The sequence below is a fragment of the Lissotriton vulgaris genome, unplaced genomic scaffold, assembly GCF_964263255.1.
Source record: "Lissotriton vulgaris unplaced genomic scaffold, aLisVul1.2 SCAFFOLD_275, whole genome shotgun sequence".
Lineage (NCBI taxonomy): Eukaryota > Metazoa > Chordata > Amphibia > Caudata > Salamandridae > Lissotriton > Lissotriton vulgaris.
In genome coordinates, this window is record NW_028252092.1 from 1,441,417 (window position 1) to 1,585,595 (window position 144,179).

General features: G+C 44.4%; 1 protein-coding gene across 1 annotated transcript; it reads left to right on the forward strand.

Moving 5' to 3' along the window:
- Window positions 1-25,263: 25,263 nt before the first annotated feature.
- LOC147662675 (pepsin A-like) lies at window positions 25,264-71,834 on the forward strand. The gene is made up of 9 exons (XM_086950993.1): window positions 25,264-25,385; window positions 28,609-28,762; window positions 35,463-35,580; window positions 41,252-41,370; window positions 45,176-45,372; window positions 59,944-60,060; window positions 65,472-65,616; window positions 68,177-68,275; window positions 71,580-71,834. Exons 1-9 carry the CDS (start codon window positions 25,333-25,335, stop codon window positions 71,715-71,717), a joined length of 1,140 nt encoding a protein of 379 aa, XP_086807119.1. The 5' UTR covers window positions 25,264-25,332; the 3' UTR covers window positions 71,718-71,834.
- Window positions 71,835-144,179: the final 72,345 nt, after the last annotated feature.

Genomic DNA, 144,179 nt, shown 5'->3' on the forward strand with positions numbered 1-144,179 from the left:
AAATTACATTCCCTTTTTTAAGCTGGACAACCTGGAAATGAAGCAATGTGAAATTTATTACCACATCTATAACACATCCCTTGAAAATTTTGGTTGAAAGAGTCATTTTTCCTTTGGGAAGGAAATTGTTTTGTCCTATTGAAAGAAGACTCTTGCTTAATTCCTTGTTTATGTTTTACTACGCAGACTTCTTCATCTACATGTTTATTCTCAGTATTGCTCTTTACCATGTTCATCCATACATCTGATTGTTCCTGGGCCTTAGCTATAGCTATGGTTTCAGCTAATTTAGGATCACCCATGACCCAGAGTTTATCTTGAGTTTTTTTGCATGTAATATGAACAATGATCTGATCTCGTATCATTTCATCTGTAATAGTACTAAAATTACAGTGTAAACTCAAGGATCTTAGTGAAGTCAAAAAATCATCAAAAGATTCATCTTCTTTTTGCTTTCTGGTATAAAATTTGATACGTTTAAGTGCAATGCTTACATTAGGTTTGAATCTTTTTTCGAGTCTTGCTAAAGCTTCATTATATGGATTTAAATGATCTCCACCCGCTTCATGGCTAGAGGTAATTTGAGGTAAAGATCTAAAAATGTCTTGTCCTTCTGAACCAAGACAATGGAGAAGAATACTTTTCTTTCTTTCTGCACCCATCCTCTCATCATCAATAGCTCTCATGTAATTCACAAATTCTTCTTTCCAACTTGTCCATGGCATAGGTGGATCACCTTTCACTTGTAAGAATTTGGTGGGGGGATCGAATTGCATACTGTTATTACAAATGATGAATTAAATAAAATAAAAAGACTGTTTTGTATGAAAATAAAAGAAAATGCAGCAAAACGATGTATTTCTTGCGTTCTATTCCTTGGGTTAAATAATGAACTATCAAAGAAAATGCAGTAAATGTTGCAAAATATAAAATCCTTACTTTAACTTGTTTCCCCTTAAAATTGGTTAATTTATCACATGTAGGTAAAAGAAATAGAGATCGATGCCTTCGTGTCCGTGAAATCGGTAACTATGGAAACGGAATACAACAAAATGGCTGCTGGACGTACGACGTCGTGCGTGATGAACATCCAGACGCATGCGCAATGCTTGCGCACAGCGCTGATGTCATTGAGAGGCACGAAGCGTTCCAGCAAGTAAGTAAGACGCAAGCTTTACTTTTTGAAAATAAACAATTATCGTAAAGGTCCAAAAAATGCTCCAAAAGTCTTACGAAGGATATACCAGTCTAAATAACATCAGATAATAAAGCGGAAGACAAGCAAAGAACATGTAGCACATAAAAAAATTGTTTTGTATCAGTTTTCACGATGTAGATCGAGAAGAGTAAATAAATGATAAATAAGGCGAAAATACTGCTGCTGGTGCTATAAAGGCACATAAATGAGAAACAGCCGCTGGCAAAATCAAAATGCTTGAATAAAATAATAGTTGTACATACCAAAATTATTTTCCAAATATGAGGAAAAAGGTATCAAATGGGTTCTGAACACCACAAAATCCGTGCTGCAAGTGGTGGTTTCCCTCGTCGCCAAAATTGTTGAAATAATCCAGTCAAAGTGGTAAGAGTTACTTTGGTTTTAATGGCAGCACAAATATCATCCATCAAAGTCAAGGTTCAGCTTGTAATCCCTTTCAACAGTCTCTAATGTTAACTAACACACTCTAGAACTCAGAACTAACTCAGAAATAAACATGTCTCATGCACTGGCATGCGACCACAGCATGGCAATTAAAGAGACAGTAATAAACAAGAATATAACAGGGAGGTAAACAGAATGGGTTTTAATTCAATAATTAATAGCTATTTGTGTTTGTTTCTATGATAGTTTCCTTTTGGGCCTCTGCGGCCTGCTTAAAAATGGACGTGTGCATGAAATTGAGTTGAATGAATGAAAATTGCAGATGCAAAGCCTCTAGCCGGATGAGATGGGTCAAGGACAACTCACCTTGGAACCCTGAATGGCTGCCAATAAGATGGAAGTCGGTAGTGAAATCATGGGAACCAAATGCAAAATTGCCAGTTGAGGACACAAATGACATGCACATTTACAAAGACAATGACCATATTCAAAAGTGCTGAAATTGCGGAAATAGAGATGGGATTGAGTTCATCCACCCCTTTTATGAACCAATCAGAGACACTCGAGACCCCAAATGTTTCAGAAATTTAGATAGTTTAGTTAGTAAAAAGGGTATAAAATAAGGCGTTCCGAGAAGGTAAAAAACTTCTTTCCTGAATATATCCTGACATGCTGCCGGAATGCTGATCGATTCCTGATGTGTAAGAACTTTGTCGTTTTTCTTGAGATTTTGAACTTAGCCTGAATGGGAACAGAGTCCTTAGGTGAGGCTGACAGTTAGGGAAATAGAATGATGAACTTGGAAACTATCATGCTTTCTTTTCTAAATAACAGTGTCCTTTGAACGTAAATTAATGACTATTTCTGAGCTTACATTTAATAAATTAAATGTTTGAGATTCATGATTAATAATTTAAACTCTGTATACTTTAATTTTTGCATTCATAAAATAAGTTATGACAAAGAATCTTTCTAAATAAAAATTAGATAAATGAAGAACTAAGCTGGTCTTGTTCATCCTTAGTCTATTTTTTTACTAGCCAGATCCATCGAACTGATGGTGGTGTGTTTGAATAACCTGAGTTAATACTAGAACCATGGTAAAAGAGTTTAAACTGCAGGTGCATATTTTGTAAATACTTTAGTTGAATATAGACAATCCGCTATGATCCAGCCGCCCTCCTTTGAATCACAGAAATCCATGAAGTAGCGAGAAAGCACATAGAGTGAAATCAGTGTTATGGGCCCCACTGATGAGTAAATGTGGTAAATGTGACTTCAGGGAAAGGTGATGAGGATTTTAGAAGTCATTCCAGGAGGGGCGCTGCATCAGTTAAAAACTTGGTAGCAGAGCCTTGGTTGCTATAGAATTAGCTAGGATAATGTATGAGGTTAAATATATGGAGTTTGACATATAGAATTTTGACTAACATCTGTTGAGTTTGTGTTACATTATCTGTAGTCTTGAAAAGGCTTCCGAGGATTGCATGAAGCTGGTGCTTCTGTCTGCAGGCAGAGGAAGTGTGGCAAGTGAAGTCGCACATCGTATAGTCTGTTTCAAAAAGCAATATTGTTGTATACTGCAGTGGTATTGTCGTTTATCACAAGTGGTATTGTCGCACATCACAAAGTTAGGGACTTTACGTGTGAAAGGATAAATGCATAGCAAGGACAGCCTATAAAATCTTAGCTTTCGAGTACAGGGATCATTGAGTATCCTGATTTAAAACTTACTGCCAGGTGAGTAATAGAGCTTAACCCGAGCTTGAGAGAAGGTTAAAGGTAGAGGTAAGAGGTGCTTTATCAGCGAGTGTAAAATTCTGTGGTAGAGAAGAGGTAAGCGCTGTCTACCGGAAATACAGAATACTTGCGTGATTGAGAAAACTATCACTTTTGTTTAGCGAAACAGACAAATGGAGTTGTTTTGTGTAAGTTACTAACAGATTCAGTTGTATATTTTGTAAATACGGCTTCTCGATAAACCTTGTGAAGGAGGGGTCAGTCAGCGCTGCAGAAGCTGGAGCGCTGGTGATGTCAAAAGTGTCGCGCAGGGATTGGTCCTCTTGACCAAGACGGAGTAAAGGCTGATTGGTGCATCAGCAAGAGCAGCGAAGCAATTGGTTAAGTACTAAAGTGACATATCTTGTTCTAATTGGTGCGCTCGTGTGAACCGCGCTGTGATAGGCTGTTGTTACAGAACAGCAACAGAAGAGTAAGCGATCTTTTGAAAGACAGGAAAACAATTAATAAATATGGATTATTTTTACAGAGAACACAGGGAGAAACCTTCATGGTTTTAAAGATTAAAAAATTTATTTCAACCAGATAAAGAAATTGTAACGAGGGAAGGAAAAGTGCTTCCGCCGGATAAAAATGCCCTCTTCTCACATGGCAAAAAATGTAGAGATCATACCTGTATATGGTTAGAGAATTGGGCTAAATATACAAAAAACGATGGTGCAGTAGCTTTCCCTGAAGTAGGATCTTTTAATCCGGCTGTTTTGCGGAATCTAAAAGAAAAAATGATGAGACTTGAACCGAGACCTAGACCAACTCAGTTTGAGGCGTTAGTTGAATGGGAGGATGAAATGCATGAGTTAGAACGAGAAAGGTTGGAAAATCCACACGGATTTAAGGGTGGGTTCCATGGATTATGGGGAGAGACACATGAGAGTAGAATGCGTCGATGGAGAAATGCTGACATATGTAATGGAATGTATCCGGTCAGATTGGTAGATGACATGGTAGGACGAAAATGTACGGAGAAAAGAAATAATGTGGAAATAGGGAGAAGAGGTTGTGGAGAGAGTGATTCGGAGGATGCAGTACTGAAAGAAATATTAAATAGAAGACTGCTACCTTATCAGCCAGGTTCTTCATGGACCACTCCTAATGCTCCAACAAGAGAAGAAAGATTTAATGAAACCCCGAAACAATTTTCAAATCTGAGAGATTTACCTGAAAGAGTAGAAATGAGATATGATTCTAACACACCTGTGAGAGAGACCAGACTTGCTGGGACTCCTCTGCAAAGTAATGATGCTCAAAAGGATGTAGCAAGAGTAGAAAGACAAACTGAAGAACAGCAAAGTACTTCTGAGTATATACGTTCTAGAAATGAGTTAACTGGACGGATACAAGAACTTACTAAAACATAGAAGCTGTGACAGTCCCCTTGACTATAGGTCCTGTAATCCCGGTTTTTGAAAATCAGAGAATAAAAGAACCAACGTTGAGTACTCCTTTAAATCAGAGCTTGCAAAAAGTAAAAGAGAAAATGTACCCAGATTTATCTGAAATTAAGAGAACAAGTAATTTAATACCGCCAGATTTAACCTTTAATCAAAGTTTACCGTATAAATTTCCAATCGGAGCAGAATCTGACTCAACAACACCAGAGAGGAGCGTAGAAAAAAAGAGACTTCACAGAAACCCCAATTGGTCCATCAGAACAGGAGTTAAAAACCCTAAAAGTAAAAGATAATGAACCCAAAGTATTAGATGTTGTCAGACTAAAAGTAGACATGGAAGAATTAATTATTGGAACCATTGGAACTGATAGACTTAAGGCATATCAGGATGATGAATTAATGTTCATGTGTAAGAGTATTACTGGAAAAAAAAATCTATACATGACCAGCTTGAAGGAATGGCTGGTGAATCAGAAGTGGATTTTTCCAGACAGAAAACATTACAGAAATCGTTTAGGGTAGATTTTACAGAAAAAGATATCGAAAACATGAATGCCGCAGGAAGAATAACCCAAATAAAAGAACTAATTGTGTTGTTGAGGAGATGGGGTGACGTAAATAAGTGGAGACTAAAATGAGCTAAGAAAACAGAAGAAGCCAGTGATAAATCCTCATTAGCATTTCCTATGAAAGAAAAAGAGACAGTTATAAGTGAATTCCCAATGAGAGAGATACCAGGAGGAGGATATGTGCATGTTCCCTGGACTAGACAGGATATATTATCATTCACAAATGATTTTCCCCGATTGAGAGAAAAACCGGTAGAGTAGTATCGACAGGTAGATCGATTAGTGAAAGTTTCAAAAGTGCTGGGGGTTGATCTAGATGGACTATTTGATATAGTTGTACCTGTAGATTTGTGGACAGAGTGTAAAATAACTGTAAATTGGCCAAGAGAGGAATACACTTGTGATAAAGTACCAGGTGCACCATCACCTGAGGTGATGCGAAAATATGAGCAAGTAATAGTGTTTTTGAAAAATAAAATTCCACCAAAAGAAACAGATTGGGTTAAAATAGACAGAACTATACAAGAATCAAAAGAATCAGTACATGCATTCTATGAAAGACTGCTGCTAGTGTTTAAACAATACAGTGGATACGAAGAACTGAGCGAAAAAGACATGAGTCATTTCGTGTAGCGATTTGTGTATGGATTGCGACCAGAAATCGGAGACATGATTAGTCATAGCTTAATAGGATGGCAGTCAAGTACCGTAGATGAAGTGTTGAGACAAGCCAAATACTGTAGTGATGAAATTAAAGCTAAACAAAAGAAAGTAAAAGAAAATGCTATGTGGGCACAAGTAAAGGTAGCAGAACAACAGATAGCACAATTGGAGAATAAAAATACTGACTCAAATCAAGGTAAATCAAAAGGAAATTTTAATAAGGCAAAAATGGTAGGCAATATGGAAGAACTCAAGAAAAAGTTCCCTTGTCATAATTGCGGCAGGATAGGGCATTGGAAGAAAGAGTGTAAGTATCCGCCAAGAGTTAACCCCAAAAATACATCATTGAATCCACAGATGCAGAGTAAGAGCATTATGTAAACAACACAAATGGCCAGCTAGGTTTTTTTTGGAAAGAGACTCTTGTTCCCACTCAGCCAGAAAATCCTAGGCGGGACAATTAATTTCTATTAACACTTCAATTTTATCGATGTATTTGAACAAAAATGTTTTTTGGGGTATGTACAAAACAGAACATTAATGTCATGTGGTTACAACATGCATATATTCAAACAGTCAAAGACAGTACACATTACAAGAAACATTACATAGCACAAATTAAAATCACATAAATATACACCATAAATAAGTCGGAAAAATGCCTCAAACTATTTCATTATGGGGCACCAGTCCTTAATTAATAGAAACAAATCAACAGGCGGATATTAAAATCCATTGCAGTATCCTGCTTGTTTATTTCTGGGCTGGAGATTATATTTATAAAAGGAAACAGTAAAAGAGCATATTAGAAATCAGGCAGGAACACTTGCAGAGATATAGAAGATATGTTTATTGCGGCACAGCGACAGAATCAGCAATGACCATGCAAACAGGATCATCCAACTGACCCTGAAACCTAGCAGCTGCATAGAGTTCTAAATGGAACTCTTACATACAAAAACATACAAGGGCATTTAATGTTTAATGTTCCATAACTTACCATCTTGAGTGATGACAGAGTTAGCAAACACTTTGACCAATTTCATAGGTTTACCAAATTTATCTGAACATTTAGTTAGAAAACCTGGCCTCCTGATCCTAACCCAATCACCGACAGAAAAATCTGAAACTTTGGTATTCCATTTATTGTCATACCACTCCTTTGCTTTAGCTTGTTTGAATTCTACTTTATTTGAAACATCCTTACCAAGGTCCTTTGAAAATAAATTATTTGAACATTTGTCCCTGAACCACCAAGGACAAATATTTGAAGCAGGATCACGTCCTTTAAGAAGACGGAAACGACTGACCTCAGTAGTTGAGTGGGGGGTTATGCGATAAGACCAAAGCTTTTCTCGCAAATAATTTTTCCAATTGCTCCCTGACTTGACCATATCAGATACAAACCCTTTCAACACCCTATTGAAACGTTCAACTAAACCGTTTTCATGGCGTTCATAGACATACACCGTATGGTGTAAAATGTTCTGTCGTTTGAGGAAATCCTCCATTTCTATTGAAGTTAATTTATTTATTTATTTATTTATTTATTTATTTATTGGCATTTGTAAAGCGCAGCATATACCCTGGGGTGTCTTGGCGCTGAATAGTTTGCCGGCTGGTTGAAACTGCCTTGCTCTGATGATTATTCTATACCATGAATTGAACACCATTGTCAGTGTCAAGTGTGAAAGGACAACCTTCTCTTGAAAACACTTCTTCAAAAAACTCCATGACCATATTGGTGGAAGCAGAAGAAACAAACTTTACCTCCGGCCACTTAGAGTGTTAGTCAATGAGAACAAAAGCATAGCGAGAATCATTAGGAAGACACATGAATGGCCCGGAGATATCAAATGCTATTTTTTTCCAAGGATCAGTTGGCCAAGGTGTAGTCTTCAATGGAGGAACATTCACTTTTAACATTTTGTCACTGCTCATACAAACCTCACACTCTCTTACTTTGCGATCAACCATTCTGTCCAAACCTGGCCACCAAAAATAATTCCTTATAACCCTTTCATGGAAGACATACCTGGATGTGTCTTGTGAGCAAGCTCTAAAATGATATTTCGCATATCAAACGGTGGTACACATTTTCCAGATTAAAAAATTTAATTATTTTCTAACTCTAGTTCATTATAAACCTAGAACATAGGCATAACATTTTCAGATAATTTTTTCTTGTCAGGCCAACCCTCCAAAATATATTTTGTAATAGTCTGCAAAGAAAGATCTGGATCATCTGCAAGAATCCAAGACTCTTCAGAAATATCCTCAAAAGTCCCAAATAAAACATCTTGTAAACAAGTAACCACATCAGTATCATTAGTAATGTTGTTGACAGAGCTTTTACAAGGAAGACGAGACATAAAATCAGCAACTACATTTTTTTTTCCTGGTACAAATTCAGGCGTGAAACAATACTCATGTAGTCTTGATGTAGGTCTAGCAATACGTGCAGGTGAATTCCATCCTCCTCCTGGAGAAAGAATGTTGACTAACGGTTTATGATCCATTCTCAAAACAAATTTACTTCCCCAAATATAGTTTCTGAAATGTTCAATTTCCAGGACACAGGCCAGCAATTCTTTTTCGATAACAGCATATCTGCATTCGCTTTCATTTGAAGTACGTGATGCAAAACACACATTCCACTCTTCTTTACCAGATGTCTGAGATAAGACTGAACCATTGCCATACATGCTTGCGTCAACAGTAATGATGCATGTTTTGTTCAAACAAAAAGGTTTAAGTGTTGGGGCATATAAAATCTATGATTTTATGTGTTCAAAAGCAGACTGTTGTTCCTTACCCCACTCAAAAGAATTCACATGCCTGAGAAGTTTTCTGAGAGGTTCCATTTTGGCAGCAAAGTTATTAACAAATTTACTATAATACTCGCACATACCTGCGAAAGAAAGTAACTGCTCCTTATTGCAAGGAGAGGGGGCATCACTGATACCCTTAACATTTGACCTCTTAGAAACCACACCATCACCAGATAAAGTATGGCCAAGATATTCAACTGAGTCTTGAAACAATTTACACTTATTTGACTTTAAAGTCAAACCACTTTTCCTCAACTTCTCACAAACACAGCGCAAATATAATAAATGTTCCTCTGCGGTACCTGAATAAACAAGAATGTCATCTTGAAAACACTTGACAAATTTTTCAACGTCTCTAAAAATATTAAACATGACCCTCTGAAAAACAGAGGCTGCCAAAGTTAAGCCAAAGGGCATTCTTGTATACTGAAACAGTCCTTGAGGAGTGATAAATGCTGTAAGACATTTAGAATCATCAGTCAGGGGAATCTGGTGATAGGCAGATCTAAGATCCAAAGTGGAAAATACCTTAGCTCCTTCCAACATAGAAACCGCCTCAGTAATGTTAGGAAGAGGGTGAGATCGACACACATCCTCAAAGATTTATCCTGTTTTCTCACCAAAACAATGGGAGAAACCCATTCTGCAGAATCTATCAGTTCAATAATTCCCTCTAAAACTAAATCATTCAAATTATTTTTTAATTCTTCTCTAACAATAATTGGTACCCCTCTCAACCTCTGTTTAATAGGAGAAACACCTGATTTGAGCTTGATTTTATGAGAAAAATCTTGAATCATGCCCAACTTATTTGAAAAAACATCTTTGAATTCAAACTTGATAACATCAGCATTCTTCTCAAAAATAAGTGAGGAAATGTTATCAAAGACAAGTGTATCATCCAACATAACAGGATCTTTAGCTCGAGGATTAAGAATAATCCCAAATTTCCATTGAACCTTCCACCCCGCAACATTTACACCTTTAACCGCTACATACTCTCACGCACCTAGATCTGAAAGTAAGATCAACTGGAAAAAACCCAAGCATATCAATTTTAGAACCATTAAAACTCAAAGGACAAACATCAGATGGTAAAATATCACCAAAATTCAAAACAGAACCAAGACGCTCATCAAAATACTCCTTAGTAATTATTGTCCAAGGCGACCCTGAATCGCCAATTAGGTTAATCCTAAGACCCAACACAAACATATCACATATTGGTTTCTTTATTGAGCCATCTTCATTAGAATCATTGAGACGAGAAATACCTTCACTAAGGAAAACCACAAACCCTTTCTTTTCTTCACTACAGGAAGAACCAGAAACACAAGAACATTTACATACTTTGGGTGTTTCTTCAGTAACATAAGCTATTTTGCTTCTTGGATTAGGTACAAATTTCCTACCATCTCTACAAACAGTAGAAAAATGCCCCAATCTCCCACATTTTCTGCACTCCTTGTTAATTGCAGGACACCCAGCGTATGAAGCCACATGTCCTTTACTAATACCTTTAAAACATGTAATGCTTTTGTCAAACTTCTTAAATTGCCCCAAATTATTTGTCCTAGAGTAAGCTTGTTGAATATATGAATTATCAGAAACTTGACCCTCTGTATGTTTAATAACACAAACTTCATCCCCAGAATCAGATTTATGTTCACTATGTTTTTTGACTGTCAACATCCATTTTTCAGATTGTTCCATGGATTTAGCTATGGCAATTGCTTGCGTCATCATGTACAATAATTTGGTCTCTCAACATTTCATCACACATATTACCAAAATTGCAATGTAAAGACAAAGACCTTAAAGCAGTGATGAAATCATCAAATGACTCCATTTCATGTTGTGCACATGTATAAAATTTATACCTGTTTGAGGCAATGTTAGAGACAGGTTCTCTTTTCTCTATCCTAAGTAACGCTTCCTTATAAACATTAGAGCCTTCACCCTCACCTTCCGCAGGGAATGGGAGGTAAAGCTCTAAAAACCATCTGTCCCTCTGACCCTAAACAATGTAATAAAATACTTTTTTTCTCTCAGAACCCTTACGTTCTCCATCAATTGCCTTCATGTAGTTGAGAAATTCCTCCTTCCATCGGGCCCAAGGAATTGGTGGATCGCCTTTATTTTGAAGAAATTTCTCTGGTGGATCAAATTGCATTTTATAGAGATGAATAACTGTCAATTTCTAGGAATAGTAATACCAGAACTGATGTGTAACTAATGTCTAAAAATGTTATCTTTTAGTTAATAACTGTTTCTCAAATGCTTCTTTGTAGTTACCAACTGTTTCTTGTGGTTATTATATTTTTTTATACATGCTGTATGTTCCTCTTTTATTAAATTTTATAAAATGCGATTTCCAAAATAAATTATAGTACCTCTCGGGATGTAGATGGCACCTAGTTCAAATACGCTTCAAAAAGACAAGAAGAAAGTTTCCTATATCGTGTAATTTCTTTTTGTAAATAAAACTTCATGATCGGTAAAATGTTACCATGGAAACTGACAATTTCAACAAAATGGCCGTCACGTTACGTTTTAACGTGATGATGCTGGATGCTGGACGACCTCACGTCATTGGAAACACTCACGGCTGCAATGTAAGAAATAGCTTGTCTGTAAGCTCGCTCCGGTCTCCACGCTCCACAAGGAAGAGATGCAGTCGCCGTTCCAACCGCAGGTGATACGAAAATACACAAGCCTTTATGCACGAGCCGCCCCAGCTGCCGGTGAGATGAATTCGAAAGTACACCAGTTTTTATTTAATCAAAATGATCAAAAATGCCTCACTCACTGTTGGTAGGAGTTAGATCATCGGGATTTTCAACAGACGGAGTAAATGTTGCTCATGCAATGTATGTGAACATCCCTCTTGCTCCAATGAAATCCAGAAATGTCGAATATCAAAATATTTTCCAAATGAATATTAAAACTCCACACCTGTGCCGCAGGTTTGTTCTTATTCCATCCTCGCCGCCAAATTTTGTTAGAAATCAGGCAGGAACACTTGTAGAGATATAGAAGATATGTTTATTGCGGCACAGCAACAGAATCAGCAACGACCATGCAAAAAGGATCATCCAACTGACCCTGAAACCTAGCAGCTGCATAGAGTTCTAAATGGAACTCTTACATACAAAAACATACAAGGGCATTTAAAGATACAGAGCAAATATATACATATGATGAGAATGTAACAGAGCAAGTGTGAGATTTTACAGGAGAAGATATTGGTTTGATGAAAGGTGTAGATCCTGTAAAGGTTTCTGTGAAAAAAGGAGCTAGTTACCCAAATATCCCACAATACAAAATGACGGCAGAAATAATTGAAGGAGTGACGCCAATAATTAACAAAATTATTGAACAAGGTATCTTGAGAGAGATAGAAAGCAGTCCTTGTAATTCACCAATACTAGGATTAAAAAAGCCAAACAGAACATTTAGAATTGTACAGGATCTTGAAAAGGGAAAAAAAATGTTGTCCCATGTTGTCCAAGTGTAACAAATCCAGCAGTGATTCTATACCAGATTCCACAAGATGTTGAATGGTATACCGTTATTGACCTGTGCAATGCATTCTTTACGGTTCCATTGCACCCAGAAAGCCAGCTAATATTTGCGTTCCGGTTCGGAGATCGTATTTTGGCACGGTGCCGAATTCCACAGGGGTATACTGAGAGTCCATTGATTTTCAATCAATTGTTAAAGAAATCATTAGAAGGTCTGAGCATGCCAGGAGAATCGGTATTGGTGCAATATATCGATGATCTGTTAGTGGCATCAAAAACAAAAGATAAATGCATCTCAGATACTGTGGCATTCTTGAATCATTTGGCTGAAGAAGGACATAAGGTGTCACCGTCAGAATTACAGTTCTGTCAGAAAAAAGTGCAATATCTAGGTCATAATATTGCAAAGGGAACTAGACAGGTCACTGCAGAAAGAATGAAAATGATACAAGGATTGTAACCACCAAAAACACAAAGGCAAGTCAGAATGTTTCTGGGAATGGTAGGTAATTGCAGACAGTGGATAAGTGGATTTTCACTGATTGCAAAGCCTCTGCAAAGACTGACAAAAGCAAATATAAGAGACCCTATTGTGTTAAACAAAACTGAAATGGAGGCGTTTGAACATTTAAGGACAAGTGTGTGTGAAGCTCCAGCATTAGGGATGCCTGACTATGAAAAAGAGTTTGAACTGTATTGCAGTGAGCGAGAAGGATGTGCATTGTCAGTATTAATTCAAAGACATGGAAAACTGAAAAAAGCCAATTGCCTATTTCCCAGCTGTCTTAGACCCAGTTGCAAAAGCTTTACCAGGTTGTCTAGAAGCAGTAGTAGCAACAAGTGTAAGCTTAGAACAGAGTGAAGGAATAGTGATGGGATTTCCTGTGTGGGTATATGTATCTCATTCTGTGGAAATTCTCCTCACTAGATCCAAAACACAATACCTTACCAATAACAGAATGTATGAAGAGTTATTCTGGGAGCAGATAACGTGACAATTTCCCGCTGTATTAATGTGAATACATCCACATTACTACCTGACACTTTGGAAGCTGAAGTGAGAAATGAAGTGGATCACAAGTGTCTGGATGTGCCATTGCCTGAATCTGACTATGTGATGTTTGTTGATGGTTCAAGTCTGAAAACAGAGGAAGGTGTTTTGAGTGCTGCTTATGCAGTATGCACAGATGCAGATGTCTTGGAATCAGCTTGTCTGAAAGGAATTTGTTCTGCTCAAATAGCAGAATTAATTGCTTTCATTCGAGCTTGTGAATTGGGAAAGGAAATCAGAGTTACCATAGTGACTGATAGTCAGTATGGATTTGAGATTGTTCTTGATTATGGGCAATTGTGGTCCCAAATAGGCTAAATAACTTCTGCAGGATCCCCCATCAGAAATGCTGAATTTGTGAGAATGTTGATTGACGCTATCCAGCTGCCTGACAAGATTGCTGTGGTTAAACGCGCTGCACACAAAAGGGGAGATGATTACATAACCAGGGGAAACAAGTATGTTGATTCCATTGCAAAATACTGTGCTAGAAATCTTGCATCCATAAACCGAGACAGGGAAAAAGAACATGTTTCAAGTCCTTTAATGCTAAGCACAGTAGTCAAAACTTGGCAGGAGGTGAGTCAAATGCAGGAAGAGGCCAGCGAAGCAGAAAAAAATACTTGGTTAAAAGCAGGTTGTAGACAAAGAGAGGTATAATGGTAAAAGAGTTTAAACTGCAGGTGTATATTTTGTAAATAGTTTAGTTGAATTTAGACACTCAGCTATGATCCAGCCGCCCTCCTTTGAATCACACCAATCCATGAAGTAGAGAGAAAGTACTAAGAGTGAAGTCAGTGTTATGGGCCCCACTGACGAGTAAATGTGACTTCAGGGAGAGGTGATGAGGATTTTAGAAATCATTTCCGGAGGGGCGCTACATCAAGGGTAGGGGTCCGAGGGTGCATGAGAGTGGATTGAGTTCATAATGGTTTTGTTGTCTTGAATCCAGAGCTGTTTCCATACTGATAGCCAGTGGTGTCGGTGTGTGAGTGTAGGTAGTTGAGATTTGTTGGGGATCAAAGTTCCTGTGGATGTCAGTGAGCTTTTGATGAAATGGAGAAGAGCTCTTTGGCGTGTTTAGTGCTTGCCTCGATGCGGCTGGAGAGGGCATCCTTCTTGGCCTCCCTGAGGTGGCGGTGGTGATTGTTGAGGACTGATCTAAAATAGCTTAGGTCAGAGGAGTTTTTGCTAGCTTGGGGGTACACCAGCTAGTGTGTTTTGCTGTTCTGATGCCTGTGGTGTCTTTCACTTGGGCAATGGTATCTGCTGCTGTGGCGATCCACTTCAAGAAGTTCTAGGCTTTGAGTTTCAGGTTGTCAGATGGGTCAAACCTGGTTGCTTTGAGAGCAGAGATCCAGAACTGTTCTGTGACTCCATTCCATTTTCAGCAGGGTCGAGTGGGTGGGCAGGTTGGAGATTCTGAACGCTGGTGAGTGTGAAGTGGATGATGCTGTGGTCAGGTCAGTTCTGTTCTGTGAGGGAACTTGATTCTGTTGTTGAGAAGAAGATAGTGTCCAGTGTGTGGTGGCAGAGACCAGCTGTGAGAGACAGAGGTTGCTCAAGCTCTCCAGAAGGATGGTTGATTTGGTGTTTATGGGGTCTTCGAGGTAGACATTCAGGTCTCCAAGGAAGATGTAGTATTTGGAGTCGATAGCCAGGGTGGGGAGATGAAGTCAGGGATGGTGTTGCGGAAGCTTGGACGGAGGCCCGAGAGTCTGTAGGCGAGTGTTTCTCTGATTGCAGTCTTTGGGTCGAGTCTGATCCAAAAGTTGAGGTGTTCCATGATCGGCAAAGTGTTGTCTTCTGATGGGGTGCATTGATGAGTGACTTTGTGCATGAGGGCGATACCTCAGCCGTGTCTGCCAGTGCGGTGTAGCAGCTTGTAGCCGGAGGGCTTCGCAGTGACGATGTCGGATGCCTATGCGGGGTTGAGCCAGGTTTTAGTGATGAACATGACATTGGGGGCGAGGGTGGTTATGATATCCCAAACGTCCTTGGTGTGCTTGCCCAGGGATTGCACATTGAGTAGCGTGCAGTGGAGCTTCAGGTCAGCAGAATAGGCATCACTGGAGCATTGGTTTTGCACATAAAGCTGAGGTTCTGGCATGTGAAGGGGCCTTCTGTGGTCCTGTGTGTTATGATGCAGCATTTTTTGTCTCTCTTGGGGCTGAGGGACTGAAGTGCATTGGAGGTAAATTGGAGGGAGAATCAGGGGTCCAGGCACTGGGTGCAGTTCAGGCATGGATGGGCACAGAAGGGTTTGCTTGTGGTGCATCTGCTACTCGACCACATTGCAGCCTCCATTAAGGTGTTCCTGGGGTGGGAGGGGCACTGAGAGGCAGCAAATAGGGAAAGGAAAACAGCGTGAGAACCGGTGGTGCAAGGGGCACACTAACTATGCAGGAACAACAAAGCTGACTTGCTAGGGGAAGCAGGGGGCAAACAAACTATAAAAAAAGATCTAATTAGCGGGGAATGTGGATACACAACTATACAAAAAGTGATTAACTAATGGGGTGATGGGGGTACAAAAACTAAACAAAATAAGGTAGACTCGGGGCACTGACACACATGGCAACATAACACTGATCAAGGCAGCAGGCAGAGAGCAACAGCAATGAGAGGGGTAGCTGGCACAGTTGAAACAGAGCAAGTGATCCTCTGCAGAGGAGGTTCTGCTGTGAAATCTGTGTGCGTGGTTATCTTAGTTTTCATGTACAGGCAAAGCCATTCACAAATCCTCAGCCATCTTGGGGAGCACAGCCATGAAGGAGCAGCCTCCTCCTTCAGAGATGCTGATGGACTTTCCAGACGTGCCTCTGGGAAAGGACCCAGGCCTCCTGCTTTCTTCAGACTCAATCTGTGCCCACCATTTGTGTCACTAAGGTGAAAATAGTAAAATGCACCTTTCACAATTAATTTGAAGTGGAGGAACATACTAACTTTGATAGGTCACGCACTGTGATTGCTTGCCTAGTGAGTTTTTGCATGCCTTCGATGCATGCAGCCCAGAGAACCTTTATTGCCAGACACAAAAGAACAGATTTAGATGGAACATTGATTCTGATTCGGTGAGCAAATTACAACCACTTCTACAGAATTCATTCTTCTGCAACCCATTTAAAAAATCAAAACTAGAAAATGATATGCTTTAGTTTTCATTTTTCGAAATGAAATCTTTGTACACGAAGGCCCTGGCCCTTTGTCTGGTCTACCAGCAAAAATCACGAACTCTGCACTTACTCTGCACTTTGGACGAAGTGTTGTGTGTAAGCACACAGAATGTGCGGGATTCATAAACCTGGTGTTGACACCTCTCACTTGCATCCACAGAGTACACCTTTTCTGAGTGCTTCTGTCCTCGTGGATTACCCTCTGCTTTTCTTTCAATGTTATCTCTACAAAGTAAACACAATATTTTGAACCACTTATCCTTAGCAGTTTTTAATGCAGCTGCCCAGGCGAAAAAACCTGCAAATTGAGCCACTAATCTGAGTTCTTTGGCCTTTCCTTTGTTTTTTATCTATAAATGGTATCCGAGTTTAGATAGTTTATTGTGACTTTGCTGTGTTATATTTTATTACACATCGATAAGACATTCAAAAATCAGTTGCCTAAAGTTGTGATTCAAACATACATTTGCTATTGAAAGATCAGTGGTTGGATTATGTACAGGGGGAAGCAAGTGTCCCCTTAAGTGAGACCATTGACGCGCCGGAGGACCAACCAGGGGCAAAGATGACCTTTGTCTTGTTGAGGGATACAGCAAGGAACCAACACACCCTCTTTGGCATTAGGGCTGGGCGGAATGTTTCATTTCACCCGCAGAATTGGTGGAATTGGATGACTCCGCATTAGCCGTGTAATGCGGAGTTCTGGCCCAATCGGCGCGTGGCTAAAGAGCTTTCCTCTGGGTTCCAGAATTGTGAGTGATTTTTGCAAAGCGGCGGTCGTAAGCTGTCACGGTCAGAGGGCTGCTTCTGCAGTAGAATTGCTGCTACTCGAGTAGATTTGCTACTTCTCAAGTAGATTTGCTGCTACTCGAGTAGATTTGCTGCCACTGGAGTAGATTTTCTTCCCGAGTGGTAGCAAAATCAAATTGAATGGCCACGTGCTCCTGTGCACTTCATGATGCCATTCACGCAGATGTTTTAACTGCTTCTCGAGCCACTGGGACTAAATCGCAGCGTGACATGCATATTTACGCCCATGTGTGGAGTTCCGCAGAATCTTGAGACGTTTTTATGTAACTCAACAGAGTTCCGCGGAGTAAAACTTTGCAAGTTCAGCCCACTCCTTTTTGGCATTAAAAAAGATTGTTTTTAGGAAGGCAGGGTAGGAATGAGTATGGGTGAAATATTCTGTACTATGGGAAACTGATGCACAATTTATGAATTTAGTATAATATGAAGTATACTAATATGGTGGTGTTTCCTTTAGCATCTATTTTTCCCAAATATTTTTGGACGTGAATGACTGACTCGGGCAGAAGATATCTCACTGAGTAAAGTTTTTCATATATTTTGTACAAACCTTTGCAAACTGCGCAGACACTTGCGCAGGATCTTACACATGTACAATGCTCCAGCTCGAGCTTCTAAAGCTATAACTGCAGTGAAATGCAACAGACCAGAAACTAGTTAATCTGGTAAAATAACCGACTTCTTAAAGCCCACTACGCACCAATATCGGCATTGTACATCAAATACTAATACTTTTCACCTGTCAAATTCTGGAATATTTGACCTGCAAACATTTAATGAAAGGTGAGATATTTTACTCACCCAGTGATCACTGGGAATGTTAAATAACACTCAACTTGTAATTGCGACCCCTGTGCAAAGAAACAGGCTATATCATAACTGAGTGACCTCTTGGTGTAAGGTACATTAATCACTAACATGTGAAAAAATAAAATTGGGAGGGACTGATGAGCTGCTTGGACCTGAAGTTATTAATTGTGAGTTGGAGATTTCCAAACCAAACCCCAGATCACGGGGTAACATTAGTTCTAGTTCTAAATACTAATGCAGATATAGCATCTTTGAAGCTATGTGCGAAAGTAACTGCTTCGGTACTTTCTCAGTTATGACCTTGTAAATTTCGCTAGTAACAACTACATCTACAAGTGTTTCACTGACAGGACTTTCCATCTTTACTGGTTCCAGTTGGTTGTCAAAGTCTATCTGGACCCTAAGCGTTACCCTTCCTTGAATCAGTCTTTGCTTCTCGACTGCGTTATCAGCGGAGACTCAAATGTACAAAGAAGCCTTGGCAAATTATTAAGAAAAGAGTTCACACGCATGTGAGACATGATTGGAAAACAAAAACACCAACCAAGGAAATTGCCCATTGACCAACAGCTGCTTCAAAACCTTGAGAACAGTCTTCAAAGTTATGATACAAGTGGCCTGATGCACAAGGCATTTTGTAGGTCCTTAATGATCCAATATTCTTTTTGTTATGTGCAAACATGAAACTAAGAATTTACAGAATCACAATTTAGGCTTGCAATATGGTCCTTGAATGGGCTGTGTTCGGGTGCTCTATCAGTCTTCTTTCTTTGCTATTTATATGTTTTTTGGACTGATGTGTAGAAATACATTGTTCAATACTTATTGAAAAATCCTTGGCTTTTGGTGGTGTGCACTTTTGTTATGGTTTGTCTGTTAGTGTGAAGGTAGCTAGGTATCTTATAACAATGATTTAGATATTAAATGCAATTAGTTTTCTCCTTTGTTGTTTATTAAGATTCTGACTTTTCTTTGTAGCATGTCATTCATTCTACTGGATCGTTTACACCCTCTTGGGTAATTGGTGCATTATACTAATCAACATAGCATAACATACCTTATTTTAGGTTTAATGTGGGTTACTGAGTGCCCAAATGTTAGCTGTTGGTTGCTTTGTTCTATTTCTTGGGCTTCCATGAACTTGAGTGTAAGTTAGGTTCTTCCGAGGGTGGCTGGGAAAGCATACCTCCATTCATCTACTGTGTTGTTGCTTTTGACTTCTTGAGCCATGGTGCTTTCATAGACATTTCACCATGGCATTTGGAATTTGGGTTTGCATCTGTGTCTGGAGCGGTGCAGTCTGCCAACCCAAGATTCTGTAAATTAGTGAAATAGGGGACTTAGTTTGTGTTCCATCATTGGACTTCGTATAAGAAATTTGTAGTAAATAGCGACCTTTGTTTAGAGGGACATAGGCTAGTGTAATTAATTTCTTTACAAATGCAAAATGACGTTGCATATGCTACACGTGATGCATATTGCTGGAGATATCTCTAACCATGTGTGGGTATAGTTTAAGTATTGTTTGTACCATAGCTTGTTAAAAGTCTATTAATATTTTGTAATATTGTACGTGGGGAGTAGTTGTTTCTTATATGTGCCACTTTGCTTATTAGGTGGCAAGGCATATATGACGGGTATAATAGTGATTTGCTATTTACCATGCAAGTGGACAAGGGTGGGTCACTTGAGACATACGGGAGGGCCTAGGCCTAACCGCCATGCTACCCCTTTGCCTATTAACTACTTCCATGACAACAGGTTCTGCTCCTTGGATCAGGTGGATTGACTGCTAACTGGAGACTGTGTGGGGGGACAAGCTGGCTCTGCGATCTGCATGGATCGGCAGTTCACTTTGGTTGAGGGAAATGCACCAAAGATAATTACTGGGGAATTGCATGGGGTTCTCGGGGGACCTATTATCAATGACTCCCCTGACAGGGTGGTTACCACCTTAATCCCAGAACCCTCGCAACGTGGGGAAAAAGTATACCCCATGCCATCATCAAATCCAACCACTGACAAATTACCCCTCAAAATTTTGTCATGAAACATCGCTGGGTTAGGTAACAAACTGGCCTGCCCAGAATGGGGTTCTTTTATTGATATGAACGATATCTGCCTCTTCCAGGAAACCTGGGAAAGAGAGGAGCAATTCCGGTCCGGTTATGCTACATTCTCCGTGCCCGCAACATGGGGGGGATTGGAAGGCCTTCGGGGGGGCTAACAATCTGGGTGAAAACTCACCTGGGGCGTACTGTTAAAATGCTGGAAACTGCCTCGGAGGACGTACAATGGATCCTACTGGAGTGGCCCAATGCCTCTAGACTCGCCCTGGTTAATGTCTATTCTAGACCAGTGAGCATTACAGCAGAGTCCAAAACAATCAATGAGCTTTCTGCATTCCTCTCCAGGATACCTCAGGGGGTCACCTTTGTGGTAGGCGGCGACCTCAACTCCCATTTTGAGCCATTGGTTGAACTGATGGATGGTGCAACCCTGGAGGAGGACGATTACTGGTAATACCTCTGGTGGTGGGCGAAGACCTGGGCACCACTGGCTGTACAAATTCTATCCCTGACTCTAAGGGGCAGATTTATGTTAACTGGCGCATCCCCAGGGATGCGCCAGTTAACATGCGCCACAGTGCACCACAGCTCCGCCAGCCATGGTGCGCCGCATTTATAATGAGGCGCACCATAGTGCAAAAATGGCACAGATGCGTGACGCATCTCTGCCGGAAATGTGGCGCATTGCTGGAGTTGCGTCGCAAGCGTGACGCAGCTCCAGCAAGGCTCGGGGTGCCCCATTTTAACAATGCTGCGTCAAGACCTATGCCTGCTTCAAGCAGGCGCAGGCTTTTGACGCAGCATTGGCTTAAAAGTGACTGAGTGAAATCTCCTAGATTTCACTCAGCCACTTTTGCGAGGCGCACCTGCCCCGGAACTCCCACCCTGCGCCGGAACGCCCACAAGCGGCGCAGGGCTTTACAACGTGACGCATCTGCATAGATGCGTCACGTTGTAAATCGTTCGTAGGGATGCGCCACATTTACGCCGCCTTGCGTGACGCAACAGCGGCGTAAACGTGGCGCAAGGGCCTCATAAATCTGCCCCTAAGTCACTCAATTAGGGCGTGCAATGGTCGGGTAAGCTCAGACGTTCCAGCCAGGTGCACCTACAATAAACCTGGTTAAGAGGCTCGGCTGGACTATATATTTGTAGAGACCTGTGCTTGGCACAAGGTCATGGACTTCAAGGTGGAAGTCAGGGGGGATAGTGACCACAATCCCTTGATCTTAGATTTCCTCTCCCGTGGCTCAGCTATAGCAGGTCCTGTGGGAGGGAGTGGATTAGATAACCGGGCACTCCTCTCAAGCAACAGATGAAGAATCAGATGGGAGAAAGCTGTATCCCGCAAAGAGCTAGTGGCTAGGATCTACGCCCATGTAGTCACTACATTGGAAGCTGCTGGTGCCTTGACCCTCGGGAATACTTCCCCTATAACCAGGAACTGACTACTACCTTAGGCGGAATTTTAAATCCTTTGGGTAAAGGGAAAAAACAAGGTAAAAAACCTTCCTGGTTTAATCCGGCGTGCAGAAAGGCAAAAATGGACCTCCTCAATTCCCTGATCCATAACCGCGTCAGGGCACTGATCAAAGAGAAAAGGGCAGCATATAAGCGGTTAATCCATCATGCTAAACAAGAGTGGGAAGTGGACCACTGGGCCAACTTAGTAACGACCCTAGCAGCTAGAGATGCCTGGAGTTTTTGGCAGATTGTAAACACCGGGTCGGCTGAACCTGTTGCGGCTGTGGCACCGAATATCGCCGCTGAGTTGTGGGAAGAACATTTTCTCACCTTATATTGGGCAGACACCGATTGCGGTGACTCAGACTGGCAACTCCAGCCTCCATCACCCAGAGCGGAACAACAGGGTCCGAGTCCTCGGTAAAGGAGGTGGAGACTGCTATTCTAAAACTACCAACAGGGAAAGCGCCTGTCTTAGATAAAGTGCCAGGCGACCTTCAAAAGCACAAACCTGTGGTCTGGGCTCCCTATCTAGCAGACATATTTAATGCAATCCTGGTAGGTAGGGAGGTACCAAGTACTTGGATGTGGGCAGAGATTGTTCCTATCTTCAAGAAGGGTTCACTTCTGCTCCCAGCCAACTACAGGCCAATTAGTCACATAGATGTGCCCCAAAAACTCTTTTCTAGGCTGATTCTAAATAAGCACCTAGACTGGATTGAGGAGCACTCTATCCTAAGTCCCTACGAAGAAGGATTTAGGAAGACTGACTCCACTACAGACCAGGTTTTCCACTTGTACATGCTTTTTTGGGAAACGGTCAAGGTTTGGAGCGGGTCCCTCTACACAGTTTTTCTAGATTTACGTGCGGCCTTTGACCTGGTCCCACGCCAGAAGCTGTGGTCTGTATTAGGGGAAGTAGGTATTCCACCCTCACTCTTGAATATCCTAATCCGTCTTCATGCTGAGAACTACGCACAGGTTAGGCGTGGCAGTAATGGGACGCAGTCCGCTTGATTCCCCGTTGGCAGAGGGGTAAGGCAGGGGTGCGTTTTGGCGCCTACCCTGTTTTACCTATATGTCAACGGGGTAATCTAACAACTGGAGGCGGTAGTGGATAGTGATGCCCCTAAGCTTGCCGGGGCCTGGATCCCTGCGGGTATGTTCGTGGACGATACCCTATTACTTTCTAAGACACCTATGGGTATCCAGCGGGTCTTGGATGGGTTTGTCTCCTTCTGCGGGGGCGGGGGTTGGAAATTAACACCTTAAAAATCAAATTTATGATTTTTAATCCCCCCGTAACAACTCACCCAAACCCTGTTAAAGAGGGAGTCTGGTTAGAAAGGGTACACACCTTTGATTATCTGGTGCTTACCCTAAATGAATCGTTTACCTGGGTCCAGCATCAGATGAAGTCACAACTTAAGCTGACCCAGATAGCTGGGGGCATTTTGAAGTTATTGAGCAAATCACGAGTCAAGCCAATTGGCCCACCAATAGAAATCTATAAACTGCGGGCACGTGGGGCAGTGACTTATGGGGCCGAGTTGTGGGGCTTTAAGAGCGGCCCAGCGATTGCTGTTTCAGAGAATAGATTTTTAAGACAGCTGGTAGCCCTGCCCCCGAGTACCCCATTGGTGCCACTGAGACTCGATCTTGGCCTCAGGCCAATTGAAGAAGAATTGGTCCTTAGACCATTAACCTTCTGGAGGAGACTATGGGATTGCCCGGAGTTGAGCACATACAGGCAAGAGCTAATCAAAGTCTTGGGACTGACTAACGTGGGCAAACTCCCCTGGTTTAAGCATGTCAGAGAGGAACTTGAGAAACTATGCCTTACTGCATTGTGGACTGATCCGGAGCATACTTGCGCTGGAATCTCTCGGAAACAGCTGGTCCAGTTGTTCTGGGATAACAAAAGGACTCTCCTAGTGTCGAGCGCCCAATCTGGAACCCTTACAGCCACGTTTTTACTGACTAAGGACTCCTACCATTTCGAGCAGGTCTTGGATGATATTAGCCCCGCTGTTCTGAGGAAGCTCTTTCTTCAATGGCGGCATGGCTCCCTTCCCATTAGATCACTTACGACCAAGTGGAGCCCAGCATCTCCCAAGAACTGTCCAGGGTGCACCGCAGACCTTGAAAGCGAGGTGCACGTTGTTTTCTTTTGCCTTGCCTGTTCGAATCTGAGACGAAGGTGGATAATTCAGTTATGCAAAAATTTGGGGATAATCCACTGTTCGCATTCCCACAGAATCTTGAAGTTGGATCCTTCACCTGCTGTGGTCTTCGCCGTTTCCAAGTTCCTGGCAGCAATGTGGAACATTAGAAGGCCGCTGGCGGCTACTTTATTAGTTGGGACTAAGTGGGCACACCTACCCAACAAACTCGGGGCTGGCCCTTAATCACAGCTCAGGTTGTGGGACTAATTGCTGTGTACGAAATCTAGATAGTGTTAAGGATTGGTTTTATCTGCTTTTAATCTTTTAATCGTTTTATTGTATTGTATTATGATACTGCTGATCTTTTATGAAAAATGTATGTTGAAATAAAGAAATAAAGTATATGGTGAAGGCTGATTAATATGTATGTGTTCTTGTGCTATTTTGGATGCATTCTTTGTTTAATTCTATTTAATAATGTTTATGTTTTATATTACATTAATTGCTGAAAGCATTTTTCTTTTCTAAATATTTGGTGATTTGAAATGTATTGAAGTAATTTTTTAATACATATTTATAGATTATTTTATTGTTTAATTTAAATAATGAAATTAGATGATGTATTGATTAATGTAGAATTTAATTGTATATGTTGTGTTAATAGAATAGCGTTACTATATCATTTTGTAATATTGTCTTTATTTGTTGTGCTATTAGTGTAGACAATATTGTGTGTATCGATATTTGAGATGTTTTAAATATTCCTTAATAGGTAAGAATATTTTTGTTTAGGACATATGTACTTTCAATATTAGTAGAAATGGAGATTTGTAGCTGCTAAATTTTATTCATTGATATATGTGTTATTGGTAATTAAGTATAGTATAGCAAGAGTTTTATAAATAATATATTTTTTCAGATTTTTTGTGAATCTATATTGTTTTCATAGATGTTGTCATTGATCCCAAATTAGTCACCTACATCATTGTAAGTTTCTAAGTAGTTCCTTATAATAGTGTGCAAGGTGCCTTAGTTCTGACAATATCATATAATATAAACATATTCCATTGGAAATGTGCATTTATGTATTGATAGATTAGCCTGCCCTTGAAAGTAGGTTCACATTCTTCCTAAACTTTATCTGACCTATGCTACTGACTAAAGTGTGCTTGCGTCACTAACATTACTTAAAGTTACAGAGATTAGAAGTGTTGGAAATGGTCTCTTATCTCGGCTTTTGATAAGATTTTTATCTCATATCTCACTCAAACCTTCTTATCAGGCTGTGAAGGTTGTGTGAGGGGCACCCGCAGCAGTATATTAGGGACCCTCTCTTGACTCTGCCCTTCACAGCTGAAAGCCTGAGTCTTAGATTCATTCTGATACTTTGGACAGAAGTGAGAACCATGAAGTGGCTGCTGCTCCTGGGGCTGGTGGCCCTCTCTGAGTGTGTAGTCAGGTGAGTAGTTACCAAAAAGCTCATTTTAGCAGAGGGTTCTGTGGGAGGAAGATTGAGGTATTGAGTTCCAAAGCTCAGACTGAAAACTGTGCCACAGAGACTGAAGGACTGACATAGAAGCCGCTCTCAGAAGTTGTTCAACGAAGGGCACATTAAAAGGGAGTTTGGCCATGGCTGTGCTGTGACATTTCTGTATTGCTGATCAGATTTCCATGAAATATGTAGGGTGAGAACATTTATGTTGTAAACATGAGATACTCTCTGTATAGCAATTCATGACATTTCTTTTGCAACTTCTAAGCAGAGTGGGTTGCAGGTGCTACTATTTTCATTTTAATTGCTATCATATGATGATTGATCATACTTGGAAGAACACGTGGCGTAGTTGGTCTTTTGTATTGTACACACCCTGCACTGCTGATCTGAGCAGAGGAAGGTGCTTTGTGAGTCCATAACCCCTGGACCCCTGCACTGCTGATCTGAGAAGAGGAAGGTGCTTTGTGAGTCCATAACCCTTGTACCCCTGCACTGCTGATCTGAGAAGAGGAAGGTGCTTTGTGTGTCCATAACTCCTGTACCCCTGCACTGCTGATCTGAGCTGAGGTAGGTGCTTTGTGTGGCCCGTGACCCTTGCACCCCTGCACTGCTGATCTGAGCAGAGGAAGGTGCTTTGTGTGTCCATGACCCCTGTACCCCTGCACTGCTGATCTGAGAAGAGGAAGGTGCTTTGTGAGTCCATAACCCCTGTACCCCTGCACTGCTGATCTGAGAAGAGGAAGGTGCTTTGTGAGTCCATAACCCCTGTACCCCTGCACTGCTGATCTGAGCAGAGGAAGGTGCTTTGTGAGTCCATAACCCCTGTACCCCTGCACTGCTGATCTGAGAAGAGGAAGGTGCTTTGTGAGTCCATAACCCCTGTACCCCTGCACTGCTGATCTGAGCAGAGGAAGGTGCTTTGTGAGTCCATAACCCCTGTACCCCTGCACTGCTGATCTGAGAAGAGGAAGGTGCTTTGTGAGTCCATAACCCTTGTACCCCTGCACTGCTGATCTGAGCAGAGGAAGGTGCTTTGTGAGTCCATAACCCCTGTACCCCTGCACTGCTGATCTGAGCTGAGGTAGGTGCTTTGTGTGGCCCATGACCCCTGCACCCCTGCACTGCTGATCTGAGCTGAGGAAGGTGCTTTGTGGCCCATGACCCCTGTAGCCCTGCACTGCTGATCTGAGCTGAGGTAGGTGCTTTGTGTGACCCGTGACCCCTGCACCCCTGCACTGCTGATCTGAGCTGAGGAAGGTGCTTTGTGTGGCCCATGACCCCTGCACCCCTGCACTGCTGATCTGAGCTGAGGAAGGTGCTTTGAGGCCCATGACCCCTGTAGCCCTGCACTGCTGATCTGAGCTGAGGTAGGTGCTTTGTGTGACCCGTGACCCCTGCACCCCTGCACTGCTGATCTGAGCGGAGGAAGGTGCTTTGTGGCCCATGACCCCTGTACCCCTGCACTGCTGATCTGAGAAGAGGAAGGTGCTTTGTGAGTCCATAACCCCTGTACCCCTGCACTGCTGATCTGAGCAGAGGAAGGTGCTTTGTGAGTCCATAACCCCTGTACCCCTGCACTGCTGATCTGAGCAGAGGAAGGTGCTTTGTGGCCCATGACCCCTGTAGCCCTGCACTGCTGATCTGAGCTGAGGTAGGTGCTTTGTGTGACCCGTGACCCCTGCACCCCTGCACTGCTGATCTGAGCTGAGGAAGGTGCTTCGTGTGGCCCATGACCCCTGCACCCCTGCACTGCTGATCTGAGCTGAGGAAGGTGCTTTGAGGCCCATGACCCCTGTAGCCCTGCACTGCTGATCTGAGCTGAGGTAGGTGCTTTGTGTGACCCGTGACCCCTGCACCCCTGCACTGCTGATCTGAGCTGAGGAAGGTGCTTTGTGGCCCATGACCCCTGTACCCCTGCACTGCTGATCTGAGAAGAGGAAGGTGCTTTGTGAGTCCATAACCCCTGTTCCCCTGCACTGCTGATCTGAGCAGATGAAGGTGCTTTGTGAGTCCATAACCCCTGTACCCCTGCACTGCTGATCTGAGCAGAGGAAGGTGCTTTGTGAGTCCATAACCCCTGTACCCCTGCACTGCTGATCTGAGAAGAGGAAGGTGCTTTGTGAGTCCATAACCCCTGTACCCCTGCACTGCTGATCTGAGCAGAGGAAGGTGCTTTGTGAGTCCATAACCCCTGTACCCCTGCACTGCTGATCTGAGAAGAGGAAGGTGCTTTGTGAGTCCATAACCCTTGTACCCCTGCACTGCTGATCTGAGCAGAGGAAGGTGCTTTGTGAGTCCATAACCCCTGTACCCCTGCACTGCTGATCTGAGAAGAGGAAGGTGCTTTGTGTGTCCATAACTCCTGTACCCCTGCACTGCTGATCTGAGCTGAGGTAGGTGCTTTGTGTGGCCCGTGACCCTTGCACCCCTGCACTGCTGATCTGAGCTGAGGAAGGTGCTTTGTGTGGCCCATGACCCCTGCACCCCTGCACTGCTGATCTGAGCTGAGGAAGGTGCTTTGTGGCCCATGACCCCTGTAGCCCTGCACTGCTGATCTGAGCTGAGGTAGGTGCTTTGTGTGACCCGTGACCCCTGCACCCCTGCACTGCTGATCTGAGCTGAGGAAGGTGCTTTGTGGCCCATGACCCCTGTACCCCTGCACTGCTGATCTGAGCTGTGTAAGGTGCTTTGTGGCCCATGACCCCTGTATCCCTTTACAGCTGATCTGAGCTGAGTAAGGTGCTTTGTGTGTCCCTAACCCCTGTAACCCTGCACTGCTGATCGAACCGGAGGAAGGTGCTTTGTGTGTCCAGAGACCCTGTACCCCTGCACAGCTGATCTGATCTGATCTCAGGAGGTTGGTTTGTGTGGCCCATACCCTGCATCTGATCTGATCTGATCTCAGGAGGTTGCTTTGTGTGGCCCATACCCTGCATCAGCATTCCTTGGGTATTTCTCAATGACATGTTTTTTTCCACCTCGTGGTTCCAAGTGGCACCATCATGAACCTAAGCCTCACTGTTTAGACCTATCTGAAGTCACTTGAAAACCTTGATGGAAAATGACCCTGTTATCAAGAGAGATCCTTACACCTATATAGGCCCATCACTTCTTAAAGGGAATCCTTGAGTGCGTGTGATGCTCCCACCCTCTATGTCTTCTCTTACTGTGTATTCCTTTCCTTCAGGATCTCTCTGACGAAAGGGAAATCCCTCCGGGATCATCTGAGGGAAGAGGGAAAGCTGAGGGATTACTTGAAGACGCACGAAGAAGTGGCCAGTAAATTCTCACAGACCGAGGACGCTGTAGTCACCTATGAGTCAATGTGGAATTATTTGGATGTGAGTAAAATAGACCATTTCAGCCATAAAAACCCTTCCTTATAAGGGCTGTCTGGAACCTGCAATGATTGCATGCATGCATCTTGTTCTTGTGGACCCTATGAGCTGTAGTGTCTGCCCATAGACAATGAAAGGCACAGAGCGGTCTCAGAATGTTGGGGAAGAGCTGAGCTGAGGGAAGAGGTGATTTACTTGTCTGTCCATTGTACCCTTGTGTTTATAGGAGGCGGTAAAGATGATCAGAAGGAGCAGATAGGTGTGTGGTGGTGGGGGTGGGCCTGTGTGTGGTGGGGGTGAGTGTGTGGTGGGGGTGAGTGTGTGCTGGGGTGGTGTGTGTGTGTGTGTGCGTGTGTATGTGTGGTGGGTGGCCAATGAAGGTGCAGGCTACACTTATAATACATCTGCATGAAAAGTGACATTAACTCCAAGTGTGGCTGTTCAGTAATAATTTAGAACACTTTTGGATCATAACACTCTGTACTTCCTTGAATGTAGGGTACCTGTCTGATGTTCTTGCAGACAGAAGAGCAAAGCGGCTAAAAAGTGTTTAACAGACTATATATGATGCAAGACAAAGTCTGCTGGAATTTGGGTGCAGTCAAAGTCAGTAGGGACCCACAGGAATGGGGAGAGAAAAAGGCAGCATGTCCATCCTAATGTAGAGGTGAAAATATAAAACAGTGTAGCATGCCTTGTAGCCTGAAGCTTGGGTGGTATGAAACAACTTGATCTGATAGTTGTCCGTTGATGCCACGATGAGCCACTGGCACAGCTCTCAGATGAAGAACAGCGTTCGAGGTGTTTCATAAGCTGTGTGTGCACAGCACTGCTCATGTGTTCCACCAGGTGTGCGCACAGCACTGCTCATGTGTTTCACCAGTTGTGGGCGAAGATGAAGGCAAACAGCACTGCTCTTTTGTTCAACCAAGTGTGCTTGCACAACACTGCTCATATGTTCCAACAGGTGTGGACGCAGGTGAGGGATGCAGAGCACTGCACATGTGTTCCACCAGGTGTGTGCGCACAGCACTTTCATGTGTTCCACCAGGTTTATGCACATAGCACTGCTCATTTGCTCCAACAGGTGTGGGCACACAGCACACCGCTGCTCATGTGTTCCACCAGGAGTGGGAGCATTTGAGGGCTCACAGCACTGCTCATGTGTTCCACCAGGTGTGGGTGCAAAGTACTGCTCATATGTTCCACCAGGTGTCGGCACATGGCACTCCTCATGTGTTCCACCAGGTGTGGGCACACACCACTGTTCACATGTTCACCCAGGTGTGGGTGCAAAGCACTGCTCATGTGTTTCACCAGTTGCGGGCAGACAGCAATACTCATGTGTTCTATAAGGTGAGGGAACATAGCACTGCTAATGTGTGTCCACCAGTTGTGGGCACAGAGCACTGCTCATGAGTTCCACCAGGAGTACATGCATAGCACCATTCATGTGGCCCACCAGGTGTGGGCGCCCAGCACTGCTCATGAGTTCCACCAGGTTTGGGCACACAGCACTGCTCATGTGTTCCATCAGGTGAGGGCACATGGCACTGCTCATGTGTTCTACCAGGTGTGGGCACACATCACTGCTCACGTATTAAACCAGGTGTGGGTGCAAAGCACTGCTCATGTGTTCCACCAGGTGTGGGCAGACAGCAATACTCATGTGTTCTATATGGTGAGGGAACATAGCACTGCTAATGTGTACCCACCAGTTGTTGGCACAGAGCACTGCTCATGAGTTCCACTAGGTGTGGGTGCACAACACGGCTCATGATTTCCACCACGAGTGGGTACACAGCATGGTCATGAGTTCCACCTACTGTGGGCAAACAGCACTGCTCATGAGTTCCACCAGGAGTGCATGCATGGCACTGTTCATGTGGTCCACCAGGTGTGGGCACCCAGCACTGCTCATGAGTTCCACCAGGTATGGGCACACAGCACTGCTCATGTGTTCCATCAGGTGTGGGGAATCAGCACTGCTCATGTGTTCCACAAGGTGTGGGCACACAGCACTGCTCATGAGTTCCACCGGGTGTTGGTGCAGATGAGGGCTCACAGCACTGCTCATGTGTGCAACCAGGTGTGTGCACAGAGCACTGCTCATGTGTTTCACCAAGTGTGGGCACCACGCACTACTCATGTGTTCCACAAGGTGTGGGCACACAGCACTGCTCATGAGTTTCACCAGGTGTTGGCGCAGAGATGGGCACACAGCACTGCTCATGTGTGCAACCAGGTGTGTGCACAGAGCACTGCTCATGTGTTCTCCCGGGTGTGGGTACAGGTGAGGGCACACCGCACTGCTCATGTGTTCCACCAGGTGTGTGCACACAGCACTGCTCATGTGTTCTACCAGGTGTGTGCACACAGCACTACTCATGTGCTCCACTAGGAGTGGGTGCAGGTGAGGCAACACAGCACTGCTTATGTGTTCCCCCAGGTGTGTGCACACAGCACTGCTCATTTGTTCCCCCAGGAGTGTGCACACATCATTGCTAATATGTATCCATCAACTGTGGGTGCACAGCAATGCTCATGTGTTCCACCAGGAGTGGGCAGACAGTAACACTCATGAGTTCCACAAATGTGGGCAGAAGGCACTGCTTATGAGTTCCACCAGGCATGCGCACATGGCACTGCTCATGTGGTCCACCAGGTGTGGGCACACAGCACTGCTCATGAGTTCCACCAGGTGTGGTCATACAGCACTGCTCATGTGTTCCATCAGGCGTGGGGAAGCAGCACTGCTCATGTGCTCCACCAGGTGTGGCCACGAAACACTGGTCATGAGTTCCACCAGGTTTGGGCACACAGCACTGCTCATGTGTTCCACCAGGTGTGGGGAAGCAGCATTGCTCATGTGTTTCACCATGTATTGGCACACAACACTGCTCATGTGGTCCACAAGGTGTGGGCACACAACACTGCTCATGTGTTCCAGCAGGTGTGGGGAAGCCGCACTGCTCATGTGTTCCAACAGGTGTGGGCACGCAGCACTGCTTATGAGTTCCAGAAGGTGTGGGCACACAGCACTGTTCATGAGTTGCACCAGGCGTGGGTACACAGCACAGTTCATGTTTTTCACAAAGTGTGTTCGCACAGCACTGCTCATGTGTTCCATCAGGAGTGGGCACATGGCACTGTTCATGAGTTCCACCAGGTGTGGGCACAAAGCACTGCTTATGTGTTCCCCCAGGTGTGGGGAAGCAGCACTGCTCATGTGTTCCAGCAGGTGTGGGCACGCAGCACTGCTTATGAGTTCCAGAAGGTGTGGGCGCACAGCACTGTTCATGAGTTGCACCAGGCGTGGGTACACAGCACAGTTCATGTTTTTCACAAAGTGTGTTCCCACAGCACTGCTCATGTGTGCCACCAGGAGTGGGCACATGGCACTGTTCATGAGTTCCACCAGGTGTGGGCACAAAGCACTGCTTATGTGTTCCCCCAGGTGTGGGGAAGCAGCACTGCTCATGTGTTCCAGCAGGTGTGGGCACGCAGCACTGCTTATGAGTTCCAGAAGGTGTGGGCGCACAGCACTGTTCATGAGTTGCACCAGGCGTGGGTACACAGCACAGTTCATGTTTTTCACAAAGTGTGTTCGCACAGCACTGCTCATGTGTTCCATCAGGTGTGGGCACACAGCACTGTCCAGTCACCAGAATCTCCTTTTACAGAGTGTGTTCCTGTTTGGGAGCACTGCTTCTGTGTTGACATGTTGTATTCTAAGAATGTGGTAGTTCCTCTTTCTTATGGGTAGCATTGTTCAATTTCCCTCCTCCTCTTTACTTATCATGTCTTGCACTGGCACCAAACTGTGAAATAGACTTTATGGAAGAGCGTGTGCATGGTATGTTATTTTCTCAAAGAGCATACCATGCTGTCATAGGCGGTCAGTGGTGTCTTAAGGCTTCAGTATACTCCATACAAAGATTTAGGGGTCATTAATGGGAATGTCATACAGTGAATGACAGCAATTGACCTTTCAGCAGTGTCGGAGAGGGGAGGAATGTGCCATATTTGAGACAATGCTGCACATTTCTGTCCTATCCATTGTGCTTGCATCCTTTTGGCAGCCCGGTGGCAATGCAGGATTGTTTTGGGGCACGAAGGGACACTTTCCTCCTTAAAAACAATCCTTGGAGGCATATTCCGTTTTCTATGTGTGCTGCAGAATGCAGCCTACATAGAAAGAGGGAGAAACAAGGAGAAATAGATATGTTTCTCCTTGTCATGGCTCCCCTGGAAAGATTTGAGACGTTGGCACATCCCAAGGTTTACAAGTTCTTGGAAATCCACGGAAGCATGGGGACAAGCGCAACACTCATGGAACGCCTCCCCAAGGCAGTCATTCAATGCATTGATTTGCGCTGTGTTGCATTACTCCAGATGTTTCGAGCCACTCAGAGCCACACATGCCTTTAAAAATCTGTCTTAAAATGTGCTTCGGTCTTGCACCATGTTACATGATGCCAGAGCGATGCAAGCAGTTCATATATAGGCCCCGTGTATCAATTTAATTTGCTGTTTTTGTAAGGAGCGACCTCTCTGCCTCAATTTGTATGCACACTTTACATTTGTGTCTTTCCTTCGTGTGTCTCTTTTCCAATAGTGGTCGACACTCATAAAGGGTGGTAGGGCGGGAAGGCAGCGCTCTGTGGGAGGGCAGGAGGGGATGATGGGTTACTAATCATTTTTAAAAGTTATCTGACGCCGCAGGCCACCTTCGTCGTCGCAAAAACCACAGTTGATGGACAGAATGCAGAACAATGTCATACATTCACCCCAGTACAAGGATCTGGGCTTCAATCCATTGTTTTTTTGCACTCCACACCACCCCAGTTCAGACATGGCTATATGCAAATCAGTCCGACCCTGTGCCTCATGGGAACAGTCCAGCCCGAACTGCCAAGCCATGCCTTCCCTGGACCCCAGCAGCCCCTGGGACAGATTCCGAGCCAATCCTTGAGGCGCAGCGCAGCAGAGGGTTTGGTGTGAGTGGGCTGAAAAGATGTCTTGCTCAGACCAAATGAATGAATGCAGGCTGGAGAAACCTAAGTGCCCATGTGTGTTTTTGATGGCCTGAAACAGCTGCCCACACACAAATGAGCACTTTGGGAGTGTAGAAGAACTCCTTCTTCACACTCCCATGCCCCGCCCCTCCATGCCAGAGCATGGTTTTATTTTTATTTGCTGGCTCTGTGCCAGGCAGTGGGGTGTGACGCTTCCCAGCCATTACGGAGGAGGCGCCACTGCTCTTCTCTGCAGTGACCCTCCCTAGCGATCTTTAGAAAAAATCTGTATGGAGTATAATTCTCTTTGTGATGGGGCTATTACTCAAAGATGCATTAAAACATAATTTAATCCTGAGTAATGACATCACCTCTACTTACAGTTCAGCATGAATGACGTTAAAATTAAAAACCCTGGCCACTGTTCCAACCTTTTTCTCCCCAAGAATCTGAAAATAAGCAAAATATAATAGCCTTTGGTTGGAAAGAGCAAATTCCAAATGACAGACTCAGGTCTGTGGATACGTCAGCTTGCAGAGGGCACTTGCCTCAATGGTACCTCTTGCAATATTAGGTTTGGGTTTAGAGCGAGGACATAGATGTTCCAAAGAGAACGGCAACCTGAGCCTTCGGGACATTAGTAAACCCCCTGGCATTGGTCACTCTCAGGGGGTGCAGGCAGGTACAGAGTGCCTCCGCCAGGAAGAACAGCGTCTCTGAGAAGAAGCACTTTGATGCACTAATACCTGTTTGCGCTGACCTTACACCTGCGCATTGTCCGTCGTGGAATATGAGGCACAGGGACATCCGCCGAAAATGCACTATTTGCCAGAATTATGTGAATAATGATGGGTGATGTTGTGAACCTCAGAATGTTGTGACTTTACTTAAAGATAGATGGAAACCTCATTGAGCCTATTTACAAGTTTTAGAACGTAGGGACACATGCATCAGTCTAAATACCGATCGCAAAGGGGCAGATTCACAGAATCTGCCTCTTTGCGACCGGTGTTTTTGCATTTGGGATGCATCAACACAAATTCGCAATTTAAGTAATCGCAAAATTTGCGATGACCTAAATTGCGAATGCATTTACGGAATTGTAAATTGCGATTCCCTAAATGCAATGCATCATGCAATTTTAAATCACGATTTCGCAATTAGGGGTCGCACATTACCCAGTTGATGGTAATTTGCAAAAACTTTGAAAAATGCACTGAAGGTCAATTTTCAAGGTTCCATGTTACACACACACATGCCCTAGGGGCATGTGTGTGCGCGAAACTTGTGGTCACATGGCAATTTCAGGGGTGCATCAGGGTGTCTTTTTGGCACCCTTGAAATTTCATGGCAATTTGGACGTACCTATTTCGTGAACATGCAAATCTCATTTATTCCGATGGGTATCTAGGCCCATAGGAATGAATGGGAAGCTATTCCCTAAATGCGATTCACAATTTGCGAGTTGTAATTAGAGAATGTGTAGGGTTCCCCATTATTTAGGGTGATTCCTACATGCATAGGAATTGCGATTACTTAAAAATCGCAAAATAGGAATCGCTATTTCTCACTTTGATGCATGTGGCTCTAAGTGTGTGCATTGCGGGTGTAAGAGTGAAATATTAACACATAAGGGAGTCGCAATTCTGCAAATTGTAATTTATTTTCCCTTCATTCTCCTTCAGGTGGTCTATTATGGCACAATCTCCATTGGGACCCCACCTCAGGCCTTTAGGGTGATGTTTGACACAGGCTCCTCCAATCTCTGGGTACCGTCCACAGACTGCAAAAGTCCTGCCTGCAGTAAGTATGTGTATGAACATTGAATTGACAATGGTGAGCTGCAACATCGCTCACAAATCCTGCTGTACCGTGAATCCCTCATTTTATGTCACACAACCACACATGCACCCTCACACATATAAGCACACACACCCACACAGACACACACACAGACACACAAGCACACACATGCACACACCCACACATACACACACATGCGTGCACCCACTCACACATGCAGACACACACACACACACAAGTTCACACACACATGCACACCCATGCATGCACGCCCACACACACACACACATGTACATACACACACACACATACATCTCCTGTAGCGGAATTAGAAACAATTTAAGTTGTGCTGCATGCTGTCTTCTACCTGGCAGCTGGCCCAACAAGGAAACACAAACACACATACATGCATGCACACATGTATACACAAACAAACACACACATGCATTCCATATAATGAAAAGATTTGTTGTGTGCTTTCTTCTACCCAGCATCTGGCTTAACAATAGGATACTACACACACATCTGTACACAGGCACACATACACACAATCACGCACTCATGCAGACATTCTATGTAAAATAAATAAAATCAATTCACACTAGCAGATCAATGGGGTGGATAAATAACATTTAGCCCCAACACGAGGATTGTTGTTCAGAAGTGTCCACTAGAAAGTACTTATGCATCAACAATATTCACTTGAAGGCCTTGGAGCGAAGAGTGCTCTCGGAGGCCGGTGGGGATAGAGGGATGTATTTTACCTTGAAGGGGGAATACGGGTCTCTCCTAACATGTTCCTGTTGCATTAGCAATACTAGCTAGCTGGTGCATTACAAGAAGGTTCACACAAACAAAATGTGGGTACATAACTCACATTCAATAGAGTTTTCAAAGGCATTGGGGAGAGGAGTTGACCTAATGGCTAGGGCGTTTGACCTCACATCTGGGGAACCGGGTTCGAGTCTCGGCAATGACGCTGAACATCCTGTGATTCTGGGCAAATCAATTAATCTTTCCGTGCCTATCCAAAACGAATGTGTCCTCATGTAATGCAAGTGGTGCTATGTAAAGCGCTCTGATACCCGATTCGAGTCAAGTTCGCGCAGCACAACCTGTATTTAGGACTGTACATTAATAACTTAGTAGTCACTTTAGAAGAACCACCATCCTCAGGATTGCTGCTAGAGAATGTATTGATTAGGTACCTGCTCTAAGCAGATGGCCTTGCCCTCTCACTTAAAGCTCTAAAAAAGAGATTTCTATTGCACAGTACTGCAGCATAAAGTGCCTGAAAATAAGTAAAACTACCACCAGTCCATGGCAATGGTCTTTAGAAAAATCCTAGGTGAAATAATAACAAAGAACAGTTTCTGGTAAAGGAGGACATCTAATTAATTACACCTGGGGCCACACTTATCAAGGTTTTGCATTGAACTAGTGCCATGCAGGGGGGCGCAAGGGCAACACAAATCCTAAGTGAGATGTGTCATGCCTGCATGCTTGATACATCTGGAATAACACAACATACATCTCTGCATTGCGTTACTCTGCCCCACCCTTATGTCTTCCTCTTTCTACCTGTGCTTCCTTCTGCAGCACATATCAAAAGAGAAAAATGCTTGTGCAGATTATTTTTGTGCAGAAAGATGTCCCTGCCCTCAACGCAAGCACCGTTGTACCATGACGCCAGTGTGCCTGCATTGGCGATAGGCAGCCAAAAGTGAGCCAGCACTAGGAAAGGCCAGGAATGGGCATTATAGTGTTAAATATGGTGCATTCCTGCAAAGAGAGAGGGGGATCAGCGAGGGAGACAGAGACAAATAGAGGCATAGAAAGAGCGGGCTGGAGAAAGAACAAGATAAAAAAGACGTAGTGAGAGTAAGTGGTGGAGAAAAAAGTGTGATGGCCACAAACAAGCACCTAAGTTCGAGACTTTGTTTGAATGGTAACATTATGACCACGCCTACCCCAGTACTTGGTGACTGTGTGCATCCAGCTTGGTGCACAGTTTATTAACTTAGTGCCTGATTTCAATCTTGGCGGATGGATTACTGCATCACAACGGTGATGGATAACCAAGCTGATGGGATTTATATTTTGGCACAGTTATCGGCATTTGCACCATCCTTGCACCCTGAATACTATTACAGTATTACATAAGGGATCCCCTTCTATAACGCAGGTCATGTAGTGCAATCGTAGCACTGGTGTGACCTACATGGAGCCGATAGGGGTCTACAGACAGATACAGGTGTCAAGATTCACCTATATAGAATGATCTCAAGGGGGAGTAAATGAGAGAATCTTTCTCCTTTCCAATGTTTCCATATTACAGATGCAGGTGTAGAGGCAAAGAGGCCAATGAGAGGCTAACTGGCTATAGGTTCTACAGAGTCAGGGCAGCCATGACTACAACACTTATACGTGCAAAATAAGGCCCGGTCTTCCAATTTGTTGCCCTGTAGGCAAATGCAGTCAATCAATACACCAACCTCCAGGGGGCTCTGACCCCCTTTGAAAGCCAAGCCACTTTACTCCTGCAAAGGAAAAGGCAGACCAGAGGCTTCAAATAGCCAGCCTGCCTTAAACTAAAGCCCCATCCCATGTCTACACTGAGAACAATGCATGTTCTGTGAGACAACACTCTGACCAGATGTTCATCTAGTCCACAGAATTAAGTGTTCTCTGCACCACAGAGTGGGACAGAGTGCCCTACACATCCTCCGGCCCCAGACCTCTAGGCAATTCGGGCTCTAGTAGTATCCACAGTACTCCTTCCTCACCCAACAAATCTACTACAGGAAAATAAAAAGGGCTCCAATGCCCAAACCAGACTTACATGCAACTTTCTTGTAGACTCCAGATACAGAGCACTAAATGGAGGGTTGGCAGAAGATTAGCCCACTGCACCAATGTATCAGGGACATGTGGCCTCCACCATCATAGACTACACATGTGTGCATTACTCATACTTCCATCTTTGCAAAATATACACTATCATTCAGAGGCCTGACAATGACCATGATCCTCACATGCATGTTCGACTGTCCAAAGTTTTTTTAGGATGGACTTGTTTATGCCTGCTTACATGCTATTACAGTAGTCCAGTCTAGAAGTAATTAGGGCCACTGCCCCTGTCTTTCTCTCCATACAAGGGAGCAAGTCAAAGAACTTCTTTCTAGGTTCTTGACTACATCCATCGTGTTAGAGGGGGGAGGAGTATCCTTAGGCCACCATAAGCTAGGAAGGAAAATGTTGGACTTTCCTAGTAGCATGATCTCAGTCTTTGGGTATTTCATGTCAGGTGTTTACAATGCATCCAGTGAAAGACTTCTGTGAGACATAGTTGGACATTTCCTTCTACATTGGTAGAGAGTTTGTCTAACACTAGAATTAATTGAGTATTATCAGCAAGAGAGATGTTTTCAATATTAAAAGATGATATAGATTCTATAAGGGGAGCCATGTATACCTAAACAGCCCTTGACTTGGGGTAGGAATCCTGCAGGACACCAGAATGCAAACAATTCTCTGTTGACAGGTAGTGCCCCAGAGTGACTCCTTGCCTCTGGTTGGTAAGGAGTGACTTCAGCCAGGTGGGAAATGCCACAGGTTTTCAGACAGTACACCAGCATGTCATGGGAGACGGTATGAAATGTGGAAAATAAATCTAATGGAATCAGCACTGTATTTTTCCCTCGTCCAAGGCAAATTTGAGGGTCTCCATAGTGTGTAATAGTGCGGATTCTGTAGGATGTTTGGGCCTAAAACCCAATTGGCTCAGATACAGAATATCAGCCTCTTCTAAGAAAGAAGTCAGTTGATTATCAACAAATTTATCAGTCGCTTTACTGAGGCAAGGTAGTAGGAAAATGGGCCGGAGGTTAGAGAGGGTAGTAGGATTGGTCACTTGGTTTTTCTGAAGGGGTTTGACTGCCGCGATGTTCCAGTCCGAGGGCACTTCCGCAAGGGAGAGTGAGGAATGAATTATTAATGGCTGGGTTTACGATCTCTATAATAGTGTGTCGTACCTCCAAGGGGCAGGGTCAATGGGGAATCCTGACTTGCAAGCGAGAATTGCTTGGAATGACTGTTTCAAGCTAATGTTTTAAACTGATTGAAGAATCAGTCTATCATCAGTTTACAAATCAGTTTGCACATTTTGTATTTTCTTTGAAAAAAAATTGCAATTTGACTACAGAGGGTCTGTGATGGGGGATAGCATGTTCAAGTATTTTAGGGTGGGTAAATGACTTTACAATTTTCAAAATAGTTTTTGAGTCTGAGTCAGCAAGCGTAAGGAGTTAGTATAGTGGACTTTCTTTTCTACTTTAATTTGTTGATGGTAGGCTTTGAGAGCCATTCTGCATTGTATTAGCTCCTCTAATTTACAACCTCTTACCATCTACACTCTAGCTGTCCACAATGTAGATGTAACTCTGTCAGCTTTTGTGTATACAAAGGAGCTGAGACTTTGGTAGTTAATTTCTGTTTTGAAGGGACTGGAGGGACAAAGGTAGGATTATGCGTAGACATCCAGGAGTTAAAGTGCTGGGTGTCTAATGTTGGAGTCCTTGATAGGATGGGCCTGAGAGCAAGTGCATCAGTGCTGAGGTCCAGATCAGCTTTCATTTTATTCCATTTATGCACCGTTTTGGGGATGACCGAATTGGGTCCCAAATGGGTATTAGTGCTCTGACGTCCAATCCTAGAGGGGATATAATTGTGGTCTGGCCATGATCAGGTAACTGGAGAGTTGACCATAAGAGTACCAAGGTTTTAGAAAATCCCATTGAGCGTTTGTCCAGCACAAGGTGTGGAGGGAGATACTCACTGATTCAGACCCACGGTCTCTAAGGTATCTAAGAAATGTATAACTCCGCGTTCGGTATTAGTCTAAACGAGGGTAAGATTCCCGAGTCGGGTGAAGTTCAAATATCTAAGAGTGAGAGAGCTTAGGTGTCTAAGAAGCGTAGATGTGGAACTGGTGGGTGATAGATCAAAGATCCAGAGAAGTAGGCTGAACATTCAACTTGGGAGCAGAAACAAAGACTTTCCGCATCTTTTGGACATGTAAGTTTGAATGTAGAGCATTTGAGCGTAATGTTATATTTTATAGTGACCCTTCTCCCGTGATTTAAGTCTATCTTGTGTATGTATCAGATATCCAGGGAGGAGGGCATGGACGATGCCCAGAGGGCTTCTTAAGCCATGTTTTCATGACAAAAAGGCAGTCTAGGTTGAGAGCTAAGACCATATCATAGATGTTTTTTACGTGCTTACACGAAGACTCTCAGGTGATCAATATTGATAAAAAAACAAATGCTGTTTCTATGTAGATTCCATCATTTCTAATGTTTGACAATCTACTCTCTCGTTACCAGCACAGTTTCACTAGGGGTAAGGGTTGAGCTTTTCACAATGGCGCACTAGAGCTGGAGAACAAAAATTGATCTCAGCCATCGGTTCAAGCAGGGACTCTGTCAAGGTTTCACAAAAGACAAATAAGACCACCAATGGGAGGCATGAGCTGGAGTGAGAGCCCCAGCACCTTTCCATTGAAAGAGAGAGCAGCAAATGGTCAATTGTGGTATAATTCAAATGTTCTTAGCTGATACGTGATCTTATCTTCCATGTCGTTAAGCATTAAACACTTCTATATCCTCAGACAATCACTGGCGTTTCGATTCAGCCAGTTCTTCAACATTCAAGTCCAACAATATCCAGAGTGTCCTTCCTTATGGCATGGGAACCGTGTCCGGAGTCCTGGCCAATGACACTGTCCAGGTAAGTGAACTGGAGAATGTGCATGAGTTTTTCAGAATATGATCATGTTTGAGATACACGTGAGACAGAGAACAGAAACCAGGGTATCACTAGGGCTGATTGTTTTTGTTACGTAAGGTGTCCCTTCCTACACAAAAACAATCATCCTCGCAACCTAGGCACACTTGCACCATGGTGCAAAGGTGTCTGTGTTGGCGCATGGCATCCAATTGTGCGCCAGCGCAGGGGAGAGCTCAGAGATATGTCAAATTAATGTACATATGAGCATCCCTGTGCTTTGGAAGTAACACAGAACAGCACAGCCAAATGGCTTGCGACACAATGCTGTGTTACCTCCTTGAAAATATGGCTCCTAGTCCCTGCTTTAGAAGGTCAGCAAAATAACTGCTATTGCCTGATAAATCAATACGATCTACTTGATGATAGCGGCTACTTTGAAAAAATGTCCAACAGGAAGATGAAAGCCAGGGTACACTGACTCTTTTCCCTGTCATATTTGGTAACTCTCCTGCTACAGTGCTTCAGAGTCCAATGTGAAGACAAAGGGATGCACCGATGGGCATATTGTCAAGGAATGGTGTTAAAATTGGGCTTGATAATACATCCTTGTTAATTCCCATAGAAGCCTATGTTCTGATACTAACATGGGCTTCTATGGGAATTAACAAGGGCGTATTATCAAGCCCATTATCGCCGTTTTATCGGCGATTTCCTGCAGATAAAACTGCAATATTCTTAACACCGATCCTTGATAATATGCCCCCTCATTTGGCTCTTCAAAGGGCCACCTTCAAAATGAACCTTTAAGCTGATTGGAGAGGTGATTGAAAGCCATCAGGGTAATCTTAGAGGGCCCGATTCACAGAACTAACTGAAGACAAAATCCTAAACTTACTACTTTTGGTATTCAGAGAAAATAGGATTTTGTCCTAAATTTGTCTTAAGACAGACTTAAGACAGATTTAAGACAGAATCCTAACTTAAGTCTGTCTTAAGTCTGTCTTAAGACAAAATCCTAACTTCTGTGAATACCAAAAGTAGTAAGTTTAGGATTTTGTCTTAAGTTAGTTCTGTGAATCCGGCCCAGAGTGCACAAGCTGAGGCTTGTACCCAAAGTAAGGGCCGATATGTTCTAGCAGAAGAGAACAGAGACAAAAAAAACATTCGGCTGTAGCGGTGGTGGCACAAGCCGGATAATGCAGATTGGATGATCTTAACACGCTCCCTCTAGCAACTGTTTCTATAGGTTCCACCAGGGCATAGATCCCAGAAATCACACGTTAGCACAGACGAACATACTTGTTCGGCTTAAAATATGCGGGCAATTTCAAACGTAGCGCATCTAGGGAGATGAGTCACGTTTTAAAGCCCTGCGTCACATTATACCTGCACCTTGTATAATGTATGCAGGGTGGGAGATCCCATGCTGGAAAGTGAATGCTCATAAAAGTGACGCAGTGAAATCTACAAGATTCCACTGCGTCACTTCTAGGATGCCACCACATCAAAACCTTACGCCTGCTTGAAACAGGCATAAGGCGAGACGCAGTGTAGTGGTGCAAAGGTTTCTCAGGATGGCGCAGGGAAAGTGACGCATCTCTACAGATGCGTTACTTTCTTGTAAATCTGCCCCTCAATATTGGGGATTATTTACAAACCCCTTGCACCACCTGTATGTCACATTTCCAGTGTTAACAATGAGGCAAAAGTGGTGCAAGAGGCTTGTATATCAGCCTCATTGTGTTTAATAACAAGCATATATTATATTTCCCTATATTAAAATTGGAAGCAGGCTTTGGTGCCTGCTTAGGGTTTTTGTGCCCCCTAGCGGCAGAGGTATTGAAATTGAGGCAGAATTTACATGAGTGTAGAAGTCTGCAGCAGCTATTCACAGCTCATGAAAAAAGTGCTGGGATCACTCCTCAACCAGGACACACTGGGACATCATCACTAGAACCCCCAGAGGGGGATTTGAAGCACTCGCAAATCATGATACACTTTAGTTTTATAATTTATCAGTTCCATTGAGACTGAATTCCTAATTTCTACTGAATTGTTGCAATCCTATGTTGTAATCCCTAATAACTGCCTCATTGCATCTTCATTTTTATTGTAAGTTGATGCTTAAACAAGATTCTTTCTGCTGGTGTCAGAGTAGAGAAGTTCCTTCCGTTGCAAATGATTTATCTCCAACATAGATTTCTCGCCTCAGGTGTTTGCAGATGGGTGTAATACCTGTAATGCCTTTACTTGTCCTCCCCTCTGTAATTCATGAAACCAATCCTAACCATTGTCTATTACATGCAGATAACCCCTCCAAAGACACCTGGGTCAATCAGGAGTCACCCACCGCTGTTTCCTTCCTTTGTCCTCATGAATTCTTAGCAAACTTTCTTGAAAAAATGTAAATCCTGAAATAGACAATAGACAATGGAGAACTCACTGAGAATATGTTTACCCTTTAATGTTCTAGAAGGAGACTCCTAATCTCAAAACAACCTGACCCTTGGCATCATCTACCTTTGTGCCTTCTTATGCCTGACCCAAGTTAGCAAAGGGGGTGGGATCAAGGATTCCTGTTTTCAATGACTGAATTCCTCAAGGCTGGGGTTTCATCAACCACTCAAACAAGGGGGCCCCTGAGGCAGATATGAGGCAGAGAGAGCAGAGGATCAATCAAAGAGCAATCAAAAGAGACACTCTGCTGAATCTTTATGAAGAGAGATGCATAACGCTGAACAAAGTTCTAAGCGATAAGCGGCATAAAGGTAATGTCCAATGCAAATATGATTTAATACTTGAGAGGTGGATCAGACGCTTAAAAAAACATCTAAGCAGGATCGCGGCTTGTAAACATCCGAGAAGCAAAGCACTTTCCCTTAATGCCTCATATCGCTTAGAATTTTGTTCTGCATTATGAATCTCTCTTCATGAAGATTCAGTTGTGCCCATTATCCTCTGGACAGTCACATGCTGACCTTATTTTGGAGCCCTTCATGCATTATGCATTAATTTTCATAATCACTCTGTCTGCCCTCCAAAGACTTGGGTAGTCGCTCTGGAAATCTAACCCAGGTGCTTCATATTTCCTTTGCTTGCACTCGAACCTTGTGCCCTGAAGAAGGTGTGACCCAAATGTGGGTCTGACACCAAAACGCGCATTGGCGCTGGAGCCCTTGTTCCTCCCTTGTTGGCATCACCCCCATGGAGAAAAGAAAACAGATTATGGACTGTATCAGTGCTTTACAGAGACAACCAACTGATCTTCGATTTTCCTTATCACCCTATACTATCTGAATTTTCTATTGTTGTGAACCTTTTCTTGGATTAATTGATTGCGTAAGGCACCATTTATTGCATTGTTATCTGATGGAATGTTTGAGTATGTTTGAGTCAGTGTTTCACTGTTTTTTGAAAGATTGTGTGTGTGTGGCTTAAGATGGTTGTAGAGTTTGTGGAAATGTATTGTCTTTTATGTTTTTCTTACTATGTTGACCAAAATATCTAAATAAATATGATATCCCTAACTCACAAGTATTCCTTATTATAATTAAGATGGGTACCCTGTTCAGGACTCTTTTTGTCTATATCATTGACGTACAGCACTTCATAAAGAATTTTCAGGCAGAGTGTCTCTTTTGATTGCTCTTTGGGGGTTTGTCAAGCGGTGTGTTAGAAGGGATGCCCTGTCTTACTCACTAGGTTACATTTCATGTACCTGCTTTTTCTTTTCTTTAATGAAGGTATTCACATATTAAATTACAAAGATGAGTCTGAACATTTTCTGATTTCTTTCTCCTTTGAGGTTGGAACTCTTGTGGTCACCAACCAGGCCTTTACTTTGACCTCTGCTGAAGACAACGCCTTTGCCAATTTTCCTTTTGATGGCATCCTGGGACTGTCATATCCCGATATGTTTGGTGATGGAACGACCACAGTATACGACAACATGTGGAAGCAGGGTTTAATCCCAGATAACCTTTTCTCTATCTACCTGAGCAGGTAGGTGACGTTTCCTATGGTAATAAGAAAAGGTTGAACAGAGTAAGATGTCAATCAAAAAGAAGGATTCCCATTTAGAAGGCGAGAACATAGTGACGTTTTTTGCTTGAAAACCAGAATCCTGTCAAATAATATGACTAACAGGAAGTATATTACTGATTAACACTTTGCAGGTACCACATTTTCTGCAATGCGGTGGCAAGCAGAAAACAGTGCATTTCATTTTCAGAAGCTGAAAATGTAAAAAAATTACTCTAATTAAAATCACATGACAGGTGCAAAACAAAAGGGATATATACAACTGGAAAAGACTTAAAGCATTGTTAATTTTGCTTTGAACCCGCATCTCCAGTTTAATAATCCAAAATGCTTCATGCAGTAACCATCGAGTGAACCTTCCGCCTCTCCTTGGGCCTTCGGTCACATGCTCAATCAATATAGATACAAGCTGGCACTTGTCTAAATTCACCAAACTGCTACAGAGTCAACACAGTTCCTCACCATTTTGAATTTGGGTTTTGGTTTTATGAGCTTGCATTATTACATTGTGTTGTTAGGCCTGATCAACAAGTCAAATTCCACAAATATATATGTTTGAATAAACTACCTACTCTCTCTCTTCTTGCCTTCACCCTGCCTCAGATTTTCAGAGCACCCCATTCCCCAGGCATTCCCAGAAAATGCAAGACACAGACAAGGGCATTGCCTGATTGGGCTATATATGACCTTGGGTCAGAATCCCTGTTTTTATGGAATATATAAGGTAAGGTACAATCATGTGTCTTATTCTGCAGCCCTCATTGCCAAGTCGCACAATCAAACGTATACCAAAATCACCCAAATACTTAAACAGCAACACAATGAAACTACCTCATACACATCTCACTAACTATGACAAACCCTCAAACTGCAGAACACACACTCCAACTCATGCTTGTTAATCCTAGTTCTTCACCCTAAGCTCGTAAGTGACGCTCAAATATATGGAGCTGCTGCTATGTCATGTCCCACTCTCTTCAGCTGAAAACTCCACCTTCCATCTCACCTACAGGCCTCCCAAGCAGAACAAGGCCTTCATGGATAAATTCTCAAATCAATTCACCACCTCACCCATCCAACATGCTGGTATCACCTCCCAGACAACACAAGTTCAAAGCAAACAAGAGGCACCCTCTTCAGCCTGATTGACGTACTAAATGTAGTGCAGCATTTTACACAACCAACAGACTCAAACACCATATCCTCAACTTCATCTTCTCAATATCACCAATAATCCAATGCAAACTTCCCTTATCCCTGAGTTGGACCGACCACTTTGCCATGCCTATTTCTATTGTCAACATCCTACCAACAAACATAGGTCAATACAAAAGATAAGACCAAACTTTCTGATTCTTCAAAGACATATCCATAGACAAGTTAATATTTTAATTCATCTCTCACTCTTCTGTGTCTGGGGCCACCACCCGTCTAAACAACTTCAACACTTTTTTGTAAAACTCTGAACAACCAGGCCCCAATTAAAAACCCACACGTGCAAGTCAGAGCCTTCAGCTCCGTGATACTATAAACACCTTGCTGGCAATAAATGATCTATCTGCAGACAAAAAAGAAAATGGAGGAAAGGCATCATTTCTAATGACCTCATGGTACTAAAGTCCCTCCGTGCACACACAGATGGCTCATCGCATCAGCCAAAGCATGGTATTATGCCACCACCATCACTGAAGCCACCAACAGAAGCAGAACTCTTTTCAAGACAATCAAGCATTGATAAACCCCCTGCTGGACCCACCTATTCACCACTCCATAGAAAAGTGGAATGCCATCAACCTATCCTCCAGTGTAAAGTACAAAATATCCAACAGCACATCAATGACACCAAGCCTGATTCAACTCTTACATCTGTCCCTCGCACTGGTCAACCTTCAAAGCCCATATGTTGCTCTTTACACTGATATATTCAACCCCTCAGAGCAACTTCTTATGAAAATCATATCGTACCCTCATCCTTCATCAAAGCTGTCTCTGGAGATGCTGCCTCACCTTTGGTCACCATTGTCAATGCCTCCCTCACTCCAGGCATCTTTGCAGATGCTCTCAGGACTCCTAAAAGAATCCTAAACTGGACCCGATGACCCCCGTCTACTATCCCATCACTCACCTAGTGTTCATCAGCAAGATCTTTGTTAAAACAGTAAATGATGAACTCTAGTATCACGGCTCTTAGAAACTAGCATCATTTGCACAGTATCTCCTCAGATTTTTGCCCTCCCTGTTTTTCTTGGCCGTAGAACTCTGTGCACTTTGCCCCTGCTAACCTGAGGTAAAGTGTTGTGCTCCACTCCCCCTAAACATGAAGAAATTGGCATCCGCAATTAGTATGTTTAACTACCTGTAAGTCCTTAGTATATAAAACTAGGGTGCAATAGGTGCCTGTAAGTTAAATGTCACCGGGGGACTGCAGCACCTATTGTGCCGTTCACTCCAGTGAAAATATAAACATGACTACCGACCTCTCACAAATAGGCTGGCCTTCCAGGTTTTAACTGCCTGCAAATTCAACCTCCCAAAATAACCAATTTTGAAAGGTCTACACAATCTTTATGAATATTATTAGGTTATTCCTAAGTAGGCCTTCCTTCCCGTAAGGCATGGTGCATGGTATTTGAAAATAGGAATGTTAAACATGTCCTTACAGCGAAAGAGCCCTTAAGATTATTTTCACTGTGGGAGGGTTGGCTGTTCCATTGGAAAGCATGTGGATACAATATTACATGTAGTAATGTTATCTCTGCCTAGGAAAGGGCAACAAGGTTCATGTTTGGGCTTTTACAATTCTTTATTACAATCCCAATTCATAGGTAAAGTCTGATTTATAATAAATATTTTAAAACTTTAGAAAGTTAGCTTTTACCTGCTTAAAGTCTCTAGACACCCATTCGATTGGTCTTCCAGCTATCACCCTTGGGCTGAACAGCTGTTTGATGAAGGATGAACATGGTCCCAGAGCTCAGAAAAAAGCCTCAGGTGTGTGGAGGTGTTCTGTTTCTCTGGCTGACCATCTGGGCAGGTACTTAATTACCTTCAAAGAGGCGAGCTCTGTCACAGGGAGAAATAGTTAACATTTGGGCCTGTCATCTTCCTCTGTCCCACTAGCCAGTTGAGCACAAGTCCCAATGGGTGAAAAGCTGCTCTCAGAACTGGCTTAGACTGACCACAGGGTAGGGGTTGCTCATTTCCCTGCCCATACCTCTGAGGCGGGCAAAAGAGCTCTGCACAGGGGAGGAACGTTTCTGTGATATTAGTTTTGTGAAGAGTGAGGCACACAGGACGTGTTGCAAAGCTGGGTAGGGCAAGCCTAGCAAACCTTTTTTCCATTGGATAGGGGAAGGAAAGGAGTTTTCCCAACCCACAGGCCGGCTGGTATGTAGAATAAATGGGGTATCTCTTATAACCTCCACAGAACACATTCTTGGACTGAGGAAAAGCAAAAGAGGACTTTACCTGCAGTCTGTGAACTGAGCAAAACCAAGAACACTGGACCTGCTCTCAGTCTTGTACCGAAGGCCAGACTCCAAGGTTCATATTGCTGACCTTATGTTTCTGCTACAGGGACGCAACAAGCTACAAGAAGCCTAATTTGCAAATTTCTAGCTGACCATTACCACCTGGAGCTGTCAGTGACCCTGCTGCTTGAATCATGAACCTCCATTGCTTTCCCAAGGTCCTGGACCCTTGGCTGTTGTCAAAGTATACCACTACTAACAAATCCTGAAACCTTTTGGAACCACAGCTCTCCAGAGGATCTGGATAAACTTGCCAAGATGATCTGATGAAGGTGCCTTGTTTCTAGATCAAAGTTTTAGGTTGCTTCTACGATCTGATGAAGGTGCCTTGTTGCTAGATCAAAGATTTAGGTTGCTTCTACTCCGCAACAAGAAATATAATTAAGGGGGTTGTAGTGGAGAAGGTATCCAGCCTTTTTAAGCACTCTTGGGCTACATGCTGAACATTGCCAGATGGGAAGAATCTGAACTCCCAAAAAGTAACTGAGGGCCTATTTCATAGTTTGGTGGATGGCCCATTTTTACACCAGGCCATTGAGTCAATAACACTATTGCCCAGAGGTAGATGCCATCCTTCAAATTTAGAAATCACTGCCAGGAACCGCTGTCAAGGCAATTCCTGTCCAAGCATTTTACAGTTTGATGTAGGGCTCGGTTATCATGATGGAGCTTTGCACCAAACTGTTTTCTTTTCAAAAAGAACATTTCAAAGTGGGATTTTCTGTTTGAAAATAGAAAAATGACCCTTTAGTGGGCGTCATCTCCCCTGGCGAGGGAAGCATCTTGTCTTTTTTACTATTCCCTCCACCGGGGTTTGCCTGCCAGTGATCGACAATGAAAAACAGTTATATGTCTGCCCTTCCCACCCCAGTAAGTGCAACAGTAGGGAAGTGTTAGATAGTGGAGGGGATAAAATTACTATTCCCATTCCAGGGAGTGCAAGAGTAGGGAATATGTTGGATAGTGGAGAGGATAAAATGATTATTCCCACTCCAAATAGTGCAACAGTAGGGAATGTGTTGTATTACGGAGACAAATATTTTACTATTCCCACTCCAACAAGTGCAACAGTAATGAAAGTGTTGGATATCTGAGGATGATACCTTACTATTCCCACTCCAGCAAGTGCAACAGTAGGGAAAGTGTTAGATAGCAGAAGGGAATAATTTACTATTCCCACCCTACAGAGTGCAACAGTAGGGAAAGTGTTGGATAGCCAAGGGGCTAAAATTACTAATCCACCTCCAGCACATGCAACTATTCAAAAGTGTTGGATAGCGAAGGGGAATATTTTCTATTTCCTCTTCAGCAAGTTATACAGTAGGGAAAAGGTTAGATAGCAGAGGGGATAAAATTACTATTCCCACTCCAGGGAGTGCAAGAGTAGGGAAAGTGTTGGATAGCCAAGGGGATAAAATTACTTTTCCAACTCCAGGAGTGCAACAGTAGAGACAGTGTTGGATAGTAGAGGGGAAAAATGTACTATTCCCACTCCAGCAAGTGCAACAGTAGTGAAAGTGTTGGTTAGCAGAGGGTATTCATGTACTATTTCCACTCTAAGGAGTGCAACAGTGGAGAACGTGTTGGATAGTGTAGGGGATAAAATGACTATTACCACTCCAACAATTACAACAGTAGGGAGAGTGTTGGATAGCAGAATGGAATAATTTACTATTCCCACTTCAGCAAAATAATAAACTTCAATTAACATACACCTAAATATTACAAAATAATTTATGTCCCTCCAAATCTTCCTATAAATGACACCACTAATATAGTTAAACATTACACAATTAACATAATTGCTTCTAAATTAATTAATCTACTAATAAGAGTGAACAACCAAATTAAAAACAATCAGTAATAAATTAATTCACACTATTACAGACTTTGAAATAGCAATAACTAAATATAATAAGTTGTAATTTCTTCCCACATTACTCTCTTATGAATCCACAAATCACTCCTAAAACATGACACAATTGACATATTTTCCAAATAATTATTAATATTTAATAACCAAATACTAATTATTTAATAATACATTATTTAACACAATTAACAATACATTATTAAATACACAAATATGAATTAATACTAATTATTAACTAATTGATTAAAATTAAATTACTTCACACCCTACTCCCCTACTCCCCTATGAACCCACAACCCGCTCCGACAAAAAACCCACAATTAACATAATTACAAAATAATAAATAATCATTAATAACCAATGATAACTAATTGATAACAAATGAAATAACACAATCAACAATACACATTATTAAATACATAAATATTAATTAATTAAATTATTAAGTATTTAAATATAATGACATTACTTTCCACCCTACTCCCCTATAAACCCACACCCCACTCCTGAAAAAATGGCACAATTAACATGTGTAACAATTAATAATTAAAAACATTTCGTAACTAGTTAATGACAAATTAATTAACACAATTAACAAGATAAAGTATTAAATACAAAAATATGAATTAATTAAAATGAATAATGAATTAATTATAATTAAATTACTTCCCACCCTATTCCCCTAGAAACCCACAACCTGGTACAGAACTAAAACACACTATTACATTTTTTATAAAATTACTAACTTCTAAAAATTATTAATAAATATATTATAATTAAATCACTTACCACCCTATTCCCCTTTAAACCCACTACCCGCTACTGTACTAAAACACGCAAAAATGAATTATCATACAATTCATTATTTCTAAAAATGTAAAACATACAATACAAAAATAAGCTATACTTTTACAAATAACATACTTTTAACACATATACTAAAATACAGAACACTGAAATAAATTGTTTTATTAATAACAACAATATTTCTACTAACAATATTGCTAACTTCGACATTAGGTAAAACAATATTTCTTATCTACATGGCGGTATTCTGTTCGACGATATTCTTGCAGGTAGATATTGGGCCACATCCATATTTAAACATCGATATTCTAGTATATTGCTATTTAAACGTCGAAATTATGACTTCATACCCTTGCTGTCATATCCCGCTGAAGACTTTTGACATAATTTCCAGAGACTAAAGGCCTAATTTATATGCTGGCAAGGAGGGAACTCCATTGCAATGACGACGGAGTTTCCTCTCCACCAACATAGTGGTCTCTCAACCCGACTTAGATGTGGTCAGACCATAGTAAGGGCCATCAGAGAATTGGCTATATGTCCGTCTGCAATATTAGGATTGGTAGAAATATAACTGTATAACATCAAGTGACCCACTACTGATTTATTGATTGATTGTTTAAGATCACTAACTCTGATATTAGCAGAAACACTGTTTTTTTTATATCAAAAGCCTTGTCTTTATGTCTGAACTAAAAATGGTATGTCATTAAAGTATTTCCAAGGTAAAGGTAACTTTTACAACTCAGGGGCCAATTCTGATCTCGCTTGGAAAGTCCGACCGACTCATGATCCGGTGCGCCGAGCCACAGAGTATGAAGCACTGCAGAGCTGACGGACTCGGGTCGCTTGGAGCCCCATTAGTCAATAGGAACCTGTTGTACGTCACGCACATAGGTTTCCATCGTGAAAAATGTACGTCTTGGAAAAGGGGGCCCCTGTTACATGTTTGCGTTAGTGCCCCCGTAAAGTAAATGCATGGGTGAGTGGAACCCCTGGGTCCCCTGACTGTCCAAGTCATAGGGCCCCGGGTGAAGATGGGTCAGGCGCAGACCCCCGAAGACCGCTTCCGGGAGCTTTTTTGAGCCGGAGGCTCTGATTCGCATCGGCTGCCCGCAACGTGTATCGTACTTGGCCGGCCGGAAACCATACGCATTGCACAGTATGCGTCAGACAGATTTAAGTCGCTGTGCAGGCATCGTTTATGGGTATGAGTCGGTCGCGGCGCGAGGCTTGAAGCGCATCATACTTGCTTGCTCATCCAGCTGTACGAGTCGCATTGAAATCAGGAGTACGACTCTGACTCGCTACTGACGGATGCCTCTAGGAGCCCTTCCGAACGAGATCAGAATCGGCCCCTTGGTCTGAATTGTAAAGAGAAGGGTGCTTGAAAAGGCATTCCCTCCCCCCCTCTTTCGGTAGCCAAAATGTAATGTATTGATGATTTGGAAGAGCAATTGTGTTCACAAATTATCAATCAGTTCAAAGCACCTGACTCAGTATGGAAACTGACTCAGAGTGGGGAAGCTGTTCCTCTTGGCCCGCATCCACTTCGAATCATGACAAGTGGCCTCAATGTAACTTTACAATGGTGTAGGGGACCTCTGCATGATCGCTGATGTAATTTGTTCCAAGTGAAATTTTGCTTCCTAAAATTAGTCAATGTTTCCATAAGTACAAAAAATGTGTTTACTTGGAATGAATGCGAATGCAAGGATGGGAGGTCTGCTGTTCTTCTCAGGCCTCCACAACTGTGTTCTCAGGCATTTACCGGGGTTTATTCCTCTTTCCTAATGTTTATTCATGAGGCAGGAGGTTAGCGACCTCCTGTGATGCACCCGACTGTTATTTCAGTCACACTGTAACACTAGCAGGATGTTTTTGTGAAACACTGTAATCGACTCTCCGTAGAATACCCTGGTCCGATTCAGATGGGTAAACTTTGATTTCAGGCATAAACTTATACTTCAGGGCAAGATTGGGCCCTTATGTCTGACTTTTTTTACAAATGGTTGCAATTTGTACGCAACTATCCAATTGAACATGTTAACTAAAGAAAACACCTCAAAAAGTCATCTGGCACACCCATCTTTGCAGAATGCCAACTACACATCTTGAGTATTCACAAAGGTAAATTTACACTTTTGTGCAACTTTACTATTTTTCCGGATTCACAAAGGTAAACTGAGACCAAAAGCTTAAATTTACCACTTTTCGGTATCCATAAAGGTCAACTTAGACCAAACATTTATCTTTCCTAAAAGTAACTTGCATTTGTGAACTTGTAAAGTGTAGTGTGAGGAGTGTCCTCTGCTGTTGGGGCTGTTGACTCTGCAGATCAGTGTGGTACTTGCAAGGGATAGGGTGACTGATCGAGGCTGTCTGGTCACAATACTACACCACACTCTATGTTATTCCACTCTATGCCACTGTACGACAGGAAACTGTAAGCTATTTCACACTACGCCACTCCACTGTACGCTAATCCATTCTCTGCAACTCCTCTCCACCCAACAACACTCCACGCCAGTCCCCTGTGCTTCACTCAACAGCACTATAATCGACTGAAAAACAGTCTACATACCTCCAATATACCACACTATACTCCACAATATAGTACTACACTGTGCAACAATGTACTCCTGCCAATACGAGTGTACAGCACTCTACTTTGATGAAGAGCACTTTAATGACACATTTCTCCAGTCTAGTACACTCTAAGCATCTCCCTGTATGCATCCCCACCCCACTTCATATACTTCAATCTGAGACACTACACCACTGTACTCTGCTACTGCACTCTATGGCACTCCACTGTACTCCACTCTATGCCACTCAACTGTGCTGCAGTCTATCTCACTTCACTCTACCATACTGTACCACACTCTACTCAGCATTACTCCACTGTACAACACTTTCATCCCCTCCATGACACGCTAATCTACATCACTCTATGATCATTACTGACACACTACTATACTCTACTGTACCACAGGCCACTCCACTCTACAACACCTTACTCCACTGTATACTATTCCACTCCACTCCACGCTACTCTACTATAGAACATGCTACTCCACTCTATGCTATCCCATTCCACTGGCCTTTACTCCTCTTAGTGCATGGCACGGTACACACTCCACTCCACACTGCTCCACTGTAACCCACTGTATTCCACTCTAAGCAAATCCACTGTACAACACTCCACTACACTGTGTGCCAGTATACACCACTGTACTCCACTATATGCCCTTACAGTACACTGTAAAACCTACCCCTCTATGGCCCTACACCCTAGTGTACAACATCCTACTCCACTTTACATTACTTTCAAACACTCAACAATATGCCTGTCCACTTTAGTGCATGCCAGGCTACTGTACTATTCTACATGCAACTGCACTATATAACAATGTATTCCACTGTATACTATGCCACTCCACTTTACTCCACTCCTCTTTATGACCCTCTAATCTATCTCATTCCACTCTATCCCACTGCACTGTACCAATTAAATGTGCAACCTTATCTGTATTACTGTAATTTATAGTTTACGCAACACCTTCAAACTATTATACCTCCTGCAGCTCATGCACTGTGCATTTAACCCAGTAGCCCACTACATTAACCAAAACTTGCACCTGCTCCATGCACAGCTTAAACCGTTTTCTATTATATCGGTTCTACCATTTAAAATAATACTAATAGTTATGACACCGCAAACAACATATCTTGGGAGAAGACAGTGCATTGTACAATCGTGAGATATAGTTAATGTACAATGGCTACTGAGCTTCGGTGGTTTATGTTTTGGTGGATGTAAGCTCTGTGTCTTATTTGAGAGGAGTTTTTTCGGCACACTGACAGCGCTGTACAACATTCCAGTTGGGGAGCTGCAGGTCCACAAGTAGTTACTGGAGGGTTCTCTCAAGTCAGACAGAACTGGTTTAAATGCCAATCACAAGTCTGTGGTGGGGGTGGTTTCAACCAAAAATCTGCATATGCACTCTGGCTACTCTGACTTGTGCTTGTTTTATGTAGGATAAATAAATATACTAGGCCTGGGCGGTAAACTCCGCTCCGCTCATGGAATTTTGTCAATTCAGCATTCTGTGGAGAACGCGGAATTGCTTAAGATTCCATGATCCGCAGCGTAGCAAATTTTTTCCTTGTTCGCGCTTTCAAAATGCATGTTCGCACCTGAGGAAGCAACTAATGCGCGACGATTTTTCCTATCCATTTGCGTGCGCCATGAGATTTTGGCGATCGTGAACACAGCATTTTGATGCGCCATCGGACGTATGCGTTCGCGAACAGTAAACACGCATCGCAAATGGGTGGGACAAGTGAAACAAGATGGCTGCACCAATTGACGACCACATGGGCAAGTTCGCAAGATATTTTCCCCCCGAACACGCAAACAGTGTCCCCAAACAGGAAAACCGCATCACGAACGGGCAGAACAATGCCGCGTGCTCACATAGATTTTTTCCATCTTTGCGGAACTTTGCGTAACGCGACTATGCAAATTCCGCCCAGGCCTAAAATACACCGTAGCTGGTTTATAGTGAGGAATGAACATTCATATTTATAATAAATGGGAACTAATTTTAGGTGTATCTGTTGAAGTGCAAGGGCAAACACAGTCACTTAAAGTAAAAACATACACCTGCTGAAGAGGGCTGGTCTTTTGATCTATAGACTCTGCTTGGTTGGGAGGGAGTAAATTGTGAGTGATATGGCAACAGAATAATGGTGAAAGAGTATTGATTGGGAACCCCTTTATATGTAGGCATATTTTGTTTTCATATGTGTTTAGAAAACATGAGGCTGGCAAAACAGTTAAAGCTGCCTTTAGGCCAGACTTAGAAATTTGGAGGCAGGTAAGCATGGGCGGAAAATCCGTTCCGCTCGCGGATTTCGCGGATTTTGGGTAAATTCGCAATCCGCGAGATTTGCGAATTTCCCGCAAAATCCGCGAACGAAAATCCGCGAATGGACGGATTGGGTCAAAAGATCAAGCTGACTTTTGTAACTCTTTTAGAATGGCGCTAGCAAGCTGCCAGAGCCATTCTAAAATAGTTACAAAAGTCAGCTTCAAGAGGAGGAGCCTAGCGACAAACGAAGATGGCCGCATAAGCTCTCGGCTCCGTCGACCTCCGCCTGTTGCTTGAAGATCCTTACATATATCCTGCTTTCTCGCCTCACCCCCGTGCGGGGTAATCTTTACTGACACTGGCGGTGTGGTCCAGAGAACTTTCCCACCCGGATTGGCGGAGTTGTGCCGTGTGAAAGATCTTGGCCCAGAGTTGCCTGTAAGCCGGGACCTCGATTACTGACCCAGCCGGGTTACTAGGCAGCGGCGGCGGTTGGGTGCCCCAGACGTGGTCCGGATGATTAACCTGGAGTGTTTCCGAACCCTATATTGGTGAGGTGCCTGCGGTCCTGTACACACTGCGGAGGTGTGCGTATCCTGACGGTGGCTGAGAGGTCGGGGGTCCCCTTCCCAGCGGCTGGCCCCCTCGCCGGGCTGGTGCCCCTGCCCGAGAGGCCCCGTCTCTGTTCGGAAATGAGCCTCCAATCCCCGCCTGCCAGACCCGCACTTCGGTCCCCGGGGGAATCGGGTGCTCCGAAGTGCATTCAAATGTCTGGAGCTGACCGTGTGGAGGCGGTGCGGGGTAATGAAGAGCCGTCTTTGAGGACCGTGATGGCCGCCATTAGGGAGCTGCGATCCTTCATGGTCTCTACCCTCCAGAAGACGATCGCGGATGTCACCGAAACTGCCCAATCGTGCGAGGACCGTGACCTGCCGGGTGCACCTGAGCTGGCTGCTATGTTTACGCTATTCCCGGTACTTACCAAACGAGACTCCCTTCATGTCGAAACCTCGCAATCATCGCCTGGAACACCATGTACTGGTGGACCTGTTGTCTCAGAGAGACGCCCGCCATTATCGGCGCATCCGTCCACTGACTTGTTTGCAGTCTTCTCTTCTCCTGAGCCTACGGCTAATACGACCCGGCGCATGCTGCGAACATTACTCGATTGTTTTGACTTTGCCCTGAGTTTGAGATCGACATGGTCGTACTTTGGCTGGAAGACAGCAAGTGTCATGGCGGCGGCATATCATGTCGGACTGAGGTGCTTGATTGGACTCCTTATGCAGGTCCACATACTGGCGGGAACTTTGATTTTTCCTGGATATGTTCTGGTGCAGTTGGCTGAACTCATTTTGAAAATTCGGAGGGGTCAAGGGTGAGACTGCTGTGGATCTCGACTTTGGGGGTGCGTGACATTCGGGGGATCCGCCATTTTGTTGCTTGCGGGTGGTGGGTCGGTTTTGGACGCCTTCCCTGGGCTTTATTTTCAATAACTTGCTTATATAACTGCTAGACTTATGACTGGGACTGTGCACCGCAGGGGGGGGGCAAGGGGACCGAGGGCAAATGTGATTTTTCTCCTCCCCCGTATTTTTTCTTTTTCTTATTTCTTCCTTTTTCTATCTTTATATATTTCCCTTTTCTCGCTATATTTCGGGTTTTTGGATGCTGGGCGATAGGCACGCTGCTAGAGGGGTAGGCCGTAGCCATTTGCAGGGGTGCAGGGTGGGGGGTGGGGGGTATGGGGTATTATTGTTTTTCCGTTTCTTGTTTCTATGGCCTTCTTTTTCTTCATTAGTTTAACTGGACTCTCTGTTCTTTTTCCTTCTTTCTGGGTTCTGGGATTGGTGCAGTGCATTACCTTATTTTAAATTCTCGACGTTGGACGGTGGGTTTCGCCCATAAATGTTTTTCATTAAGCCTCTTCATGTACGGGCGATGGCCGGGTGTGCTTAGTGTGCTTAGTGTTTGCTTGCACGCGTATACTGATTGCCCCCCCCCTCAAAGATACCGACAGATATATGATCTAGACTCTGTGACTGATCCCACCTTCCTTTCTTGTTTTCTGCTCTTTTTGTTAGTATATTGAAATTCACTCTTCCTAACGGTAAATATCCTGTTTTAAAATTTAAAATTAACCTCACTCATCCTGTGGAAAATTGTGTGTGTTGCAACGGTTCTGGTCTCTAATCCTGCTGCCGTGCCTCTGGGATGTTCGGCTGAATAGCTGTGTGCACCTTGTTTACAAATAAAGGTTTTCAAAAATTAAAAAAAAAAGTCAGCTTCAACAGGAAGCTCTAATAGATAAAGTAAAGGAGGTTCTGCTCAAATTCAGTTACACAATCATTAATCACACCAAACTTGGGGTGATTAATGATTGTGTAACTTAATTTGACCTTCAACTGCTTTACTTTATCTATTAGTGCTTCCTGTTGAAGCTATTTCTAGCTATTTTAGAATGTCGCTGGCAGCTTGCCGGCACCATTCTAAGTGGGGCTGAGGGCAGAAGGGCACAAAAGTGGGACAGAGGGCAGAAGGGGACAAAAAATTAGTGGGGCAGAGGGCAGAAGGGCACAGAAACAAGTGGTACAGAGGGCAGATGGGCATAAAAAACAAGAGGGTGGCAGTGATTAAGCAGGCAAAAAAAAAAAACCCCGCGAAATTGCAAAGCGCCCCGCGAACACCCGCGAACACGCAAAGCGCCTCGCGAATACCCGCGAACAAGCAAAAATAAAAAAATCCACAAATTCGCGCAAATTCGCGAATTTTGCGCATTGCTAATTTGCAAATCTGCAAATTCGCAAATTGCCAATTCGCAAAATTCGCCCATGCTTAGAGGTAGGTCCATCTTAGTTGAGGGTCCAAAACCCTGGCACTCACTGAGCCTGGTCTTGTGTTCAGAGCTTGATGAAGCTGCTGACATCTATTTAGAAGAGGCTTAGACCATGCCACAGGACTGTTGGCATTGTGTGGGAAATACCTGATGGAGGCCATGCGTTTTAGATGATAAGTCTCCTGGTATTCCACAATTCTGGAGCACTCTTAAGTATCCTTGAGGTGGTGTGCAGCACAGTATAAAACATGGTTTAGTAGCAGAGGGGGCTGATAGCAATGGCAGACTTGTGGAGCATAGTGAGATGTCTCCTATGCGTTGCATAAGTAGCTGATATATGAGTTGTGTTTATCAAAGATGGTGCTGATGTGCTTACAGGGGTGTTATTTCTAATATAAATCATGACCCAAGTTTTGAGCGTTGATTAGGTCTCTTTGAAGGAAAAGTGGGACCGGAGGTGCAGTTGTGATGATTTTCGGTTCTTCGCCTGGTGGTGTGGATGTGCACATGTGAGGTACATGAAAGCACCATGTCTACATGAAAGGTAGCACTAGAAATGTCATTAGTTGATTGTCTTATTGAGAAATGTTCTCGAATTTATCTTCACAGCTATGGAGAAAGTGGAAGTATGCTGACCTTTGGTGCAATTGACCCCTCATATTACCTTGGAAATATCTACTGGGTGCCTGTCTCGAAGGAGCGATACTGGCAGATTAATATGGAAAGGTACTCAAATGAAAGCATGAATGAATGAATGGATGCTGTATCCTGCTGCTAGATACAAATACAAAATAAATCAAACGGCAAAAAAGTAATATTGTAAATTGGCAAACACAAACTGCGGGATCTCGAGAAAATGTAAACTCAGGGCCCGATTCACAGATATACCTTAAGACAAAATCCTAAACGTACTACTTTTGGTATTCACAGAAGGGATTTAGTAGTCTTAAATTAAGACAAAATCCTAAACGTACTACTTTTGGTATTCACAGAAGGGATTTAGTAGTCTTAAGTTAGGATTTTGTTTTAAATTAGGATTTTGTCTTAAATTAGGATTTTGTCCTAAATTAGGATTTTGTCTTAAATTGGGATTTTGTCCTTAATTAGGCTTTTGTCCTAAATTAGGATTTTGTCCTAAATTAGGATTTTATCTTAAATTAGGATTTGCCCTAAATTATGATTTTGTCTTAAATTAGGATTTTGTCCTAAATTAGGACATTGTTCTAAATTAGTATTTTGTCTTCAGTTAGGATGTTGTCCTATGTTAGGATTTTGTCTTAGGTTAGGATTTTTTGTTCTAAGTTAAGATTTTGTCTTAAATTAGGATTTAGTCTTAAATTGAAATTAAACTTAATTTACGTTTGTCTTAAATTTAAATTAAGACGAAATCCTAATTTAAGACAAAATCCTAACTTAGAACAAAATCATAATTTAAGACAAAATCCTAATTCAGGACAACATCCTAACTTGAGGCAAAATCCTAACTTAAGACAAAATCGCCATGAAAACTTTGGAGGAAACTAGTAATATGCCTGGACCAGCATATTACCAGCCTCACACCGCTGCAAGACTGCCAAGGATCGCAGATCTCTGGCAGTAGCAGTGGTTCTGTGGCAGTCTGCTTGCCTTATTCAGAATAGGCAGGTGGACAGTCCCCATAAGTACGGTGGGCCAATGGACCGCCGTAGTCATAATAAGGCCCAATATATTTTTTTAAGTAGACCAAATCTTCAATTCAGCGAGGGGTCATTTGTGTAGATCCTGGAAGATTTTCTCAAAGAAACTAAATGTTGATATAAAAGAATAATGAAAATGAGTAGGAAAAAACAGCTATTTGTGACTGCATTTCCATCTGTAACTTCTTGTCACAATGCCCTATTTTCAAAAACAATTTACCGTTATGTCCATCAAACACTTCTGGACTCAGCGATATATAGGTTTTGTAGGGTACCCAAAAACCTTACAATGCTTTTTCACTGTGTACCGACTATAAAAAGAATGAAAAATGGGTGTTGTAAGAAAGTCGATTATTAGTTGGGGTGTTTGAGAAACATCACCAAGGAATAAATTCACTATCTTGTTTTAGGTTTAGTTACGTAACTTTAATTTAAACTGTAGCTCTGTCCTGAGTAGCTGCGGCACTGAGCAGTCAGCCTTAATTGAAAGGACATCAGAGTAAACAGTTATCAGCACTTAAATGGTAATAAGTAAGAGACACAGCAAAATAAACATCCCACTCCAAATTCATAAAACTAGTATATATTTTTATCATTAAATAGACATCATAAAGACAAACCTCAATTGAAGGGAGCTGGAGTTATGATTTTTAAAAACTGTTTATAAGACACTGTCAAAGTTCATGCTGACTCTCACAATTAGAAACTTTTCTGGTTCTTTTCCTTGTCTATGGATCAGTTGACTGAGTCGTCTGCAACTTCAGTGTGCAGTTTGAAGTGGGTGAATGAGTGAAGTCCAGTGGTCTGGTACAAACCTTTGGTTTTGGCTAGAACTGAAGGCTATCAACAAACCTGCAACACTCTGCAGTGATAGCAATCTGAAGTCTGTGTCCCGGGACTTTGACAATGATAGTGTGCTGAGTGGCAGTAGCATATGAACATCTGGTTCTTTTAAAAAAACACTATCCTTGAGCTCTAGACACAAAAGTTGCAATTCCTACAGGAGTTAGAGTAAATTATAACACCAGCCATGGTTCCTGGAACTTTTAGACACCTTGGGGGATTAACACTCTATCACCAAGAGCGCACCAGTAGGGTCAAGGGCAATTCCTGTTGGCACAGGTCAGCTGGGCCATGTCAAGCAGGACTTCTTAAGCGTTGTAGGTGCTAGAACTTTAAGAGGAGGCTAGTCAATGAGCCCTTGGAATCCATTTTCTGGTCACTGTCATAAGTGAAAAAAGATTCAGTCCTAGAGGTCTCTCTACAAAGTCAACAGCAGGAGAAGAAACCTTTCTCTCTGAAGTTATGTCTTTGGTTCAGCAGATGCAGCCTTCTTTTCTGAGGTAGACAGGTACAGCAGGAGCAGCCATTCTTCTGTCCGTTTTAGGTCCAGAAGTGCTCAGAGGAAAGGATCCAGGGGTGTCACCTTTACACCTATCTCAAGTTTGTGAATTGGGAGAACTCCCTAACCAATGGGGCCCAAATTCCTAAGGGCAGCCCTAACTATTGTTACATCACTTCCTTGTGGATTGGCATGAAACAATCGCACAATGTGTATCTCTGCCCAAATCCAAAATATCAGAACCCGTCTTCCCTGGGTCTGAGCTATTGCTACACCCTTGCGGTGTGTCCAGTTTTATTGTCATACTCCACCTGGAAAAACAGTTCTAAAACTGGTTTTCTCTCTCCGGGTATGAAAGCCAATCTATCTACCTTGTAAAAGGAAAGGGCAGGCTACAATGTGACTCACATTTGTCAATCAGGGACGGCTGCCATTTTGAAGTTGGGCCATCTCTGGCCATGCTTTCAGGAGGTCACGCCTCCTCCCACCAACATGCCCTTTGTTATCCTTGCCTCAAAGAGCAGGAAGACAGCAGGTGGTCTCAGGTGACAACTGCAATAGTTACTCAGAAATTGCTACTAAAGACTGAGACAAGAAACGGGTGACTTTCTAAAGTCCCCTCAACATTACCATAATTCTCACTATGTCAGGTTTAAGGTAAAACATTTATTTGATACCTTGAAAAACGATATTTGATTGCCCTAGATGGAACTTAGTACTTTGTGGTTGGGCTAGTGTAACCATATGTTAGCCAATGTGACAGTCTTGCTCCAGTGAAAATGACAACAAGACGTTTAAACTGTCAGTGCATGTAAAACACACTAAACATGACCTGCTTTTTAAAATCTAGCACCTTGTCTTAAGGACGTATATGGCTTACCTTAGGGTGACTTATAACTATTAAAAGTAAGGATTGGATTTAACTAAGCAGGTATAGTTTAAAAGCTCAACAAGCTGCTTGGGTGATATTGCAGACATTGAAATCCACATTGAACTGTTCAAAAGCAGCGTCAGGCCATATAGTTGTGTTGAATCAGAGTGTGGGGCTTGAACTGAGTGCTATAGTACCCCTATAGCTCCTTGTTGAAAATAGTTTAAAAGCTGCCAGACGAATGTGCACTGGCAGGTCTAGAGCCATGTTTCCATTTTATCACTGCAGCGGTGGTACGATAAGTCCTGCATTCAACCTATTTACCATTTTCTTAAAGATTTGCCCAGACATGTTGGCATCCATATATCTCTCAGTTCTAGTCTCACAATGCTGTTCTCAAATGTTTCTTATAGGCTCCATTCCCCCGCTGGAGATCAATTTCGGTCCAAAGTCATTTACCCAGTGTCTTGTCGGCAGCTGCACGCAGTTTGTGGCAGAGTTTTACAAAGGCCGCAGGTCTGGCAAGTGACCCTTTTGTTATTGAAATCTCCAGTTGAACTTGGGCAGGCGAGGCAGATCAGGGTAGCCGAAAGTTTTTTTTATACGATCTTATCACTAGTTTGCCAAGGAGGATGACCTCAGTGCCTAGCATTATCTCCGATCCATGTGCAGTTTTTCTCTTTATTATGTTGATTAAAAGCAATCACATTTGTTGTTTTGCTATTTACTTCCAGGCCATTCCTGTCTGTGCAAACGCCAGACAATAGAGAAGCCACTGAATGCCTGTTTGTCTGTCACAAGATGGGTTCTAACACACAGTATACATACAACTAACTGTAGATTTTTGGCCCTAGCTCAGCCACCACCTGGGACAACCTACTAAACCCAGACATTTCTGGAATTTAGATACAAGGGGTTGTCCAGTATGGTTCTCATGTGGTGTTCCTACCCACAAGAGCTTGAAAACATCAAATCTTGGCTAAAAACACACATTTTCCTCAACATTTCTGGGAGAGAATATTCTGGCATCTAAAGGGATCCACACATTTCCTACACTTATCATTCCTCCAAGTCTCCCAATACAAATTATACCTCCTTGAGTGGCTAGTCTTAGTGCTCACGGCAGGGAACTACCCAAAATGGCCGCTTCAAATTTTCCAGTGAAAAGTAAAACCAACACATTTTATTTTACAATTTGGGTGGGTGTAGGTTTTTGGCCCTAGCTCAGCCGGCACCTAGTGAAACCAGCCGAAGCAGTCTGGAAACAAGACACCCATGGAAGTCCACCTTGGCTACCATTCAGCGTCCCCCCACATCACCCAATACAAAATTTACCTCACTTCTGTGGGTGGGTCTGGTGCCCACATTGGGAAAGGGCCCGAAGCACAACTTGGACACTTCACATTTTTCAATGAAAACCAACCCTCTTTTGCAATCTGGGCAGCTGTGGATTCTGGGAAGTAGTTCAGCCAGTCTTTTCATGTATGGGAGTTTTATCCCTAAACCATATTTCTTTGAAATTGAAGTCTCTTGTTGCCATCTTTCAAAGCTGAAATTTAGTAGGAATACTTTTTAGGACAGTGCCTGCTTGTTATTTCCACAGGCCACAGGAGGCAGATATGGTTAGACGAAGGGGACCCTTGTGAAATAATGCCCACGCTTTATGACACACATGAGTGTATGATCATACAAGAGTGCTGTGTACACAGATAATCAATTTACAGTAACATGTTAGACTTCCCAGTGAAAACCTAGTGAACCAGCAGAGTTTGTCTCTGCATCCAATTAGTAGGGAATGCAGTGTAGGGGAAGGGTTAACATTCTCAAATATGAATTGTAGGTTTTAGCCCTGTTCATCAGATCTCAATTTCTACAGAAGATTACATGTTTGAGGTTAGGATATACAACACATCTGGAGATAGTCTAAGGCAGAATGAATTCATAACAAAGTATTACAACTAGAAAACAAAAAAGGATATAACAGGTTCTGCCAGGGCATGTGTTCCTGGATGAGTTGTCGATATATATGATACTGTTTGAAATGTGTATGTACATGAGATGTTTTATTATGTGACTTTTTTCTCCAATGAGGTGCCCAGATCAGGTGATGGTACTTCCCTTACCAGGATGAGAAACTCTAAAGATGCTAGATCTATTTCTCAGAATTGAGGATTGTAAGGACTTACTTAATTTTTTATTTGCCTCTTGAGAGCTTCCATTGATATTAGTCTCTTCCTTCCAAACTCAGCGTTTCCATGAATGGAAACATTATCGCCTGCGACGGAGGATGTCAAGCTATTGTGGACTCGGGAACAACTATGATTTCTGGTCCCAAATCTGGAATTGCAAATATCCTCAATGTTATTGGAGCAACTCTGGACTCCAATCTGGAGGTAAGTGTCTATAGCTTCCCATTTCTGGTGTGTGATAGTAGAATTAACAGACATTTCAGCTGGAAGCAATTGCTTTCCGTAAGGATGGCCAGGCCCTAAATACCAACAGTTTAACAATCAATTGGTCAATGAAAAATGATTATTTCGATCAGAAAACATCACTATAACATTGATTGTTCAATACACTTAAACTGACAGTTACAAACCATATTCCATCTATATATGCAGCGTTTATTTCTCCTAAATAGCAAAGCTAATCTAGTGATTTATTGTTCAACTATATTGTTGTGATATAGTCCCTAATGTCCATAATACATGACATTTGTATCAATCAGGCTGCACAGGTATAATAGTTCTCAATCTGTTTGTTACTCTATAATGCGCAACCTTTTGTGACCCACCGCTTAGAAGTCACAATAAAAAAAAGATTTCTCCAAATAATCAAGCAATGAAAAGGAGCATACCATTATACACAATTCGTTTCTGAAATACAATCAATATCTCAAAATCCCCAAAATCCCAAAAATATTGAACAGGGAGTCTTGAAGTGTCTTTTTTTCAATATTCTTTATTTGCAGTCTTATGCGATATGCATACATCAGCCCAGCCAACGCGTTTCTTCCAACATGGACTTACTCAGGGTTGTGTATATATGTCAAAAATAGCTGAAACGATCTCCTTTATATTCCGATGTTAACATACGCTGGGATTACCCGTGGCGTTCAGATTACCATAGGTTTAAAGAATAATTGCCTTCAAATCCAATCTGCTGTGTTGTTTGTTCAAGTTCGAATGCTGTCTCAGACCTCTTCATGGTTTAAAACCTTCATCCTTTCAAAAATCATAGCCATATATCCTGAAATGATCTGCATTGTACAGATAGGTCAGTCTCTAAACCTTCCCTGCTGCTCCCATACCCCTGCTACCAGCACAGTGCAGTTAAAAGCACTTGTTGCATATTTTTGACCATGTCAGCATAACACAATACAATGCCACACTCACTATGCAGTGCACCTTTGCATTTTACAAAGTGCAGGAAACCTGGAAGATAATAAAGGTAGCTTTACAACACTGTCTTTTTGATTATTCTGATGTATTTTCTTGTTTCTTGACACTTTGCCAGTTTCCTTGGCCTCTGATTTGACATGCCTGATACCTGCAGAAGAGGCAAAGTGTATTTGACAGCAGGAGGGAATTTTTTTTTAAACACCTTAAAGGAATTGTGGTGTCTGTGTATTATATGTTGGTGCACTGTTAATATATACTTATGTTGGAATCTTAATTTGTACTTGGGCAACTATTCCATCTATTACTTGCAACAGAATGTTTGGGCAATGGCTTGGAACACTCCTGCAGTCAGTTGGAGTGACCATCCTGAGTCCTCAATTCATGTATTCCTGTTTCTCCTGTTATCATAATGAAAGACTGAAGATTGAGGGTCCTCTGTGTTACTCTCTACATCTAGAAGATTGCACACTTCAGGAATGTATCCCGTTCTACCAATTAGTGTGAACAATGCACTATGAACAAGAAGGCTCTTCCAGAGCCCCCTCAGTCTCACAAGTATACATCTTATTTTTATTCAAATTGTTCCACAAAGATTTTTGGGTATTGCATTACTCTCATAGTACTCTTAAAGTACCCATTTACCATATTTTCTGGGATAGTACTATAACTGGTACTGCCAGGGTGGCATAAACCCTAAGTACAACCCTGCCCCTGCTTGAGCACCATCTCTTGCTGTGCATAGTGAGGGGGTTGACCCAGGGCCTCACCTACAACCAGACTCTATTCCCAATCCCCGAGTGACACCACGGCAGAGTTTCTGTGGCTGTGCACAGCTGGGGTGCTGATCTCAGGGCCTGCCCAACCCAGTCATGAGTGCCCAACACATTAGCAACTGGATACCCATGGACACAATAAATAAAAATTCAAGAGGGATGTGGGTATTGAAGCAGGCGTAAGGCTTGAGGCAGCATTGAAAGAATAGGCCCCCCCAGAGCATTGCTGGAGCTGCGTCGTGCTTGGAACGCAACTCCAGCAATGCGCCACATTTCCGGCACAGATGCGTCACGCATCTGTGCCGTTTTTGCCCCATGGTGCGCCGCAGCATAAATGCGGTGCACCATGGGTGGCGTAGCTGTGGCGCACTGTGGCGCATGTTAACTGGCGCATCCCTCAGGATGCGCCAGTTAACATAAATCTGCCCCTATGTGTTTTCACCAGTGTGAGACTACTCCCAGGCCCCCGGGGCCTGATGGGACCGCCAGCTCATTATAGCAACTGAATTTGAATCTAGAATTTAAAAGCAAAGAGGCTATCATACTGGAAACCGCCCCTTGTTTCGTGATGGCCAGCGCCTGGGCTCTGCAGGGGTCATTTGCCACACATTTCTCAATTCCATGTTTGATACCAGCAGTGCTATACATTGTTTGAGCGTCTGACTTGCCATTTCTAAACAACTTCAAATTATTAACATTACCTTTCTGTTGCCAGAAGATATCTATGATATTTCCATCTTACTTATGATAATATGTATTCTCTTCTTCTTAAACTTTAGTATAGTGTTGACTGTTACACTATTAGTGATTTACCGGACTTGTATTTCACTTTCAACGGGAAGGCGTTCAACGTGCCTGCCAGAGCCTACATCAACCAGGTAGGTGATAGTCAAGCTCTTTTCATCCTTTCAATCTCCTTACACCACTCTTCTCTCAGGCAGGCTGGTCCACAGCTCACATTACATGGCTGCTTGAGCTGGAGTTTTCTCTAACTTTACCCCAAATCTATCCAAAGTTGTTACCATCTTTCTCCCCTTCCATTGCTCTTTGGTTAATCCCCTCACACATTCCTGTTCTTTCTCCTGCTTTCTATTTTCTCTTTCTCCTTTTTCACATATCCTTCGATCTCTGGGGTCTCACCTTTCCTCTCTGTTCTGTATAGTAAATCTGTGTTCTGTGTCGTCTTACAACTGTGCTGCGTCTCCTCCATCTCTTTCCATTTTGCCCTTTCCCACTCCTTTGTTCTCTGTTAATTCTCCTATCTCACTCTTCTGTTTTGGTTTTTCCCATGTCTTTCTGTGCTGTCCCCTCCAATCTCTGTTTGTGTCTCTCCTTCCTCCTTCTATCTTAATGCTCTATTTTTCCCATATCTATATTCCTCCTCCTTAAGTTTCAGTTTTTCATCTCATCCCTCTATTCTTTCATCTCTTTCTCTCTTTTCTGCTCTTCCTATATCTTTTTTTGTCTGTTTCCTTCCATATCTCTGTTCTTCCACTATTCTCAGTGGTTCATTACTGAAATGTCTCTGTATCTGCACCCTAGTCTCCTATTTCTCTGTTCTGTCTCAACAAATATTCCTGTTTTCTCTGATATATCTCTCTGTTGACGTCATCCTGTGTTCAATATCATCCTATCTCTGTGTTCATTTAGTTACCATCTCTGCACTGTCATCCTCCATTGCTCTCTGGTTTGCCCCATCCTACATCTTAGTTCTTTCTTCTCTTTTATGTCTTCTGTACCATTGCATATCTCTGTTCTATCTCGACACTCTGTTTTGTCTCCTCTCATAACTCCTCTCATAACTGTGCTGTCTCCTGCCATTGTCCTCTGTTCTGTATGTTCTTATCTTTATGGTTTGATCAAGCTTGCTCCAAGGCCCGGCAAAATCTGCATAGGTCGGTTAGGAAGGATAGGGAAAAGGCACTAAAAGAAGAGGCATGGGATAACTTAGAGTTAGCAGCAGCCTCCAAGAATTGTCAACATTTATGGAAAGTGATTAACGCTCCTCATCAGGAGGTTAGTAGGGGATTGACAAAGTGCTCTAATAGAAAGGCACCGGGTCCTGATGTGGCCCCCATTGATTTTTCCTTTGGGTACCATGACTTATGGATCCCATTACTAACTAATGTTTGTAATGAAATTGTAAAATCTAACCCACTGACCTCATGGAGAACTAGTATTATTGTTCCCATATTCAAAAAGGGTGACAAAGAAAAGTCCCAAAACTATAGACCAATTTCATTGCTGGATACCACAGCAAAACTAATGGGCCGCCTACATCTAAATAGCCTGGAAGAATGGGAACAACGAAAAAGGTATTTTGATGCAGGCCCAATATGGAGTCCAGAGTGGCAGAGTCAACACAGATCAGGGTTGATCCAACCATGATGATTGATAAATATACGAGAGCCAGAACAGGTCAGGGTCTTTCTGGCTTTCATGGATCTCAGCGCAGCATTTGACTGGCAGATCCACTCCCAACTCTGGAAAAGAATGGCTGAATTGGGGGTGGAGCCTTCAATCATTAGTTTTATCCGGCAACTCTTTCTGATGCCACTGGGAGAGTAAGATTTGGGAAACAGGGGGAATGCACTCCCCCATTTAAGATCTGAAGGCGTGTCAGACAAGGGTGTGTCCTTGCCTCATTCTTATTTTCTTTATATATAAATGGTATCAAAGCCGCACTCTGAGGAGCAACAAGAGATGTTCCCATATTTGACTCCCAAACGGTACCTATTCTCGCATATGCTGATGATGTGGTGTTAATTGCATGGACAGGGGTGGTCTACAGCGATTAACAAATGCCTTTGTGTCCTTCATGACATCCTTGGGCTTAAGGATAAATGAAGACAAGTCTTTTGTAGTAGGGAGGCCTGTGGTAAAGAGAGCATATAAGTTTATGATAGGCGAAAGGGAAACTAGAGGACGTAGATTACTTCTCGTACCTAGGGGTTCCTTCGACAACAAACAGAACTGGGAAAATATGGTGAAGAATAGAGCACTGATGATGGAGAGGAGTTTGGGAGCTATAATGGGTTTCACAAAAAGGCCGTGTTCAAAACCACTTCATCCTACAAATAAGAACTATCAGGCAAATTCACATTAATTTGCAACTTAGCTCTCTCTTTCTTTCCCTCTCGCTCTCTTTCTCTCTCGCTCTCTCTCTCTCTTTTTCTCTCGCTCTCTCTCTCTTTCGCTCTCACTCTCTCTTCCCCTTTCTCTCTCTCTATTCCTCTCTCGCTCTCTCTCTCTCTTTCTCTCTCTCTCTTTTTCTCTCTTTCCCCTCTCACTTTAGCTCTCGCTCTCTCTCTTTTCTCTTTCTTTCTCATCCTCTCTTGCTCTCTCTCTCGCTCTCTCTCTCTCTTTCGCTCTCTCTCTTTTCTCTCCCTTTCTCGTCCTCTCTCGCTCTCTCTCTCTCTCTTTCTCTCGCTCTCTCTCTTTTTCTCTCGCTCTCTCTTTCTTTCTCTTTCGCTTTCTTTCTCTATCGCTCTCTCTCTTTTTCTCTCGCTCACTCTCTTTCGCTCTCACTCTCTCTCTTTATCTCTATCTCTTCCCCTTTCTCTTTCTCTCTCTCTTCCTCTCTCGCTCTCTCTCTCTTTCTCTTTCTCTCTTTTCTGTCTCTCACTTTTGCTCTCGTTCTCTCTCTCTCTTTCTCGCTCTCTCTTTTTCTCTCGCTCTCTCTCTCTCGCTCTCTCTCTTTCTCTTCCTCTCTCTCTCTCTCTCTCTCTCTCTCTCTCTCTCTCACGTTTCTCTCTCTTTCTCTTCCTCTCTCGCTCTCTCTCTCTCTCTTTCTCTCTTTCTCTCTTTTCCCTCTCTTTCTCTTTCTCTCTCTCTCTCTCTCTCTCTCTCTCTCTTCCACAGTCTGAACCAAACGAGCATTAGAGAGACAAATTTGCAGCTTTTTTGGACAATGGTCTCTATATCTTGGCAATATTGTGTACAGAGCACCCTGCTTGAATCAATGTGAAATTGCCCACTGAAGGAGCTCTAAACAAATGCTTGACCCCCCACTAACCCATTCATGAGAAGACACAGTGCATGTGGATGGAAAAGTACTTTTCATTTTATATCCTGCTGGCCAGCAACACACATGACAAGGAGTAAATCAGTTGTACATAATCAATTGATCGAATCATGAAGTCGATCTTACTAATAGATTATGTTATTTCTGTCCTTCGATAGAACACCTGCACCGCCAAATTCATATTGTCCCCTTCCAACCTGCCGGATACCTGGATCCTTGGAGATGTCTTCATGAGGGGGTACTACACCGTCTTCGACAGAGCTAACAACAATATTGGCTTTGCCACCGCCGCCTGAATATAGCACCTTGGCACGCCCTGAGACTATGGAGTAGGCAACATTGTAATTTTAAAAAGTGTGACTGCGTATACTCAATATGGTCTCAAGTGAATAAACAGCCATTCTGAAGCATAAGTTCCTTCTTCATTTGTTGTGTCTGTCGAAAGATGGTGCTTGAACTTAACCCAGAAATGCAGAAAGATGCAGCAATGAAACCCCAGTCTCTACAATGCTTAAGATGCCCACAATAGGACATGTTTGATCATCATCAGGTCAGGCCAGCATCATGTCGCAACTGCCTGCAGTATGACAAACATGCACAGAGGTTTACATGGATTTGCTGCAGACATCCACTGGATGACTACAGATGTCGACAGTATGACTTCAGATCACTACCGACGGTCACAGTATGACTACAGATGTCAACAGTATCACTACAGACGTTCACAGTATCACTACAGATGTTGACAGTATGACTTCATATTAATAAAGACGGGCACAGTATGACTAAAGATGTCGACAGTAGGACTACAGATGACTGCAGATGTCCAGAGTATCACTACAGATTTCTACAAATGTCCAATATATGATTACAGATGTCCACAGTATGACTAAAGATGAGTACAGACATCCACAGTCTGACAACAGACATCCACAGCATTACTACAGATGTCCAGAGTATGACTACATATGTCAATAGTATGACTTCATATTTCTACAGCTGTTTACCGTATGTCCCTACAGATGTCCAGAGTATGGCTACAGACCTCCACTGTGTGACTACAGACGTCCACAGTATGACTACAAATGTCCACAGTGTGACTACACATGCCCATAGTATGACTACAGATCAAATCACTACATATGTCAACAGTATGACATCAGAATCCTAGAGTGGTCCATAGTGTGTATGACTACAGATGTCCATAATATGAATAGAGATCACTACATATGTCCACAGTATGACAACAGACATCCACATTGTGAGTACAGATGTCGACAGTATGACTACTGGTGCCCACAGTATTAGTACAGATTTCTACAAATGTTCATGGTAAGATTACAGATGTCCAGAGTATGAGTACAGATTACTACCGATGTCTTGATACAGCCACAGTATTACTACAGATATTCACAGTATGAGTACAGACGTCCACAGTATGACAACAGATGACTACAGATATATCAACACTATTACCACAGATGTCCACAGTATTACTACAGATGTCCACAGTATGACTACAGATGTCCACAGTATCACTACAGAAATCCAAACCATGACTACAGATGTCCACAATTTTACTACACTGGACTACAGATGTCTACAGTATGAGTGCAGATGTATTTGGTATGACTACTGACATCCACAGTATGACTACAGATGTTCAGATTTGATCATAGATTTCTACAGACGCCCACAGTATGACTACAGATGTCCACGTTATGACTACAGATTACTTCAGGAATCACTGACAGAATATCGAGGAGCTAAATATCGACCTACAAAAATATTGGTGACAAAATATCGACTACCAGAATATCGAATTCCTATCTACAAACAGATAAGTACAACAATATCGATTCCTAAATATCATTGTAAATAATATAGTTTGCTAAAATATCAAATTTTTTAAATGTCTTAAAAATAATGTAAAATTAATGTAATAATACATATAATTAAGTAAAACTTACATAAAAATACTTAAATAACCTTAACATTAATAAATACAAATTGTAAGTTAATAAAAAAAATTAACATGAATTTTTATTTTCACTACTTATATATTAAATAAATAATATTATAAAAAACAATATTTTTAATAATTAAATGTTAAAAACATATTTTTAAATATAATTATATATATATATATATATATATATAAACCTATACTATAAATATAAAAATACATTATATATAATACATTTTTTTAGAATATTTGACACTACATTAAATATAACCACACTTAAAAGATTGCATAGCGTAAAAGATAAAATTACTATCTCCACTCCAACAAGTGGTACATTAGTGAACATGTTGGATAGCATGTGGGTAAAACTTACTATTCCCATACCAGTGAGTGCAACAGTAGAGAAACCGTTGGATAGAGGATGGTTAAAAATTACTATTCCCACTCCAGTGAGTACAACAGTAGGGAAAGCATTGGAAAACGGGAGGGTAAAAATTACTATTCCCACTCCAGTGAGTGCAACAGTAGGAAAAGCGTTGAATAGCGGGGGTAAAAATTGCTATTCCCACTCCAGTGAGTGCAACAGCAGGGAAAGCGTTGGATAGAGGGAGGGTAAAAATTTCTATTCCCACTCCAGTAAGTGCAAGAGTAGGGAAAGTTTTGGAGAGCGGGAGGGTAACAATTACTATTCCCACTCCAGTGAGTGGAACAGTATGGAAAGTGTGGGATACCATAAGGGAATAATTTATTATACCCACTCCTGCAATATACATAAATTAATAACTTTTTAAAATGAATTTACCTCCCACCATTTTCCCCTATAAACATTGTCTACAATATTGTAACATATTAATACATTAACATAATTAACAATTAATGAATTTACTTATTACAATTAACAATTAATAACAATCAAATCTAAATTAGTTCACACAATTAACACTATAAAATAACTTAAACAAATTATAATGTTACAAATAATAAAAATTAGATAAAAATAAAGTACTTCCTACCCCACTCCCCTATCAACCCTCAACCCACTGATAAAAAAGTACACAATTAACATATTCACTAATTGTCAATAATTAATATCTAATGAATTACTTATTATTAAACAAAAAAATACACAATTCACATAATTACCAATCAATTATTAATTGTTATCAATCAACTTATAATTAATCAGTTATACATTAATAAACTTAAAAACATAAATTATTAAATATTAAGGGCCTCATTATGATGGAGGATTTTCCGCCTCCTCCGGGCCAGGGGAAGCCACCTCCGGCCCGGAGGAGGCGGAAAATCCTCTGCGGACTCACCAAAGACCCACCGCCGCATTACGATGGCTGGTGGGTCTTGGTTACTGTCTGTTGCTTTTCCGCCGCGGTCAGATTACAACCGCGGCGGAAAAGCTCTCATTTGGCTGGCAGTGTCTATCAGACACCGCCAGCCAAATTAGGAAGCATTTGTAAACATGCTTTTCCACGGCGGTTTTTCCGCCGTGGAAAAGCATGTGCACTTTTGATTTTGGGGGCCCGTTGCGGGCCCCCAGGGTGTTGGCGGGTAAGGGGTGCACATGGGGGGTACCTATGGTACCCCCCAGCATTTACTTGCACAAAGCGGCAGGCACCATGCGGTGCCTGCCGCTTTGTGCATGTAAATGTTAAACATGCACTTTTAACATTGCGGCGGGTGCTGCTTGAAGCAGCACCCGCCGCAATGTTAAATATCCAGGATGTGACCGCCAGGGTGGCGGTCACATCCTAATCGCACATGAGGGAACGCCGCAGCCCATGCGGATGTTCCCTCATCCTCTGGGGTCGCGGACGGACGCAAGTCCGTCCGCGATCCTAATGAGGCCCTAAATTATTAAGTAATACAATAATACATTAATTAAAGTCAAATACATTACTTCCCACCCTATTTCCCTATAAACCCACAAACCGCTACAGACTTAAATTACGCAAAAAAGTATTTCACATATAAATAATTCTGAATAATGCTAAAAATATTTATTATAAATAAATAACTTCCCACCCTATTCCCCTATAAACCTGCAACCCGCTACAGAATTAAATTACACAAGCATTTATTAACATAAACTTCATTACTTTTACAAAATTCAAACATACCTGCAAAAATAAAACATACTTTTAACACATATACTAACACTTAAAATACAAAAAAAATCGATATTACTAACTTTGATATCATGGAAACCGATATTTTTTACCTGCATTTTGATATTCTGCACCACTATATTTTTGCAATTCGATATTCTGTCCATTCTATATTAAAAAACTCAATATTCTGTCCAGCAATATTTTTTTTCGATATTGGGACTAGTTACCTTACTACAGATATCCACAGTATGACTACAGATGTCCACAGTATGACAGCAAATTCATACAGCTGTTCACAGTATGTCCCGACAGATGTCCACATTATGACCACAGACATCCACTGTGCGACTAAAGATGTCCACATTATGACTACAGATTACTACAGACGTCCACAGTATGACTACACATGCCCACAGTATGACTGCACATGCCCACAGTATGACTGCACATGCTCACAGTATGACGCAAGATCACTAAAAACGCACACAGTATGACTATACAAGTCCAATGTATGACTACAGATGTCCAGAGTATGCCTAAAGATGACTACAGATATCAACAATGTGATTAGAGAGATCCACAGCATTACTGCAAGTTTCCAAATAATTTGTACATGTGTCATAGTATCACTACAGACATCCACAGTATGACTACGGATGTCCATAATATGACCAGAGATCACGAGAGATGTCCACAGTATGACTAAAGACATCCACAGCATTACTACTAATGTCCAAAGTATGACTACATATGTCCACAGTATGAGTACAGATCACTACAGATGCCCACAGTATGGCCACAGACATCCGCAGTATGGCTACAGGTGTCCATAGTATGACTACATATTTCTACAAACGTGATTACAGATGTCCAGAGTATGACTCAAGATTACTACAGATGTCCACGGTATGACTTGATATATCCACAGCATTACTACAGATGTCCACATTATGACTACAGATGACTACAGATATGTCAACATTATTACTACAGATGTCCACAGTATGAGTACAGATGTCTTCAGTAGGGCTACTAACATCCATAGTATGTCTATAGAGGAGAGGATATGGCCTTACGGCTAGAGTGGTTCAACCTCAATGCTGGGAAACCACGTTTGAGTCTCGGCAGGGATGCTCAACATCTTGTGATGTGGACAAATCACTTAATCTTCCCAAGCCTAACAAAAAAAAGTGTCCATCTGTAACACAACAGGTACTCATGTAAAGCACTTTGATACCTTTGGGTCATGTTTGCGCTATATAAAACTCAGAGAAAAAAAGAAATGTCCAGAGTATGATCACAGATATCTACAGACATCCATAGTCTGACAGCAGAAGTCCACAGTGTGATTACAGATGTACACAGTATGACTACAGATGTCTACAGTATGACTATAGATGTCCACAGTATGACTACAGATGTCTACAGTATGACTATAGATGTACACAGTATGACTACAGATGTCTACAGTATGACTATAGATGTACACAGTATGAGTAGAGACTAGTACGGATGTCCACAAATGCCCACAGTATGACTATAGATGTCCACAGTATGACTATAGATGCCCACAGTATGACTACAGATGTCCACAGTATGGCTACAGATCACTAGCGTTGTCCAGATTATGGCTACAGACATTCACAGTATGACTATAGATGTCCACAGTATGAGTACACGTCAATAGTGTGACTACAGATCACTACAGACAGCCACAGTATGACTAAAGATGTCCACAGTATGACTACAGACACCCACAGTATGACTATAGAAGTCCACAGTGTGACTATAGATGTCCACAGTATGAGTAGAGACTAGTGCGGATATCCACAGTATGACTACAGACACCCACAGTATGACTACAGATGTCCACAGTATGACTACAGATGTCCACAGTATGAGTAGAGACTAGTACGGATGTTCACAGTATGAATACAAATGCCCACAGTATGACTACAGATGTCCAAGGTATGAGTAGAGACTAGTACGCATGTCCACAAATGCCCGCAGTATGACTATAGATGTCCACAGTATGACTATAGATGTCCACAGTATGACTACAGATGTCCACAGTATGACTACAGATGTCCACAGTATGACTATAGATGTCCACAGTATGACTATAGAAGTCCACAGTATGACTTCAGATGTCCACAGTATGACTATAGAAGTCCACAGTATGACTACAGATGTCCACAGTATGACTATAGAAGTCCACAGTATGACTACAGATGTCCACAGTATGCCAGAAATGTCACTACTGTGCCAGGTTGACCCGCATCATATCAAGGAATCCTCCAAAATGTCAAAAGTGACCACCTTATGCCACAGCCTACATTTTGCAGAGTGGGCACCATTATGCTTCTTAAAGATGTTGTGACATGTAATTTGGCCCCTCTGTTTCTGACTTTCCATATCATCTCTTAAGCCACCGGACCCTCTTGCTGGCTGACCATGGGCTTGACAATGTGTGCAAACTGCCCTCCAATTCATATCTTCAGCCACCAGAGCTTTGAATCGACGCCTAGTTATTTTCACATTGATAGGAGATGTGTGTTGAAAACCATTTGTAGAGGTGAGAAACAGACCAAACAGATATGTAATATGCCCAAAATTCTTCGATATCCTTAGTATTGCATGCACGGAAGTGCTTTTGATTAGAAAACTGTATCACAGATAATAGTTCAACCAGATCTGTGCTCGTTAGGTTTGGGTCCAGGAGATATACCAGTAAATGTCTGATTCTCGATAACGTTGGACTTAAATCTGGACCACAAACCCAACAGTAGACCAGTCACAGATTGAAGCAAGACCAAGAACCCTCTGGGATTCACAACAATTGCCTATAATTCTGTACAGTTTGTGTGACATAGCCTTGACTTATCTCATAAGACAGAACATGCAGCAACAACAGACCTACCATACTGTTCTCTGTCTCTCTACATCTCAAAACCTATGGTATGTCATCATAGAAAAGTTGAGCAAAGACATACCCTTTTTTGCCAACTCAGAGAACTTAACTAGGTAAAACTTCACTTTCATAACATAACAGGAGAAGAGACCCTATCCTCAGCACTTCTTAGCTTTGACATGCATTCTACATCACATCTACGAGACCAGAATAAGGCATATTTGCTCATGTATGCAGACAATATGCAAAAATATGACCTCTTGGGAAAAGTCACAGAATCTTGTAAAAAAAATACAAAGTGTCTTGATGACATCTAGAATTACAACACAGCTCTCTAATCCGAGGCTACGGGGGGAAATAATCCTAACATTTGTCTTTACTCTTGAATGGTACCTCCTCCTATTATAAGTATACTCATTTCATTTGAAAACAGCACAAGACACAAGCATGGGAAACCAATTTTGTTTTTTTTGTGTCTGTTTCAAGGAGGACCCGGGGGCAGTTTGACATGGACTGTTCTTATTGGAACAGGGTGAGGATTTGCATTGGCTGGGTCCAGACTGCAGTGGCATGGTGAGCAAAATGGCAATGGACTGGGGTGTGGCCCGAGTACTTACCAGTGGTTGAGATTCATTCAAGCATTCCCTCCATCAATTTCTGTATACTTTACTTGACTTGAGCATGTCCCCCAAGTGGGATGAGTATGCCCAGACGCGTGTCCGGTCCACACTATGCACCGAAACCAATCGAAACTCAACAAAAGAGATTTTATAAGGGCTAAACGAGTAGTGGGTTGCTTTTGATATAGTTACGGGTGGACATGGCCCATACGTTTGGCCTGGACTGTTCCTACTGGAGCAGGATCAAGACGTATTTGCATATGGCTGGATGCAAACAGAGGAGGCATGCTGTGCCAAATAACAATAGACTGGAATGTGAATCCGAGTAGTTACTGGTGGTTGAGATTAACTCAAGTGTTCCGTCCATCACATTTGTTTACTGTAATCCAGCTTAGCTCGTTCAGATTGGGCCCACTCCCTAAGAACAGCTGCCTGTGTGCCAATGAATCTAGGAAAACCCATTGATAAAGAAGTCAGAAATCACCATAGGAGGAACGCCCCAGGGCTTTACAAGACAGCAAGGTTGAAGCTCTTCCACAAATCATTCCAAACATGACAACTGTTCTGGGAAGGATCTCAAGAGACATTAAAAAGTATTTGGCTCGAGCCAGGATAGTAAACCAGAACATGTCCGTGGACCTGTCCGAAACAAACACAAACTCCCAAATTTAGAGCATTCAACTAACGAAATAGCTCCTCTTGGGAATAAGAATATTTAGGTGGCTGGATCTAGAAGAACCTTTGGGCCATAATTACAAGCCCCTATCGCCACAGGAACATCACTTTTAAAGGCATTCCTGTGGCAATACAGGCTTTGCCTTAATACAAGGCAGTGCTAAGCCACTTCATGTGGCTTAACAACGCCTTATGAATAAGGCACACTTTCATGCTACACTTAGCGTGAAAGGGATGTACAAAGGGTGTTGCAGTGAGTGTTTAGTCGCAATACCCATTCATGTTGACACTGCCCCTGTTAGAAATGGGATCTCTAGTTGGCTAAGGCTTGCACCAAAGCCAGGCAGAGACCACCACTCTAATCAGGGCAAGGTAGTTACACGCCAAAGATAACCCCTACTCCACCTACCCCCTGGTAGCTTAGCATGAGCAGTCAGGCTTATCCCGGAGGCCATGTGTAAAGCGTTTGCGCACGCACACAGCAACAACATACCAGGCACACCACAAAAGGAACTCTACACAAGGTTATATCAAAAATACCCTTTGTATTCTCATAGCCCATTAGAATAGTACTCACATTATATACATTGTGCCACCGGCACTAGGTCATATCTACAAGGGATTATATACATCTGACAGGGCCCACTGGACCACTGTCTGAAACATCACAAAGTGGACTTAGTAAAAGTGAGACATATCATAAAAGTAGAACCAGTAATCACTGGTAACCGCTGTACTCAGCATCATCCTGTAACATAAACCACATTATGCACAGTATCACATTAGAGCAAAATACATTATATGCCAACCTCATCACTAACATTTTAGACCCTAACCTCCTAAGCATCACTCACATTAGGGTATACTCGTAGTAGGAAATAACCTCACCAGCATAAACACATTAGGCACATAATCTCACCCCTAAACGCATCTAGGGGCATGAATCATAGTAGAGCATCACATTTCCTACGTCACCTAAATCACTGCCCCCCCTCCCCCCCCCTTTGACCAACTGGCCTTCTCAAGGGGGCTCAATTGCCATAAGTCCAGAATGTCAAGGCAGCTGCCAATGCAGCATAGTTTGCACGTGCGCAACTGCGTTGACGCGGAGGAGTGCATCTCATTCCTCTCTCTCAAACCATGTCCCCAAAGAACTGTAGCCTAAACGTTGCAGGTGACGCTACTTGCTGTGCAGTTTTGATGTCAATTGTGGGCCTGGGCTCTCACTATGCCCTGTGAACACATAGGTATAAACGCTGCAGCTGCCCGCACTGGTAGGGCGCAGCCTGGAACACACAAATAGGCCCTGGCACAACGGTGCCCTCGGGGCCTCACTGGGGCTCTCAAATTGAAATTACCCCCTCGGTGCAGCTGCCCTCTGCAAGCGGGGCAGCTGAGATGAACAAATCCCAGGGCCCGGGTACCCTGGGATGCTTTAACTAACTGTGCCCCCACGTTGCAGCTGCCTGGAGGGGCAGCTGTAAAACTAGCATGGGCACTGCAGGGCACTCAGTATGACCACCAGGAGGGGTGGGCACTGACAATGTGCCCTGACACCAGCCCCTCCCAGTTAGAACTAAGGCCACTCACCGAGCTCTCTGGAGGACTCATCACGCTGCTCCAACGTGTGGGGACACTCACTGACAGTCTTCACGGGCACACGCAGGGCTCTGGGGACATTCTCCTCTTGCCGCTTCTGGGCATCTGCGGACAGCACACTTCGCCCGGTCCCCCCTCTTGGGACCGGGACTTGGCCATAGAGCCTGCATGGCTCTCCACTGCAATCGGCAGGGGGAAAGGCACTGGCAATGTGCTGCATTGGGTTCCCCTGAGCCGAGTCTACTAGAGGCTTCTCGCCGGCGTCTGCGGGGCTCTCCACGTTCAAGCGAGCCCCGCACATACTTCCTGCCACACGCAGCAGGCCCCGCCTACAGTCGAGCAGCTCTTTCCTGGCTTCCAGGCCGCTGGTCGTCTCAGCAGCGTCCCGCTTCATGACTTAAATTTGAAAGTGCAGGGTGGGCTCCCGCCACAATGAAGCATTCCACTTAATACACTGGCAGGAGAGCGGGGTGGGCTCCCGCTCTTCTCGTGCACACCATCATGCTTCGGCAATGCGGGGTGGGTTCCCGGGGTAAAGGCTCTTGAGGGGTGTCACCCGCTCTGCAGGCAAAATTCTGGGTGGGCACCCGCCATCATAAAAAGCAAACACCAGCGGAGTGGGCACCCGCAACCTAGACAGCAATAAGTGGGGTGGCCACCCGCCGTTTCCTTCATCATGGAAGAATCCCTCAAGCTGGGATTCCTTCTCAAAAGGGCTACAGTGCTGCTCTACTCTATTCAGGAGCCAATAAAACTAAAAGTTCTCTCAGGGCGCAAAAATCAGAACAAGGTCCTTAGGAATCAGGAGGCGATGCCGGGTCCAGTGTGGCAGCCCTCCTGGCCGTTCCTCCTGGGCCCAGCAGCAGCACACCCCGCAGGTTTAGGAACAGGCACAGAACAAAATCATGGGGTCACAGCCCCTACATTTATATCACTAATTCATTTGTCTGTAGTGCAGGGCTTAGGAGACCTGATGTAACTGGTTCAGGGGGGATTTGGAGTGCTTTGATTTCGAAGCTCTTCTTCTCCTTTGTCAGATGAGGGCTCAGTAATCAGAAACACCACTGGGGGCGGAGCCAACATTGCACAGGCTGGGCACAGTCCTATTCAGAGTCATGGGAACACCCCTCCCACTACTCTTAGCCCAGGTGTCCCATTCAGCCTAGCTGACTCACCCTGTCCCTTCCTGGAGCCAAACACACCTCCCATCTCCTGTCACTCACAAGCCGGACATGCAATTCACATCAGGCAGGCAGACACATACCATACAGAAATGCCAACTTCTAAAAGTGGCATCTCTCCACCAGTCATCATAAATCTGCGCACATTATTGCGCATCATTTAATCTCACAAGTTCAAACATATTAAACTCAACTCTGCGTTCCTCTCATACCAGGAATTACCATGGACACACTTATCCCCAAGGCATTGCTATGGGAGGGCAAGCCAACTTCACCAAATGTGCACAGAGAGCGCACACACTTTAAATTGGACCTCAGAGTAAAGTGTCCAGAGGCCTAAAACCACCAACACCAGGTCAGGACTTAAGGCAAAAAGTTCAGGGGTGAACCTGCCAAAAAAGGGCCAAGTCCAACACCCCCTATTTACAAGGGTGGCGTAAATTGGAGGCAGCGCCAAAATTAAGACCAAAAAAACCTTGGTCTTAACATGGCAAAACGAGGAGAAATGCTTTATTTCTCCTTGTTTTTGCTGTTTCTATGTTTGCTGCATTGTGCAGCACACATAGAAACAACAAAAGGCCATGCTACACCATTTCTGCATATAAACAATCATTTTAAAAACGACGAGTTGCATATTTTATGTGTGCTGCATAAAGCAGCACATAAAAAAGTTACAAATCACCATTTAAGATTGTTTCTGCGCATCAGGGGACACCTTCCTGCATATAAAGAATCATTCCCCCCAATGCAGGCACCCTTGCACTGTGGTGCAAGGGTGACTGTGTTGGCACTAAGCGATACAAAAGGGGATGATGGACGGAGCGTTTGAGAAAATCAAACACTCACCCCGGTCAACTGTTCTGGGTTTAATCCATCACCATTCTTTAGCTCACTCCGCCACCCCAGTTCAGACATGGCCATATGCAAATCAGTCTGACCCTGTACCTCATGGGAACAGTGCAGCCCGAACTGCCAAGCCATGTATTTCCTAGACCGGAAACAAGCATTCCTGGGACCGGTTTTGGATTTATAATACTCATCAGCCAGGCTATCTTGAATCCAGTGGCAAAGTGCGCAAGGGACTCACGTCTGAGCATACCCTGCCACACTTATGGCGAATAATGCGATACAAAAGGGGATGATGGACAGAGCAACAAAAAGGCATTTGAGGTGCACAGAGTCCCTGCCCTTCCTGCCCTGGCTCCAGACTCACTACGGGGGGAGGGGCAAATGTATGCAGCCCTTTGTGTGTTGACCGGAGACAATCTATTCAGGTGTAACTGGAAGATCCCCCCTCTTACCCTGCCCAGGATGGCCCATCTGGATGTGGATAGCCCAACAGTCACAACTAAGCTTCCTTTGTGTTTTGCTGTCTAGAGGGAATGCAGGAAGCCAGCTGTCACCCACCCCAGATGTGTATTCAGAGGCATGCAGAAGGCACAAAATGGTTAAAATACGAAAATGCCATCTTTCTAAAAGTACAAAGAAACAGCTGGGTTGCACTCAAAGTAAACAAAATGTAGTCAAAAGTTGGCCAAATTACTCTTGGACATTTTTTAAAGTGTGCACCTTGTGGGAATACTCTGCCCTGCCACCCAATTTGAACTGAAAATGGTAACTAGGATGTGTGACTTAGACAAATGATGCACTACTGTAATGGTGTAATCTGTGTAAACAATACAAGGTAGATGATTTGAAAAATATATATATATATAACAACAAGTCCAAGACTGTATAATCAAAGTGCGAACAAAATGTCCATGGCAAAATGAACATTTGGATGCTGTGTCTTGCTCAGTCAGTATAATATCCAAATGAGATGCGTCTTGAAAGAAAAATATTCTTCATGAGACTGAGTACATTATTAACATATAAGCATCTAACAGTGCGGCCGCTCCCAATGCATTTCAGGCATGCACAATTGTCCTTCATCAGGGAAATCTATAAATGTTCATGGACATTTTGTTCATACATTGACTTGGACTTGTTGTTATATATTGTTGAAATCATCTACGTTGCATTGTTTAAACAGATGACACTATTGCACCGGATTACAGTAGTGCATCCCGTATCTAAAACACACATCTTAGTTACCATTAACTTTCTAAAAGTGGCATTTTCAAAATAACAATTTAAAATCCGACTTCACAATAAGTTGGGATTTTAAATAGTGATTCCAGCGACATCAATCTTTGGGGGTCCTATCTCTTCCCAATTGGGAATTACACTTATAAAATGTAATAAGGAAATACCAATGTTAACCTAAGGGAGAGATATTGCCTCACAGTAGTGAAAAACAAATTTAGGAGTTTTTCACCACCTGGACATGTAAAACTTAAAAATACATGGCCTACTTTTTAAACATCAATGTACAATAAACCTGTGCACTAGCCAAGGTAAAGTTAAGTTCCAAGAAAATATTCGATTTTGTAGGTGCTCCTTAGGTGTCGCCCACCACCCTGGGGCGAATGGTCTGTAGAACAAAATAAGTGTGATCAATTAAGAATTGATAACATCCCTTAAGGCACTCAAGGCTGGTGAAATCCTCCAAAATTATTCAAAAAGTAAACGATGTTGCTTTTCATGCGTTTATTTTCAGTTTGTTGGAAAATGTTTACTTTTATCCATTGTCAATAAAGTTTTTATTTCAACAGAGATTCAATCCAACTCCAAAAGTATATCTAATTACATCCGGCTCCGATGCATTTCGGGCAATGGCCCTTCGTCGGGGAGAATCTAAGGTGAAAACGATACATGTTGTAACCAGCAAATAAAAATAATGATAAGAAAAAGATACCATAGCCCAATGGTGACAGGGGTCAAATGGGATTCAGTGGTTTAATTCAGTGGGGATTATCGGATAAGCGAGTCTAGGATTAAAGGGTGTGACTTATTCAAAAAACGTCCGTTCACTGATGTGTCAAAATGGTGAATGGGGTGTTAAAGTGAAAACTAAACGATAGAAGTGACGTGAGCTAAAATTAACGTAGTGCTCAACAGAAGGCGAGTAAGCTAAAAGGTCAAGCCAGTTCATGCTAGCGCTATAAAACAAACGTGACAGCACATATAGTTGCAATACAAAAGGAATTTGAGTACTTACAATGTAAGGGTCAGAAGACGATTCTTGTATACGGTCGACAAAGTTCAGCGGCTTGCTGTGATTTAGACCGGCCGAAGTAACGCGGGCTTCATAAGTGAAGTCTGAGAGTTTGTGAATAACGTGGTAGTGGAAACGTTAGTAAAGAAAGAGGACTTGGTGTAGGAAAATGGAACGGTAGAACAAAAATGAGTGAAAAGTATCGGCTAGGTATATTAATGTAACCAAAGAGACTAATAAATTACATTAAATCACGAAACACAGAAAAAAATGAACAGTTCAAAAATACTGGTGAAACAAAAGCAAAATAAACAGAGGTGAATAACCATTCACGGGTAGTGAGTAAATTCAGAACAGGTATTCTCATAAATGAGCTAACAGTCAAATGGGATGTCAGTCACAAATAACATGAAAACTCAATCCGTTCATTGAGTCCATGTGGCTTAATCGAATTTAATCTATAAATCCAATGGTTCTCACGTTGCAATAACATTTTATTGTTTTCTAAACCCTCAGCTTTTTTAATAATTTCCAAAGCAATGAATTTAAGCTGAGATATATTATTGTTCATCTCAATAAAGTGAGTTGCCACTGATGATTTGAGATTCTTAGTTCGGATGTTAGGTTTATGTTCATTAAGACGGGTTTTTAGTTTGCGTTCCGTCTTTCCAATGTAAACCTTCCCGCATGGGCACTTGAGTAGATATATAAGATTATTTGTATCACAAGTGGCTGTTACATTCAAATGTATGTTGTATCCTTTCATAGGATGTGTTAATTTGTTCCCTGGAATGATATGATGGCAATTATTACAATTATTGCATGGTATGGTGCCTTTTGAAATCGGAGAAAGTTCCTTAGGATGTTTTAAGATTTCGCCCAAATTCTTTCCTCTGGTATAGGCGAATAAAGGTCTTGGCTTGAACATATCCTTAAAATCCGTTTCCAACTGTAACATTGGCCAGTGTTTTAATATGATATTTTTAAACATTGGACTAATGTTGGGATATTTTGATACTATGACCATCAGGTCATTTACAGTTTTCTCTTTCGGTTGTTTTAACAGATTCGATCGGTCTAGTACGTTCACCTGGTTTTTGCGGGGCCTACACCACGAGTGCGGGGATGCCACAGTGACTGCAGGGCCTCTGCCAAGAGTGCAGAGATGCCACCATAACTGTGGGACCTCTGCCACGAGTGTGCAGACTCCACCAAGACTGTTGGTCCACCAACACGAGAGCTGAGATGCCACCATGACTGCAGGGCCTCTGCCTTGAGTCTGAAGACGCCCACTGTGGGGCCTCCGCCGTGAGAGCAGAGACTCCACCATGACTGTGAGGCCTCCAACACGAGCGTGGATGCCATTTGTGAATCTGGCCAAAGTGTGCAGGTGGCATTTATTATCCAACGCAAACTATGATTTGCATTGGATCGTAAACCAAAGTAATGCAAAGATGCACAATGCACCAAGTGGGAATTCCACGGTTGTGCATGAGCATTCCCAGGCAACCACCTATGGCTTTTAATTAATATACGTTGAATAAAAATCACTTCTACAAACAATTGAAGACTGAGATTTGCATCAACAGCCTCTTAGAGGCTTGTGCAACAAGCAGACATGTTTTTCCAACTTTGCATGTGTCCTACACTGTACAGCACACATACAAAGAGGAAAACACCTTCATGCATAGTTGTATGCTAGAAGGGGCTCCTTCCACATCAAAACCTATGCTTCACACAATGCAGACACCCTTGCCCTACAGTTGGAACATGGCAGCTAAAGGAGCACCAGCACTGCTAGAGAGCAGAACATCGTCAAATCTTAGTATATATGGCACGGTTCGGCTCAGTCCTTTTCACGCAACGTAATAAAACAACTTTATTTTCTGTCCAGCGTTGCGTGACTTCTTGATAAATGGGTTGCAGGGATGCGCCACGTTTACGCCGCAGTTGCGTGACGCAACGGCGGCGTAAACGTGGCGCAAGTCCGACAGAAATTTGCCCCCAAGTCTTTAAAAGTGATGTTGTGGTGGCAATAGGGCTTGTACACATGCCCCTGAGTTGTCTAAGTTTACAGTGGAGGCGATTTGTTGCCTCAAATGATCTTGTCATGTCACAACAAATGTGGCACAATCCCAGCTGGGGTGACATGGTGCACTGCACATTGATGGGATTTATGTACTTGTAGTTTTGGACATTGGAGGGTAACCTATTTGCCCGGAATCACATGATTTTCAATCAACGTCAGTAGCTGTCAAGGATACCTATAATTTATTTCATGTACTTTTTTTTATACAGGATTAAATATTAAGTTATTTCATTTATTGTGATTATTTACATGTAGATTACAGCCCGGGCCCCTAACATCTCCCTCATGGATGTGTCACTGGGAGTTATGTGATGCGATGCAGCGCTATGATTTTGGAGCCTCCGGCTGCTTATTGAAGAAAAAAAATCCAATTTAGAACAGCAGTGGGCAGAGCTCAGAGAGTTTACGTGGAGTTACATGAAAGCTCGGCTGGATTCCAAAAAGTTCCACGAATGGGCCAAAGTCACCCCGTCCCTCTGCCCGCACTGATTTTTAAATGCAAATGGTGCCACGCAGTGCACCAAGGGTGCCGCATCTCAGGGTGAATTTGCTGTTGGTTGATTAGATCTACTACTCAAACAGCAGCATCCTCACCTTGAGTGGTCCCATCTACCCGCATCGGGAAAATCTCTCCAGGTGCTCTCGATACCACCTGAAAACATGCTAGGGGACACCAATTCTCGATCTCACTCTACAACTGACCTTTGACACACGGGCAAAAATGTTGCGGATACCAGAGTTTGGCAGGAACTCCGTGTTACATGCATAACGAGGAGTGCGCAAAACTACGCCAACTCTGCCGGAGTCGCTCATCCCTGGTTTAAAGAACAGATAGATACTTGAAAAAGAGACCTTTATGTGCACAGTTTTTCGGGAAAGTAATTCCATAGTTTTGCAGTGACACATTTAAATCACCCTATGGTGTATGTTTGGCAGCCAGGGACAGGAAGCAGATTGAGCGAAGGGGGAATGGAGAGCCCTTTGAGGTATATTTTCTCTAAGCAGCTGTTAATGAAGGCTGATGCATCACCCTATAGCGCCTTTTGTGTGATACTGAGGATTTTAAAATGTATCCTCTGTTTACTTCAAATTCTTTAGATGTTAGAGAATGTACATAATAGGAGCTGTTGGAAGGATAAGTTGTTCCCTGTTGGGAACACTGAGCTTAGATCGAGGAGAAGGGGCATAGTTAGTATTGGTACATCAGGAGCAGTGGCACCGGGCCCAGGGTGGTAAGACGCCACCTGCACTCCATCTGTGGCTATCTTTAACTACCCAACAAGGGACAGATTTGTGTTGGTTTAGTTCCTGTCTACTTTATCCAGGCTCTTCCATTGTCTAAGATGTGGACCATCTAGTTTTAAAATGGTCACTCTTAGCAAAGATCATTCCTTAATGCAGCAGCATTTATTTATTACAATGGCTTTTATAATCCAACTAGGCCGGATACACAAAGTTGTTGCTGATTCACTAAATCACCGGGTTGTGACTAGTAAAACCTTTCTCAAATGTACTAAACCCATTTAGTGATTCTGGATAACATTTCAGAATCTCTAACTGGCTTATAAATGGATAAAAGTTTTTCATTTGCAAGGGTAGTCGGAACTCTTTGTAACAATGGCCCGTAAAAAACAGTAGAGTCGTGAGTCAAAGTCTCTGAGTTTACATAAATGCCTCCAACACACACGGAGACACACGCAAAGCGGGGCATATCGCAAAGCGTGCTTAGTGCTTTAATATTTATCGCCTGGTTAGCGCGTTATCAACAACGCGCTACTCTAGGGCTATAATATTTCCGCGATATTCTGGAAAATGGGCCAACATCGTTGGAAAACCGGCGATGTTGCATTCAAAACGGAGATAGCCTTGGTGATATGACCCTGTGTTCGTATCACCATAATCCACCTCCCATGTTAGGTATGCCTTAGGCAGGGATTCCTGCGTTAAGGCATAGTTGGCGCGATGATTATTTTCGCTAAGGCTCTTTGCTGATATCGCAAAGCTGCCTAAGCAATAATTTCCCATGTTGTTTACCCAGCCATGCCTACTTTGCATCTCATTAGCGATGTTTATCGCTGAGATGCCAGGCGTTGGGAATTTGGCAGCTAACATGCGCTAATGTATGTTAGCGCTGCCTTGTTTATAGGGCGATAGGAATATTGCCGCTTTAGCGGCAAAAAGTGCCACTAAAGTGGTGATAATGCCCTTGTTGATATGCCCCACACTCTCAACTTTGTGCAATGAGACCACATTCTAAGGCAAAAAACATGGTTTACAATGCAGTGTTTACACCGCACTACCTTTACCACGCTGCCATTACAACGCAAGTCGTTACTACGACTTGCGCTGGATGGCGCTGTTGGTTAAGGAATATTGTAATTTTATATTCCAACACCTTCCCTACTGTTACGTGGGCTGGTGTTGGAATACAAAATTATAATAAAACACAATCTGCGCCCTCCAACGCAAGTCGTTGTAACGACTTGCGTTGTAGAAACCGCGTTGTAAAGTACCGCGATCAAAAAGATCGCGTTGTACTGACATACATCCTCTTCAGGCAGCCAGAAAACCTATAATATGCTTATAATGAGTGACCCTTCAAATTAATTTACACTGTTGCATTCTGACCAGGTAAAGGCAATGATCTTGCAGCTGGGTATTGCTTGCATTGTACCCTTTCATACAAAATAACACATCCCATGGCACCCTTATTAAATGCAACACCTGAAACCAAGTGACACACCACAACTGCATAATATGGCAGGTTATTGTCATCATGCCTATACAGCTGTGCAATAACCACACGAAGACCACACACACAACAAGATACACAGGTAGGATTGTTCTCATAACATACATAGTAACTGTGAACTTGAGAGAATTATCTAAATTGTCAAAGGTCACACACCATAGCATTAGCCACCCTGTCTATCTACATCATTTATGTTTGAGAGGTCGGGATGGGGAAATGATTTGTCCAGATTAAGACCTAATGGAGGTTCTCTCCAGGGTTTGGGCAAGTTGATTCACCCTCCACCAGCAATTCCATTGAGCTTTCTTTCTTTATTATCTTTGTTTCGACAGAAAATGTCATAAAAGAGTCACAATACAATTTCAGTACAAATCATTACAATTTTAGGATAAAACCAAAGGTAGTTCTTTATCATAAAACTAATTCATCATAAAAGCATTTACAACAATTAAGAAAAGAGGTTGACTCAAGGTCCCACTCATCACTAAAGACCTACAGACAGCATAGAGCTATGCAAAAATACACTAGATCTCATTTTGCCACATACTGTCTTCTGGTATGCCACATAGCAGCTCAAAATGTGGTTTCAGCAAAAACAATTACTCGAGGTAAATCAGTTTTTAACTAGCAGCCCGTCCAGACGTTGTCCGGGTATGAATTGCTGCCGGCCAGTAGAATATTGTTTTGTACGATTTCGTTTTGATAGCATTTCTTATCTGTGACAGGCCTGTGAAAAGCTCCGATTCACAGTGCACTGCTGATGCACTTAAGAGTGCGCGTTCAGTAGTGTGTGAACTCGAGTTTCCCTACTTTATTTTTCCTTGCAATATTATATAGCGCGAACTCGACAACATGGTATGAGCACAATTTACATTACAGAAGAACACATTCATTTGTGGTAGGCACGGGGGGACAAAACGATTTGCCTGGAATCACAGGATGTTGAGCTGATGCCGAGATTCGAACGTAGCTCCCCATCTCTAAAGTTCGCAATTCTAGAACTTGTGGCGGGAGGTGTGTCTAGAAGCGTATGTCGGTGCTGGCCATCAATGAGAGAGACCTGTGCATTTTTCAAATGGGTGGTGAAAAAATATGAGTATGTTGCTGGAGATGTGGGCCGCCGTGCCACCAATGTTCTTACCGGGGGAGGGTAAACACCCATTATTCCACAACTTTCTTTCCGCATACCATGACTCTGCATACTTTCATTCCAAAAGTACCATGACTCCGCAATGCCATTATAACGCATGGCATTAAATTTTATATGCTTTTACCACGCATACATTTACAACGAAATTCGTTGTAAATGCATGAATAGCAAAAGCATGTTTTTTAAAAATGTTTGGATAAGGCAAGTATGGGTATAGAGGTATATGTTTTGGGGTACAGAGGTATATGTTTTGGGGTGTTTGGGTATTTTAATGGTTCAGATATAGTTTTGGGTTATGGGGTACGGGGTATTTTTAGGGTTCAGGGCTAGGTTTGGGTTTGGAGTATAGGGGTATTTTTAGAGTTCAGGGGTAGGTTTGGGTTTCGGGGAACAGGGGTATTTTTAGGGTTCAGGGCTAGGTTTGGGTTTTGGGATACAGGGGTATTTTAAGGTTCTGGGCTAGGTTTGGGTTTTGGGGTACAGGGGTATTTTTAGGGTTATGGGGTAGGTTTGGGTTTTGGGGTACAGGGGTATTTTAAGGGTTATGGGCTAGGTTTGGGTTTTGGGGTACAGGGGTATTTTAGGGTTCAGGGGTAGGTTTGGGTTTTGGGGTACAGGGGTATATTTGATTTCAGGGGTATGTTTGGGTTTTGAGGTACAGGGGTATTTATAGGGTTCAGGGCAAGGTTTTGGTTTTGGGGTACAGGGGTATTTTTAGAGTTTAGGGATAGGTTTGGCTTTTGGGGTACAGGGTATATTTATAGAGTTAAGATGGGTTAGTGTTTAAGGGTGTTGGGGTATTTTATAGAGTAAGGGTGGGTTATGATTATGGGGTGCAGGGGTATTTAAAGTAGGGGTGGGCGGAATTGGCACGAATTTGGTACAATAAATCCGCAATATTTTGTTCCGTCAGATTTCAATTCTTATAGAAACCTCATATATTCAAGGTAAAATAACAAGTATTTCTACATGCTAAAATGCATATAGTCATTTCACAAAAGTGAAATTAGCTCACAGCAAGCAGTGAGAGAGGTGATGATTTTGAGATCAAGCCCCTGCAAACCATTATGGGACGAGATTAGCAGTGGGAAGTGAATATTATAGTATCCAAATAATTCTACAAAGAGCTGCAGTTCACCTCGTTCTCCCCAGTTGTCCCCAAGAGGCAAATGCAATAGCATTTAAAATATTATACATCAAGCTGCAGTTCACCTCATGATCCCTAGATGTCCCTGATGAGGCAAATGCAATAGCATTTAAAATATTACACATCAAGCTGCAGTTCACCTCATGTCCCTAGATGTCCCTGATGAGGCAAATGCAATCGCATTTAAAATATTACACATCAAGCTGCAGTTCACCTCGTCGTCCCAAGATGTCCCTGATGAGTAAAATACAAAAACATTGAAACCCTTTCATGAATGCTAAAAATTATGCTAAGCTTATCACATAATGCTTTGCAGGGCCTTTTAGTTGTATTTTTGCCCATAACTGTGCTTGGGGTGGTTCTAAGAGAATGGGACCACCAATGAATTACTATTTAAAGGGACCAGGAATGTATAGAACCTGGGAAGAAAAAACAACAATCGTGACGGAATGCCCCCAGCGATTGTCACGCCCCCAGCACACACCCACAGCACAATGCAGACACGCCCACAAGGGACTACTTTGCTGGCACGGTTCTTTTACATTTTAAATGTATATGGTGGGCGTGTGCATAGCCTATGTCCTTCTGCTGCAACTGCCCTTTCCAACTCTGTATTGGGTGTTGTGATTGGTGCTGTGGTTCCCGAGTTTACCTGGCCAAAAGGTGCAAGTTCTCTCTTTATAATAGTAGTATAGATATTCGATAGGAGTGAAAGCACTGCCTAATCCCCAAGTTTCTCCAGATTGGAAGAATCCACTTCTTTCTAGATGTCTGATAGGAAGGACAGACGAACATTACGTGGATTTCATTTTCTAGCTCCGCGGTACAAGCTGGGCAATTTTTAGGAGTAAGTGGGCACCAACGGCTAGTGAGGGCTCTAATTGGCAAAGAGCCGTGTCTGCATTGGAGATACAACTTCCTAAGAGAGGTAGGGCTAATATCATCAAGCACAGTCTCCATTTTGTAGTGATCTTTCATTACTATGAATGTGCTCGTTAGTGTCCCCAGTTGGGCATTCGATAAACAAGCAGACAGATTCTGATCATAATACATATTCACCAGATCTTTACGGGTTATACTTATTCAAGCTTCTTCCGGATTGATCCACAATAAAGGACAACCTAACCTCTCAAATTCCTGCCTTATATATTTTAACCAGGGAAGTTTCCATACATTTGGGAGATTTAACAGCTCCAAAAGTTCTTGCCTGTAACTGGAGAGTTCCGGGATGACCCACAGTCGCCTCCAGAATGTCAGGGGCTTAAGTCCCAGTTCCTCTTTTAATGATCTCAAGCCCAGATCTAGCCTGAGAGGAAGCAAGGGTGTACTGACAGGCAGGGATACCAACTGCCTGATAAACTTGTTTTCCGTGGTGGTAATTGTAGGTGCACATTTGTGGCCCCACAATTCACCTCCATAGATTACTGCCCGCGTGCCTGCATTTTGTAGATTTCAAGGGGTGGGGCGATAGGTTTTGTTGTAGATTTATTCAGTAGTTTAAGGATCCCCCCTGCCTTTTGAGAGAGCTTTAATTTGGATTTGATCTGATGTTGAGCCCAAGTCATACTTTCATTACGAGTCAGACCCAAATACTCAAAGGTCTGCACCCTCTCCAGCCGAACACCACCTATAGCAGGGTTTGGGCGTGTTGTTTTCGGGGGATTAAAAATCATGAATTTCATTTTAGCTGTATTTATTTCGAGCCCCCGATCATGACAAAAGGTGACAAAGCCATCCAAGACACGCTGTATTCCCATTGGAGTCTTAGCGAGTAGCAGGGTATCATCCGCGAACATGATCGCAGAGATTCCCAACCCAGCGAGCCTTGGGGCATCTCTATTGGGGACCGCATTCAGATGGGGGATTACTCCGTTGACATAGAGGCAAAACAGGGTTGGCGCCAAGACGCAACCCTGCCTTACCCCACTGTCAACAGATAAGCTTGAAGACAAGTTGGCTTCTCTCCCGCACCTGACCCTTGCGAAATTCTGATTATGGAGTTGTATTATGATGTCTAGAAGAGGGATTGGGATACCTAGGTCCCCTAGAATGCTGCAAAGTTTCCTGCGAGGGACCAGGTCGAAGGCCGCTCGGAGGTCCACGAAAACGGTGTACAATGAACCGCCCTCCACCGTGACCGTTTTCCAGTAAAGCATAGGTAATCTGAAAATCTGGTCAATGGTGGATACGTTCTTTCTGAAACCCGCTTGGTACTGGCTTAAAATTTCAGAATCTTCCATCCAGTCCAAGAGGCGGTCCAAGATCAGCCTTGCAAAGAGTTTCTAGGATACATCTATTAGGCTGATTGGCCTGTAGTTGGATGGGAGCAGAGGGCACCCCTTCTTCAAGATTGGGACTAACTCTGCTCCCAGCCAAGTACTTGGGACCACCATACCTCCAAGGATTGCATTGAAAATCGTTAGCAAATAGGGAGCCCAAATCCCTGGTTCGTCTTTACCCACAGGGAGCTTGGATATAGCGTCCCGGACCTCTAGAGTGAACCTAATCTCAGAAGAAGCATCCACAGGGGAGCTCACTATGTCGCCCGAGTGGAGGTCCATGCGGGGATTGTCCCCCTTATACAGGGTGCTAAAGTGCTCTTCCCATATCTCTGCAGCAATGTTCGGCTGTACTGCCAACTCTGGTTCAACCGAGCCAGTGCTCACAATCTGCCAGAACTTCAGTGGATCTTTAACCGCTAGAGCTGATGTTAGCTTTTCCCAATTTTCATTTCCCCACTCGATTTTAGCATGGTGGATTAGCTGCCGGTATGCTTGCCTCCTGCGCTTAATAAGTTCCCTGTTGCTGTTCTGTTTCAATGCACTAAGGAGTTCGCTTTTTGCCAATCTACATGCCCTGTTATACCAGGTGGGCTTCCTTCCAACCATTCTCCTACTAGGACCTGTGGGATTTAGGATATCGGAGAGACTATCAAATAATACCTTATTAAGAGCTCCCAGCCTTTCTGAGAAGTCATGCGTGGGGAGCTGATCGATAAGAGCAACTACGTCAACTAATACAGGAATGACCCGGTCATATAGTTCACCAACTCCATCTGGATTGTTGACCAGCTTGTCCATCTTACCCTGCGTCTGTTACTAGACAGAATAGCCCCATTAGATGTGTCAGACTGTGGTGCAGGACTTCCCTTGTGGATACCAGATACCACCCCCTTTTGTACCGCTTTTGGCCGCCATAAGTGTGGCAGGGTATGCTCAGACGTGAGTCCCATGCTCACTTTGCCACTGGATTCAAGCAAGCCGGGCTGAAGACGGCTGGAATGCCAGAAACCGGTCCTCGGAAGCTTGTTTCCGGTCCAGGGAAGACATGGCTTGGCAGTTCGGGCTGGACTGTTCCCATGAGGCAGAGGGTCAGACTGATTTGCATATAGCCATGTCTGAACTGGGGTAGCAGAGTGGGCTAAAGAACGGTGATGGATTAAACCCAGATCTTTTGACTGGGTGTGAGTGTTTGATTGATTCAGATGCTCCGTCCATCACCACCCCCTTTTGTATCGCTTGTGGATACCAGGCACAGAGAAGTCCAGAATCAAGGGGTTATGGTCACTCTCTCCCCTGGGTACGACCCTAAAGTCTAATACTCTATTCGATGCCCTGCACTCAACAAAAATATAATCAAGACGTGCCTCCCTCCCTGGCTTGTTAAAAGTGGTCATAGGCGGGTTGTCAGACTTTGTACGTATTGCATGCCCTGATAGAATAGGCCAAAGTCAAGCATGTAATTTGAATTGCCAAAGGAGCCCATGACCTTGCCGTGGGGCCTGCCACCTGTGGGATTTTCCAGAGATTATCCTCCTCCTGATTCACGCCATCCAGTAGACCCTCCAACGGATCAAAGTGGGAGTTAAAGTCTCCTCCTACCACAAACATAGCTCCCTCTGGAATGTTAATTAAGAAGGAGGATAGCTCTTCAATAGCCTTAGACTCGGATGTGGAACTCACAGGTCTAGAGTAAATATTGACCAGTGCCAGTCTAAAGCCATTCTGCCACTCTAGAATCACACACTGAACATCCTCAGATGCTGTATCCATGATTCTAGCAGTGCAACCCAGATGGGCTGCAACCCAAATTGTTAGACCCACCGACGGTCTGCCTTTACCCCCCCAGCTTGCAGGGACTGAGAATGAAGCAAATCCTAGGCGACTTTGCTCCTCCCGCGCCCATGTTTCCTGGAAGAGACAAATATCATTCAGATCAACAAATGATCCCCAGTCAGGGCAGGCCAGTTTGTTACATAGGCCAGCTTAAGATTACCACATGGGATGCCGCGTCTGGGGGTAGATTAACAACTTTTTCCCGCTATAAATTATTTGGATCCTGGGCAGGATAGTCACCAATCTCAGTGGGGATCTTCGCTAGCCCAATTAAGTTCTTTGTAACTGCCAGGTTAGACTTCTGTGCTAAGGGCAAGGGGGGTGGTTACCTAGGGGTGGGTACTGGAGTGGGGAACGTTGGGTTGGGTAAAGTTGTGCTAGTTAAAGTAGGGGGAATAGTTTTCTTGGCAGCTATCAAACCAGAAGGGTTAGGTAAAGGGGGAACGCCCACATTCGTAGACACTCTTTGGTTGCTGCCCAAAGTTCTCAAGTGGTCCTTGATAACCCCAGTGACCGTTTCTATTGCCTGTAGTCTAGTATCAAGGTGGTCAAGTCTAGCCATCAGGGGGTCTAAGAGATTCTTCAGAACATTAATGAAAGCATGGCTAGACTGTTCTCCCCCACCCGAGGACCCCTCACCAAAAAAGAAAGAAACAGGCAGCGTTGTCACCCGTGTTTGTGCAGGCTGGGTTGGACTAGAATTTACATTAACATTTAAAGGGGTAGGAGGGTCCACTATATGGGGGGTCTTCTCCGGGTTATTACACGGAGGATCTAATTTAGCCCTTTTTCCTCCCTTAAGCTGCTTCCCTCTTTTCCTTTTCGGGACAGCACCTTCCCGCAGTCCTCGAGATTGGGATGAGTTAAGGTCGCTCCCCTCATCCAAAATCAGAACTGCCTCCGCTGTTGGAGCAGGTGCAAGCTCTGGTATGGTCTGGAGTGAGTCTTGATGTAGGGATGAAGTACTCCTTAGCTCTTGCAGGACAGACTCGATTATTTGGTTGATACTGTCCAGAAGAGCTGAATGAGAAACATCAACATTTTCAGGGGATCTGACATTCGCAATTAGTCCCAAGGAGGATCTTCTAGCGCTTTCAATCCCATCCGAAAGCCGCCTTTCAAGAATAGTTAATTCATTGTTCACCACAGAGTTGGCTCTAATTAAAAAACTGTCCAGAGTACCTGCAACCATGGATGTTGATGCCATGGCTTTACTTCTCGTCTCCCTTGAAGTCATATCCCTTGTTCCTGGTCGAAATCCCAGCCAGGTGTGTTACAGTACGGGTTGATAGTCCTCCGGATGGGCTAGCCGTAGGTCAAGAGGGGTGGCCCGGTCCGGTCTCGCCCGGGCTAAAACGGGCCCGCCCTTGGCCCGAACTTCGCCCGGCGCTCGCGCCCGTGCGCGTCCCGTTATGCGCTAGCTATCAACTGCTAAGTAGGTAAAGGCAGGGGGGCGTGTCCGGCCGGGAAGAGGCCGCAGCTGTGGCGGGATCCGGGCAGCTGGTCCTCGCAGTCCTGGTAAGCCCCTCACAAATGTCCGCCCAAAATCCACACAAAAAGACTGCTAGCGAGCGTCACCCCATTAAGCAGAAAGTTGGTACAACTTTAGTATTTTCAGGTAAAAGCCACAAGGCTGTCGGTTTTTCTATGAGGTGATGGCTAAAGCTGCTGGCCTGCCATGCCGATAGTGCAGGGGATACTTCTATGTCATGGCCACCTCAAGGATGTACACACATGCTTCTTGTGGGTACTTCAATGTCATGACCACCTCAAGAATGTCCATATGTGGCATGGCTGCTTCTTGGGGGGGATACTTCTATTTCATGGCCACCTGAAGGATGTCCACTGGTGGTATGTAGGCTTCTTCGGGGTACTTCTATGTCATGGTCACTTCAAGGATATCCAAAGGAGGTATGGCTGCATCTTGGTGGGGGTACTACTATGTCATGGCCACCTCAAGGATGTCCACACGATGTATGGCTGCTTCTTGGTGGGGGTACTTCTATGTCACGGCCACCCCAATGATGTCCACATGTGGCAAGGCTGCTTCTTGGGGAGGGGGGATACTTCTATTTCATGGCCTCCTGAAGGATGTACACACATGGTATGGATTCTTCTTTGGGGTACTTCTGTGTCATTGCCACTTCAAGGATGTCCACAGGAGGTTTGGCTGCCTTTTGCGGGGGTACTACTATGGCATAGCCACCTTATGAATGTCCAAATGAAGTATGGCTGCTTCTTGTGTATGGGGGGTACTTCTATGTCATGGCCACCTCAAGGATGTACACATGTGGTATGTCTGCTTCTGAGGGGCATTTCTATTGCATAGCCACCTCAAGGATGTCCACACGTGTCATGGCTGCTTCTTGTGGGCACTTCTAATTCATGACCACCTCAAGGATGTCCATAGGTGGCATGGCTACTTCCTGGGGAAGTACGTCTATGTTATGGCTACTCTATCAACAAGGGGGGGAACCTTGGGTGGACTATATTTAACGGGGTCCAGTGTACATGTCTAAACAACTAGTAACACAAGAAGGGTACAAAGTTCCCCGATAGGACAGTGATATTAGGAGTGTGCGTGCAGTGTAGAGAACAGTAAAAAATTAGGGGGAATTCCCTTTTTGGAACTAAAACCTTCACACACCCAGCAAGCTAGGTGTCATGCTTCATCATATGGGTTCTGCTCCTCGTCAGACTGGCGCTGCAATGTCTGATGGGCACCCTTAAAGATCTTTTGTTCCAGCCATATGGTGCATGCGTGTGAGAGGGCAAGTGAAAGTGTAGTCGTGAAGTGGTGGTGAGTTAAAAAAGGTGGGTCAGTCCACAGGGAACTTTATTAGCGTGGCTGACTCCCTTGGTTAAAATAGTGGGAGGGGAGATACGTGCTGGGAAGGTTCACAGCAAAATATCTACAACCCTCTGATCAGGTCAACATGTTTCTTGCAATCATAGCGATTCTTCAGGACCTAAGTGCTCTGTACTACACAGTGAATAACAAATTACAACCTTATATCTTGAGGTCAGTAAACAAGGAGGCCAGCTGGTCCTGCCTTTAGTGATGTAACCTAGAAAGGAATGGAGAGCACACAGCAGTGAAGGCAATCAGTGTGGTACTCCATTATTAACTAGGTACCTTGTTCTCTACTCAATTGAAGACACACTAGTGACAAGAATTAAAACAAGCATTTGCAATGCAATAGGTCTCGCATTGTTTAAGTTTGAGCTATTAGCATTGTAAATGGCAATTGTTTTTTGCTTTATGCTATAGTTTTTTTTTTTACATAAAAAGCTTCATATAAAATATGTTTTATTAAAGTTATTTATGCAGTATCTAAATTTTGTTTGCATAAAACAGTATAATACTATCTTAGTAAAAAAGTCAAATATTTTAATGGAAATTCACCAAATGTTCATTTATGTGTTGGTTTTGAAAATAGCTAAATTAATAGCTTTGTCATTTACAATGCCAATAGTTATAACTTTCGCAAATGTGACACCTATAGCATTTGTCATGCAACATTTGTATTTACGTGACTTAGATGTATTGATATTACAAATAACAATGGCTTTTAATTTTTTTTAATACTTAATAAAAGTGATTGTAATTTATAATGGCAATAGCTTAAACTTTTGTAAATAACTTTTGTGAAGATTATGTTCAGTGTATTTTATTGTAACAAAATCCAAGAACAGAAGTGAAATATTAACATCTTTTTGTGACATTTGTAATAAAGCTTGAAACATTGAGAGAACATATTTGTGCTGTGGTGGTGCTGAGTGATGCTGTGGTGGTGCTGAATGGGGCTGTGGTGATGCTGAGTGATGCAGTGGTGGTGCTATGGTGGTGCTGTGGTGGTGCTGAGTGATGCTGTGGTGGTGCTGAGTGGTGCTGTGGTGGTTCTGAGTGATGCTGTGGTGGTTCTGAGTGATAATGTGGTGGTGCTGAGTGACTGCACTCACTGTCACTCTGCACTCACTGTCACTCTGCACTCACTGTCACTCTGCACTCACTGTCACTCTGCACTCACTGTCACTCTGCACTCACTCTGCACTCACTCTCACTCTGCACTCACTCTCACTCTGCACGCACTCTCACTCTGCACGCACTCTCACTCTGCACGCACTCTCACTCTGCACGCACTCTCACTCTGCACGCACTCTCACTCTGCACGCACTCTCACTCTGCACGCACTCTCACTCTGCACGCACTCTCACTCTGCACGCACTCTCACTCTGCACGCACTCTCACTCTGCACGCACTCTCACTCTGCACGCACTCTCACTCTGCACGCACTCTCACTCTGCACGCACTCTCACTCTGCACGCACTCTCACTCTGCACGCACTCTCACTCTGCACGCACTCTCACTCTGCACGCACTCTCACTCTGCACGCACTGTCACTCTGCACTCACTGTCACTCTGCACTCACTGTCACTCTGCACTCACTGTCACTCTGCACTCACTGTCACTCTGCACTCACTGTCACTCTGCACGCACTGTCACTCTGCACGCACTGTCACTCTGCACGCACTGTCACTCTGCACGCACTGTCACGCTGCACTCACTGTCACTCTGCACGCACTCTGCACTCACTGTCACTCTGCACTCACTGTCACTCTGCACTCACTGTCACTCTGCACTCACTGTCACTCTGCACTCACTGTCACTCTGCACTCACTGTCCCTCTGCACTCACTGTCCCTCTGCACTCACTGTCCCTCTGCACTCACTGTCCCTCTGCACTCACTGTCCCTCTGCACTCACTGTCCCTCTGCACTCACTGTCCCTCTGCACTCCCTCTGCACTCACTCTGCACTCACTCTGCACTCACTCTGCACTCACTCTGCACTCACTCTGCACTCACTCTGCACTCACTCTGCACTCACTCTGCACTCACTCTGCACTCACTCTGCACTCACTCTGCACTCACTCTGCACTCACTGTCACTCTGCACTCACTGTCACTCTGCACTCACTGTCACTCTGCACTCACTGTCACTCTGCACTCACTGTCACTCTGCACTCACTGTCACTCTGCACTCACTGTCCCTCTGCACTCACTGTCCCTCTGCACTCACTGTCCCTCTGCACTCACTGTCCCTCTGCACTCACTGTCCCTCTGCACTCACTGTCCCTCTGCACTCACTGTCCCTCTGCACTCACTCTGCACTCACTCTGCACTCACTCTGCACTCACTCTGCACTCACTCTGCACTCACTCTGCACTCACTCTGCACTCACTCTGCACTCACTGTCACTCTGCACTCACTGTCACTCTGCACGCACTGTCACTCTGCACGCACTGTCACTCTGCACGCACTGTCACTCTGCACGCACTGTCACTCTGCACGCACTGTCACGCTGCACTCACTGTCACTCTGCACGCACTCTGCACTCACTGTCACTCTGCACTCACTGTCACTCTGCACTCACTGTCACTCTGCACTCACTGTCACTCTGCACTCACTGTCACTCTGCACTCACTGTCACTCTGCACTCACTGTCCCTCTGCACTCACTGTCCCTCTGCACTCACTGTCCCTCTGCACTCCCTCTGCACTCACTCTGCACTCACTCTGCACTCACTCTGCACTCACTCTGCACTCACTCTGCACTCACTCTGCACTCACTCTGCACTCACTCTGCACTCACTCTGCACTCACTCTGCACTCACTCTGCACTCACTGTCACTCTGCACTCACTGTCACTCTGCACTCACTGTCACTCTGCACTCACTGTCACTCTGCACTCACTGTCACTCTGCACTCACTGTCACTCTGCACTCACTGTCCCTCTGCACTCACTGTCCCTCTGCACTCACTGTCCCTCTGCACTCACTGTCCCTCTGCACTCACTGTCCCTCTGCACTCACTGTCCCTCTGCACTCACTCTGCACTCACTCTGCACTCACTCTGCACTCACTCTGCACTCACTCTGCACTCACTCTGCACTCACTCTGCACTCACTCTGCACTCACTCTGCACTCACTCTGCACTCACTCTGCACTCACTGTCACTCTGCACTCACTGTCACTCTGCACTCACTGTCACTCTGCACTCACTGTCACTCTGCACTCACTGTCACTCTGCACTCACTGTCACTCTGCACTCACTGTCACTCTGCACTCACTGTCACTCTGCACTCACTGTCACTCTGCACTCACTGTCACTCTGCACGCACTGTCACTCTGCACGCACTGTCACTCTGCACTCACTGTCACTCTGCACTCACTGTCACTCTGCACTCACTGTCCCTCTGCACTCACTGTCCCTCTGCACTCACTGTCCCTCTGCACTCACTGTCCCTCTGCACTCACTGTCCCTCTGCACTCACTGTCACTCTGCACTCACTGTCACTCTGCACTCACTGTCACTCTGCACTCACTGTCACTCTGCACTCACTGTCACTCTGCACTCACTGTCACTCTGCACTCACTGTCACTCTGCACTCACTCTGCACTCACTCTGCACTCACTCTGCACTCACTCTGCACTCACTCTGCACTCACTCTGCACTCACTCTGCACTCACTCTGCACTCACTCTGCACTCACTCTGCACTCACTCTGCACTCACTCTGCACTCACTCTGCACTCACTGTCACTCTGCACTCACTGTCACTCTGCACTCACTGTCACTCTGCACTCACTGTGCACTCACTGTCACTCTGCACTCACTGTCACTCTGCACTCACTGTCACTCTGCACTCACTGTCACTCTGCACGCACTCTGCACTCACTGTCACTCTGCACTCACTCTGCACTCACTCTGCACTCACTGTCACTCTGCACTCACTCTGCACTCACTGTCACTCTGCACGCACTCTGCACTCACTGTCACTCTGCACTCACTGTCACTCCGCACTCACTGTCACTCCGCACTCACTGTCACTCTGCACGCACAGTATCGGGCTTGTCTGGTTCTGCACCCACCTCAGGGTTCCGGGTGGGGCGATCCTGCCACCCCCCTCGTCGTATCCAGGTGTCTTTCTTCCCTGTGCTCAGTCTTCAGTCGCTCCGAAGCCCGTCCCTTGGAGCTATCCCAGGCGGGTCTCTGCTAGCAGGGGCGTGTTGTGCGTTTGCAAGTGGTCTATCTCCGTGTGGCCCTTGAGGTCAGGGTTGGCTGAGGTGGCTATCTCATCCCTTCTCCTTCCGCCCGGTTCGTGAATATGGTCCGGCCCTCTCCCGTGTAGCGCTTGTCCTCTCACAATGACCCCTGGTGCAGGGGGGGGGGGGGGTGGGGGGGCACTATCTCTTCTTCCAGTTCCTAGTATCCCCACTGCTGCTTCAGGGCCTTCTTCCCCGTTCGGCTGTGTGCCTTGTCACGTAGGGGGAGGGGGGGCAATGTCCGGAGTCTCACCCCCTGCCGCTCTCGTGATCGTTCTGCTCTCCCTTCCCTGCGTGGCCCCGATTCCTTGCTAGTGTCGTCCCTGGCGGGGTCAGCCTCCGCTGCTGGTGCCTCCCGTAGTCTGTCGCCTGCCCCCGTGTCTCGTGTGTCCTCCCCACCGGCCGTTCCACAGGCGGGAATGTGTGTATGGGGGGTGGGGAGAGGGCACCTCCGTCGATGCGGGTGGCACTAATGGGAATTCGGGGGTATGCACCGGACCGGTAGGCCACTGGCGCAAGCGGTCCCTTCCTCCGCTTTTGACTCCTGGGCTCACCTCCGTTGTAGGCGTCCAATCTCGCCTGCGGGAACGGACCAGCTCCGCCGATCCAAGCGCCCGCGGTTTTCGTCGTTGGAGGGGGAGGGGTGCGGGGGGGGGGAGGTGAAGGGATCCCCCCGCTCTCCGCTCCCGGGTAGCACCTCCACCAAGCGCCGTGCCTCGCGGGTGGGACCCGTTCCGCTTCTCCCTCGGTCTCCGCGTCTGTGGTCCGGAACCTCACTCAAACGGCCGCCATCTTGGTAAAGGCGGCCGGAATTCAGTCCGGAGCTGCTGCTACTTCGCGGACGCCTCTCTCCGCACCTGAATGAGGCCCGGGCTCGGTCTGTCGCGCCGCGATTCCGGCTCCGCCACAGCAATCAGGCCACCTCACAGGGCAGGTTCGCTTCGCCACTACGGTTGCTCAGCCCCTCGTCGCGGGACCTTAACTCAGTTATATAATAGTATGCACTTAATTGAGACTGAAAAATGTTGAAAATATAAGGCTCGCAATTAAAAAAGAAAAAACACAAGACGCCGGTAACCTGAGCGCGGTCGCGGAAACTGAGAAGCAGCCTTTGTTGTAAGCATTTTTTAGGCAGCGTTTTGCGCCGGCCTGCGACCAGGAAGTCAGGCAGGCCGGGCGGGACAACCGGAAGTAGGAGGACGGGAGCCTACCCCGCCTCCCACGGAAGAGCCGCGATTGTTTGGAGCACCGGAGCAGGCAGGAGCCTACCCTGCGCCCCGGTGCCGAAGAAGGGAAGAAGAGTCTTGCTGCCGGTGGGAGCCGCTGCACTGAGGATGCCGGTGAGTGGGGCTTCGCCTTGTTTGGGGGGGGGGGGGGGGGGGGCGGCGGACTGTGTATGTGTGTGAGCGTGCATGTGTGTGTGTATGTGTATGTGTCCTGGAGTCTGTGTGTATGCGTGTGTGTGACGGGGGGGGGGGGTTGCCTGTCTGGGTGCCTGCGTGTCTGTGTAAGTGTAAATGCGTGTGCGTGTGTGTGGAGCCGAGAGGAGAGGGGCTGGTGTGTGTGGAGGGGTCTCTGTGTATGCGTGTAGGTGACGGGGGTGTGCCTGTGTATGCGTGTGTATGTGCGCATGCGTGAGTGCTGTGTATGCGTGTGGCTGTGATGTGCGCATGCGTGAATGTTGACGCGCGTGCACGCAGCTCAATCCACGCTCGTCACAGTTTCTTGTCCCTCATTCCCCGGTGTCAGGCAGCTATAAGTCTCCGACCCTGGACGCATCCTTCGGATGCGAATTCCAGGGCGAGACCTAAACAGTGGGTGTTGTTTAGACAAAGAACATCCGTAGTGGTACTTGAAAATCTCAAGTGAGACTGCAAATGATAGGATATGGGTAATACAGTGTATAGTGTAAAGCTTACCCTAAGAATTTCCCTAAGGTGCCCCGCAATCTGCTCCTGTGGGATCTGCACCTTTGAGTAAAATACCTAAAGGAAACATAGAGGGGAGAGCAAAAGCATATTTACTCAACACAAATGTATATATCTTCACAGTTATATTCTAGGAATGGCTGTGCACTATTGCACAAAAGGCAAAAACTAATAATGTGGTAGAAGGATGGCATAATGCCTTCCAGGCCACAAAAGGGAGAGTACAACCAACATTCCACAAACTTACCAAGAGCTCAGAGTGGAACAATCTCTGAGCAAAATAGGACCAAAACTGAGTAAACAAACAAGTAATATGTATGATTACCTTCCAAAAAAAGAGAATGTATCCAGACATCCAAGGTCTAGAACACATAATTATGATAGCAACATCTATTCTTTAATATAAAACAAATAGCAAACATTAAAAACATATCAAATACTCAAAGTTTTTTTATTTTTATATTAGTTAAATTATGTCATGAACTTTTCTCTAAAACTCAATATCATATGAGATAATATAAATAATAAAAACATGAAATTCACATATAGACATTGCCCACCCTCAATAATATTAAAAACAGCTTACAGTTGAGTAGCTGTAGAATATAGTTGACATCGATGAAATAAAAAACAATCCAAAGCCAAAAATAATCCACGTAGTCCTGAAATACCCCAAAAAATGGAAAAATACAACTGTCGAAAAAAATCCAACCCATCAATCCTCAAGATAACAAACCCATATAAAACCCAAAAATATTTAGCTGTAAAAAACGATTCAACGGCCCGATCAAAAAAGGAAATGTATAGCAACTTGTTTTAAAATAAAAAAAAACGATTTCCTTGATTTAAAAAAAAAAAATGTGTGGACAAATCCATATGTTCACCGCAGCCCGAACCTGTAAATAGAAATAAACATGACCCACCCATAACAAATATACGAACCCACAAATCGAAAAACCAACATATAATAAATGTAAACACACACAGTATAATAATAAGTAAAACCACATTGCATTCTAATAACATTCAATAGTAAATAAAACACGAAATAACGAACCTACGTTAACAACACGTAACTTTTCTGAAAATTTTTAAAGAACACTTTAACAAATACATTAACACTACCACTAACTTAATACTACCTTAAAACTAACTTAAAATTAAACTTACAGGAACATAGACGAGCAAAGAAAGCATAAAAAACAGAAACAATCCTGAATCACTCACCCTCTTATGCATATGCAAAAGCAATCTACATTGTTCTGTGCCGAAACCAGCAGTATGTCTGTTAATGACCAACCCTCTCACAAGTCCCATGCAAAATGAATGGTTTGGGACATGACTAGTGCTCCTCTTCAGGTGCAGACAATTTTAAACTCCCCACGTGATTCATATATCCAATTTTAAACATAGAAACAGATGAAATGCATCCCCTCTCAACCCAATAATACTAAAAAATGATACAAAAAAGTTACGTCCTATTTCAAAACAATTTAAATTTTTCCAAATATTGTGTGAGCTCTATAAATAAACCCTTGTGGTATTTGAATGTAAAGTCCAATGTTTTCAAAAAGAGGTTACTGCGAAATTCTCGATGTAACACCATGGTTTCCAAGTGCCATCCGTTGTTGCTTGTTTTAGCCAATGTTCCACGAAAACTCTCTTGTTCATTGCGGGTGCAATCCATCGGTTAGGACAGTTTAAATAGTAAATGTAAATGAGATGATGGCATGCTGATGTGTAGTTATATATTTGTGATTTATACATTTCAGACCCCTGACAGAAGGCAAAGTTGCCTGAAATGCATTTCGTTCATATATGCTTGGTTCCCAAACAGGTAAAAAGAATTCTAATATGTCGCAGAAAAAAGGCCTGGATGGACATCTCTGCTACATTAAAAGTATGAAATGACATTACCTCTCTAAGAACTTTGAAGGTCTCACGGAATAAAATATGGATTACAATGGATAGCAAAATGGATTAAAAAAGTGTCAATTTAGTGTTAAAAAAATGTATGAAATTTGTTGACTCCCTGAAATGGAATTTTCACATAGCAGTAGCAGCTTGAATATGGAGGGAGATTACCTACTAATTTGAACAGTGAACTTTCGGCTGTGCTATCAGGACATAGCAGGGGTCAAGCAAGAACACTAAATTGTCAAAGCCTTTAAGCAAGGGTTGAAAGAAGATCAAAATTGAAATAAATGGAGTGCATGCTATCATCTCATTTACACCTCAAGCATATCCACACATGGTATGGCTGTTTCTTGGGGGTGCTACTAAGTCATGGCCACCTCAAGGATGTTTACTCAACGTATGGCTGCTTCTTGGGGAGGTATTTCTATGTCATAGCTATCTCAAGGATGTTCATACATCGTATAGCTGCTTCCTGCGTGGGGCTACGTCTATGTCATGGCCACCTCAAGAATATACGCACATGGTATGGCGGCTTCTTGAGGGTGGGGGGGTACTTCTATGTCACCACTACCTCATGGATGTCCTCTTGTGGTATGGCTGCTTCTTGTGGTACTTCTATGTCATGGCCACTCAAGGATGTCCACACATGGTTTTGTTGCTTCTTGGGGATGGCTATTTCTATATCATGGCCACCTCAAGGATGTCCACATGTGATACAGCTGTTACTTGTGGGTACAACTATGTCTTGGCTACCTCAAGGATGTCCACATATACAATGGATGCTTCTTGGGTGGTGTACTAATATGTCATGGCTGTGAGAAGATGGTCTGGCATTTGCTGTCCACTATTCTAGTGGGCACCTTGCACGTGTCCAACCGACCCCTTATTGATGGTAGGTTAAAGACAACCTTATAGAAAGCTATCCTAGTGGTAGCTGTGGAGAGCAGCCTTCAGGCTAAGTCTTGAAGGAATGTAACACAGCTTGTTTTACCAGTATATAATCTCGTGAATGACCAAATGAGAGGAGAACCACACCAGGTATATAAATAAAATATATGTATTTGTTCTAAACACAGTCCTCTAGTCTCTTTATGAGGCTAGAGGCAAAAGTACATTCAATAAACTTATTTAGCACACAGTAAATTAGCAGAGTATACATTTTGCCATAGGGGCCTCACAAACCAAATACTAAGAAAGTGCTATAAGAACCACAACTGTCATAGATACAAGGCCTGGAGCATGTAGAACCGCTGGGGCCACCAGGAACCACCCAAGGCAGTGACACAGGGGACCCATGAAGGACGCGTGCAGGGTTTAAACACAGACCCAATTCACCATTTACGTCTTTGGGGAAAGGCTTGGTAGGGAATTTACAAAGGAAGGACACTAAGAAGAGGACTTGGAGCAAACCCCTTTTGAACTAGGCAGTTCTAGAGTCAACACCCATGGGAGCAGCAGAGTACTCGTGTTACCTCACCCAGGGAAGCCGGGTGCATAGGTGTCTTTTCGTGTCTGGTTTAGTCGTCGCTTTCTATGGGGAGCTGCTGAAAAGTGCTGCAGGCGACAAAGTGGAAAGTATGCAGATGGATCTAAGCATGGATCGGAGTCGAGAAGAACCTGAAAGCAGAGGGGACAGAATCTGGGTCACTAGCCAGTGACCAGGAAGGCGAAGAGAAGATGCCAACCGATGTTGGTTGCTTGCAAGTGAAGAAGGTGAAGCTTGACTCTTCAGACACGAGGATCAGGAAATGTCGATGAAAACCAGGTGCTGGATTCGAGCTGTCCCATGAAGGATGTCGAGTGCTGCGGTGTTGGATTCCGGATGGGACCCAAAACGCCTTGGCAACAGCAACCCACGCAGAAAGCAGAGCTTGGCTTCGGTGCAGACCAGCAAGGTCTGAGGGACTCACCCTTTGGAGGGGAGTCAGGGCACATCAGGAGCAACCAGGGAAGCCCAAGAAACAGAAGAGTTTCCTTTGTGGGGACCCACCAGTTGACGGACCAGGGATTGCAAAGGAGCCTCGAGCAAAGATGCTAGAAGCAGGCCCATGCAACACTCGTGGAGTGTAGGCCCACAATATTCAGTGCAGATGATGCTCAGTTCTTGGACTACGAGTAGCCCAATGCACAACTTTGTAAAATCTTGAGAAGTGGATCCACTAGCAAATGTGCATGGAGTCCAGGAGTTCCGGTCCCACGTCTCATGTGATGACTGCGGGTCTCAGATTTGTTGGGATCTCATGTCGGCCTCAGTGATGTCTGAAAGTCTGTGTCTTGAGTCACAAATCTATCAGGATCCGGCGTGAGCCTTTGAAATGCAGACCGACAAGATGCTTCTTTGGTACCTGTTTGAACAGGGGAGTCACTCCTTAACTCCAAGGGAGATTCTTCCGTCTTCTAGTCAAAATAGAATGTCGAAGTTCCAGGATATATGTTGCAGAGTTTTGTCCAGGTGTAATCTAAAGTCCTAGGGACTGGGTTCCTATACTTATACTAAGTTTAGGGGTTGGACTTTCCCTTTGCCCAGAGCAGGGGCAGCACACCCCTGCAACCGGTTTGAACTGGGATATGCACAGGGACAACAAGTGTGCCCCCAGCACTATTTGAAAAGCATTCACTGAATGCACCCACCCAGCCCCAATACTCTAAAGCCTGTCTGGGGAGGTGGTCACACCTCCTTGTGACAGGCAACCTATTGTCCAGGCCTCCCCTGCTGGAATTCTGTCCAGCAGCAGGAGATCAGATGTGTGTCTGTGGCTGCAGCATCCATTTTGGGATGCTGGGGCTCTTTTAAACTATTACCGGTCAGGTAAGTGTGTACATGTCTTCTCCCTCTAGAAGGGTGGAATTCTACCCCTGCCGCCAGAACTGGCGGGGAGAGGTAGGATTCCAAAGTGTTTGACACCAAACACGACATGTTTCCATGCAGCCATTCCAAAGTTAGCATTTACTGCAAGGTTATAATGCACTTAGGAGTATATGGTCTGGCTGCATCTCAGAACAGCTACAGAGAATTGATTCCGAAAGCTGGGGTCCTGCTCATGCATGGGCACCCTCTCACACAAAAGCAAGCACTCTGCCTTCAGGATTGTTAAGGCCTGCCATAGGAGTGACTTATAGGTTTATATGTGTCAGTGATGCAAGGTAGATATAGGTAGCCTATATCTTAGTAAGGGGTGCATGCACCACCTTACCCAGGCTGCAGTAGTAGACCTGTGGTGCCATTTCGGAAGGCTCCGCAGGGGTGATATAATTCATGCTTCAGCCCCTGGTAGGCCTCTCGGGTACCTATGCCCTTGGTACCTAAGGTACCATGTACTAGGGACTCACAAGGGTAACCCAGTAACCAATCTGGAGTACACCTAATGTACTTGGAATCAATTTAGAGAGGAAGCGGCTAGGCTGGGGTCCTGGTTAGCAGGGCCACAGCCAGACTAAATTCGAAAAACAGTGAAACACCAGCAGAAAGCGGGGTTAACCATAGTAAGCAGATCCTACTCTCCTACACAACCCCTCCCAAACGCAGGGACATTAAACTAACCTTGACCAGTTGAGTCTTCATGTTTATGTGGAAATACCTGGAGAGTCCATCTGCATTGTCATGGTAACTCCCAGGCCTGTGTTCCACTGTATAGTCCATCCTCTCTAGGGAAATGGACCACCTCAAAACTTTGGGGTTTTCACCCTTCATCTGTTTTAGCCATAAGAAGGGCTTATGGTCAGTCTGAATAGTGAAGTGAGTACCAAACAAGTATGGCCTCCGCTTCTTCAGAGCCCAAACCACAGCAAAGGCCTCCCTCTCAATAGCTTACCAACATTTCTCTCTAGGGGTCAGCCTTCTGCTAATTAAAGCTACTGGCTGGTCCTGACCTTCGTCATTCAATTGTGATAGCACAGCCCCGACCCCCACTCAGATGCATCTGTTTTACAATGAATTATCTGAAGCAGTTAGGACTTTGCAGAATTGGTGCAGTGCACATGGCCTGCTTCAGGTTGTCAAATGCCTTTTTATTAGCTTACTGTCCACTGAACTTTCTTTGGCATTCTTTTAGAAGTTACGTCATTCAGGGGTGTCACAATGGAACCATACCCCTTGACAAATCTCCTGTAGTACCCAATCAGGCCCAGGAAAGCTCTGACCTGAGTCTGGGTAGTTGGAGCAACCAAGTCCATGATAGTCTGGATTTTGCTCTGTAATTGTTGAACCTAGACTCCACCTACAAGGCCGCCCAAGTACACAACCTGACTCTGCCCTATCAGGCACTTAGTAGCATTGATAGTTAGGCCTGCCTTTTGCAGGGCCTCCAAAACATTTCTCAGGTGGACCAGGTGATCCTCCCAGGTGAAGCTAAAGATAGCAATATCATCTAGATATGCTGCACAGTAGTCTTCCAGGCCTGTTAGGACTTTGTTCACTAACCTTTGAAAATTGTCAGGTGCATTTTTCAGACCAAAGGGCATTACCACAAAGAGTGCCCACTAGGGGTTGAAAATGCTTTATTTGGCTTTGCATCATCAGCTAATATGATCTGCCAGTAGCCAGCTGTCAGATCAATTGTGCTCAGGAACTTGGCTGAGGCCAACGTATCTATGAGCTCATCTGCTCTTAGAATTGGATGGGCATCAGTCCTAGTGACTGCATTGAGACATCTGTAGTCAACATAAAACCTCATCTCTCTCTTACCACCCTGGGTGTGAGGTTATGGTACCAAGACCACTGGACTAGCCCAAGTGCTATCTGAGGGTTCAATTACTCCCAAATCCAACATTTTCTGGACTTCTGTCCTGATACAGTCCCTGACATGATCAGGTTGCCTGTAAATCTAATTTTTTAACAGTCAGACTGTCCCCAGTGTCCACTTCATGAGTGCACCAGGTAGCCTGACTTGGAGTCAGTGAAAACATATGTCTGAACTGTTGGAGAACTTGTCTGCAATCAGTTTGCTGCTGATCAGTGAGGCTGCCTACCAAGGCTACTCCATCCACTGATCCATCATCAGGGTTCTGAGAGAGAAGGTCTGGGAGAGGGTCAATCTCTTCCTCCTGGAATTCATCAGTAGCCATGAGCAAGCCCATGTCTGCCCTGTCAACATATGGTTTCAGTCTGTTGATATGAAGCACCCTATGGGGCTCCTGGGAGTTCCAAGATCTACCAAATAGATAACCTCTCCCTTCTGTTCAACAACAGTGTGGGGTCCACTCCACTTGTCTTGGAGAGCTGCTGAGGCCACAGACTCCAACACCCACACTTTCTGTCCTGGCTGGTAAACAGTCAGTACAGCCGTTTGGTCATGCCAGGCTTTCTGTAATTCCTGACTAGCCTCAAATTTTTTATTTGCCTTTTTAATGTACTCGGCTAACCTGGAGCGGAGAACAAGTACGTAGTCCACTATGTCCTGTTTAGGGGATTTGAGAGGTAACTCCCATCCCTTCTTGACCAGACACAATGGGCCTCTTACAGGATGCCCAAACAAAAGTTCAAAAAGGCTGTAGTCAACCCCCTTCTAAGGAACCTACCTGTATGCAAACAAAAGGCAGAGTAGCAGGATGTCTCATCTCTGCCTAAGCTTTTCTGGGAGACCCTTAATCATACCCTTTAAGGTTTTGTTGAATCTTTCAACTAAACTATTGCATTGTGGCTGATAGGGTGTGGTGAATTTGTAATTCACTCCACAATTCTTCCACATTGCAGTCAAGTAGCTGGACATAAAGTTTGCATCTCTGTCAGATACTACCTCCTTAGGAACCCCACTCTTGAGAACACCCCCAATAGGGCTCTTGCCACAACAGGTGCTGTAGTGGTCCTAAGGGGAATTGCTTCTGGGTACCTAGTGGCCTGGTCCACCACCAGTAGGATAAACCTGTGCCCAGATGCTGTCTGAGGATCCATTGGTCCAACAATGTCAAGCCAATTTCAAAGGGTAACCCCGCCACAGGTAGTGGTATCAGGGGGGCTTTGTGGTGCCACCTGCCTTACCACTGGCTTGACAGGTTACACAGGAGCGATAAAACTCCTTTGTGTCTTCAGACTTGTGGGGCTAGTGAAAGTGAGGAACGATTCTGTCCCAAGTCTTGTTCTGGGCCAGGTGTCCTTCTAAGGGAATATCATGGGCTAGTGTCAATAGGAAGCCCCTGAATTTCAGAGGTACAAGCAACCTCCTGGCTGTACCAGGCTTGGGGTTTCTACCCTCTGAGTACAGGAGTCCATCATCCCAATAAATCTTTTGGGTGCCACTAGCATTCCCAGCAGCCTCAGCAGCAGCTTGCTGTCTGAGGGGATCAAGAGAAGGGCAGCTCAGCTGCTCCTGACTCAGATCTGCCCTGGAAGGGCCCCCTGTTCCCAAAAACTCAACCTGATCAGGCTCCAGCTCCTCTGGGACAGTTCCTTCTTCAGAAGCATAATCATCTCCCTCAAGAGACTGATCATCATTCTGAGGCAGGGGGGAAGGCACTGACTCTACCCTACTGCTACTTTTCTTGGAAGACACCTGGTCCATTATTCCAGAATCCAGGGCCTGTTCAGTGTCAAACCTTTGGACCTGTGACCTAGTCACAGCTAACACATGTGCAGAGATCCCTAACATTTCTGCATGGGTCCTAAACTCCACTTCAGACGAGGCCGAAATGTCTAGACCATTTCCAAGCAAACATTCAACAGGGAGGTCTGCACTCACCACAACCTTCTGAAGGCCAGTTACCCCTCTCCAGGGGAATTTAACAACTGCCAGGGCATGGTTGGTCCTGACATTGCTAGCATTGGTCACTTGGTAAAGTTCACCAAATATGATCTGTCTAGGGTCCACAAGGTCTTGTGTCACCATAGTGACACTTGCTCCCTTGTCCCTGTAGGCCAAAGCCATTTTTACATTTATTAAAGGCTGTTGTCTGTACTTGACCAGATTACGGGGACTCACAGAAGAGGTCATGTCAATGCCTCCATCACAGACCAACACAGCCTGAGTTGGAACTGTCACTAGGCCAGAGCCCATCTCAGTACCCAGGGTTAACCCTACTACACCCTTCTGCAGAGTACTACCACTTGGAGCTGAACTAGGGGGGACTGTTGCTTTAGGGGCAATGGCGGCTGGAGTTGCATCCTTCTGGGTGCAATCACTTGTCCAATGGCTATTCTGTTTACAGATTTTACACCATGGTTTCTTTTAGCCTTTTCCTTTCTTAGAAGATTGGGAATCCCCACCGTTAGAAGCTTTTGGGGGGGGCCTAGTGAAGACTTCTGGTCTTTACCTTTCTCCCCACTTTTACTATGATCTTGCTTCATTTGGTCACCACCTTGGTTCTGTACCTTTTGATTCACCCTGGTTGTGACCCATTTGTTTACCTTCTTTCCCAATTCTTGGGGAGAGGTCAGATCAGAGTCTACCAGGTGCTGATGCAACAGCTGATTTTGACAGTAATTAAGGATGTGCTCCCTCATGATCAGATTATACAAACCTGATTAGCCACACATTTTACTGCCTTATAACAAGGCCTGGGCAAAGCACTACGCTATGCTCGTGTAGTTTGCGAAGTTTGCGCTACTTCGCACTACGCGAATTGCACGTAGCACAGTGCAAACACGCGTAGCGTAGTGCAGCCATCATTATTTGCTTGCTCGCGGTCCTCAATGTCAAATTGGTGACCGCGAGCAAGCAAAATGACATCCCGGCGAGACTTTTTCCTCGTTGTCGATCGGGCAACATCAAGTTGCTGATTGCGAGCGTGGAAAATAAACCTCCTGGTGAGATTCTCGACGCGGGGAGGTCAGGTTTCTCATTGCGAGTGGTCCGTATGCTGTGACTGCTCAAGATGAGAAACTACCAGTCTGTGTTGAGAAAGCTACTGCTCGAGCAGAAATCTACTCGAGCGGCTGAAAATGGCCGTTTGCACTGTGCAAGATGCAGTTTGCACTGATTGCACAGTGCCGACAAGCATCCGGCACTGTGCAATCAGTGCTAGCAGCATTTTGCACAGTGCAGTATGCAGTTTGCGTATCTACGCGTAGCTTGTGTAGTGCGAAGTGCACTTCGCAAACTACACCAAGGGTTACAAATAACCAGTGTTAAACCTGGCACCTTGGTGTGAGTCTCCGTTCCACTTTTTGCTGATGTGCCTCACATGTTTTGCTGGTGTTAGCTGCTCAGGGCACTGTGCCACTGCTAACCAGTGCCACAGTGCAAGTGCTCCCTATGAAAAGTGTACATTGATTGGTTTCCATGTTTGAATTATTTGTTTTACTATCAGTCCCTAGTACAGTGCACCAGGAGTGCCAGGGCTTGTAAACACAAATGCTGCTGGTGGGCTTGCAGCACTGATTGTGCCACCCACAGTAGCGGCCTAGTAAAATATGCCTAAGGTCTGCCATTGCAGAACCTGCGTGCAGTCTGGTACTGTCATGCTGACGGCGCAAGTGCACCTACTTGCCAGTCCCTAAAGCTTTTATTAACTTCATATTAGTCACCCCTATGGTAGGCCGAAGGGCAGGGTGCATTGTAAGCATAAGGTAGGACAAGCCCTGATGTGTGTGGCATGTCCTAATAGTGAATTACAGCCATTTTCATTTTTCACTATTTTACGGCTACCTGCTATCCATAGGCCAGAATGGGCTGCTGGAATTATTACACTCTATAATCCTAACAGACTCAGAGAGCATGGTAGAAAGTCAAGTTTGGTATGCCTGAACTCAGAATAATAAAATACTTCTTTTAGTAAAGTTTATTTTAATATCCTGTGTTTGCAAATACTACTTTTAGAAAGTTAGTATTTGCTTGCCTAACCATTTCAGCCCGCCTCTGCTAGGTTGTGTATCTGCTGTCTGGTTACTGTGTGTGACAGGGCTGGGGGATTCCAGGAGAAAGGCTGGGGCTGACAGGTGGTGAATAGAAAGATTACACCAGGATGGGTGGGGGGAGTGCCACTTGACTCTGAATAGGGCTGTGCTCCTCCACCTCAATGTTGGCTCCGCCCCCTGGGGGGCGGCTGATGTCTCTGCCCTGCACCTTGTAAAGAGAGAAGGGAAGACTGTCAACAGAGTACTCCTAGACTGTACTTGTCACCACAATGCTGTCTCCACCTCCTGTGGAGTGTCTGATGTCCCTGCCATGCACACTGAAAGAAGAAGCCAGAGTCTGCAAAACAAAGTGCTCAAGGACTGAATTGGATTAGGCAAAGGCCCCCCTGGCCTGAGAGAAGAAAGGATTTTGTGAATAAAAGTAGGAGCCCTGCTCCTAAGAAATCATATCCTGTTTGCGCCAAGAAGAACCTCTGCCCGAAGAGAAGGGCCTGGGAAAGCTGCATGGAGGACTACTATCTCTGACCTGGGAGACTGGCCTGTGGTGGGTGCCTTGCTGTAAGAAGCGGAGGAAAAGAGTGAGAGAGACTTTTTATTCAAACTTGTGCACTTCTAAAAGAAACGACCTCCTAGGGCTTGGAAGCGCGCTTGCCTCCTGAACTGAGCCCCAGGACCATTGGGCTCCCATCCGGCCTTCGCTGTCTGCTGCAGACATTTTGCCTTCCCCCTCGCTGGAGCCGTGATCCCCAGTGCACCTCACCCCCTCCTTGGTCCGTGACACTTGTGCCTGGCCGCCCCCGCCTCGTGTGAGCCTCGCTCGACTTCGAGCCCTTCGCTGTACGTCCTGCTGGGCCACCCGCACTCTCACACTTTGCCCCCTTCGAATAGCACTGAGCGCATCTTGCCCTCCCGCTGGAAGCGGACCTGAGTGCCTTCCAAAGCCCTGGACGGCCCGTACGTACGAAGCGTACCAGGCCGCCCCGCTCCGCACTCATGAGTCCTGAGGGCCGTGCCACACGCAAAGAGCCTGCCGAACATCCCCTACTGGTGGCCTCGTGATGCGCCTGCCTGCATTTTAACGCAGCACCCGCACCGAAGGTACGGCTTGAACGCCGCAACGCCCTGAGCATCCGGGAGGGTCCGCATCGTCCTCCTCATCGCCCCATGGCCCCCGCTCTCCGCATCGTTCCAACGATGGCGCATTAGCCGGGATCACCGCACCAAGAGGCCGTTCTACGCCCCGTACTCTGCCACGTCTGGCGGACCTGTTTAAGCCAAACTCCTCTCATCTCAAGGTACTATGCGCCAGCTCATGCCTCCTGTGCGCGGGCCACGGACCCAGAGGTCCGCAACGCCCGGGCAGTACAATTTGATCCTGCTGGTACCGTGTAAGGAGTCGGACAAGAGTGCGCCACGCGCATGACTAAAGAACTATGTATTTAATTTAAGAACGCTTTGCCTAGACACTCTTGTGGCTTATTTGTAAAACGGTATAGAGACAAAATATCGACTCCAAAATATCGGCTGGACATAATATCGAGTTTTAAATATAGACTGGACAAAATATCGACTGGACATAATATCGACTACAAAAATATCGTTTTTCAGGTAAGTGAAGTAATATCGACTGTATAAAATATAGATAGCAAAAATATCGATTTTTTAATAATATATAATATTTTATAGTGTATTTTTATGTAATAATATGTGTGAATAGTGTGTATTAATGTTATAAAATATTTTATTACATGAATTTTGTTTTGATAATAATTGCGTAATTTAATTCTGTAGCGGGTTGTGGGTTTATAGGGGAATAGGGTGGGAAGTAATTTAATAATAATTAATTAATTAATATATGTTTGTTAATATGTTTAATTAATAATTAATTGATAATTAATTAATATTAATTAGTTAATTAATTAATATAATTTTGAATATATTTTGTATTAGTAAATAATTGTTAATTAATTAATTGTAATTAGTTAATTACATTAATTAGAGTACATTTTTATATATATAATTTTGTGTTATTTTTAAGTAATTAATTTTGAAAAAATAATATTAATTATTAAAATATTTACACCTAATGTTCTAATATATTTACTTTATTGTTATTGTTAATTAATAATTAATTGGTAATTAAATAATATTGATACATTTTGGGTAAAGGAGCATTTTTAGGGTTCAGGGTCAGTTTTCAGTTCATGGGTAAAGGGGTATTTTTAGGGTTCAGGGTCAGTTTTCAGTTCATGGGTAAAGGGGTATTTTTAGGGTTCAGGGTCAGTTTTCAGTTCATGGGTAAAGGGGTATTTTTAGGGTTCAGGGTCAGTTTTCAGTTCATGGGTAAAGGGGTATTTTTAGGGTTCAGGGTCAGTTTTCAGTTCATGGGTAAAGGGGTATTTTTAGGGTTCAGGGTCAGTTTTCAGTTTTTGGGTAAAGGGGTATTTTTAGGGTTCAGGGTCAGTTTTCAGTTTTTGGGTAAAGGGGCACTTTTAGGGTTCAGGGTCAGTTTTCAGTTTTTGGGTAAAGGGGTATTTTTAGGGTTCAGGGTCAGTTTTGGGTTTTTGGGTAAAGGGGTATTTTTAGGGTTCAGGGTCAGTTTTGGGTTTTTGGGTAAAGGGGTATTTTTAGGGTTCAGGGTCAACAAATAAGATTTTAAAATATAATTTTTATTATTTTCATTTATTATTTAATTATTATAATTTAATTTAAGTCGTTTTAAGTATATTTTAGTAATTAAAATTTAATATTAATTTAATTTAACACTGTTTTTAATAAAGTTGATATTTTTTACATCTATATTTTTGTTAACGATATTTTGTACTCGATATTTTTGTACTTACCTGTTTGTAGATACAAACTCGATATTTTGACTGTCGATATTTTGTCCACGATATTTTGGCAAGTCGATATTTTGTCAGTCGATATTATTTCAGTGATCCTTGTAAAACATTATTATGGTCTTGTCATAAGACTGCTTAACCTATTCATGTAAAATACCCATTTTTGTTATATATAAACACGCCTGGTGTCCATTTGTTATGTATTCATGGGTTACTGTATGTGGTCATGAATGCTTAACTACTAACGCCCTGAAGTTTAGCCTTGTCTGCTGGCGCCACACTATGTAGAGGGTGAGCAGGGGTTATTTTTAGGAGTACGTCCTTTGCCCTGACTAGAGAAGAGGGTCCCTGCTTGTCACAAGTACTCACCTGTGCCAACCAGAGACCCCCAAATCTAACAACCAGCCTTCCAGAGCCTTAGTAGCACAATCAACAAAGTCAACCCAGTTCTGTGTCTGTGCCTTTTGGGTATCTCTGAACTATATTCTATAGTGCTCAGTGGTTAGGCCAAACCCATCTTTGAGAGCACTCTTCAGGACTTTGTAATCATCAGCATCATCTTATCTGACAGTGAGGAGCTTGTCTCTATTTTTGTCTGCAAAGGAGAGCCACAAGAATGCTGCCCACTGCTCCTGGGGGAACTTCTGTACTTTGCAGTCACTTTCCAGTGCAGTTATGCATTTGTGGATGTTATCCCTATACTGATGGGAGGGACCATCTTGTTTAAGTTTCTATGGTCATAAGACCTTTCCCTAATACTAGGGAAGTTACTGCCACCATGGGACTCTAGTCCCATCTTTTTTCTTGCTTTTTCAAGTGCCTAAGGACTCCCTTTCTAAGGCTACTTTCTGTCTCCTTATCCTCAGCTGAGCTTCTTCCATTCTCACCTGATGTTCTCTTTTCTCCTGGGAGGTGTCCCTCCTATGAGAAGAGACAGAGGTCCCTACTGATGTGTCAGAAGGATCTGATTCCACTGAAGGTGATCTGGGTCTTCTAGGCACACCACCAACTCTTCCTGTGGGGACAAAGAGAGGGCCCTGCTGGCCTTCCTCATCTCCAGTTGGACCTGGATCGTCCAGGTCTAGTTCATTGTTAACCTCCTGTTCAGCATCAGAGTCTGAATCCTGTGGGGTTAGACCACTGGGATTTTCCTCCTCAGCTGCTCCCAACCCACTGCCTCCCCTTACAGGCTCTGACACCTTCTTCAGGTCATCTAACAGCAATACCTTTCTGAGGTGTAGGGTGTTGGCACCTTTGCCAGTCTTCAGCTGTCTTAGTGTACACAGAGCCCTTAACTCAGAGAAAGGTAATGGTGAGGTTCTGTAATTTGGGACTTCGTTCGTATTCAGCCTCCATTTTGTATTCGCCGCCATTTTGTGTTGCCCTCACTCAGGCAGCGCGGCGAACAAGAAGTTTCTGTTGTTTCTGCATTTACTTGTCAGGTGGCTTTTCGGCCTCTGTTTACTAGACTGGTGTCAGGGTCTGGTCGAGTACACTAATTCATGTCTGGGTTGACTAATCCCCGTCCGGACTATCCGTTGGTTCGCACTATTCTTTTCCGAGGTTATCTAATCTGCTGTCCTTCGCTACTCTCACCATGTATTCTCTTGTTTCACAATTGTCCTTCTAGAGCATACAAATGTGTTTTCTCCACCTGTGAACTGGATTGTGTGGATTCACTCGCAATTTACTTAAAGGGTCAAGTGACAAACACAGCCAGGGACTAGGGTTACTTTAGGCTTAAAGCTTTGTTTTTAACATTTGTCGATTAGGTATTTATGTATATATTTGGATTATCCATTGTGTTGTAACTGTATAAGAGATCGAGTACCACGGAGTGAAGTGGCAGTCTCTTATGAATCTACTCTATATGTGTATTTCAAAGACAACTGTACCAGCTGCAGCTGAATAAACTATCTTCTACGCCAGACGGAGTGTCCTGAGTCACTGTTCGAGCAGGCAGGTGAATCCAGGGGATTAAGGCGTACCCTGCGCCGCCGGACCCCTAAGGCTGCGGTTCTCTAACGGGTCATACTTAGATGTCTGTAACATACTGACATCTGGCAGGGACACACTAGGCCCTGCAGCTGAAGTCATAACTAGTGAGGTCTCTGCAAAACAGAAATCCTTTGGGGCAGAATCATCTTTACTCTCCGGCATACCTGGCATACCTGGCAAGCGCCCTGTGTCCTGCACAGCGAGTCCTCCCGCCGCCGCTCTCTCCACCTTAGCGGCCGCCGAGCGGAGGACTCGGTATCCCAGTACCACCTGCGGCGGCGCACCCTGACGCTGTCAGCGGAGCGCCTGGAGGCGCAGTGAAAAAGACTGCCATCCCCGGCGGAAGCGGGGTCTCCGCAAAACAGAAATCCTTTGGGGCAGAATCATCTTTACTCTCCGGCATACCTGGCAAGCGCCCTGTGTCCTGCACAGCGAGTCCTCCCGCCGCCGCTCTCTCCACCTTAGCGGCCGCCGAGCGGAGGACTCGGTATCCCAGCACCACCTGCGGCGGCACACCCTGACGCCGTCAGCGGAGCGCCTGGAGGCGCAGTGAAAAAGACTGCCATCCCCGGCGGAAGCGGGGTCTCTGCAAAACAGAAATCCTTTGGGGCAGAATCATCTTTACTCTCCGGCATACCTGGCATACCTGGCAAGCGCCCTGTGTCCTGCACAGCGAGCCCTCCCGCCGCCGCTCTCTCCACCTTAGCGGCCGCCGAGCGGAGGACTCGGTATCCCAGCACCACCTGCGGCGGCGCACCCTGACGCCGTCAGCGGAGCGCCTGGAGGCGCAGTGAAAAAGACTGCCATCCCCGGCGGAAGCGGGGTCTCCGCAAAACAGAAATCCTTTGGGGCAGAATCATCTTTACTCTCCGGCATACCTGGCATACCTGGCAAGCGCCCTGTGTCCTGCACAGCGAGTCCTCCCGCCGCCGCTCTCTCCACCTTAGTGGCCGCCGAGCGGAGGACTCGGTATCCCAGCACCACCTGCGGCGGCGCACCCTGACGCCGTCAGCGGAGCGCCTGGAGGCGCAGTGAAAAAGACTGCCATCCCCGGCGGAAGCGGGGTCTCCGCAAAACAGAAATCCTTTGGGGCAGAATCATCTTTACTCTCCGGCATACCTGGCATACCTGGCAAGCACCCTGTGTCCTGCACAGCGAGCCCTCCCGCCGCCGCTCTCTCCACCTTAGCGGCCGCCGAGCGGAGGACTCGGTATCCCAGCACCACCTGCGGCGGCGCACCCTGACGCCGTCAGCGGAGCGCCTGGAGGCGCAGTGAAAAAGACTGCCATCCCCGGCGGAAGCGGGGTCTCCGCAAAACAGAAATCCTTTGGGGCAGAATCATCTTTACTCTCCGGCATACCTGGCATACCTGGCAAGCGCCCTGTGTCCTGCACAGCGAGCCCTCCCGCCGCCGCTCTCTCCACCTTAGCGGCCGCCGAGCGGAGGACTCGGTATCCCAGCACCACCTGCGGCGGCGCACCCTGACGCCGTCAGCGGAGCGCCTGGAGGCGCAGTGAAAAAGACTGCCATCCCCGGCGGAAGTGGGGTCTCCGCAAAACAGAAATCCTTTGGGGCAGAATCATCTTTACTCTCCCGCATACCTGGCATACCTGGCAAGCGCCCTGTGTCCTGCACAGCGAGCCCTCCCGCCGCCGCTTTCTCCACCTTAGCGGCCGCCGAGCGGAGGACTCGGTATCCCAGCACCACCTGCGGCGGCGCACCCTGACGCCGTCAGCGGAGCGCCTGGAGGCGCAGTGAAAAAGACTGCCATCCCCGGCGGAAGCGGGGTCTCCGCAAAACAGAAATCCTTTGGGGCAGAATCATCTTTACTCTCCGGCATACCTGGCATACCTGGCAAGCGCCCTGTGTCCTGCACAGCGAGTCCTCCCGCCGCCGCTCTCTCCACCTTAGCGGCTGCCGAGCGGAGGACTCGGTATCCCAGCACCACCTGCGGCGGCGCACCCTGACGCCGTCAGCGGAGCGCCTGGAGTCGCAGTGAAAAAGACTGCCATCCCCCGCGTCGCGGGAGCGCCCGGGGCTAAGCCCAGGCAAAGGGCGGGCCCTCTGTGGCCCTCCGGGGACCGAGGAGCCCGGCCGGGGCCATACCCCTTTTGTCCATCATTGCTCCTTGTTCGTTTGAGCAGATCAAAAACACGTGAGTGAGAAATTATCATTTATAAAGTTACTTACTGTACTACTTGAGCCTGGAATTATCCCCAATTATGTCCTCCAAACTGGTAACTATGGACAATTTTCTAATTAAAAAGGTTGCGCTAATTAATAGCAACAGAAGGGCGTCTCTGAGATTGGAACAGTCGCCTACAATTGCTATTACACCCGAGCCCCCAGTTACTGCCTCCCGATACATCTTTGGCAAAGGAACATCCGGTCCCCGCAGGCAAAGTAACCACTGTAATTGCTATGGTCCATGCGGGGCAGCATGATGAAGACTCCCATGTCCAAGCCCCCATAGGGTTGGGCATAGCTTCTTCTGGAATAAATGAGCCTGTAACAAAAGAATCCCCTAGAAGATTTAAGAAAGCCCGAGTGAGACGAAGGGGGTTGCAAAGGAAAGCAAGCCATAAAATTATACAATGAGGGGGGAGTGAGTCCGGAACTTTACCTTTATTCTCAGAATTGAGATCATCCAACTTAGGGGGAATAGGGGATGCAACTTCGCCCACTCGCCCTAGAGATTCTGTGATGCTTATTGATTTGTCACAATCAGGGATCACAGACAACATTGATAGCCTTCCTGTTGATCCCATTAAAATGAGCAATCATCTTTTGTCTAGTACACCAACTAGCTCATCATTATTGAATCCACCTATAGGGAATGATAGTATTAGGTTATCAGGTTCCCCAAAACTTCCTATTGAGTCATCTTCTAGGTCCTCTACTTCTCCCCTTACTATGAGAAACAGTAAAAAAGGGGGGGTGAGCCACTGGGTAATCGAGCACAGAAGATAAGGAAAGGGGCAGTTCATTCCCCACAGTCTCAAACTGGTCAAACTTTAGTAAGTGAGGAGGCCATGATGGCCAAGATTGTAGAACTTATCAGGGGTGTGATGCAACCCCTTCTGGATAAGACCAACATGATGTGCACACATCTAGATAAAATAGAGAAAAAGGTCGAACAGAATTCCCTCCTTTTACTTGACCTGGTAAAGGGTCCAGGAAAAGTTAAGATGAACTCTACAGTAAAAACTAACCCACCTGCAAAATCTAAAGTACTACCTTCCCCCCTAATACCAGCACCTATAGCACCAGCATCTGTGCTAAAAAAGAAACCAGTGCAAGAGAGGGTAAGATCTGGTAGCCCTACAATTACGTTATTAACTCCCACATCACAATTGCCTATAACCCAGCTGGCGGCTCCAGTAACTAAGGAGCAAACACCTTAACCAGGGGGACCTCAAAACCAAGGTGGTAGCAAGGACTTATTAACGACTAAGACGAGAAACGGAAATTTTCCGACTACTGTCCCTGAAAAGACGAGTCGTATTATAGACTTACCCCCAGACTCTGCCCCTTATGTTATTGTAATGGCAGGGGTCCCAGAACTTCCTGCAGGCAAATGGGAAGATCATGGAGCATTACGGAACAAGGTTACCTTCTGGCTCCGAGACAACAGACCGCTACCTGCATCAATTAATGGTGAAATTATAAGTGTAAGGCGTGCCAATTGGGTGGGAGTCAGACCGAAGGATAGAAGGGGTGATGTTATAATCATCAATTTTAAGGATTATAGGGCCGTGAGGCATATTGGAGATTGGTTCGATGCCAGTAGCAGCGATGCCATCTCCACACATCTTTTATCCTATTTCTATCCCTATGCACCGCCAAAAAGCTTTAATAAACGGGGCTGGGACAGACAGTTATTTAAGAAGCCAATCCATCAACAACGGGGGTTTGAAAATGTAAGACCATGGGATAGGGTGGGTCCAAGGGGGGCACCACCAATGTGGGGTAGTTTTGCTTATGCAAATGCCCAGGACCCCCCTATTTTCATGCAGAGGCAGAAGGTCTTTTATCCCAAAAATCAGCTACAAGACCATCGATACCCCCCTCCTAATAATCAATATCCACCATATCTGGAGCCCAACCTCACTCAAGGTAGACCATGGAATAATAGAGAATTGCTTCAACATATGCACTATCTACCAATCCAAAATCGCTTCCAGATTTTCTCTGGCCTGGAGGGGGTAGATTGACAGCAAGCTCAGATATCCCAAGAAAATATGGCTGGGAAAAATCCCTCTCCCCTAGTTTTTCAAGCTCTTACTAAGGATGGGGTTCTCCCTAATAGTATTGAGGCCTCCATCAAGCTACCTCAAGAATTGCCCACATTACATAAGACCCTCACTTCCGATAGATTGACACCATGCGACAGTGATATCCTGGAGCAAATGCAATCTATCGTAGGTGATAAAAATGGGAGTGGGGAACAGACAGGAAATGGCCCGATACAGGCAAAGAGTGACCCTTGTGCACTGTTGTTCTGGAACGTAGCAGGGTTGAGGCAAAAAATCACTAACCCAGCCTGGGAGTCTGTAATAAATGGCCAGGATATAGTGGCCTTGCAAGAAACATGGAATCAGGACTCAATCCATGTAAATGGTTATAGAACCTTCTTTACCCCAGCTGTTGGAGGTCATTTTGGTAGAGCAAAGGGTGGTTTGACTACGTTTGTTTCAAACCAACTTAAAATCAAACAAGCTCACTGCTACTCACATTCTAGTTATTTCCAGCTCATAATTTTAAGAAATTTTAAAGGAGCCAAGGTGCTGATTATTAACTTTTACAATAATGTCCCGAGGGAAGAAATCGTGGTTGTGATGAAGCAGCTCAAGGAGGAAGTCCAGTCAGAGGTAGATAAAAATGACAGAGAATTGGTAATTTTATGGGGGGGGGATTTTAATTGTTCATTATGTACTAAAGGGAGTCAGGGCCTATGTGGCCTAATGACAGAGAGAGATACGCATCTGACTCATTTCGATCACACTCTGATGGGGGACCTGCTTAACGAATTATTATTTATGTTTGATCTAGGGTTTGCTAATGAATCAGCCCTAAAACCCACTCCCTTTGCTCCGACCTTTGTTGGTAGAGGCTTAGCGTCAACCATTGACTTTATTATCTCCTCCAGTAATCTTAATCATAGAGTGTTGGGGGTTACAAATATCCAACTGCCCATAAGTGACCATCTTCCTCAATGCCTTAAGGTAGTAGATTTGTTCCCAGACCCATCTACGGCCGCGCCTCTAGTTGAGACAGCGGTTGATGTTGTCCTTGGGAGACAAAATGGGTACACACTTAATTGGAGCAAAGTAATCCCCGCAACCTTCTTTAAGGAACTCTGGGAGGCGTGCTCAAATAGTTTTAGGATCTGTTTGGGTGATAACTCCAATAATGATCAAATAATTGAGCACTTTGGTATAATAGCCACAAACATAAAAAGTAGCCTAAGGGTGGAGGTAAAACGTAGAGGTAAGGGACCCAAGAGTTGGTTTGATAATGCATGTACCAGGGCGTTGAAAAATTTAAAACAGGCAGTACATAGATGCCCCAGGGATATAGGTGAAATAAGAGCATGCAGGTCCGCATATAATCAGGCCCTGAAAGTAAGGAAAACTGTGCTAAATAAGGAGGCAATAGATTCCCTTTGCGAGGCCTCAAAAACTAAAGATCCTGCCGCATTTTGGAAAGTAATTAATACCCCTTTCCCATATGAAACCCATACGGCGCGAATCGAGATCGCAATAAATGAGGATAATTGGGTAGATCATTTCTCCAATCTCTATAAGGCACAGGAAGATATCCACAATGGAGGTCCTCATATTAGTTTGGATTTACAACCAAGTTATAACTTAGTTGTAACACTTGATGAGGTACTGCTTGCCTTGAGATCCACCAAAGGCGGTAAGGCAGCTGGGCCTGATGGGATTCCTGCAGACCTATTTAAAGCCAATACTGAAATCTGGGGACCAATGTTGGTACAACTTTTTAATGCGGCTCTATCAAGGGGCCTGAAAGAATCATGGTTTACCTCTGTCATCGTCCCGATCTACAAGAAGGGGGACAGAAACAGTTGTGCCTGTTACAGACCAATCTCCCTTCTTGATTCATCAATAAAAATTCTGGGACGCATTGTGCTGGCAAGACTCCAAAGCTGGGCTGAGGAAAATGAAATCATGAGTGACTTACAATTTGGTTTTCAGAAAGGACTTGGCACAATCGAGCAAGGCCTAAATTTAATGCTACTGCAGCACAAATATATAAGGATAAAATCGGAACGCTTGTATTTTACTTTTGTGGACCTCTCATCAGCGTTCGACTGCGTATCACACTCTAAATTGTGGGCAATAATGAAAGGTTTGGGAGTGGACAATACCATCATCTGTTTCCTGAGGGAACTCTATAGTGGAGCCACAGCTTCTGTTTGCTACGGTAGGGGGGGCGAATGCTCCAGACAATTCAGTGTGGGCCGTGGAGTGCGGCAAGGTTGCGTATTGGCACCTTTTTTATTTCTTCCTCACATCAATGGGCTCGAGCATCATCTGCTGCAGGAGTGCAGGGATATGCCCAGGGTGGGGAGGAGGGCAATCCCTGCGCTCATGTATGCGGATGATGCCGTGCTTATGGCACGCACTCCTCGGGCTCTGCAAAAACTAGTAGTTAGTTTTGAGAAATTCATGCTGAATCTAGATTTACTAGTAAACTGTAGTAAGACTTTCACAATGAACTGTGGTCCAAAATCAGGTAAACCGATGAAACGGATGTTTTTAAATAATGTGCCACTGGATAACACCCCAACCTTTTCCTATCTGGACATTTTATTCCATGAGTCAGGTTCTTGGACAAGCGCAATTAAGGCTAGAACCCTTTTATTTATGAAAACGATCATGGCCCTAAAGAATTTTGTCAGAAAACTGGGCAGGAAGCCGATAAAAGAAATGCTAACTATATATAAAGCAACATGCTTGTCTGTGGCTATGTATGGCTCAGGTTTGTGGGGGTACGCAAATGTTGATCAAATCCAGGTGGTGGAGAATACATTTTTGAGGGGAGTCCTTGCAGTTCCACAGTGTGCTGCCACATTTAACTGTCACGCTGAACTTGGCCAACCTTACATAACAGACATTATCAAAATTCAACCAATCCTATTGTGGCATAGGGTATGGACTACAAATGAATGCGTTATGAATTGGGCCCTGTTACAGGACACCCTCAGTTTGGATCACGTGGACAGAGCAGAATGGCTGGGATATGTAAAGTGTTTCCTGACCGAGATTGGATGCTATTCCTATTATTCGGATCCACCCTCAATGGATAGCATTTCTAGGAGTACACTAAAAACCCTTTGCCTGGACCATCTTGTGGATAAGAGGAAGAGAGTTGAAATCTTGAAACATTCAGTACATTCCCACCTCCTTACTCTCTGTGAGACTAATTCTGTACAGCCATATTTATCCCTGCCCACGACAAACTACGATCGCTTTCTTTTAACTCATTTTAGATTCTGTATATTTTTTAGATTAGTGTCTTTTCCTAGCATGAACTCATGGAATCGTATATTGCCCACGTGTTTGTGTGATGGTATGTCACAACAATCAGATATCCATATCCTTTTCTTCTGCAGATTTTATAGTGCCTCCCGTAGAAAAATTATTGTCCCTTTTTTAAAAGAAATGAACTTAACCAGATGCAACCCAGCCTTTTTAGAAGTCCAGAAAATGGATACGGTTTTAACTGTTACTGTGGTTTTAAATTATTTAAAAAGTGTTTTTAAACTAAGGAAACAATTGGTAACTGAAATGGTTTAAATTTCTTATCGATCTCCCTCACTGAACTCACAATTATGAGCTGTAATTATTGTAATCATTATAATTTGTTTTTTATGTCTGTTACTTTTATGGTTATTTGTTTTTAACCGAATAAAGTTTATTGAACTGAACTGAACTAGTGAGGTGTGGTGCATGCACTACCTACTCTAGTTGGGTACCTACTGGACTCTCTTGAGTTGTAGAAAGGATGTGCTTAAGCCCTTGACACCCAACTCTAACTTCAGTAGAACTTGCTGTATTGAAGCTTGTATTATATGTACATCTGGTACCTTTAGTGGTTTTCAAATGATCAAACACTTGAGATTATCTGGTAAAACAATGGCAAGCTGGAATTCCACATGTTGCACACCAATGTGAGAAGTTGGCCTGGCATATGCTGTCCACTATTCTAGTGGGCACTTTGCACCAGTCCAAACGACCCCTTATTGATGGTAGGTTAAAGACAACCTTATAGAAAGCTATCCTAGTGGTTGCTGTGGAGAGCAGCCTTCAGGCTAAGTCTTGAAGGAATGTAAAGCAGCTTGTATAACCAGTCTATAATCTCCTGAACGACCAAATGAGAGGAGAACCACATCAGGAATATATATAAAATATATGTATTTATTCTAAACACACTCCTAAAGTCTCTTTGCGAGGCTACAGGCAAAAGTACATTCAATAAACTTATTTAGCAACCAGTAAATTAGCACAGTATGCGTTTTGCCCTAAGGGCCTCACAAACCATATACTAAGAAAGTGGTATAAGAACCACAACTGTCATAGATAGAAGGCCTAGAGCCTGTAGAACCGCTGGGGCCACCAGGAACCACCCAAGGTAGTGACTCAGCGGACCCACGGAGATGCGTGCATTGTCTAAACACAGAGTCGAATCACCATTTACTTCTATGGGGAAAGTCGCGGTTGTAAATTTACAAAGGAAGGATACATAGAAGAGGACTTGGAGCAAACCACTTTTGAACCAGGCAGTTCTAGAGTCAGCACCCACAGGAGCACCGGAGTACTCGTGTTACCTCACCCAGGGAAACCGGGTGCATAGGTGTCTTTTCGTGTCGAGTTTCGTCATCGTTTTCTATGGCGAGCGGCTGAAAAGGGCTGCAGGCGACCAAGTGGAAAGTGCCAAGGAAGCCCAAGGAACAGAAGAGTTACCTTAGTGAGGACCCAGCAGTCAACAGACCAGGGATCGCGAAGGAGACTTGAGCAGAGATGCTAGAAGCGGCCCAAAGAACACTCATGGAGTGTAGGCCCACAATCTTCGGTGCAGATGCTGCTCAAGGCTTGGACTATGAGTAGCCCAATGCACAACTTCAGAAAAGCTTGAGAAGTGGATGCACATTGCACAAGCAAATGTGCAAGGTGTCCAGGAGTTCTGGTCCCACGACTCTCGTGATGGCTGCGGGTCTCAGTTTTGCTTGTATCTCGTGTCTGCCTTGGAGATGTCTGGAAGTCCATGTCCTGAGTCGCAAATCCGGCGGGATCCTGCGGGAGCCTTGGAAATGCAGACTGGCAAGATGCTTCTTTGGTGCCTGTTTGAACGGGGGAGTCACTCCTTGACCCCAAGAATGTCGAAGTTCCATGATGTATGTTGCAGAGTTTCATCCAGGTGTAATCTAAAGTCCTAGGGACTGGGGGGCATATCATCAAGGACGGGCGATACATTATCGCCATTTTCATCGGCAGGAAACTGCTGATAAAGCGGCGATAATGAGGTTGATAATATGCTCTATGGAATTCCAATCGAAGCCCATGTTAGATGTTTTCACATCAAGGTCGCCTTGTCCTCTAGCAAGGAGTGTGTCTTCAACGTCTTCCACACTGTTTTTTTGAACGCTGAATTGAGGCACTGTGTGTCTCCTAAGGGGGAAAGGCCTGTGGTTATCAAAGCCTCCTTAACATATTGTCCTGCGAGTGAGTTCCGCCTCAGTTGGATCTCTTGCCAGAGGAGGTGAACCTATTGTCCAGGCCTCCCCTGCTGGAATCTTGTCCAGCAGCAGGAGATCAGATGTGTGTCTATGGCTGCAGCATCCATTTTGGGATGCTGGGCCTCTTTTAAACTATTACTGGTTAGGTAAGTGTGTACATGTCTTCTCCCTCTAGAAGGGTGGAATTCTACCCCTGCCGCCAGGGCTGGCAGGGTGGGTAGGATTCCCCCCCCCCTCCCACGTTGTCATGCAGCCATTCCAAAGTTAGTATTTACCGCGAGGTTATGATGCACTTAAGAGTATATGGTCTGGCTGCATCCCAGAACAGCTACAGAGAATAGATTCCGAAAGCTGCAGAGGAGTTCTGCTCATGCATGGGCACCCTCTCACTCAAAACCAAGCACTCTGCCTTCAGGATGGTTAAGGCCTATCATAGGAGTGACTTATAGGTTTATATTTGTCAGTGATATAAGGTAGATATAGGTAGCCTATATCTTAGTAAGTGGTGCATATACCACCTTATCCAGGCTTCAGTAGCAGACCTGTGGTGCCATTTTGGAAGGCTTCCCAGGGGTGGCATAATACATGCTTCAGCCCCTGGTAGGCCTCTCGGGTACCTATGCCCTTGGTACCTAAGGTACCATATCCTAGGGACTCACAGGGGTAACCCAGTAACCAATCTGGAGTGTACCTAATGTACATGCAATGAATTGAGAGAGGAAGCAGCTAGGGTGGGGTCCTGGTTAGCAGGGCTACAGTCAGCCTAAAGTAAAAAACCAGTGAAACACCAGCAAAAAGTGGGGTTAACCATAGTAAGCAGATCCTACTCTCCTAGAATGGCCACCTCAAGGAAGTCCACACAAAGTATTGCTGCTTCTTGGGGGTACTTATATATCATGGCCACCTCAATGATGTCTACATGTGGCATGGCTGCTTCTTGGGGGTACTTATATATCATGGCCACCTCAAGGATGTTCACATGTGGTATGGCTGCTTCTTGGGGTGGTACTCTATTTTATGGCCACCTCAATGATGTCTATGTAATAAATAAAGAGAAATCCAATTGTATGTTGATAAGTCCAGGATTTATTCAGCTGCAGCACAGTACTCTCAACCTTCAAGCTCCTAATACCAGTCTCTCATTTCAGATCATAACAATTCTAAATGGAATGATATAGACAGTGTGCATGTGCAACTGAGAGCAAGGTTCTATTAAAAGGGAAATATGTACAGGGGTGGATTAAAAGGGAAATACCTAATAAGTTAGAATATTACACATTTTCCCCCTTAAAGAAAAGAAAAAGACATTTACTCTAAATGCTGTATATGCAAACATCAGAATGCATATACATAAAACAACTATGGTACACATTTCGAAACTCTTCTAACATTCCATCTTTTCCCATCTTGAGTAACCACACTATTATGATAAACACGCATAACCTTCATTGGCTTACCAAATTTGTTTTCTCCTTTAGCAATGTACCCTGGTTTGCGAATCCTAACAACATCTCCAACCATGAATGCTGGTTGCTTAACATTCATCCTAGAATCATAATTGTATTTATATTTGTCTTGTTTGAGTTCCACTTTTTCAGCCACATCCTTAATATTCACATCAGTCACTTGTTGGCTACAACTTTTCTTAAACCACCAAGGACACAATCCCGAAGCAGGATCTCTACCTTTTAGTAAACGGAAAGGAGAGACTTCAGTAGTGGCATGTGGTGTAATGCGGTATAACCATAACTTTTCTCTCAATTTATCTTTCCACAAACCTCCAGATTTGCGAGCCCAAAGTAAATCCTCCTTGAACACTCTATTATATCTCTCCACTAGTCCATTACCTTGTGGTTCATACAGAGCTGTGGTACAATGCTTAATTCCATACGTCCTCAAAAATTCTGACATAAGTGAGGACTTGAACTGTACCCCATTATCTGATACAATACATTCAGGAGAACCTTCTCTGGAAAAAATCTCTTTTAAAAATAGAATAACACTTTCAGTATTTGGATGAGGTACAAGTTTGACCTCAGGTCACTTTGAGTGATAGTCCACAGCAACAATGGCAAACCTACATTCTTGTGGTAAGAAATTGAACGGACCAGCGATATCAATCCCTAACTTTTGCCAAGGATGATCTGGCCACTTCACAGGAACTAAAGGTGCCGGATCACACTTACACGACTTATCACTCTCAATGCATTCAGGACACTCCCTGACAAACTTATCCACTAATCTATCAACTCCTGGCCACCAGAAACTAGACCTGATCAGTCTTTTCATAGAAGACATTCCCATATGACATTCATGACTCATTTGTAAAATAACACCTCTTACAGCCAACGGTGGAATACATTTTCCAGCTCTGAACAAAAGATCTCCCTCAATGGCCAACTCATCAGCAACGTTGTAGAATGGTGTAATCTCAGCAGGAATACACTCTTTGGAAGGCCATCCCAACCTTACATAGTCCCTGACCTTACACAGCAAATCATCCTCATTCATACCTTTCATCCACATGTCCTCTGTTATAACCTTGTATTTTTCTGAAAACATTTCAGAAATACTGGTTACCACCTCTGTATCTTCTTCAACCCCAGAGTTTGTACAAGGCAATCTAGACAAACAGTCTGCAGTTACATTTAGCTTCCCAGGTACATATTCAATGTCAAAACTATATTCTTGCAAACGTGACATCAATCTTGCAATGCGAGCTGTGGCATTTAACCCTCCACCAGGTGAGAGAATGTTCACCAATGGTTTGTGATCAGTGCGTATTAGAAATCTTGCACCCCAAATGTAATTCCGGAAATGCTCAACGCCCCATACACATCCTAACAACTCCTTTTCTATGACCGCATACCGTCTTTCAGTTTGGTTCAAAGATCTGGATGCAAACGCAACGTTCCAATCTTCCTTTCCAGAACGTTGTGACAGTACACAACCTAACCCATAAAGGCTGGCATCTACTGTCAATATGCAAAGTTTATTCAAACAAAATGGCCTTAAAGTAGGTGCTGACACCATATCGAGTTTGACACTTTCGAAAGCATCTTGCTGTTTAGATCCCCACAAAAACTCTACCTCCTTCCTTGTCAACTCCCTTAACGGCTCCATCTTGGTCGCAAAATTAGCAATAAACTTACTGTAATATTCACACAGTCCTAGGAACGACAACAACTTGTCCTTACAATCTGGTGCAGGAGCCTTTAAAATAGCATCTACCAAAGATCTTTTTGGAGCAACACCATTACCAGAGATAGTGTGTCCCAAATATTCTATAGTTTTTTGAAATAACTTACACTTCTTACTCTTAATAGTAAGTCCAAACTTATCTAACATCTTGCACACATTCCTCAGATGCTCCATGTGTGTCTCATCATTTTTGGAGAAAACCAGTTATGCGTGTTTATCATAATAGTGTGGTTACTCAAGATGGGAAAAGATGGAATGTTCGAAACTCTTCTAACCCTCGTCGCCAATTTGTAATAAATAAAGAGAAATCCAATTGTATGTTGATAAGTCCAGGATTTATTCAGCTGCAGCACAGTACTCTCAACCTTCAAGCTCCTAATACCAGTCTCTCATTTCAGATCATAACAATTCTAAATGGAATGATATAGACAGTGTGCATGTGCAACTGAGAGCAAGGTTCTATTAAAAGGGAAATATGTACAGGGGTGGATTAAAAGGGAAATACCTAATAAGTTAGAATATTACAGTCTACATGTGGAATGGCTGCTTCTTGGGGGTACTTCTATGTCATGGCTACCTCAAGGAAGTTCACATGAGGTATGGCTGCTTCTTGGGGGTGGGTACTACCATATCATGGCCACTAAGCATGGGCGGAAAATCAGTTACGCTCGCGGATTTTGCGGATTTTTGGGAAATTCGCAATCCGCGAGATTTGCGAATTTCCCGCAAAATACGCAAATTCGCACGCAGAGGATTTTTTTTGCGGCTCCCGTCGTTGGTGATACAATTTTTGCAGCGCGCGGCGTTTATCATCGTTTGCCGAGTTGTTTTTCTCGATATTTTGCGAGTGCTGCGCCATTTTGGATCTTGCTGTGTGATCCCGCGGGAATTTGGCGAGCGCGATTACGTCATCGCGGCTTGCCAACTTGCACAGCGAGAGTTTGTCAACGCGAGTACGGAGAGATCACTCCTCGCGGTACTTCGCAATTGTGAGATTTGAGATGCGGCGAGCAGCAATAATCTCGCACACGCGAAAATATAAAATTTGCAATTCTAAACAAGAAATCCACCAGCAAGCAGCATAAACCTTCTTGAAATGATGATTTTTATCTGAATAACTCCTTAGGTTGACATTTGCCTGCACTTTTTTAGCGAGGAGTCCGTTTTGGGTTGGGGGGGAGGGGGGTGGGAGGAAGGAAGTGCCCCACAGTCTTCAACTTCCTGTTCCTGTCCAGCAGGCTCCTCCCAGTGCTTTGTCCATCTCCTGGTCACTTTTCATTTGGATCTGGAGCTGGAAGGATTACTTTTTGTGGATGCTGCTGGATATTTGGATTTGAGGCCTTTTTGACTTTCTTTGGATCACTGTTGGATTAGAAATTTTACAAGTAAGTTTGTTTGGGGCATTACAGTTGCTGCAACTAAAATTTTGGAATTTTCGATTTTTGGGCTGTTTTGGGGCCTTTTGCCCAGGGGTACTCAGTGGTGGGTGGACTGAGTCTTTCTGTGGGTTGTCTTGAACTTAAACATCATGGAGGGCATGGATGGATTGGGATTGTGCTGATTTTTCAGTGATTTCCGTTTTTTGGGGCTGTACTTGTGGCCTTTTCACCAGGGGTATTTGAGTCTAGCATGGGCCTAGTCTTTCTGTGGGCTGTCTTGAACTTAAACATCATGGAGGGCATGGATGGAATGGGATTGTGCTGATTTTTCAGTGATTTTCGTTTTTTGGGGCTGTACTTGTGGCCTTTTCACCAGGGGTATTTGAGTCTAGCATGGGCCTAGTCTTTCTGTGGGCTGTCTTGAACTTAAACATCATGGAGGGCATGGATGGAATGGGATTGTGCTGATTTTGCAGTGTTTTTCGATTTTTGGGGGTGTTCATGGGGAGGGACAGGCCATGTGGCTGGTGGCCATTTTGAGTGCTGCTACAGGCACTGGCCATGTGCTGGGAGGCAAGTGGCCATTTTGAATGCAGGCTTTGTTGTTAGGCCTGCAACTATTTTGCCTACTTTTCAACCTTTATGCCCAGGGGTAGTGAGTCTTGCATGGGCCTAGTCTTTCTGTGGGTTGTCTTGAATTTAAACATCATGGAGGGCATGGATGGATTGGGATTGCGCTGATTTTTCAGTGATTTTCGTTTTTTGGGGCTGTACTTGTGGCCTTTTCACCAGGGGTATTTGAGTCTAGCATGGGCCTAGTCTTTCTGTGGGCTGTCTTGAACTTAAACATCATGGAGGGCATGGATGAAATGGGATTGTGCTGATTTTTCAGTGATTTTCGTTTTTTGGGGCTGTACTTGTGGCCTTTTCACCAGGGGTATTTGAGTCTAGCATGGGCCTAGTCTTTCTGTGGGCTGTCTTGAACTTAAACATCATGGAGGGCATGGATGGAATGGGATTGTGCTGATTTTGCAGTGTTTTTCGATTTTTTGGGGGTGTTCATGGGGAGGGACAGGCCATGTGGCTGGTGGCCATTTTGAGTGCTGCTACAGGCACTGGCCATGTGCTGGGAGGCAAGTGGCCATTTTGAATGCAGGCTTTGTTGTTAGGCCTGCAACCATTTTGCCTACTTTTCAACCTTTATGCCCAGGGGTAGTGAGTCTTGCATGGGCCTAGTCTTTCTGTGAGTTGTCTTGAATTTAAACATCATGGAGGGCATGGATGGATTGGGATTGTGCTGATTTTTCAGTGATTTTCATTTTTTGGGGCTGTACTTGTGGCCTTTTCACCAGGGGTATTTGAGTCTAGCATGGGCCTAGTCTTTCTGTGGGGTGTCTTGAACTTAAACATCATGGAGGGCATGGATGGAATGGGATTGTGCTGATTTTGCAGTGTTTTTCGATTTTTGGGGGTGTTCATGGGGAGGGACAGGCCATGTGGCTGGTGGCCATTTTGAGTGCTGCTACAGGCACTGGCCATGTGCTGGGAGGCAAGTGGCCATTTTGAATGCAGGCTTTTTTGTTAGGCCTGCAACCATTTTGCCTACGTTTCAACCTTTATGCCCAGGGGTAGTGAGTCTTGCATGGGCCTAGTCTTTCTGTGGGTTGTCTTGAATTTAAACATCATTGAGGGCATGGATGGATTGGGATTTTGCTGATTTTTCAGTGATTTTCGTTTTTTGGGGCTGTACTTGTGGCCTTTTCACCAGGGGTATTTGAGTCTAGCATGGGCCTAGTCTTTCTGTGGGGTGTCTTGAACTTAAACATCATGGAGGGCAGGGATGGAATGGGATTGTGCTGATTTTTCAGTGATTTTCGTTTTTTGGGGCTGTACTTGTGGCCTTTTCACCAGGGGTATTTGAGTCTAGCATGGGCCTAGTCTTTCTGTGGGCTGTCTTGAACTTAAACATCATGGAGGGCATGGATGGAATGGGATTGTGCTGATTTTTCTGGGTTTTTTTCCGATTTTTTTGGGGTGTATAACTGAACTGATGTTCCTCTGTCTTCCATTGTTTTTAGGTGCACAAGACTCAAGAGAACCACCAGTGCCAGGAAGAAGTCCTGCAGCGGTGTGTGTGTGCAGCATAACGTCACGCGACGTCACGTCTGGCCTCAGACAACTCTACAATTCGTGCAATTGCGGCCTGCTGTCTGACCTGCTCTGAAGAAGATGGCCCCAAAAAAAGGTCTCCGTAGCTCCTCTAGCAAGAAAGTTGCTAGTAAGGAGCAGAAGAAGCAAGTTACCAAGGAGGCTGGTGTGCCAACCGCCACGTTTTTTGGGAGCAAAAAAAAAAGCATGCCTGCAGCAGCAGGATCTGCTGGGGACCAAGCTGGGAGCAGCACCCCCGCTCCATTGGGTTCAGTGCCTCCACCACCACGCCAACTTAAGTCAAAGCCCTTGAGTGCTTCAGAGGCAGTCAGTGTACTTCTCCAATCAGCATCGACCAGTGATGTTGGCTCATCGCAAGAACGTAGCAGCAATGTCCCTGAATCAACACAGGTTGTTGTAACTCATCTGACAAGTGTTGAACAACCACAGCCGCAACAACAACACCATGTGCAAGTACAAGCCCAAGTACATGTGGAAGGAGAGGCAGCACAAGGAGATGCGCAAGCAGCGGTGCATGGAGGGTCACAAGTGCCCACAATAGTTGTTCCTCCCGAAGTAGGGGCACATCAGGAAATTGACAATCAAGCCGAGGTATCATTGGAAGCCACTCCTCCTGATGATCATTCATTGTCTTCCACATCCCTAGCAAGGAAAAGATCAAGGTTGGTGTCTACATCTTCTTCAAGCCCACCTCCTTCTGATGAAATGGATCCCAATTGGGAACCAGCACCACTGCCGTCTGAGAGTGAGGCACACCATGATCTGACAAAGGTACCTAAGCGTAAAAGGAAGGTCGTCGACAAACTCATACCTATGGAGTGTGATGAGGCTCAACAAGAAGTGATGCATACTGCTGCTGATGAAGCCCTTCACGACGACGATCCAGTCATCATAAAGGTCACTGCAGGCCCAGCGGGCATGCAGCAAAGAGACATTTTGACCCTATCCCGAGAAGCTGCTGAGCGTGATGATGATGTTGACGAGCAGGCAATGGAAATGGAAACACAACAATCATTACATTTGGAGTTAACTAGTACACCAACACCTACCGCTTCCATATTTCTTCCTCGCAAGAAGGGACCCACCTCGACCTCAATTCGTGGTGGTGAAAGTGCAAAACGTACTGAAGTTCGGCAATCCACATCCTCCACTTCATCTGGCATTAGCAGCAGGACCACCACCACCGGTATAGCCGCCTCCTCCGGCCCCCAAAGACATTTCAAGTCTTCAGTTTGGGACTTCCTTAGTGTTTGCCCAAGAATGGAAAACGTAGCCATTTGTAGCATTTGAAAGCTTCGAGTTAGTCGTGGTAAGTTTGGTAGCAACTATGGTACCGGAGGCCAGAGAGGTCATCTTAAGAGAGCGCACCCTGTCCAATGGTTTCTGCACCTAGAGGCGTTCAAGCAAGCCGGAATTGCACGTAATGAAAACGTTGATTTTTCATCTGATGATGAAGAGGAGGAAGAAGACGATTCAAACACTTCACTTACACCCAGTACCCCTGTCAGCAGCACACCCCATGTGAGGCACACTAAGAGTGTGGGAGAGAGTGAGACATCAATGCGGAAAAGTTCATCAGCGAGCGTAACTGGGTCGAAGATATCATCATCATCCCGTAAATCCTTGGTCCAGGGCAACATTAAAAAGATGTTGTTTACAGAAGCGCAATATGAACGCAACCACCCACTGACGCGTCTGTATAACACTAAGCTGGATAAAATGCTAGCTCTGGACCTTCTCCCTTTTTCTTTTGTAGAAGGGGTTGGTTTTCTAGAATTAGTGGCAGAGCTCTGCCCAAAATGGAAGGTTCCTAGCCGGTTCTATTTTGCCCGAGTTGCGGTTCCAGCACTACATGAAGATGTTCTGAAGGGGATTGGGGCAGCTTTGCAGAAGAGTGCTGTTCACACTATACATCTGACAACAGACATGTGGACCAGTGGCGCAGGCGCTGATTACATGTGCATCACTGCACACTGGGTCTCTTTTTCAGGGGCTAAAGCAAAGCTAAACACAGGTGTTGACCCGGACATTGTTTTTAAAGCTGCTCGGAAACATGCAACACTAGCCATGTTTGGTTTGGAGAAACGTCACACAGCAGAAAACATTTTGGATGTCTTTAACACAAAGGTCCTTAACTGGCTGTCCCCACTAAAACGCCAGGTTGGTTATGTTTCCACGGACAATGGCGCCAATATAGTTATGGCCATGAGGAAGGGTGACTATTTCAGAGTGCCGTGTTTGGCGCACTGTATAAACCTGGTTGTCCAAAAATTCTTGGGTGATAAAGGCAGTGCAGCGTACAGAGTATTGGACACCTGCCGAAAAATGTGCAAGCATTTCAGCCATTCTTTTAAGGGCCGGAAGCAGCTGAGGAGCCTGCTATATCAATGTCAAATGCCAGTGAAAGCACTCATCCAGGAGGTGGTAACACGTTGGAACTCAACCTTCTACATGCTTGAGCGTCTGTATGAGCAGTATACGGTACTCGATCAATATTTCTTGACAGAGGGTACAGAGGACCTGAGGATGGGTGCGGCGCAATGGAACATAGTTCAAAGCCTGACACGCATGCTTCGTCCTTTTGAGTTCTTCACGCGTGCAGTCAGCAAGGAGGACTGTAATTTGGGAAAAGCTATCCCATTGTTGTACATGCTGGAGGACCAACTGAAGGAGGTGTGTTCTGTGTTTGAAAAAGATGTAAAAAACCAAGACTCTTTTCTTGTGGCTGAGAAATTATTAGAGCTCCTACAAGGTGATGAACGTCTTAAAACTATCCACTCAGAAGAGCATTACATTTGTGCTACTATTCTGGATCCACGCTACAAAAAGGCACTGGCAGGCCAAGCATTCTTTCCTTTTGATGATGAACATGTTCCAAAGTACAAACATTGGCTAGCCTTGTCAGCCAAGACGTTTGAAAGAGAACGGCTGAAAATTGAAGGAAATGGCAGTACATCAGCAGGCCATCCCCAGTCAAAACAATCCACTTCTGCACCTGTAGCTGTGGCACAAGTGACCTCTCAGCCGTTAAAGACACCGGCAACCGGATCATCTGCACCAGACACAACAGAAACATTGGAGGCTGAAGAGGATTGGCTAGCTCTGCGTGGGTTTGGTTCTCAAAAGGTCAGAAGCACAGCAAGAGCTAAGCAAAGTGGAGGAACCTTGGGTGAGGACCTTGAGTCGATGGTGAAGGACTATCTGAATGACTCAACAGAGGTCTATGTTAATTCTGACCCATTGGCGTATTGGCATGGGAAAAAAGAATTGTGGCCACAGCTCACCAACCTGGCTTTAAACTACTTGTCTTGCCCACTCGCAAGCGTGTCTTCTGAACGTGTTTTCAGTGCTGCTGGTGGCATTGTAACTCCCAAACGGAGCCGCCTCTTGCTCAAAAATTTGGAGAGGTTAACAATGATCAAGATGAATCAGCACCTCATACCACCAGATTTCAGAGTACGAGAAATCGCGCCGGGTGAGGACGAGGTGGCCAGCAACATAGATGAGGGAATTTCTACTCTGTCAGGTGACACTGAGCTCACCCTGCCTGAATTCGCAGAGTATAATGACGAAGCCTTATTCTCATTCCTGGACCGTGATACTGAGCCCTGAAAATGAGACAACGAATCAATAACTTTCTTTTTCGTCCTTATTCACTTTTATTCCTGTGTGTCTGTCTTTCTTTGTTGTGCACAGTTAATATATTTCAAACTTTAATCAGATAATCACAAAAACAAGCCCATCAGCAGAACTGTCTTCACTGGTTTGCTAATTGATTTGAAGTTGCCGCAGTCTGCATTCCTCAGGTTCACAAGTTCAGGAGAACATGCTTCTCTATCCTCCTCCTTCAGACTCCTATTTCCATCAAACCAGAGGGCTGGTTTACGCCCAATGAAGAAAGACTCAGCACTTGTGGAGGTGTTGTTCTACCTCTTTGCAGGTGAGTTGACGGCTCTGGGACCATTGTTGGGAGGCTCTAATACCGGATAAAAGTGTTTTGGACCAAATCCGAGTCGCAAATTTTTTAGTGTTTTTGCTGACTTGCTTGCCTTTGAGGTGCTCTTAGGGGGGCTTCCTTGTGTTTGTGGGTGAGTTTCGGGGTCTGGGAGCACTGCTGGGACACTCTAATCTTGATTGCATTTGCTTTTCAGGAAATCCGTGGTGGCAACCCCGACTTATGGCCTAGCTACGCAGCGCGTTTGGACCGAAGGCCGAGAAATATTGCAAGTATGAGATTTTGCTTTTGGCCTGTTTGGGGGTGTTATGCTTCTTGGCGGGTGGGTTGGCGGGTCTTGGGGCATTCCTGGGAAGGTCTAATACCGGCTAGAAGTGGTTGGGACAAAATCCAGGCCAAATTTTTTTTGGCTATTTCTGATATTTTGCTCAATGTAGCGTTTTCGGGGGCCTGTTTGGGGGGCTTCCAGGTGTTTGTGGGTGGGTTTCGGTATCTGGGCGCACTGCTGGCTATATATACTTTACTTTGCAAGAGGTTTGAAGCAAATCCATGGTGGCAGAGGGGAGTTAGGGCCTAGCTGCAGAGCGCGTGCGGAGTGATTTGGGAAATTTGGGAAAAACTGACAAAGTCCCCATTTTTGTACTTTTGCTCTTTGGCTGTTTGGGGGTCTTCTACTCGTTTTCTCCTGGGTTGACGGCGCTGGGGCCATTGCTGGGAAGCTCTAATACCGGATAAAAGTGGTTTGGACCAAATCCCAGGCGGAATTATTTTGTGTTTTTGATGACTTGCTTGCATTTGAGGTGCTTTTAGGGGGGCTTCCTGGTGTTTGTGGGTGAGTTTCGGGGTCTGGGAGCACTGCAGGGACACTCTAATCTTGATTGCATTTGCTTTTCAGGAAATCCGTGGTGGCAACCCCGACTTATGGCCTAGCTACGCAGCGCGTTTGGACCGAAGGCCGAGAAATATTGCAAGTATGAGATTTTGCTTTTGGCCTGTTTGGGGGTGTTATGCTTCTTGGCGGGTGGGTTGCCGGGTCTTGGGGCATTCCTGGGAAGGTCTAATACCGGCTAGAAGTGGTTGGGACAAAATCCAGGCCGAATTTTTTTTGGCTATTTCTGATATTTTGCTCAATGTAGCGTTTTCGGGGGCCTGTTTGGGGGGCTTCCTTGTGTTTGTGGGTGGGTTTCTGGGTCTGGGCGCACTGCTGGCTATATATACTTTACTTTGCAAGAGATTTGAAGCAAATCCATGGTGGCAGAGGGGAGTTAGGGCGTAGCTGCTGAGCGCGCGCGGAGTGATTTGGGAAATTTGGGAAAAACTGACAAAGTCCCCATTTTTGTACTTTTGCTCTTTGGCTGTTTGGGGGTCTTCTACTCGTTTTCTCCTGGGTTGACGGCTCTGGGGCCATTGCTGGGAAGCTCTAATACCGGATAAAAGTGGTTTGGACCAAATCCCAGGTGGAATTTTTTTTGTGTTTTTGATGACTTGCTTGCCTTTGAGGTGCTTTTAGGGGGGATTCCGTCTGTTTGTGGGTGAGTTTCGTGGTCTGGGAGCACTGCTGGGACACTCTAATCTTGATTGCATTTGGTTTTCAGGAAATCCGTGGTGGCAACCCCGACTTATGGCCTAGCTACGCAGCGCGTTTGGACCGAAGGCCGAGAAATATTGCAAGTATGAGATTTTGCTTTTGGCCTGTTTGGGGGTGTTATGCTTCTTGGCGGGTGGGTTGCCGGGTCTTGGGGCATTCCTGGGAAGGTTTAATACCGGCTAGAAGTGGTTGGGACAAAATCCAGGCCGAATTTCTTTTGGCTATTTCTGATATTTTGCTCAATGTAGCGTTTTCGGGGGCCTGTTTGAGGGGCTTCCTTGTGTTTGTGGGTGGGTTTCTGGGTCTGGGCGCACTGCTGGCTATATATACTTTACTTTGCAAGAGATTTGAAGCAAATCCATGGTGGCAGAGGGGAGTTAGGGCCTAGCTGCAGAGCGCGCGCAGAGTGATTTGGGAAATTTGGGAAAAACTGACAAAGTCCCCATTTTTGTACTTTTGCTCTTTGGCTGTTTGGGGGTCTTCTACTCGTTTTCTCCTGGGTTGACGGCTCTGGGGCCATTGCTGGGAAGCTCTAATACCGGATAAAAATGGTTTGTACCAAATCCCAGGCGGAACTTTTTATGTGTTTTTGATGACTTGCTTGCCTTTGAGGTGCTTTTAGGGGGGGTTCCGTCTGTTTGTGGGTGAGTTTCGTGGTCTGGGAGCCCTGCTGGGACACTCTAATCTTGATTGCA

What these genes read in the sequence shown, in the direction of transcription:
- LOC147662675 (XM_086950993.1), top strand. Translation starts at nt 25,333, where the DNA reads ATGAAGTGGCTGCTGCTCCTGGGGCTGGTGGCCCTCTCTGAGTGTGTA. An exon ending in CTCTCTGAGTGTGTAGTCAG is followed by an intron (nt 25,386 to 28,608) that starts GTGAGTAGTTAC and finishes CCTTTCCTTCAG; the next exon opens with GATCTCTCTGACGAAAGGGA. An exon ending in CTGCAAAAGTCCTGCCTGCA is followed by an intron (nt 35,581 to 41,251) that starts GTAAGTATGTGT and finishes CTATATCCTCAG; the next exon opens with ACAATCACTGGCGTTTCGAT.